Source organism: Geotrypetes seraphini, chromosome 12, assembly GCF_902459505.1.
Source record: "Geotrypetes seraphini chromosome 12, aGeoSer1.1, whole genome shotgun sequence".
Lineage (NCBI taxonomy): Eukaryota > Metazoa > Chordata > Amphibia > Gymnophiona > Dermophiidae > Geotrypetes > Geotrypetes seraphini.
The window spans coordinates 96,975,816-97,119,994 of NC_047095.1; the positions used below are offsets into that span (position 1 = coordinate 96,975,816).

A 144,179-nucleotide genomic window follows, 5' to 3' on the forward strand; every position below is an offset into this window, starting at 1 on the left:
AACATTGCCCCTGAGTCTACCACCCCTCAACCTCAAATTATGTCCTCTGGTTTTACCATTTTCCTTTCTCTGGAAAAGATTTTGTTCTACGTTAATACCCTTTAAGTATTTGAACGTCTGAATCATATCTCCCCTGTCTCTCCTTTCCTCTAGGGTATACATATTCAGGGCTTCCAGTCTCTCCTCATACGTCTTCTGGTGCAAGCCTCCTATCATTTTCGTCGCCCTCCTCTGGACCGCCTCAAGTCTTCTTACGTCTTTCGCCAGATACGGTCTCCAAAACTGAACACAATACTCCAAGTGGGGCCTCACCAATGACCTGTACAGGGGCATCAACACCTTCTTTCTTCTACTGACTACGCCTCTCTTTATACAGCCCAGAATCCTTCTGGCAGCAGCCACTGCCCTGTCACACTGTTTTTTCGCCTTTAGATCTTCGGACACTATCACCCCAAGGTCCCTCTCCCCGTCCGTGCATATCAGCTTCTCTCCTCCCAGCATATACGGTTCCTTCCTATTATTAATCCCCAAATGCATTACTCTGCATTTCTTTGCATTGAATTTTAGTTGCCAGGCATTAGACCATTCCTCTAACTTTTGCAGATCCTTTTTCATATTTTCCACTCCCTCTTCGGTGTCTACTCTGTTACAAATCTTGGTATCATCTGCAAAAAGGCACACTTTTCCTTCTAACCCTTCAGCAATGTCACTTACATACATATTGAACAGGATTGGCCCCAGCACCGAACCCTGAGGGACTCCACTAGTCACCTTTCCTTCCTTCGAGCGACTTCCATTAACCACCACCCTCTGGCGTCTGTCCGACAGCCAGTTTCTGACCCAGTTCACCACTTTGGGTCCTAACTTCAGCCCTTCAAGTTTGTTCAACAGCCTCCTATGAGGAACTGTATCAAAGGCTTTGCTGAAATCCAAGTAAATTACATCTAGCATATGTCCTCGATCCAGCTCTCTGGTCACCCAATCAAAAAATTCAATCAGGTTCGTTTGGCACGATTTACCTTTTGTAAAGCCATGTTGCCTCGGATCCTGTAACCAATTAGATTCAAGGAAATACACTATCCTTTCTTTCAGCAACACTTCCATTATTTTTCCAACAACTGAAGTGAGGCTCACCGGCCTGTAGTTTCCTGCTTCATCCCTGTGACCACTTTTATGAATAGGGACCACATCCGCTCTCCTCCAATCCCCAGGAATCACTCCCGTCTCCAGAGATTTGTTGAACAAGTCTTTAATAGGACTCGCCAGAACCTCTCTGAGTTCCCTTAGTATCCTGGGATGGATCCCGTCTGGTCCCATCGCTTTGTCCACCTTCAGTTTTTCAAGTTGCTCATAAACACCCTCCTCCGTGAACGGCGCAGAATCTACTCCATTTTCTCGTGTAACTTTGCCGGACAATCTCGGTCCTTCTCCAGGATTTTCTTCTGTGAACACAGAACAGAAGTATTTGTTTAGCACATTTGCTTTCTCCTCATCACTCTCCACATATTTGTTCCCAGCATCTTTTAGCCTAGCAATTCCATTTTTTATCTTCCTCCTTTCACTAATATATCTGAAAAAATTTTTATCTCCCTTTTTTACATTTTTAGCCATTTGTTCTTCCGCCTGTGCCTTCGCCAAACGTATCTCTCTCTTGGCTTCTTTCAGTTTCACCCTGTAGTCCTTTCTGCTCTCCTCTTCTTGGGTTTTTTTATATTTCATGAACGCCAACTCTTTCGCCTTTATTTTCTCAGCCACTAGGTTGGAGAACCATATCGGCTTCCTTTTTCTTTTGTTTTTATTGATTTTCTTCACATAAAGGTCCGTAGCCATTTTTATCGCTCCTTTCAGCTTAGACCACTGTCTTTCCACTTCTCTTATGTCCTCCCATCCTAACAGCTCTTTCTTCAGGTACTTTCCCATTGCATTAAAGTCCGTACGTTTGAAATCTAGGACTTTAAGTATCGTGCGGCCGCTCTCCACTTTAGCCGTTATATCAAACCAAACCGTTTGATGATCGCTACTACCCAGGTGAGCACCCACTCGAACATTAGAGATACTCTCTCCATTTGTGAGGACCAGATCCAATATCGCTTTTTCCCTTGTGGGTTCCGTCACCATTTGTCTGAGCAGAGCCTCTTGAAAGGCATCCACAATCTCCCTACTTCTTTCCGATTCCGCAGACGGAACATTCCAGTCCGCATCCGGCAGGTTGAAATCTCCCAACAGCAGAACCTCCTCTTTCCTTCCAAACTTTTGGATATCCACAATCAGATCCTTATCAATTTGCTGCGATTGAGTCGGAGGTCTGTAGACTACACCCACGTAGATAGAAGTTCCATCTTCTCTTTTCAGAGCAATCCATATCGCTTCTTCCTCTCCCCAGGTCCCTTGCATTTCGGTCGCTTGGATATTGATCTTTACATAGAGAGCTACTCCTCCACCTTTATGACCATCTCTGTCCTTCCTAAAAAGATTATATCCCGGTATGTTTGCATCCCATCCATGTGATTCACTGAACCATGTCTCTGTGATAGCAACAATATCTAGATCTGCCTCTAATATCAGGGCTTGCAGATCATGAACTTTGTTGCTTAGACTGCGAGCATTTGTGGTCATCGCTTTCCAGCTATTTTTCAGCGATAATCTCCTTTTTCGTATGGATTTTTGTGTCGTTTCACTTTCCGTTGCAATACTAAGAAATGAGTTGCTGATATTGCTTATGTTGCAGCCTTTACTACTATCACATCTTTTCTTTTGCCGGGGGTGGTCTCTATAATTGTCCTTCGTACATACACCACCCCCACCTTCTAGTTTAAATGCCTAGAAAAATATTGTCTAAATTTCTCTGCAAGGTTTCTTTTTCCTGCTGTAGTAATATGTAGCCCATCAGTGCAATATAGCTTCTTGTCCTTCCATGTATTTCCCCATCCTCCTATGTACCTGAAGCCTTCTTGATGACACCAGGCTCTGAGCCATCTATTAAAGTCCTCTGTGTTTTTCATTCTTTGCTCTCCTTTTCCATATGCAGGCAGTATTTCAGAAAAAGCTAAAGTCTTTACAAAAGGTTTCACGCCCTCACCAAGCTCCCGAAAAGCTTTCTGTGCTGCAAGTGTGGAGTTGTTGGCCAGGTCATTTGTTCCCAGATGGATAACAACATCAGTGTTAAAATCCTTAGTTTCTTCCTTAATTATAGTCAGTATTTGCCTGGAACTCCTGGTAGCTGAGGATCCTGGAAGACATTTCACTATTTTGGTCTCCTCGCCTTGTGTTCCAAGGTTAATGCCTCTGATGATGGAATCCCCCAACAGTAATAGTTTTCTGTTTTTGGCTTTTTTATTTGTACTTAGGGTGCTCTTGTTCTCTTGAGTTTCCTTCATTGGTTCCAGTCCCACCTCCCTTCTGTTTTCCTGAGTATCGCAGTGCACTAGTGGAGCGAAGGAATTCTGTAGAGGTAATATTAGTGAAGGTGGATGTTTCTGTGTTACATGTCGCAGTCTTCCTGAGCCTACTGTGACCCATTTATTCCTGGGCTGTTTTATTCTTTGAGGTAGAGGTGGTAAGTTGGTATGATTTTGTGGAGTGATGGAAGCTGCTTTAATTGTATTCAATTCCTGTTTAAGTTTGCAGAGCTCCTCCTTAATACTGGCAAGTTGAAGACAGATGGGGCAAGCCTTAAGCCTCCAAATAGTATGTCTTGGAATTAAAGCACCACAGTGATTGCATAGAATAAAGGTCATCTTGATTGGTTGTGAAGTCCTGATTATATGGGTCTCTATATATGAATAGTGGTCCCTGGGGTTGGTGGGACTATAAGTAAGACTACTAGTAAAGCAGAAATATAGGCTCTATACCACCTAAAACACAGTATTTTAAACAAAACTGCAGGAAGAGGAAATAAGATTTTTTTCAATAAAAGCTTTTCAATTATAAAAAAAAAAAAAGGAAATGAAACCCCTGCAGACATGTTCTGGGATTCCTTTCAAGACATAGATTGGAATAACTATACCAAATACTCCAAATCATACTGCTTCCTGGACTCATGTCCCCCGGAAATCATGAAAGCGGCACCACTTGAATTTAAACTATCTCTACTGCACTACTTAGCCCATAACCTGAAAAACGGAAAATTCCCCACCAACAAAGGCCACATAATAATAACCCCTATCCTAAAAAATAGCAAAGAATCGTCAGCCCTAGTTACCAACTACAGACCAATTGCTTCCATACCACTCATTGTAAAGATCATGGAGGGGCTGGTACACTCCCAATTAATGGAATATCTGGACCAGTTCTCACTCCTTCATGAGACTCAATCCGGCTTTAGACCGCTTTTCAGCACAGAAACGGCAATTGCGGCCATCTTAGATTACTTGCACCTACTTTTAAGCAAAGGCCTCAATGCCCTGATCATGCAATTCGACATGAGCTCTGCCTTTGACCTTGTAGACCATGCGAAAATGCTACAGTTTCTAGACGCTATTGGCATCAGAGGCGAAGTGCTAAACTGGTTTCATGGTTTCCTTTCATCCCGCACCTATCAGGTTCGCTTCAACAATGATCTCTCCAACACCTGGAGCAACCCATCCGGCGTTCCGCAAGGGTCCCCACTATCCCCTCTGCTTTTCAATATCTACATGACCTCACTGAGCGTTCAATTAACCCAGCTGGGGATAAAATTATTCAGTTACACTGATAACTTTACGATCATTATCCCATTTGCCAACTCCATCTCGGAAACAATTCCAAAAGCATCAGAAGCCATAAACTTGATGGAGTATTGGATGACAGACTTCAAACTCAAGCTCAATACTGAGAAGACAAAATTCTTTGTTGCTTCACCGCGCCCTCTTGACACCAAAACTCCACTAGACATCAACAAACATAACTACCCCATACAGCCCACCATTAAAATACTGGGTGTAACTTTGGACCAATGTCTCACCATGAAAGACCAGGTGGACTCCCTAATCAAAAAGGGTTTTTTCACCCTCTGGAAACTTAAATCCATTAAAGCATACTTTGATAACTCTGCCTTCAGAATCCTGGTACAATCCCTCGTATTAAGTCAACTCGACTACTCTAACATCGCCTACTTAGCAATCCCCCAAAAGAATATGCAACGCTTACAACTAATGCAAAACACTGCGGTCAGACTAATCTTCGGTCTACAGAAGTTCGATCATGTGACGCCATACTTCAAACAGCTACACTGGCTGCCGATGGAAGCTCGTGTAAAGTTTAAGTTCGCCTGCCTCTGTTTTAAAGTTTTTTACGGTCTATCCCCTAAATACATCTCTTCTCCTTCTCAGCCAACAAACACAAGAGAAGCTCCCACTTGCACTTCGTTTCTCCCCCGGTTAGAGGATGCAAACTAAAAAAACACCATGAGCATCTTCTCTCACATCAAGCAGCTCTATGGGGTAAAGACCTAGAACAACTCCTATTGCCCACCACTTATGAGGTATTCAGGAAATGCCTCAAAACTCACCTATTCCTGAAATACCTAGACAGCTGACCCACTTCTCTCTTTCCCCTCTCTAATGGTGTTCCTGCCCTTTCTCCCTATTGTTCCCACATCCCTTAAGTTAACTCAACTTGTACGTCAACTCAACTTGTACTTCACCAATCTTTGTAAACCGCATAGAACTTAACGGTACTGCTGTATATAAACTGTTATTATTATTATTATTATAAAGAGCCAGATAAACATGCTAGTAGGGAAGTGAACAATAGAACAGAAGAGCATGTCAAACAGTGAAAACCATGAAGACTCTACTAACGAGGGGAGTCCAAAGAAGAGCGAGAGGTATTACAAACATCCAATTCAAGCTGTAAAACAGTCCCTGAAAGAAAATGCAATCCCACTGTTACTGTAAACAGAAGACCATAAATACATATTGAGAGAGGAAATAAGAGGGGAAGGAAACACAAAAAAGGCATATATTTTAGGAGCATTACAGGGAACATGGTATAACACAGTAAGGGACCAGGCAGTTCCAATGGAAGGTGAAAGGTACAAAAGGAATTCATAAAACAATGAACATTTCATAGAGAAAAGAATACAATAACATACAAAGGAATGAGCATCATATGGGAAATCCATGTCACAAGAGATAATTCATTGACAATATGAGGCATCAATAAAAGTGCAAGGAAAGATAAAATAGCAATTTGATTGAGCAATGCAAAGTTTACAGGCAATCATGAAAAAGTCAAGATAAAAAGAAGGAGAATAAAAGCTTTAAAAACATTCAAGTTCATGGTAGGGTAGAAGATATTATAAATGGAGAAACCAACTAATAAGTACATAACACAGAGTAGGAGGGAAAAGAAGAGGTCAAGCACTCAGAGAATGACGAACAATTCATTATGGGGACACGAGGATGCAGCAGCAGAGGAAAGTTAAAAGGAAATAAATTGGTTACGATACCAATATAGAGGGTGTAGCAATGGGGAGGAGGGATATAAGTAGAGAAGGACAAAGGATATAGTTGATACGAGAAAAGTACCCTGAGCATCGAACAATTCATGAAGGGAAAACATATCTTAAAAGGGAAGAAAAGGAGCATTAAAATTACATGGTATAAATCAGTGGTTCCCAACCCTGTCCTGGAGGAACACCAGGCCAATTGGGTTTTCAGGCTAGCCCTAATGAATATGCATGAAGCAAATTTGCATGCCTATCACTTCCATCATATGCAAATCTCTCTCATGCATATTCATTAGGGCTAGCCTGAAAACCCGATTGGCCTGGTGTTCCTCCAGGATAGGGTTGGGAATCACTGGTATAAATAACACGTCACGAGTACAGACAGTGGAAGTACATAAAAGAAAGAAAGAGAAGCAATACATCTGAAATGTAGGACGTAGATATTAATTCATCGTATAAAAACAACATCCGTAAAAAGGGGAATAAAAAATAATTCAGCAGAACAGACAAATACATGTAGACTGTGTATAGAGCTCAAGGACAGACGGGAGTAGGGAGAGGAGCATAATACTTAAAGTACGTAGTGAAGAGGGAGAGGGAAAGTCATAGAACAACCAATAAAGGGAGAAATTAAACATTCGGTGAGTAGGGAACAGTTCAGCAGGGGAATGAAAGGAGAGTTAATGAGAAATCGAATCAAGCAAAGATAAATGGAGAAAATGAACAATCAAAGTGGCACATAGGAAAACCAGACCTAAGGAAAACAAGGAGAATCAGTCCCATAAAACAGAGTTCAGACATATAAGGTGCATCGGTGGTATCACAGTAGACAAATTGGCTCAAGGAACGGCCTTCAGGCAGAGTCCAGCACCAGAGGGGTTGCATCTTCGGAGACAGGGAGAATGTGGCCTAGCTGAGTAAGTGAGACAAGTCACCCCATTTTTGTTTGATGTATCCAGGTGTGCAGAAGAACGGTATCCGAATAATTGTCAGTTTTATTACATTACATTAGTGATTTTTATTCCGCGGATTACATAAGAAGAGAACTGGACATTTCCAGGAGGGTACATTACATTGGAGAATACAGATTGAGGGTATAGACAACAAAATTCTCAACTTGAAAACAACGCTCACACCAACTAGCACCCACCCATATATCCATCCACCTTCTACAGAAAATGATGGCTCACCGGCTGACATGACCTGGTCTCACTTCAAAAACCCAGACTGGAACCTATTTCTCAAGCTATATTCAAAATATTCCAAATCCAACTGCCTACTAGACAACTGCCCTCCATCCATCATGAAAACTGCCCCCCTCCCCTTCAAAGCGGAACTCTTCAACTGGGTCACCCTCTGCTTGTCAACCGGCCACTTCCCACTGGAACTTGGCCACATCCTCGTATCTCCAATAATCAAAAACCCCAAAGAATCTCCCTCTGTAACCTCCAACTACAGACCCATCGCCAACATTCCGCTCTTCCTTAAAATCATGGAAGGACTTGTCAATTACAATCTCACGTCATACCTAGAGAAATTCAACATCCTTCACGACTCCCAGTCTGGATTCTGCACCAATTACAGCACGGAAACCGTTCTAGCCTCACTAACCAATCACCTCCTCCAACTATTCTCACTGGGAAACAGCGCACTGTTACTCCAGTTTGACCTCAGCAGTGCCTTCGACCTAGTGGACCATGACATTCTGATCAGTTGCCTCGACTCCATTGGCATTTCCGGACAAGTACTAACTTGGCTCACAGGCTTCCTAAAAAACCGAACCTACCAAGTCCATAATGACGGAACCTTCTCCCATACCTGGAGCAACCCCTGCGGAGTACCCCAAGGCTCCCCCCTATCCCCGTCACTATTCAACATCTACATGGCATCACTGGGACACATGTTATCGAAACGTAACCTGAAATCCTATATTTACGCAGATGACATTACAATCATCATACCCATCACCTCACTGTCACATGAGACAGAACAATACATCTCAACTGTCCTCACCATGGTAGAAAACTGGACCACACACTTCAAACTGAAACTAAACCCAGAAAAAACCAAGTTCTTCCTTGCAAGTCCCAACCACAAACTAACGTCCACCACCCTGCAACTTAATGGTTTAACGTACCCAATCAACCCCACTATAAAAATCCTCGGAGTCATCTTGGACCGATGCCTCACTTTGGAAGACCACACTAAAGCCCAGGTCAAAAAATGCTTTTCCATCCTTTGGAAACTCCGTTCCATCAAACATTACTTTGATTTCCCCACCTTCAGACTGCTGGTCCAATCCCTAATCCTAAACTCCCTGGACTACTGCAACATCATATATCTGGGCTCCTACAAGAAAACCATTAAACGACTAAGACTCATCCAGAACACCGCCGTCCAACTCATCTACGGGCTCAAAAAAAGTCAGACCATATCAGCCCTTTCTATAGAAAACTTCATTGGCTACCGTTCGAAGCAAGGATCATCTTCAAATTTGCCTGCCTCTGCTTCAAAACCCTAACTGGCTCAGCCCCGATATATCTGTCACGCCACTTCGCCTTCCCAGGCTCTAATCGTACACGCAATGCCCACCTGTTTGCCTACCCCTCCCCAAAAGGATGCATCTACAAAAGATTCTTCGACAAAACCCTCTCTTTCCAAGCTGGCAAATGGAATGACTGCTTGTCCACCCTCATCTCTCTTGCCCCAACTTATCAATCCTTCAGGAAATCTCTCAAATCTTACCTCTTTGATAAATTCCTCTAACCCCCACCCTCCCTACCAAACTAATAATCCCAACCTCGTCTCCCTCTTCCCCGGTTGGCAGCCTCCCTTGCAACAGCTCATTTTTGTAATTGTCACTGGTTTATACCATACACTTGTTAACTAATTCTCTGCACCTTCATTGCATAAATTGCCCTGAACTGTTTTCTGATATGCTGTAACTTCGCTGTAAATGTACAGTCTCTTAACCTGTAAACCGCTCTGAACTGTTTTGTGGTATTGCGGTATACAAAAATAAAGTTATTATTATTATAACATTGGAAGATAACCAGGTTACATTACATAGCAAGTATTCTGTTTCCTTACATTCGTAGATAGTCCTATATGTCACCCGAAACCGCACCGGATAAAAGAGGCCCTATTGCGCGCCCAGATCTTTAAGGTCCTGGCGCATGGCGAGGAAGGCTTTACGCCTCGCAGCAGTGGCAGGGGCTAAGTCCGGCACAATAATTATTTTGTGTCTCTGGTAAAGCATCGACGCCTTCCCCTTGGCGGTAGTCAGGATCAGCAGGGCATGTTGAAATCGGAGCACCTTGATTATTATCGGTCGAGGATGTTTGTTGCCTTGTTGGGGGGTGGAGGGCGAGCGATAGGCACGCTCGAGCTCAAGGGCAGGAGAGAAGTCGAGATCCAGGAATTTAGGGAGCCAGGATGTCATGAAGGATATAGTATCATTGCCCTCAGCCCCCTCCGGTACGCCAAGAATTCGTAAATTCGATCTTCGGCCACGATTAGCCAAATCCTCCAGATCCGTTGTTAATTTCAAGATGGCCGCGGAATTGGCGCAAATCGCCAAGACGTCCTTCTCCACCGCCGTGACTCTGTTGTTAAGTAGGTCGAAATGCTGTTGTGAGGCAGCTAGTTGGGAATGAATGGACTCCAGCTCAATGCGCATATCCTTTGAGACATCAATATGCATCTTCATCATTGTTTTAATGCTCTGCAGTTCTGCCATGATCGGGTCACATTCCTCCACGAGGTCCTCGGCAACGCCGCCCTTGTCTGGAGATGGAGGAGCAGACTTAAGGCGTTTGTTAGCTGGCAGAGCATCTGATTTGGATTTTTTTGTAGCCATAATGTTCAGACCAGTTCAGTTAGTGTTGTGGAGTATTCAGATTGTGAAAAGGAGCAGTTGGTAAGAGCAGTCTTGCACGATTATCTGGGCAGGAAGTGGGAGCTCGTAGCTCATGCAGCCATATCATCTGAGTCCAAACCGGAAGTCCTAGTATAAATTCTTTCATAAGTTCTCAGAATACTTTTCTAATTGAAGCTTTCATCATCTTGAGAATATTTATATGTTTTTTCTCTAGTGTGGATCCTTTCATGAATTTGGTGGTTATTTTTTTCATTGAAACTTTTATCACATTTAGAGCATTTATAAGGCTTTTCTCCAGTGTGGATTCTTTCATGCGTTCTGAGGTTAGTTTTTTGATTGAAGCTTTTATCACATTGACAACATTTATAGGGTTTTTCTCCAGTGTGGGTTCTTTCATGAATTCTAAGGCTACTTGTATGATTGAAGCATTTATCACATTGAGAACATTTATATGGTTTTTCTCCAGTGTGGATTCTTTCATGAGTTCTACGGCTACTTGTTTGATTGAAGCATTTATCACATTGTGAACATTTATATGGTTTTTCTCCAGTGTGGATTCTTTCATGAATTCTAAGGCTACTTGTATAATTAAAGCATTTATCGCATTGAGAACATTTATATGGTTTCCCTCCAGTATGGATTCTTTCATGTGTTCTCAGGTTATTTTTTTTATTGAAGCTCTTATTACATTGAAAACATTTATATGGTTTTTCTCCAGTGTGGATTCTTTCATGAGATCTTAGTTTATATTTTTGATTGAAGCTTTTATCACATTGAGAACAGTTATATGGTTTTTCTCCAGTGTGAATTCTTTCATGAGCTCTGAGTTTACTTTTTTCATTGAAGCTTTTTTCACATTGAGAACATTTGTATGGTCTTTCTCCAGTGTGGATTCTTTCATGAATTCTGAGATTACTTTTTTGATTGAAGCATTTATCACATTGAAAACATTTATATGGTTTTCTTCCACTGTGGATTCTTTCATGAATTCTAAGGCTACTTCTGTGATTAAAGCATTTATCACATTGAGAGCATTGATATGGTTTCTCTCCAGTGTGGATTCTTTCATGTGTTCTGAGGTTAATTTTTTGATTGAAGCTTTTATCACATTTAGAACATTTATATGCTTTTTCTCCTGTGTGGATTCTTTCATGGACTCTGAGTTTACATTTTTGTTTGAAGCTTTTATCACATTGAGAACATGTATATGGTTTTTCTCCAGTGTGAATTCTTTCATGTGTTCTGAGGTTAATTTTTTGATTGAAACTTTTATCACATTGAGAACATTTATATGGTTTCTCTCCAGTGTGGATTCTTTCATGAATTCTAAGATTACTTTTTTGATTGAAGATTTTTTCACATACTGAACATTTAAATACCTTTGCTCCCTGGAGGTTCATTTCATTCGCTTGTTTCTCTCTAGTGTTGATTAATTTATGACTTCTCAGTTGAAATGTCTGACTGAAGTTTTTATTGTGTATAGAACATTTTGATGTTTTTCGCCCTTTGTGAACTTTCTGATGAATTATAAGCTGTGATTTATATGTAAAACATTTTTCACATTCAGTACATTGGAATGACTTTTGTTTGTGAATTTTCTTTTCTTCTGTACATTCTGAATTCTCAGAGAATCTTTCTTCATTTGCAGTGTTTTGAAACTGTCTCTGATTTTGTGCAAGATTTGAGAAATGGTTGAAATTTTTCCCTTGTTCAGTACATACATTACATCTAGCTACATTCTGAAGTCTTTCTTTTATGGTGGATGGTGTAACTTTACTCGTACCTCCCACACAATAAGTTAAAGGATCTGTGGAGATGTCTTTATGCTTCAATTCCTCCATCTGCTGCCTATCACCCTCTCTCATTCTCTTACAGTTGTTCCCAAATCCATCATCTGTTGGATAAAAATGAGAGTTATACACATAAATTATACAGTTATTAAGTAATCTTTAAAGACATTTGTTTTGCTAAGTCTCCACATGTCACATAACAAAAAATGATATTGCACGTAGGCAACTACAGGGCTAGCAGCCAAACAGTTTTGTGGGAGGAGGTAGAGGAGCTTTTCTCAATGCTCTCAATTGCTTTTCTTTCCTCCCTTTTAAGGTTGTTCAATTCCTCTCTTTCAGCATTTGTTTACATCTGTTGTAAGGAGGTGCTATACCCTTTATTGTATCTGTTGCTACCTGTGTGTTACTATCTCTTCTCATTTTCACTATTACATAAGAAATATACGCTTTTTTCAATTTCCTTATGGTGAGCATGCTACCATATGCTTATTTCATCTATTGGATAAACAGAGTTATAATCTCAGTTACCCTCTGTATGAATCTTGCTATGTATTTCTTATTGCATCTGTTAAATAAATAGTATGGGGCTCATAATTGAAATGGAAATACATCTAAATCGGCACTTGGATGATCAGTAAGACAAGTTGTCCAAGTGCCGATAATTAAACTGGGTTTTAGAGGTATTTAAAAATGACTTAGACCTTTTTAGTGCTGCTGTACGCCCAGAGCTAAAAGGGGCGTTTTAGGAGGAGTGGTGAGGGCAGGATTTGGGTGGGATGTCGGCAGACCTAAACTTAGTCATACTACAAGTATAACCGAAAGTTTAACGAGGCTGCCCAGATGAAACTTATATGTAGCAACTTAGGCAATTGAAAACCAGGTCTAAGTGGCAAAAAGTTATCCAAAGAGACCAGATAACCACTACAAACACAAAGTGCAGTCCCCAACGCACCCCCCCCCCCCCCAATGATCACTGACCTCCCCCCACTGCCATAAAAATCATAATAAAAACTTTACATATCTACCTCCAGAACATCAGCACCTGGCATAGGAAAGCCTAATAGAGCAGAACAGAGGTGGCTTAAGTAGTCTGGGGCTATTGGGGTTGTAGACAGGTGGGTCTAGTAGGTTTTGGGGGGGCTCACCATGACCTATAAAGGGAGTTGTGTTGAGATGTGTATATGGCACCCTTTTTGTGAAGTTCGCAGCTGTGCCCTGTAAGGTGCCCCACTACTGTGTTGCCATGTCTGGGTGTCCACTTTGCTGGAACCCTCTCACGTCAAAAAGGTCTTGTTCTAGGCATTTTTGACTTGGACGAATTTTTGGACGAGAATGGGGTATAAATATAGACGATTTAGCAGTGTGGCCGACCAAACGGCTAGACTTATACTTAAACGATTTTCAAAAAAGAAAAATATTTGGGACGTATTTTCAGGAATGAACTTTAGACACTGCCGACTTTGGGCAACTAGTGACTTAGGCCCAAAATGGACTTAGACGTTTCTTTTGATTATGCCCCTCCTCCACACTTGCTAATTCTGATTATCTCATTGTAAGTATGTTACTACGAGTCTCCCAGTTAGATATAGGCTTGTTAATGTTTTCTAGCTTATTGCACATATCTTACTATGGGGCTTATTTTCAAAAAAGAAAAATGTCCAAAAAGTGGCATAAAGGGGCAGATGGCTGTTTCTTGCCAAACCCTTCAAATTCGCTATTTTTGAAACCTATTTTGTAGACAGATTTCTATGCCATTCATACGCAGTGCATGTAACTCTCACAGGGATGTATAGGAGGTGTGGTTTGGATGGGACAGGGGTGGGCTTATAATTTGGACATTCTTCTGCAATAATCAAACATTTTAGAAAACATCTGACAGTATGACTCAGGACCTGCTTTTGTTGGAACATTGGTCCTCGACCTGGCAGCTGGGCTTCAACGCCAAAAAATGTAAGGTCATGCACCTTGGCAGTAAAAATCCATGCAGAATTTACACCTTAAATGGTGAGACCTTAGCTAGGACTACAACAGAACGAGATTTAGGAGTTATCATTAGTGAAGATATGAAAACTGACAAGCAAGTGGAGAAGGCTTCATCCAAAGCAAGACAAATGTTAGGTTGTATTCGCAGAAGTTTCGACAGCCGGAAGCCCGAGGTCATAATGCCATTGTACAGAGCCATGGTGAGACCTCATCTGGAATACTGTGTACAATTTTGGAGGCCACATTACCGTAAAGATGTGCTGAGAATCGAGTCGGTTCAATGGATGGCCACTAGGATGGTCTCGGGGCTCAAGGATCTCTCGTACGAGAAGAGGCTGAATATATTGTGGCTATACTCTCTCGAAGAACGTAGGGAGAGGGGAGACATGATTGAGACATTTAAATATATCACCGGTCGCATCGAGGTGGAAGATGATATCTTCTTTCTCAAAGGGCCCTCGGCCACAAGAGGGCATCTGCTAAAACTTAGGGGCGGGAGATTTCATGGCGACACCAGGAAGTATTTCTTCACTGAAAGAGTGATTGCTCATTGGAATGAGCTTCCAGTGCAGGTGATAGAGGCCAGCGGTGTTCCAGATTTTAAGAGTAAATGGGATGCCCATGTGGGATCTCTAAGAGGGCAGAGTTAAGGGGAAGGGTCATTAGGGGTGGGATCTCTAGGAGGGTAGAATTAGGGGGGTGGGTCAGTAGAGTGGACTTTGGCCACTTTGATGGGCTTTGGCCCTTTTCTGCCGTCATTTTCTATGTTTCTATGTGGACATTTGGGGCTAGACCTATTTTAACCCCCCGAGCCAGTGGGTGAAAGATTTGAGCAGCAGCGGCCCGAGCTCCATTTTGTCGGGAGCCTGCTCCACCAAGGCATGCGAGTGCCGTTTTGCCCCTCCCCCGAGCCAGCGGGTGAAAGATTTGAGCAGCAGCGGCCCGAGCTCCATTTTGTCGGGAGCCTGCTCCAACAAGGCACGCGAATGCCGTTTTGCCCCTCCCCTGAGCCAGCGGGTGAAAGATTTGAGCAGCAGCGCTAACGGCGTGCTGCCGTTCGGCGCGCAGCTAAGGCGCACGGCAAAGGTGCGTGCGCCTTAGTACGCGCCTTTGTGAAGCGTCCTTGGTGAAGAAAACCTCACAGATTGAACCCACCGCACACGAGGAGACGGCCCACGTCACGTCCAGCTACCACAGGGCTCTTAAGCCGCCTTCCTTCTCGCCCGGCCGGGTGTGTAAACATGCTACACCCCCAGAAATGGCCTGGGAACCCCTTCCCCCACAGCAGCCAGAATCGACCACTGGAGAACCTTACCCATGGTCGAGCTTGTTTTAATTCGTTATTGAAGGCCTGGGAACCTGCAACTATCGGGAGCCCTCCCCTTCCCCCGAACCAACAGGGAGATAGAAAAAAGATTTGCAGCACCAGGCCAACATCCAGTTCGGGAGCCCTCAAGAGTGAGTGAAACCACCCCTCCCCCGAACCAACAGGAAAGAGAAAAGATTTGCTCAAGCTGCTACTGCCCTCTTGCCCATCACCCCCTAGACCAACAACCCGCCAAGGACTGACACCTAGTTCAGTGTCTCCAATTCGTTTGGGCCGCGTATCATATTCATTGACTCTCACTGGCGACCACCTTGATCAGTGCACTACCTTTTAAATGCTCAAAGATTTATACTTTGCATCTGCCCACGATTCTTATTTAATACTTGTTCATAGACTTTTATTACATACCTGTTCATAATCATCCATACCATTTCCGCTTTTAGATTCATATCGCACATCTGTTCATGATTTACATTTCGTATCGCATAGACCTGTATTCTATCTTACAGTCCTGTTCATAGACCTTTATAACATACCTGCTCATAATCTTATTTTGTACAGCTGTTCATAGACTTATATTCATTACTTGCCCTCAAGCCCTCTTCTTATCTGCCCTTGAGTCTTGGGTATTTGCCCACCTCCCCTTAAGCGTCTGTCTTCTCTCCTCCCCAGCCCCTCCAGCCTGCCCTCCCCCCTCCCACTCCCACTCCCAGTCCAGCCCCCTTGTTCGCCACCCCATCAGCCACCCCAACATGTCTAGGTCCAGGAGCTGGAGGGGCTCCGTGCTTTAGAAGAACCGTGCTGGGCAACTGAGGACCCCACCAGAGACAGCCACATTGAGGAACAAGTTAGGGAGCTCGAGAAATTCATCGAGGAGGCCTGCAGGATGGTGGGGGTACAGGATCACCAGCAAGTCGGACAGGACCCAACTGATGAAAGACAGAATCCACCAGATGGAGGACGGAATCCACCAGACGCCGGGGGAGAAGGACTCTGTGGAATACCCGAGATGAGAGAGGAGGCCAAGACCCACCAGAACTCTGAGGGAGAAGTAGAGGACCACACCAAAGATACAGACTTAAGACCAAAAAGGAAACTGAAGAAGGGGAAATCTGCAGTCATAGTGGGTGACTCAATCCTGAGAGAAGTTGACAGTCACGTAGCAGGAGGGAGAGAGGACCGGCTAGTGACATGTCTCCCAGGGGCAAGAACGAAGGACATCACCGACAGAATCGAGAGGATCCTGGAAGGAGCGGAGACAGAGGAGACAGCGGTGATAATCCACGTTGGAACAAACGACGTCAGCAGAAGAAATTACAGCAGGACTACACTAACCGAGCAGTTCCAGACCCTGGGAAGGAAGTTGAAGCTGAGGACACGGAAGATAGCTTTCTCAGAGATCCTGCCAGTACTGAGGGCAGATGTAAGGAGGCAGACCGAGCTGCAAGCCATAAACGCATGGCTGAGGAGATGGTGCGAAGAGGAAGGCTTCCACTTTGTAAGGAACTGGTCAACTTTTGGGGGTAAGAACAAGCTCTACAGGAGGGACGGACTGCACCTGAGCACGACAGGAACAAGAAAGCTGGCAAATAACGTCAAGAACACAATAGACAAGGCTTTAAACTGAGGAGAGGGGGAAAGCTGACAGTCGATCTGGTGTCGACGCTTCGGGAAGGAATATCAAAGGAAGATATTGAAAGGGAAAAATGCAAAGTAGGCCTCCAAGGCAAGCGGGAAAATTGCGAAAAAGGACTCAAAGACGAACTACAGGAGTTCAAGGAACAAGTGAAATTAGAGAGCGAAAAGAAGGAAAAACAGCAGGAACTAAAAGGACATGCAGAAATGAGGAAGACAGCTGAGGACAAAGAAATCACACCATGGGAAGGGGAAGAACAAAATGGGACTCAGGGGCTGGCACCCCAAGAAGGGGACGACAAGAGAATCAACCCACAAGGAAGAACAACAGGGAAAGTAAAAAACCAAAACTTAAATTGCTTGTACGCCAATGCAAGGAGTCTACGCACCAAAATGGGAGAGCTGGAAGTCATGGCCAACAAAGAAGACCTAGACATAATTGGAATCACAGAAACATGGTGGTCTGAGGACAACAAATGGGACGTAGTACTACCAGGTTATAAACTCTATAGGAAAGACAGGACATGTAAGAAGGGAGGAGGAATAGCGCTATACATAAAGGACTCCATTCACTCGACCAGGATGGATACGGCAACAAGGGCAGAAGGTTTGGAATCGCTATGGGTTAAGTTACCAGGAAGAAAGGGAGCCGACACAAAATTGGGACTTTATTATCGCCCACCTGGACAGCCAGAAACAAGTGACAATGACCTAGAAGCAGAATTGAGGCAGGAATGCAAAAGCGGAAGGGTGACGGTTATGGGAGACTTCAACCACCCTGGGATAGACTGGAGCATTGGACACTCCAGCAGCGCGAGGGAAACAAAGTTCCTGGAGGCTGTGAGGGATTGCTTCTTGGAGCAGCTGGTCCAGGAACCGACACGAGGAGATACCACTCTTGACCTAATCCTCAACGGTCTAGGGGGACCCGCAAAGGAGGTGGTAGTAGTAGGGCCACTAGGAAACAGTGATCACAACATGATCCAGTACAAACTAGAAATGGGAACATCAAAAGTGAAGAGAACCACAGTGATGGCACTCAACTTCAGAAAAGGGAACTACGAAGCTATGAGGAAAATGGTGAGACATAAACTCAGAAACAGCTCACAGAAGATGGAGACCGTAGAGAAAGCCTGGTCCCTACTCAAGAACACAGTGCAAAAAGCACAAAACATGTACATCCCCAGGTTTAGGAAAGGGCGCAAACAGAATCAAACAAAAAACAAGGTGTGGATAACAAAGGAAGTGAAGAAGGCGATAAGCGACAAGAAATCATCATTCAGAAAATGGAAAAAGGACCAAACTGAGGAAAACCGGAAGGAACACAAAAAACACCAGAAAGAGTGCCACCGAGTGGTTAGGGAAGCAAAAAGAGAATACGAAGAGAAGCTGGCTGGGGAGGCGAGAAACTTCAAACCGTTCTTTAGGTACGTGAAGGGGAGGCAACCGGCAAGGGAGGAAGTGGGACCGTTGGATGATGGAACCAGAAAGGGAGTGGTAAGAGAGGAAAAAGAGGTAGCAGACAGGTTAAACAAGTTTTTCTCGTCGGTCTTCACGAGCGAGGACACATCCAATGTACCAGAACCTGAGGAGATTATAAGTGGGGATCTAGATGAAAAGCTGGAGCGAATAGAAGTAAGCCATGAGGACGTCCTACGACAGATAGATAGATTAAAAACCGACAAATCACCGGGCCCGGATGGAATCCACCCAAGGGTACTAAAAGAACTGAGAAAGGAAATAGCGGAAACACTCCAGCAAATATGTAATCTGTCATTGAAAACTGGGGAGATCCCGGAGGACTGGAAAATAGCAAATGTCACGCCTATCTTTAAGAAAGGATCAAGAGGAGACCCGGGAAACTACAGGCCGGTGAGCTTGACTTCGGTTCCGGGTAAGATGATGGAAGCACTTATTAAGGACAGCATCTGCGAGCACATGGAAAAAAATGGGCAGCCGAGGGAGAGCCAACATGGCTTCTGCAAGGGAAGGTCTTGCCTCACAAACTTACTACATTTCTTTGAGGGAATAAACAGCCAGATAGACAAAGGGGAACCCATAGACATAATTTACCTCGACTTCCAAAAAGCTTTCGACAAGGTACCCCACGAACGGCTGCTTAAGAAGCTGTGGAACCACGGAGTGGAGGGGGATGTATACCGATGGATTAAACACTGGTTGGCAGGCAGAAAACAGAGGGTTGGAGTGAAGGGCAAATACTCAGACTGGCAACGGGTCACGAGCGGAGTTCCACAGGGGTCGGTGTTGGGACCGCTCCTGTTCAATATATTTATAGACGATCTGGAGACAGGGACGAAATGTGAGGTTATCAAATTTGCAGATGACACCAAACTCTGCAGCAGGGTTAGAACCACGGAAGACTGTGAAAACCTGCAAAGGGACCTAACGAAGCTGGAAGAGTGGGCTAAAAAGTGGCAGATGCGTTAATATAGAGAAATGCAAGGTCATGCATGTTGGGAAAAAGAACCCGATGTTCAGCTATACAATGGGGGGAACATTGCTAGATGTAAGTACCCTTGAAAGAGACCTGGGTGTGCTGGTGGATACAACAATGAAAGCATCAGCACAATGCGCGACAGCCTCAAAGAAAGCAAACAGAATGCTGGGTATCATCAAGAAGGGTATCACGACCAGGACAAAGGAAGTCATCATGCCACTGTACCGTGCAATGGTGCGCCCGCATCTGGAGTACTGTGTCCAGTATTGGTCGCCGTACCTCAAGAAGGACATAGCATTGCTTGAGGGGGTCCAGAGAAGAGCGACGAAAATGGTAAGAGGTATGGAAAACCTTTCGTATGCCGACAGGCTAGAACAGCTGGGGCTGTTCTCCCTGGAAAAGAGGAGACTTAGAGGAGACATGATACAAACTTTCAAGATCCTGAAAGGCATAGATAAGGTAGACAGGGACAGATTCTTCAGACTGTGGGGAACAACAAGTACAAGGGGGCACTCGGAGAAACTGAAAGGGGATAGGTTTAGAACCAATGCCAGGAAGTTCTTCTTCACCCAGAGAGTGGTGGACACATGGAACACACTCCCGGAGGTTGTGGTGGGGCAGAAGACACTACAGGGATTCAAAGAAGGTTTGGATAAATTCCTGAAGGAAAAGGGGATTGAGGGATACAGATAGAAGTAAGGATAGGTTTTTTAGGGCAGGGAACACTTGACATGTCATGGACCTGATGGGCCGCCGCGGGTGCGGACCGCTGGGTGCGATGGACCTCTGGTCTGATCCCGGTGGAGGCAACTTCTTATGTTCTTATGTCTAGCCTCACTCACAAGCTCATTGCCTTTCTCCTACTCTACTTGTTTAGCACTAGAGGCTGGATTACAAAAGCTTTAGCCTTCGAACCTATACCAACCTATATCGCATGGTCTAGAATCCCAAGTTTGCATTTTCCAGGGCCCCCAATCTAGGGGAAAAATTGAAATATAGAAAGGAGAGGTATGACTTCCATAATTTGCAGCCTCACAAAGCGTGCGACAAATGTCGCTTGTGTCAATATGTTTGGTTTACCTCTCATGTGGAAATCCCTAATGGCAACGGCAGGACATTTAAATTACAATCTGGCACCAACTGCGATTCGACAGGAGTAGTGTATTGTATGAAATGCCCTTGTAAAAAATTTTACATTGGGCAAACGTCTCATAAGATCAAAATTAGGATATCGGAGTATTTGAGTGGAATCCGGAATCAGAGAATCTCCGCCCTCCTTACATTGGATTACGAAAATCCAATTCTGCCCCCATTGGATTACGAAATCCCATTCAATTGATGACCTTCAATATACTGTTCTTATTCAGAGCAGATATTGTGAGGGGGATCTCAGTAGGTACCTGATTCGCAGTGAACAGCGATTCATCTTTGAGTGGCAAACATTGAGCCCGCAAGGGTTAAACCAGGAAATAGAATGGTTATTGACCTAGGTATGTTGTTTGACATTAATCATTCCCTTCCGGGTCGGGGCCCCACTAGTTCCGGTGTGACGGGGATTTAAACAGTTCAGTCTATGGGTTTTCGTATTGCAACAGTCATTCCCGTTTTCGATGTCCATCTGATGTATTGAGCCTTTACAGGTATTTAGTTTATAGATTTAATGATACTTAGGAATTATTAGGAATGAGAGTATAGATTCCTTGGGCCTTCTTAAATAGGCTTTAGATATTACGTATCACAAGAATATCATTGAAATGAGTTTTAACTGTTATTTTTGATTATTTGTATTACTAGTGTCCTTCCCTGAAGAAGACTTGAAACTCGAGTCGGGGGGACAGGGTCATTATTATGGAGTGAATACCAATGTACACACAATTTGCTTTTAATTAGCACGAGTCACTTTACACGCCACAGAGGTTCTTTCGCAGCGTCTGTACCATCCAAAACAGATAAGTGTTTTTCATTATTATCAAAGTGAATATGGATGGTAATAGGGGACAGTGAAAACCATGATGGTCCCCCGTTGAACCTTTGTTGGTATGATCACTAATTTATGAGTTCAGGGTCTGAGTTTTCACATTACTATAAACAAGTGTTTATTTTATTTAGAACTGTGATTAATATCATCAAGTGTCTAGAATCCCAGGACCTAACAAATTCCTCCGCCCCCACCGACTCGTTCGTGATGTCACAGAAACGGGTCCTTTCCCCATCCCCGTGATCAACACTTCCCGTCATCCACCCAGACCAACACACAATAGAAAACGATCCCTAAAAAATTTACAACGTACGGAACCCTCGTCCCTCCCAGAATATTCCATCCTCCCTGGCGCCTACCTGAACATTCGCTCGGTTAGAAATAAGGCCCAACTCTTCAAAGATTGGCTGGAAGAAACCCACTTAGACATTGTACTCCTAACCGAAACATGGCTCATCTCCGACCAGGATGCCATCATAGGGGATATTCTCCCACATTACAAAATCATCCCCCTCGCAAGAAACTCCAAAAGGGGAGGTGGCCTGGCCATCATTCTCCGTGACCACTTTCACTTCCAAATCCTAGATTCCAAACTAACCAATGACCTGGAAATCCTCACATGCAAAATCTCCAAAATTGACCACATTGATAACCTTATCGTCACGCTATTCTACATACCCCCTAACAAATGGAATCTAGCAAAAGAAGACTTCTACGAATTCCTTCTCACGAACTCGGCAGCCGGCACCCACAACCTCTTAGCAGGAGACATCAACCTATACCTTGAACAAGAAGAGAACTCCAATTTGCAGACCTATTCTCCTTCCTCACATTGTTAGGCTTCACCAAGCCCCCCCCATATCACAACACAAAATAAAGGTCACCAGCTTGACCTGATCACTTTCCTTTCCAACATCTCCACCACTCTTAACATAAGCCTCACAGACCAAACTTGGTCTAACACCCCCTGGTCCGACCACCTCCTGTGCCATTTCGAACTAGCATGGCTCAAACAACAACCAAACAGGAAGCCCACGCCCAACCACACAAAGACGATGACCTGGACAAGAGGAAAAATTAATCCAGCAGATTTCTGGTCACATTACACCCCCATTTCCAATCCCGACCCCAACTTCCATCTAGACTGGAAAAACTTCAGCGACCAAGTCCTAAATACCATCGCCCCCCTAAGACTTCGCAAGAAAATACCTCGGCCCTCAAACAGCTGGTTTGATGTGGATCTCTTAGCCATAAAACGCGAAGTACGGAAACTAGAAAGGACATGGCATAAATCAGGGACTGACAACGATAGACTCAATTGGCGACTGAAAGTCTATGCATACAAAAGATTGATCAATGAAAAACGCAGTAAACATTACTCCCAACTAATTAACTCCCCTTCTCTAAACAGTAAAGCACTGTTTAGAATAGTCAACTCACTGCTAGAAACAGATTCACACAAACGTTCCAGCTCAGACCTCCCGCCCTAGCAGACTATTTTGCCAACAAAATTCACACCTTAAAATCGTCTCTCAAAACTCCCAGCCCCGAGCCAATATTCAACCTTCCTGCAGCAGACACAGTTGGTTCAACAACAGACATGATCTGGAGTTCCTTCGAAAGCCCAGACTGGAACCTTTTTCTCAAACTCTACTCAAAATACGCTAACTCCAACTGCCTATTAGACAGTTGCCCACCCACCATCATGAAATCCGCCCCCCCCCCCTCTTTTAAAGTCGAACTCTTCAACTGGGTCTCACTATGCCTGTCCACTGGTCACTTCCCAACCGATCTTGGCCACATTCTTGTATCCCCTATCCCCAAAAATAACAAGGAACCCATCTCCTCCAGCGCCAACTACAGAACCATCGCCAACATACCACTCTTCCAAAAACTCAAGGAAGGCCTAATTAACCATGACCTCATGAACTACCTAGAAAAGTTCAACATCCTTCATGACTCCCAATCCGGCTTCCGCACAAACCACAGCACAGAAACTGTTTTAGCTGCCCTGACCAATTACCTCCTCCACCTGTTCTCACTGGGCAAAAGTGCCCTAGTACTCCAATTCGACCTGAGCAGCGCCTTCAACCTGGTCGACCACGATATTCTGCTCAAATGCCTTGACTCCATCGGCATCACCGGCCAAGTACTAAACTGGTTCTCAAGCTTCCTTACTAACCGTACTTACCAGGTCCACAGCAACGGAACCTTCTCCCATTACTGGCGCAATCCCTGTGGAGTCCCACAAGGCTCTCCCCTTTCCCCCTCCCTTTTCAACATTTACTTGGCCCCTCTGGTACGGACACTAGCCGACTCAAACTTAAAATCATTCATATACGCAGACGACATCACCATTATCATTCCCCTAACTTCATTCATACAACAGACAGAACAACTTACCTCTTCTATCCTCACCAAGCTAGAACTATGGACCTCACAATTCAAATTAAAATTGAACACCAAAAAAACCAAAACTTTTCTGGCAAGTCCTACCCATAAACTAACAAACACTTCCCTGAATTTGAACGGCCTAGATTACCCAATCAACCCCACCATAAAAATCCTTGGAGTCCTCCTAGACAGATGCTTGACCTTTGAAGATCATACCAGTGCCCAGGTTATAAAATGCTTCTGCTCCCTCTGGAAGCTGCGCACCATTAAACGCCACTTCGGCCACCTTTCCTTTCGTCTTCTGGTCCAATCACTAATCTTAAGCATACTGGACTATTGTAACATCATATACCTGGGATCCTATAAAAACACCATCAAACGTCTAAGAATAGTCCAAAATGCTGCCGTCTGCCTCATCTTCAACCTCAAAAAATACGACCATGTCAGCCCCTATTACACTAAACTCCACTGTCTGCCTGTAAAGGCAAGGATCATCTTTAAATTTGCCTGCCTCTGCTTCAAAACCCTAGCAAACTCTTCACCAATCTACCTATCTGAGCATCTCGAAATTGCAGGCCCCTCTCATACACGAAACACTTACCTGTTTTCCTTTCCTTCCCTGAAGGGCTGCCTCTACAAGAAATTCCTCGATAGATCCCTAGCATTCCAAGCGGGCAAATGGAACAATGCCTTACAACCCTCATCTCCAATTCCCAAACCTATCTAATGTTCAGGAAGTCAATCAAAACTTACCTTTTTGACAAATTCCTCTAACTTCTCCCCCCTCTTCCCTGCCACCTCCCCTAACCCCAACTTACCCCAGTCTCTCTGACTCCCCCAATCTTTTTAGCCACTAAATGGCTTAGAAAATGGATCACTCAATCCAGCTAACCATCCCGTCTTCGTTACTCCTCATTCTAAATGCCTCTGCTCTACCTTATTGAACATCGCTGTATTTAACATCGCCGTATGTAACACTGCCTTATGTATCACCGCTGTATGATTTCAAATGTAACTTTGCTGTAATAACAACTTCACTATAAATGTAGCATCGCTGAAAATGTAACTTCGCTGTAAATGTACAGTCTCTTCATCTGTTAACCGCATAGAACTTCCATGGTGATGCGGTATACAAGAATAAAGTTATTATTATTATTATTATTATTAACAATGAATAAATTCCAAAAATGTGCCCAAACTGACCAGATGACTATCGGAGGGATGTAAGCTTGACCTCCCACACTTTTAAGTGCAATTTATAGAATAGTGCCAAGTTAATTTTTTCAGCACCAAATTTTTAGGCTCCATTCAGTCCTATAGTTTGTTAATTTTAACCATCTTAAAGCACGCATGTTACTATACTGTGCTGATGTCACAGCTACAAGAACACCTGAGTCAAAGAAGCATCCCTGAAGCAGTTTGTGCAAAATACAGTGCTGCATTCTATTTAACTCAAGGACTTCGGGCCTAGAACAGGAACCTGGATGCAATAGAAACACCTAACTAGATGGGAAGATGGGTATAAATCTAAGCTGTTATATAGAGACAACAAAGTGGGCATTAATTGGAGCTGCCCTGCCGCAAAAAAGCCAAACCTTGTTATCAAGCTATGTCAAATGTCAAAAAGGCAGGTCACAGTACATCTGGGATGATAAAGAGGACATGGCATTAAGTTGCCTTGCCATTTAAAGCAAAACTTGCCATATGACCTAGCTGGCTAACAACAAGGCAGGTCAGTGTCCATCTTCAGAAGCCTAACTGGAAAGGGAATGGGGGTGAAGTATGTCGCAACATCAGCTGGCTTCCGGCAGCACTACTCAACGGAGCACTCCCTAATAGGACTGACATTATATTTTTGGGATCAACATAAGTCTGTTCTCCTTATTTTGCTAGATTTATCATCAGCGTTCGACACTATTGATCACCACCTACTATTAAGCAGATTAAAATCTTTAGGAATTGCAGAAGTTGTCTTGCAATGGTTTCAGTCATACTTTAAGGAAAGAACTTCGAAAGTAATATTTAATGACTCTACAGCAAATATAAAATCAAGTAATTTTGGGATTCCTCAGGGATCAATCTTATCACCATTACTATTCAATGTATTTCTGGCACCCTTTAGACACAAATGTAGCTGGTGACATCACGGAAATCAACGATAAACTCAAAAATTACTCGATGGCTACAAGACAATAAGCTAGCACTTAATACACTTAAAACTGAAATCATACTTTTTCCTTGTAGAGAGGGGCTAGAACTAGGAACCGATATTATTATGAATAAAACAATCCTTAAAGCAGTTACAAAAGTGAAAATTCTGGGAGTTATGTTAGATCAAAAATTGAACTACCATGAACAAATTAGCACACTAGTAAGAGCCTGTTTTTATAGGCTAAGAATGATTAAATCACTATCAGCTTTTCTCGATGAATCAGCACTAAATATTTTAATACATTCACTGGTAATATCAAAAATTGATTATTGCAATGCCCTATATAAAGGAGCCTCTTTAAAAGAAATACGTAGAATCCAGATCATTCAAAATACCACAATAAAAATAATTATGAAAAAGAAAAAATTTGATCACGTAACACCACTTTTAAAGGAAAAACACTGGCTACCAGTAATCCATAGAATCACTTATAAGATAGCTCTACTTACTCATAAAATACTCATAAATAAAGCCCCGGCATTTCTAGAAAGATATTTAATACCATACTCCCCATTAAAATCTTTAAGATCAGAAGACAAAGCCCTATTAACAGTCCCTTCTTTAAAAGTTATATACTAAACTAAACTAAACTAAACCTTAGGTTTGTATACCGCGCCATCTCCACAAGCATAGAGCTCGGAGAGGAACTAAGAAGATAGAGAGGGACAAGGGTACCAGAGAGCGGGAGGAGATTAGATTTTTGAAAAGAGCAAAGTTTTCAAGTGTTTGCGGAAGGATTGGAGGGAGCTTGAATTTCTGAGCGGGGATGAGAGATTGTTCCAGAGTTCTAGGAGAGACATGATTTTTTCTGTTTCGGCCCCCCAAATCTGGAACTTACTTCCACTTAATCTAAGAGAAGAAAAACTATTGAACAAATTTAAAAGTCTCCTAAAGAGCTGGCTTTTTAAAGACGCTTTTTAATAGATCAATCTTACTATATTTTAGGGTAGGATGAGGAGGTTACTGAAATACGTGGGTATGTGTCTCCCATCCTGTGTGTACTAAACCTATACCCAATTTTATTTTTTTAATATTGTAATTTAAGTTGCCCTTTTCCCTAATGTTTTATTGTCAATTAGCAGTATATGTGATATATGTGGATTTTATTATTTTATCTGATTTTTATCTGATGTAAATCACATTGAAATGAGATTTTGCGATCTAATCAAAGAATTTATTAAACTTGAAACTGAGGTGCTTCCCGAATCATAAGTATCAATGAATAATAAAAGTCCCCTTAACTTTTTTGTCAAGTCTGGTCATTTGCTGAAATGTACAGTAATAAGATGACATGCTGATGGGTGCAACCACCTCCCTATGTTACAGAAAGTGGTGTTGCATGGAGACAGGGACAGATGGACAATGGCACATGAATAGACAGAAACAGACCATCCTGATTTCATTTACTGGTTCTGAACATCTCATCCTCTCCTCCAGTTTCTGCACTGATTTCCTTTACTTAGATCACATTCACTAACCAAAATTCTGAACATCCAGTTGGAGACCTGGGATTTATTCAGAACAAGGTCTCTGAACCTCGCTCCTGGTAATTTAAGAAATCTGAATTATAATTACTAAGAAATAAAAATATATCTGAAAATCTCTAGTAACAGTTACTGTCTATGTGAAAATTCAGGCTCAGAAACAACAAAGCAATCAATCTACCATCAAAGATAGAAGCAAACAAAGAAGCAGATAATCAGAGAAATAAGCCTTTAATCAAATCCTGGGAGCTTTTCAAGGATTTGATTAAAGGACTATTTCCCTGACGATCTGTTTCTTTGTTTTCTTCCATCCTATGTGAAAAGTTAGAAATATTTCACAGCACATATCAAGGATTTTTTAAATAAAAGAATTCTTGGCTTACCGCTCATGGTATCAGTATCCTCCTCTTCTCCCTCTAGCTGGTCACTGACAGAAGTTTCTTCAATTTTCAGGATCTCTAATTTGGGTTCAGAAGTGTAACTTTGACTGCCTGTAAAAAGAATGGTGTGAGAGATTCAGGTTTTTTTGCCTAAGACTGCAGTTATGCCACTAGGCAGCATAGGGCGTCATACAAATTGGAGAAAACTACCTGTCCCAGAATGCCCTGAGCTTTGCAGCTCAGAGCTGATATCCATTTAGAAAGTAATGTAGCCCTACTGAGTTAGAGGAGCGGGACTCGGGCAGAGAGGAAGTTATATAACTAGCTCAGAAGCTTCCCTAGCTATGGGCTGACAAGGAACCCTGGGAAGATGTGGAATTGTGAGTAAGGATGTCCAGGTGAGACAACTGATAGCTAGGTTAAAATAAGCCAGTATTCTGTAGTGAATAAACTGTTTGAAGCTTGGCAGAGATTGACCACAGCCATAGACTGGAATTAATAAGTATATGAGCCTGCTAGAGTAACTGATATCATATGAAGTGAAACCCCTGAGTCTGTGAAGGAACAGGCTCAGGAATTGTGAACAATAAAGCTTTTATTGTACCTTCCAATTGTATCTGCCTGGGTGTTTGTGCAAGAGTGGGCACAGGGTCTAGGAAAACCCAGACTGGACTCTGCCACATATGGTATTTTTGCCTGGTTTTTAGCTTCTGCTGCAGAGAAACTGAACTCAGGTACCTTCTGTGTTTGTGACCTCTACATTGTAATAGTGGTCTTCATTGCAAGGCCCATGAGTCAATGACAGACTGTAGAGACCTTTTCGGAGGTCTGTTCTACAGTCTGGGATTCCATCCCTGCAGCTGCTCTTTCACTCTTCGGGCTGCCAGCAGAAAGAGTGAGGTAAACACTACTTATGGTGGCCCAGAAGCTTTTCTTCTGCTACTGCTTCCTGTCCCCGTAAAGGCGGAAAGCAGTAGCAGAGAGAAAGCTTCTGGGCTGCCGAAGGCATCATGTTTACTTCACTCAAGCTGCTGGTAGCCTGAAGAGTGCAACTGCCTTAACCAATCCCGTGAAGGGGAGGAATGCAAGGGGGGTAACAGGGAGATCACAGAGGGGTGGTTTTTTAGAAAGATGCTGGACCATGGGAATGGGGAGGTAAAAAAAGAAAGAGATGCCTGACTACGGTAGGGAAGAGGAGGAGGAGAGAAGAAAGAGACCAGACCACAAGAAGGGGAAAGGGAAGGAGAGAGATGTCAGAGGAAGGCGGGCCTGCTGGCTGGCTGGAGGACCCGTCCGTCCAGCCATCTATTAAGGTTAGAGGGAATCCGGGGGGGGGGGGGGTTTGAGGGGGGTTGTGGGGGTCCAGGGGTGTGTAGAGGGGGATCCAGGGTAGGTGGGTGCGTGGTCAGGGGAAGGGAGTTCAGAGGTTGGGGAGGTTGTCCAGCAGGAGGGATTGGCACCCTCCTGCCGATGATTGCGCGGGGGTGGGTTGTCTGGAAGGAGGGATTGGGCACCCTCCTGCCCATGATCGCACAGGGGTGGGATTGTCTAGCAGGAGAGATTGGGCATCTTTCCTGCTGGGATAGATTTGTGGGGGATCGTGGCAGGAGAGATTAGGCATCTCTCCTGCCGTGATTGTTACCTGTGCGGGGGGAACGGGTTGCCTGGGCCGCTGAGCTAATCGTGGCAGCCGCGATCAGCTCAGTGGCCCGATTCAGAACTTATACCTCTTTTGACTTGGTCTAAGCCAAAACATATAAGTTCTGTCTGGCAACCTGTCAAACCTTTTTGGTTATGGCTGCCAGATGACTAAGTCTAGGTCGGCCCACTTCCCTCCCTATCCACTCCTCCAAAAATGCCCCTTTTCACTCTGGGCATCCAGAGGCAGGGAAAAGGCCTAAGCTGATTTTAAATACATCTAAAACCAGTTTTGATTATCAGTACTTGGATAATCTGTCTTTCTGATCATCCAAGTACCGACTTAGGCCGCTTTTTGGATGCTTTTAAAATTTTTTATTAAGAGCCCCATATGTTATATTCATAACTGATTGACATACTAACTTCATAATACCCACTGATCGAAGTATATCTAGTCTGTGTTTACAGGATTAAATTTTTTAATAACAACCACACCTGATGTAAATTTTTGACCTTTGCAGCTGCTCCTCTAAGTTTCTTTTTTACCATTCTCCTCATTTTATCATAGTCTGCTTTTTTAAGGTTATATGCTATTGGTTGGATTTCTTGTGTGAACTTACTCCATGGATTCTAATCATGTTATGATCACAGTTATCACAGTGATCATAACATGTAATAATCAGTGTCCTCATCACCATTACCTCCTGCACCAATTCATACACTCTACTAAGAATTAGGTCTAGAATTGCTTCGCCTCTTGTCCGTTTCCTAAACCAGTTGCTCCATAAAGCAAGCTTCATCAAAGAATTTTATCACCTTAGCATGCCCTGATGTTATTGAATCATTCTGCCTCACTCCCATCCCTACTGCTATCAATGTGGTCTTTCCTGCTTTCTTCTATCCTGGTGCTCATTATTCATCCTGGTCCTAGTGAGGGCCATCTTTCATCTTTCCTCTAGCCTCTTCCAGTAAGATCATCATGCTTGCCTCTCTCCAGCTGGCAACACTGCATTGTTCACAAAGACTAAAATCTACAAGCTGCTGGATGGAAGGAAAGTTTAGCATCTTGGAGCAGCACCAAGAGAGGTCAGAGAAAGTGAGAGAAACAAGGAAGATTATAAAAACTGATAGAAGATAAGAGACAGTAAGTGTTGATAGATGATGAAGGGAAAAGAGACAGAGAGACATAGCAAAATTCTGGGGAAAGCAAGAGAAAGAAAAGGAATGAGAGGCAAAAAGGCAGATCTAATAAGGAAAGGAGAAAAGTAGAAATAAGGGCCTCATAATAAAGGCTTGAAGCAGGAACATTGATTATAACACCTCATTATAACAGTGCCTGGGCCACAGTAGTTGTCTTTCTTGTAGCAAATGTTTACATTATCCCATGTCTCGCTTTAATCTAAGATACATCACCTGCTTCCTGCTGTTCCTCAGAAGTGCCTATGGTGGTCAGATTTCCTCTTTCCTCAGATTCCTGAGGCTCAGTCTTGAATCTCTCTTGCTCAAATCGGATTAAAATGTCAGGCTTGACATTATGGGAGCCTGTTACATGTAAAAGATATTACAATATGTTTATTTATTTATTTATTGGGATTTATTAACCACCTTTATGAAGAGATTCATCCAAGACAGTGTACAGTGGGTATAATTCAACATAAACTTACAATTTTATTAACCATAACAGTAGTAAAAAGAACAAATATAAACATAAATATGATGAATGAAGTAACGTCAAAATCAGTAAATTGAAACTTAATAGGACTATCATAAAACAGTTTCAAACATAGAGAGATATAATACAATGACAGCATAACACTTATGAAATACCCAATAAGCACAAATCAGAACATTCAAATAACATAGATATGATACTAGTGCTGTTCTACATATCATATAGCCAAGGAGCCAAATGCAGATATTAGATGGGGACAAGATGGGTGATTGAAAGATTAGGTCCTTACCTGGATAATCTTTTTTTCCTGTTAATCTTCTCAGGAGTCCATGTGTTAGGTGATCAATCCATTGCTGTGAACTAGCTTTGCAGAAATGTATTAAACAGCTTTCAGTACCTCCCTCAGTTCATTCCAAAGCAATCAATCTCTACTGGATTAGAACAGAAAGAAGGAGGGGTACGAGGAACTTCCCAGCAACTTAGAGAAAGAAAAATTGTTAACAGGAATTTATAACATAGCAACAATAATGAACCAACCTGCTATGTGCAACAATCACTAACACCAAAAGGAGCCAGAGGCTGAGCAATTCACTTACTTATACAGGATTTCTTTATGCTTAGTCATCTGGTTACAGAAGAAAAACTCCAGGCCTGAAATCTAGAAATATCTGAAGCAGAAAGCAGGCAAAACAGGATATACTGAGGGCGGGCAATACAGACTCCTTTGAAGATTAACAGAAAAAAAAAAAAGATTATCCAGGTAAGGGCCTAAAATTTCATTCTGTTACATCTACTCAGGAATCTATATGTTAGGTGACTTAACAAAGCAATGGCCGACATATAGGATGAGACAGAAGAGCCTGCCTGTAAGACCGAGGACCCGAATGTAGCATCCTCTTGAGCCACTACATTCACTCTTTAAAACCTTGTAAAGGTATGAAGAGTAGACCAAGCAGCTGCTCTATAAATCTCTGTAGGAGGAACTGCCCGAGATTCCACCCATGAAGCTATGATACTCTTGGTTGAGTGTGCCTTGAAAGAAACTAGTAGCTGCTTGCAACAGGTGATGTCGCTAAAATTGTCTGTAGTACCTGAAGATTGGAGGGTGGCCAATAAGAACATAAGAATTGCCATCAAGTCCAATGATCCGCACACGCGGAGGCCCCGCCAGGTGTACCCTGGCATAGTTTTAGTCCCCATATCACTGTATGCTTCTCAAGGGAGATGTGCATCTAATTTACCCTTACCCGTGTCACTATGTGCCACTCTAGTTTACCTTTAAATCCTAGAATGGTAGATTCTGCAATTACTTCCTCTGGGAGAGCATTCCAGGTATCCACCACTCGCTGCGTGAAACAGAACTTCCTGATATTCATTCTGGACCTGTCCCCCCTCAGCTTCAGTCTATGTCCTCTTGTCCATGTCACACTGGACATTGTAAATAACTGCTTTCCCTGCTCCATTTTGTCAAATCCTTTCAGTATTTTGAAAATCTCGATCAGATCCCCTCGCAGTCTCCTCTTCTTTAAGGGAAAATTGGACGCACATCTTCTTGCAGGACACATTGAGGGATACGTGTGACTAATGTATGCATCAGGGTACACCTGGCTGAGCCTTCGCGTGTGTGGATCACCGGACTGGATGGACCCCAGGTCTGATCCGGTGCAGGCATTTCTTATGTTCTTAACAAACCCAGTCTCCTAAGTCATTCCTCGTAGTCCAGGTTCTCCATATCTTTCACTAGCTTCGTCGCTCGTCTCTGCACCCTCTCTAGCAGTTTTATATCCTTCTTAAGGTATGGAGACCAATGCTGGACACAGTATTCCAGGTGTGGTCTGACCATGGCTCTGTAGAGCGGTATTATAACTTTCTCTGATCTACTCGTAATTCCCTTCTTTATCATGCCTAGCATTTTATTTGCTTTCTTCGCCACTGCTGCACATTGCGCTGACGGTTTCAGGGTCCTATCTATCAGTACACCCAGGTCCTTTTCCTGTTCGGTCTTTCCCAGAGTTACACCCGACATACTATACTTGTGATCTTTATTTTTTCTGCCTAAATGCATCACTTTGCATTTTTCCACATTAAAATTCATCTGCCATTTATCTGCCCACTTCTCCAATTGATTCAAGTCACTCTGGAGTTCCTCGCTGTCCTTCTGCAATCTGATTGCCCGGCATAGTTTTGTGTCGTCTGCAAACTTGATGATTTCACTGGATGTTCCTTCTTCCAGGTCATTTATGAAAATATTAAATAAGATGGGTCCAAGTACCAAGTCCTGGGGTACACCACTAATCACTTTTTCCCATTCTGAGAACTTCCCATTTATGCCCACTCTCTGTTTTCTGTTCTCTAGCCATTTGCCTATCCAAATTAGTATATCTCCCTCTATTCCATGGCCTTGTAATTTCCTGAGAAATCTTACATGTGGAACCTTGTCGAACGCTTTCTGAAAGTCCAAGTATACAATATCCACCGGTTCTCCACTATCAATTTGTCTGTTCACTGTCTCAAAAAATTGAAGTAGGTTTGTCAAACATGATTTCCCTTTGTTACGTCGATCTTTAAAAAGGGCTCCAGGGAAGATACGGGAAATTACAGACCGGTAAGCCTCACTTTGGTGCCAGGCAAAATGGTAGAAATGATTATAAAAAATAAAATTGTGGAACACGTAGACAAACATGATTTAATGAGACGGAGTCAGCATGGGTTCAGCTGAGGGAGATCTTGCCTCACAAATTTGCTTGACTTCTTTAAAGGTGTGAATAAACATGTGGAAAAAGGTGAACTGGTTGATATAATGTATCTAGATTTTCAGAAAGCTTTTGATGAAGAGGCTCCTGAGAAAATTAAAAAGTCATGGGATAGGTGGCAAAGTTCAGTTGTGGATTAGGAATTGGTTATTGGATAGAAAACAGAAGGTAGGGTTAAATGGTCATTTTTCTCAATGGAAGAAAGTAAACAGTAGAGTGCCAGAGGGGACTGTACTGGGACCAGAACTATTTAACTTATTTATAAATGATCTGGAAATTGGAATGACGAGTGAGGTGATTAAATTTGTAAATGACACTAAACTGTTCAAAGTTCTTAAAACGCATGCGGATTGTGAAAAATTGCAAGCGGACTTTAGGAAATTGGAAGACTGGACGTCCAAGTGGCAGATGAAATTTAATGTCGACAAATGCAAAGTGATGCACATTGGGAAGAATAACCTGAAGCACAGTTACTGGATGCTATGGTCCACCTTGGGGGTTAGTGCCTAAGAAAAGGATCTGGATGTCATCGTACATAATACGATGAAACCTTCCGCCCAATGTGTGGCGGCGGCCAAAAAAGCAAACAGGATGCTGAGAATTATTTAAAAAGGGATGGTTAACAAAACTAAGAATGTCATAATGCCCCTGAATCAATCCATGGTGCGACCTTATTTGTAGTATTGCGTTCAATTCTGATCTCTTTATCTCAAGAAAGATATAGTGGCGCTAAAAAAGGTTCAAAGAAGAGCGACCAAGATGGTAAAGGGAATGGAATTCTTCTCATATGAGGAAAGACTAAAACAGTTAGGGCTCTTCAGCTTGGAAAAGAGACGACTGAGGGGAGATATGATTGAAGTCTACAAAATCCTGAGTGGAGTAGAATGGGTACAAGTGTATCAATTTTTCACTCTTGTCAAAAATTACAAAGACTAGGGGGACACTTGATGAAGTTACAGGGAAATAATCTTAAAACCAATAGGAGGAAATTTTTTTCACTCAGAGAATAGTTAAGCTCTGGAACACATTGCCAGAAGATGTGGTAAGAGCGGATAGCGTAGCTGGTTTTAAGAAAGGTTTGGACAATTTCCTGGAGGAAAAGTCATGGAGGAAATGTCCATTAAAAAAAACATGGTGGAAGCCACTGTTTGCCCTGTATCGGTAGCATAGAATATTGCTTCTCCTTGGGTTTTGGCCAGGAACTAGTGACCTGGATTGGCCACTGAGAATGGGCTACTGGGCTTGATGGACCATTGGTCTGACCCAGTAAGACTATTCTTATGTTCTTATGAATGGTAGGAGGGACAACAATAACCTGTACTCTCTCCTTGGGGTCGATGCAGCCTGTTCTCTGGCAGAGACTTAGGGCACCTATCCATCACAGTGGCCATGAAATTGTCTAGGCCCTTACCAAAAAACATCTGCCCCTTAAAAAGGCAGTTTGCTTAAGGTTGCCTTGGATGCTGAGTCACCAGCCCACTGCCTGATCCACAGCATTCTATGAGGAAATACATACGCTGATACCTTGCCCTTGACCCTGATAAGCTGATAAGATCACATAGGGTGTCTGCCACATAATCCACCCCTTCTAGCACCAGCTGGGGGCAGATGTCCTCCTCTGCAGATGGATACCGCCTATCAAAGTTATCTAAGCAGTTTACAATCAGGTACTCAAGCATTTTCCCTGTCTGTCCCGGTGGGCTCACAGTCTATCTAATGTACCTGGGACAATGAAGGATTGAATTACTTGCCTAGGGTCACAAGGAGCAACACAGCATTTGAACCCAGAACCTCAGGGTACTCTAACTACTACGCCACTCCTTCCTAATAATGGGGATGATACATGGGGTACTGCTGATAGTATTCAACTTACCAATCAAGATGCCTTCCCTCTCTAATCTAAACAGTTCCCCAATTCACAGTATGAAAATAAAATGATCAGTACATTGGAGTTGTCGAGCCTTCACCTGTCTCTCACATGCAGGACACAGACCACATGCAGGACACAGACCATACAAATCAGTCCGGCAACGGACTCCATTCCCCCATGCTGGATTTGGCTACACTTCTTTGTCTCTCGCTATTTGCTGGCGGACCATTCAAGTCTGTCTAGCATCAGGCTCAGCTCCCACTATTCTTGCCTAAGCTAAAACCTCAACAGCTAGGTGTTGTCAATTTACCCTCTAGGTCAGGGGTGTCCAATGCCGGTCCTCGAGGGCCGCAATCCAGTCAGGTTTTCAGGATTTCCCCAATGAATATGCATTGAAAGCAGTGCATGCACATAGATCTCATGCATATTCATTGGGGAAATCCTGAAAACCCGACTGGATTGCGGCCCTCGAGGACCGACATTGGACACCCCTGCTCTAGGTCAATGACTCATTTCAATGCCAGAGAGCCACTGGCAGCTCCCACAGATCCCTAAGATGTCTCCCGATGTTCTAGTGGTTTTTGTTTACTTTAGAAACCCTGGGGAGTCATTAGGAAAATGAAAGCCTGAAATCTCTCTGCAGGAGAATCTGTCTGGTTTGGAGAGATCTGAATGCTGCAGACAGAGCTCTGGGAATCACAGTCAATCCAATGCCTCACCTCAGTTATTATCAGGAACAGCAAAATGTGAAGATTCTATCATCACAAGTATCAGAGCCCTGTCCCATAAGGAAGTCAAGAGGGGACAGAGCCTTGGAGAGAAGAAGCATGCATTTCATTTCCCTCCATCTATTCCACACCTTAATATAAAGTCCTCAAAGATTAGACCAAAATAAGACACTTACAGAAAGCATTTTCTTCTCTAACCTTTTACATTCTCAGCCATGTTTAGTCTTATACCTCTTTTAAAATAGATCCCAGTTCCCTTCACTTCTCACATTTTATTAATTACCGTTCTTTATCATCATTAAAGTTCTTTATCTGAAAAATTTCCTGCCCAAATTTGCCTCATGGCTCCACTGAATCTTACCCCCTCCTTTACTAACGCGTAGCATGGGTTTTAGCACTGGCAGCAGCGGTAACTGCTCCGATGCTCATAGGAATTCTATGAATGTCGGAGCAGTTATCACCGCTGCCGGAGCTAAAACCCGCACTAGTAAAGGAGGGGGGATAATTGTTCACTACCTCTTCTTGTACTGGAGTGTTGAGTATTTATTATTATTGAGAAAAAACTGGTATTCCTTAACTGGTATTTTGATCTCCTCATACTCTTTGGCTCATACTAAAAGTTTATGTCAGTTCTCTTTAACTTTAATACAGACTTACAGTATAGTAACCAAAAAATGAATGAGTTGCATTGCATGCAACTCATACAAATCAATCAATTAATATTAAAATGCATTAGTGTAAATTGCATTACATACTGTAATTTACACTAATCCACCAGCAATACAAAAACTCCATTCAAACTGCATCCTATTTGTTAGTCATGTTCCCTCCATAACAGAAAAGCCTCCTCATCACCACCATTTCTTTTAACAATACAGATTTCTCAGCCCTATGACATGCTTGAGTACCTGATTGTTAAACCGAATAGATAACCTTGATAGGCGGTATATAAAAACTTAATAATAATAATAACCAGGGAAGAAAAGGGTACATCAAGGAAGATAAACAAATTGCAGACAAACTAAATTCCTTCTTTGCGTCCGTCTTTACGAAGGAGGACACCGCAACAATACCAAAAGCAGTGAAAGTGTTTAGAGGAATAATAGAAGACAGCCTCACCACAGTTGAAGTGAACTTGGAACAGATATACTACCAGATCGACAAACTTAAAAGTGACAAATCCCCTGGACCGGATGGAATTCATCCGAGAGTCTTAAAGGAGTTGAAGGTTGAAATCGGAGAGTTATTGCAAAAACTTGCCAACCTGACAATCAAAACTGGACAAATACCAGACGACTGGAAGATAGCAAACGTCACGCCAATTTTCAAAAAAGGATCGAGAGGAGAACCGGGCAACTACAGACCTGTAAGCCTTACGTCTGTCCCTGGAAAGATAGTTGAAGCACTGATCAAGGATAGCATAGTGCGGCACTTGGATACACATGACTTGCTGAAACCCAGTCAACATGGCTTCAGGAAAGGGAAATCATGTTTAACGAATTTACTTCAATTTTTTGAGACCGTGAACGAACAAATTGATAGCGGAAAGCCGGTGGACATAATATACTTGGACTTCCAGAAAGCGTTCGACAAAGTTCCACATGAAAGACTTCTCAGGAAACTACAAAGCCATGGAATAGAGGGAGATATACAAAGATGGATAGGCAAATGGCTGGAAAACAGAAAGCAGAGAGTAGGCATAAATGGGAAGTTCTCCGACTGGGAGAAAGTGACTAGTGGTGTACCCCAGGGCTCGGTACTTGGGCCGATCCTATTCAATATTTATATTAATGACCTGGAAGAAGGAATATCTAGTGAGATCAGACCCCACTTGGAATACTGCGTCCAACACTGGTCCCCCAAACTAAAGAAGGATATAAAACTGCTGGAGAGTGTGCAGAGGCGAGCAACAAAGCTAATAATGGGTATGGAGAAACTGGAATACAAAGATCGACTCACAAGACTGGGATTGTTCTCCCTTGAGAAAAGGAGACTGCGAGGGGATATGATCGAGACCTTCAAAATACTGAAAGGAATTGACAAAATAGAGCAGAAAAAACTATTTACATTGTCCACTTGCACACGTATAAGAGGACACGAAATGAAACTGAGGGGAGACAAATTCAAGACGAATATCAGGAAGTTCTGTTTCACGCAGAGAGTGGTGGACACCTGGAATGCTCTCCCTGAAGAGGTTATTGCACAATCGACCGTCCTAGGATTTAAAAGCAAACTAGATGCACATCTCCTTATGAGAGGCATAGAAGGATATGGGTGACTACAAATTATGCCAGGTGTACACCTGGGAGGACCTCCGCGTGTGCGGATCGCCGGACTTGATGGACTGAAGGTCTGATACGGAGATGGCGCATCTTATGTTCTTATAATTAGGATGAAGAGTTTTGCAGGTCTGATCCCACCTCTGTCAGCTTCCTCCTCCATCTCCAGGGCAGCCCACTCCATCCAAAGTAGGGAAAAACACAATGAGAAGAAGAGGATGATGACCTTTTATCCCTCCAGCATTAAATTACTGAATGGTCCAAGCTGACCTTAGTAAAGATGTACAGGAGGAATTTTATACTTACTTGTTACAGGAGGGTGAATCAGTTCAGATGTCTCAAATTCAAGAGGATGCATGAAGGTGAGATCTTCCTCTTGCTTAACACTCAGTGAGAACACAGACGTTACAATAGGAAGGCCTGTGATGAGGAAACACATTTACAATGATTCACCAAGGATATAATAATACTAAGAAATACATTTTAGGTCTCCAAATGTTTGATGTCAAGGACCCATCTCCCATGATCTGAAAAATGTAGAGCCCTTTAAATCCTAAACATTTACTTACCCTTCATGGGGTCATGCAGGTTTCCTTTTTCTTCCCACTCAAAGTGTTGAGTGAAATATTTCTCATCTTCCTTTTTAATCTTAAATATAACATCAGGATTAACAATTGAGTAACCTGTTAATAAGAAGGAGGAAAATGACATTTAATTATATATAGAAACCCTATGGAGGTACCATTTGTTTCCTGTTCTGAAGCAGTGCATGAAAGTATGCACAGAGAAGTGTGTGTGTGTGGAAGGGGTGTTTGACTATTTGTCTGACAAAGCATGGAGAGAAAAGGCATCTTAAATCTTAGAGATTTGCTAGTGTAGTCATTTCTCTTCATGGTCCTCCTAGATAGAGGAATTGCAGATGTTATTCTTCTTGGTGACACTTGCTACCATCCGAAGGGGGTGACACATTGTACAGTACAGTTGACTAGAGTGTAGCTAACATGTACTCATACAGACTTTTAATTCTCAGCAAGAAATCTAAGTGATAAATCCTCCTTCTGATCTTCTGTACCAAAAACTTGTTCTATTATAGCAGGAGTTCTTGGGACACACCAACCACTCTGGTTTTCAAGATATCCACAATGGATATGCATAAGATAGATTTGCATACAATGGAGGCAGAGCATGAAAATTTATCTCACGCATATTCATTGTGGATCTAGTTGGTCATATATGAAGCCTCTATTTTAAGGTTTTTCGCTGGCTCCTGTTGGAACATGGTACCTGAAACCTGTGATTTTTCAACCACTAATTCCCTAATGAGATGATATGTTTACCTCGTGACATGAGGATCCCATGAACCTCCTTGATGACTTTCTGATAAAGCTCCTTCTGCTGTTCTCCTAGAATGTTCCACTCCACTTCCCAGAAATAAGCAGCGACATCCTTGAATGTGACCAATGTCTGGAAAAGGAAATAAGACACCCTCAACCACAGTTTCACTTTGTTTAATAGACTGTTATATGAGCTCTGTCAGCGAGATCAGATTGCATCAAGCAACAGGAATGATGGAAGACAACAATGCCAGTGGTGTCCACATAATTCTTTATTCAAAAACACTCTTGATGTCTCAACACGTTTCATCATAAACCACCTGCCGCAGGAGGCTAAAAGTGGACATAAAACATAAGAAAAGCAAAAAACACATGCAAAATAAAAATAATATAACAAGAAGATAAATATCACTAGTCCAAAACTTAACCACCATACAGATATAACCATTTTTAAAAACAAGAAAATAAAATTAAACCATTTATAAATAAAGACTTGTATAAACATAATCTATATAATAAAATGCTAAGCGCGCTTGCGCACTCTTACCACGTGCTTCCCTGATCCCTGATCTGTTGGGCTGTGGCCGGCAAGAGTGCGGATGTGCGCTTACAAAGTTCGATGCATCACTGCCGAAGTTGACATCGAGCGGCTTTTCAACCCCCCCAGCACTGCCGCCGCTGCACCTTTTCAAACCCTCCCCCCAGCACTGCCGCCATCGTTGGTAAGTTTTTAAAGTCAATGCAGGCGGCATACTTCACGGCCGACGACTTTTCAAACCTCCCCAGCACCGCCGCCGCTGTACCTTTTCAAACCCTCCACCCCCCAGCACTGCCGCCATCGTTGGTAAGTTTGTTTTTTTTAAAGCCTGGTGGTCCAGCAGTATCCCTCCCTCGCTAGACAGCTCTCGCGGCTGCCAACACTGGAGGGAGCTTTGTTGTTAAGGCCTGGCTTCTTCGGGCAGCAGTAGCATTTACAATTCGCTGCTGTTGCCGGCTTCAGGCCTTCCTCTCTGGCGGGTCCTACCTACTTCCTGTTTTCATGAAGACAGGACCCGCCAGAGAGGAAGACCTGAAGCTGGCAACAGCAATGAATTGTGAATGTTGCTGCTGCTGCCGCCTGATGAAGTTCAAGGAGGAAAGGGAGCAGAGGGGGAGAGAATGACTTGGAGGGAAGAAGAGATGGCAGGGCATGGAGGAAAGGAGGAAGGTATGCCAGACCAAGGGAAAAGGAAGGAGGAAAGGAAGGAGTACATGCCATATGGAACAGAGAGAGAGAGAGAGGGCGGACACTGGATGGAAAAAGAAGAGAGGGCAGTGAATGGAAGGGGCAAGACAGAGGGTGAACAGTAGATAGAAGGGGTAGAGAGAGGGAGACAGACACTGAATGGAAGTGTGGGGGAGAGGAGGAACAGCTGCTGAATGGAAGTCTGAGGGACAGGGGGAGCAGACGTTGGAAGGAAGTGGGGAGGAGAAAGAAAAAAGGGCACATGTGAGGGAAGAGGATAGAGTTAGAAATAAAGATAGACAGACAGGGGGCCAGGGAGAAACACAGACAGAAAGAATGATAGACAGCGTCCAAGGAGAGAGAGACAAATTGAAAAAAACAACCAGACAGACATCTACTCTAGCACCTGTTAATGTAACGGGCTAAAACACTAGTTTATACATAAAGGGAATAATTTATATAAGACATCTATGCAAAAAAATGATGAATTTAAGATATAATATCAATATTATCAACCAAAACTTGACCCTACCTGGCCTTCCAACTATCATCCTGTCTCCCTCCTTCCCTTCTTATCCAATCTACTTCCAACATGTTGTTCACTGCTATTGCCTTGATTTTCTTTCATCTCAAGCTATCTATCCTTGATCCACTTCAATTGGGCTTTCACCCTCTTTATTCTACAGAAACTGCCCTTATGAAAGTCTCCAATGACCTGCTCCTGGCCAAATCCAAAAGCCTCTAATCTAATCTAATCTAATCTGACACAACATTTCTAATACCATTTTGTTCAAGGTGATTTACATCAAAAAGAAGCCATAATAATTCTTTTTTTAAGTCAATGTTTATTTATTGAAATAGTTTCAAAATAGAACAAGAGATATTACAGTAAACTGATTGATGGTGAACCACAAAATCTGATAACAGAAAAATCAGTACAGGATTAACAAATCTTAGTAAACATCAATCAAGTTAAGCATAATCAGCATTCATCATATAGTCAAACAAAAAGGGAGAAGGGGAAAGAGGGAATAGAAAGAAGAAAAAGGGTATCAGAGAGAGGAAAAAGAGAGATGGAGACATTGGCGTACCTAGCATATGTAATAATAAACTCAATAACAGTTGATGCTGTGATGTCCTATCAATAATAATAAAAGGCTAAGCGTGCATGCGCTTTTCAAAGAGCGTGATTCCTGGTGGCATGAGGTGTGCCTCCGTGCCGAATTCGATTTTCGAACACGGAGGCAGGCCAGAACACGGAGACACTCCCCCCTCGCCGTCACTCATCGCCAGAGTCTGCTGCTGATTCGAAGGGGGAGGGGGGCACAGGCACACCTGCCAGGATCTTCTCACCCTCCTCACCCGCCCGCCGCGGCTCCTCTCTCAAACCGCACCAGGTGGGGATCGAGAGAGGAGCTGCGGCGTCGGCTTTCAAGTGAAACACGGGCGGGCGGGTGGCCCGCAGACAGGAGGCTGCCGAAGCCAGAAACGAAGCTTCCCGGGGGGGGGGGGGGAACGGCATGGCAACCGACGGCGAGGAGGGAGTGGGAGCAGGCCGCAGAGGCTGTCGGTGCCTGCAGGCCGCGGTGGCTTTAGGCAGATGTCGGTGGAGGTAAGGGTTGCTGCTGGACATGGGAAGAGGTGCTGATGGACGGGGGGGGCAAAAAAAGGAAGGGAGGCCTACTGCTGGACAGGGGGAACAGAAAAGAGGTACTGCTGGACAGGGGAAGAGGTGCTGATGGACGGGGGGGGCAAAAAAAGGAAGGGAGGCCTACTGCTGGACAGGGGGAACAGAAAAGAGGTACTGCTGGACAGGGGAAGAGGTGCTGATGGACGGGGGGGGGGCAAAAAAGGAAGGGAGGCCTACTGCTGGACAGGGGGAGCAGAAAAGAGGTACTGCTGGACAGGGGAAGAGGTGCTGATGGACCGGGGGGGGGGGCAAAAAAAGGAAGGGAGGCCTACTGCTGGACAGGGGGAACAGAAAAGAGGTACTGCTGGACAGGGGAAGAGGTGCTGATGGACCGGGGGGGGGGGAAAGGAAGGGAGGCCTACTGCTGGACAGGGGGAGCAGGAAAGAGGTGCTGCTGGACAGGGGGGGGAGTTAAAACAAAGGGAGAAGGGCTGCTGCTGGATAAGGGGACCAGTGAAGGGGGTGGTGGTGGACACAGGGGAAGAAAAAGGAAGGGAGAATGGACAGGGGGAGCAGGCAAGGGGTGGTGGTGGACAGCCGAGGAAAAAGAAAGACAGAAATACAGAAAGAGAGAGAGAGAAAGAAAGAAATACACACACATATTCTAGCACCTGTTAATGTAACGGGCTTAAAGACTAGTAATGTAATATAAGGACAGCATAGGCTATTAAATAACTCAAAATGAAGGAAAAAGCCTCAGAAAAGGGCCCTCCCACCTCCACCAAAGTGGTTTGTTAAAGGTGATTGAGTGGTCACCTCATTGGCAAAAAAACTTTCAATGTGATAATAGACTTATGCTATACTTCACTACTGAAAAACAAAAGATAGAAGAAAAACTTTTCAACTTATCTTCAGCTGATCGATACACCAACGGTGGCCAGCGTTTCACAAATCATAAGTTGTGGTACGCAGCCTATGCCTGCTAGGTGTGTCCCTAGTGCAGAGCCCAGTTTAAAGGCCAACCCTTTCCCCAGTGTTACAGATAAACCTTTTTTTGATTCTCCTGATGCTATTTTTCCCTTGCTCTCTAGAGGGAGTCAGAGAGCACGAGTGCAGAGCGCCCATCCCCCTCTCAGGCCCAGGGTTGCTGATAGGAAATACTTTCCACCTGAGGGTTGGGGGTGGGGCTGCAAACTAGTTGCCCAGAGAGGAAAGCTCCTGGGAAGTCAGTTAAAGGGAAGGGAGGCACAGGACAGGGAGGAGAGCTCAGGGCTGGGAGATACTGATGGCAGTTCTCCACTGGAATCTATGGAGCTGATGGAAGCCGGAGAAGAATCTGCTTTGAAGGAGAATGAAGCACCTCAAGCCATGGAAATTGACCCGGATCCATCTGCTGCTCCAGTGAGGGAGATTCTGCCAATGGAAGTTTGCTTCCTGGAAGGCAAGTCGCTTGAGGAATAAATGTGAGTAGCTGTGACCTTATTATATGAAGGACTTCCATAGTTATGCATTGCCCTGTGGGAGCTTTAGTAATCAAGAGCTCCAGAAGATTGAAAGACTTTTGTGAAGGTTTTTTTTCTTTGTGTTTCTCTTTCATGAGAAAGGACTGTATCCAGCCCAGGTAGTGGGGGTTCGCCTCACGTATTTTGTGGTGGGATTGTGGGCCTTTTTGGCAGTATATCACCACGTGAAGCGCACTGCCTGCCCAGTATTCAAGCTGCTGGGATAGTCACAGCCGTAGCTCTGACTAGTGCTGCAATAGTCAGGTTTAAAGACTGTTGGTGTTTGGAATGTGTTGTTTTTCATTGCTTGGAAATAAGAATGGGCTGAAGCCAATAGCCTGAGTTTGGAAAGACTGGAACTTTTGAACATTTCCACTTTTTGGACAGTTTGCTGTTTTGTGTTTTTTCCTTTTTACTGTTTTGGGACTATTTGCTAATCGCAGAAATATCCTGACAAGGTTTATGTTTACTACCAGTGCAAGAATAAACCCTGATTTTGATTTAAGCAACTACATTTACCTTGTGTGCCAGTATTTTTCTTCCACTAATTTTCCTTGTGCAGCCCACCGCGGCTCACAAGAGCACAACTCCCGTGTCCCAGCCGCTCAGGGCCCATTGTCCTGAGTCGGTTGGTGACAACGTGAGACGATTTTTGGCGTCCCATTTGAGAGAGGTCTGATCGGTCGGGATACACCCTGAGGCAGCTGATTTGTAAGGGCCCTTTTCTGAGGCTTTTTCCTTCATTTTGAGTTATTTAGTAGCCCATGCTGTCCTTATATACACTACAGCATCAACTATTATTCAAAGTGTTTATTATTTCATACATTGTCTTTTCATGATATCTGAGTCATTTGTGGTACCTAGCATATGTAACACCCGAGGCCCATCATTTATTGACACCCCCCCATCTATATAAAAAATATGATTTTTAGTAACAATCCACATATCACACAAGAGTGTACCTAGGAAAAGGCAGCATCTTAAACACTGCAGTGAGCACTAGAACACCAACACATACATTGTAAAACTACACAAGCCAGATCCCGCACAGTCAATTGATCCTGCAGTCAATGCCATCTGAAGACTATGTCCTTTTCATACACACAGAACAGAGATACACCCTTGTCCGATATAGAATAATCACAAACTAAAAATAGAAATATGTAGACAAAAGTTAAACTGAACTGCCAAGAAACCAGACTCTGCATACAATGCAACATCACAAAAACAGTGACACATGTTCCCTAATACTGTGCAAAATATAAAGACAGTAGATGTAAATTTGAAAAAACTAATACATAACAATCACCACTTTACAAATTAACAAATAATAAGAAAATACAATTTTATTGGACTAATCCATTTTTCAATTAGCTTTCAGAGGTCAAATCTTTCTTCAGAACAGTACAGTATACTGCTGTTATGGTATCCTGTCCTAACCTGAGGAAAGAGGTTTAGTCCAAAAAATTGCCTTATTTCCATTTCCTATTTATAAACATTTATCAATACAGTTACAATACTACTTGATTCTAAGTAAAGCAACAAAAAAATCTTTCTACCTTTTGTTGTTTCTGCTTTAATCATCTTCTCTTTGCTCTCTTCTTTCTATACAGCGTTTGTCCTCTCTCCCTTCCATGCAACATCTGCCCTCTCTTTGCCCCTTCCATTCAGCTTCTGCCCTCTCTCTCTCCCCTCCACACTCTCTCTTCCCCTTCCATCTACTGTCCACCCTCTCTCTCTTCCATATGGCATCTTCCCTCTTTCAATATCCCTTCAATAAACTGTATATCCTGTGTCCCTTCTCTCCTTTGCACATGATTCATTTCAGCTTCACCCCCTCTCCATTTTTCTGTCTCCATCCCCTCCCCTATGCTTTGGCATCTCTCTCTTTCTCTTCTCCTTTCTTTCCTTCCTTCCCACTCCACACCATGGTCTAGTATCTCTTTGGCATCTCTCTCTTTCTCTTCTCCTTTCTTTCCTTCCTTTCTACTCCACACCACGGTCTAGTATCTCCTTCCCTTCCCTCCCCCCATGCCATGGCATCTCTTCCTCCCTCTCCATGGTCTGGTATCTCCTTTCCTTTTTTCCTTTACCTCCCTCCCATGGACTTAGCATCTCTGGTTCCTCTCCCTTGTCTTCCTTCTCCCTCCTTCCCTCTCTCTCCCCAATTGGGTGCTGCTGCAGCAGCATTTCTCTCCTCCCCTTCCCTGTGCAGCAGCAGCATTTCTCCCCCCTTCCCTGTGCAACAGTAGCAGCATTTCTCTTTCCCTTGCCTGTGCAGCATTTCTACCCCCCTTGCCTGTGCAGCATTTCTACCCCCTTCCCTATGCAGCAGCAGCATTTCTCCCCCCCTTACCTGTGCAGCAGCAGCATTTTTTCCCCCTTGCCTGTGCAGCATTTCTCCCACCTTCCCTGTGCAGCAGCAGCAACATTTCTACGCCCCCCCCCCCTTCTCTGTGCAGCAGCAACATTTCTCTTCTCTGCCCAGCATTTCTGGCCAGTTCCCCTGCTCAAAACTGATCCGTGGCTGCGTCAGAAGCCTTTTCTCTTGATGTCGTGATGTCAGAAGAAACGCTTCTGATGCAGCCGCGGATTGCGCGAGAAGCCGATGCCCGCGGCTTTGAGCAGGTGAGCTGGCCAGAATCTGAACAACTGTTGGAGTGAGCACCCAGACACCCCTGTTTACTGCCGCTGCTGCTGGTTAAGGAAAGCAGCAGTGGCACAATAGGGAGGGTGGCCAGCTGTGCACACCCTTGGGGCGTGCACCCGGGGTGGACTGCCACCCTCCACCTCCCTTTGGTACGCCATTGGATGGAGGTTAGGCATTAGAATAGTGTAGGTAGAGCTTTAGAGATTTCCAATTATCTTGAAAACGATAACTATTCAGTTTTTAGCTAGATAAGCCTCGAATCGGTAAGTTTGGCAAACTAAATTCCACCACTGAGGGTGAGAGGCTTTGGCCAGGTTCTTCCAAGAACTAAGAAGGACCTTGAGAGCTAAAGCCAGGAGGACATCAAACAGAAAGCACAGTTACTTACCGTAACAGGTGTTATCCAGGGACAGCAGGCATATATTCTCACACATGGGTGACGTCATCTACGGAGCCCCAGCGCGGACAGCTTTTCAAGCAAACTTGCTAGAAGTTTCAAGTTTGCACACTGCACCACGCATGTGCTAGCCTTCTCGCCCACTAGAGGGCGCATCTCCACCTCGTGGTCCTCAGTTCCATATCAATCAAAGAAGCCATCCCCGGGGAGGCGGGCGGGTTGTGAGAATATATGCCTGCTGTCCCTGGATAACACCTGTTACGGTAAGTAACTGTGCTTTATCCCAGGACAAGCAGGCATGATATTCTCACACATGGGTGACCTCCAAGCCAACCCAACAAAAAGGGCAGGTGGGAGGATGGCAATTCATGAAAACAGGTTACGTAACACCGACTGGCCAAACCGGCCGTCACTCCTGGACAAAGAGTCCAGACAGTAGTGGGAGGTGAACGTATGAACCGAAGACCAGGTGGCAGCTTTACATATGTCCTCCATAGGAGTAGAACGGAGGAAAGCAATCGAAGCTGCCATCGCCCGGACCTTGTGCCCCGTAACTCGACCCGAGAGCGGGAGACCAGCCTGAGCGTAGCAAAAAGAGATACAAGCAGCTAACCAGTTGGACAAGGTACGCTTGGAAACCGGATGTCCTACCCGATTAGGATCAAAGGACAAAAACAGTTGAGGAACCTTCCGATGAGACTTAGTACGTTGGAGATAAAAAGCCAACGCCCTCTTACAGTCAAGCGAGTGAAGCGCCGTCTCACCAGGATGAGAATGGGGCTTCGGAAAAAATACCGGAAGAACAATGGACTGATTGAGGTGGAAATCAGACACAACCTTAGGCAAAAATTTGGGATGGGTGCGAAGAACCACCTTGTCATGATGAAACACAGTGAAAGGAGGATCCGCAACCAAAGCCTGTAGCTCGCTAATCCGCCGAGCGGACGTGAGCGCAATCAAAAAGACCACTTTCCAAGTAAGAAACTTAAGAAGAGCTTTATCGATAGGCTCAAAAGGTGGTTTCATCAGTTGAGCCAAGACCACATTAAGATCCCACACCACAGGAGGAGGCTTGAGAGGAGGATGAACATTCATAAGACCCCTCATGAAACGAGAAACCAGAGGATGCAGAGAGAGGGAACGACCCTCGAGATGTTGATGGAAAGCAGCAATGGCACTAAGATGCACTCGAATGGAAGTCGTCTTCAGACCAGAATTCGACAGATGCAACAGATATTCCAGCACCGAAGACACAGGAACCGAACTCGGGTCCAGGTGGTTCGAGGAGCACCAGGATGAAAATCTGGTCCACTTCTGGGAATAACAAAGCCTAGTCGAGACCTTCCGAGAGGCCTCCAAAATTTCCCGTACTGACTGGGAAACAGGAACCGAAGTCAAGGGGAAAGGAACCAAGCCGTCAGATGTAAAGACTGAAGATTGGGATGTAACAGCGAACCCCGACTCTGAGACAGCAGAGAGGGAAAGACAGGCAGAAGCAGAGGCTCCCTGACACTGAGTTGAAGAAGCAGGGAGAACCAGTGCTGTCTTGGCCAACGAGGCGCAATGAGAATCATAGTAGCTTTGGTCGATTTTAGATGAACCAGCGTTCTCAAAATCAGAGGAAAAGGAGGGAACGCATAAAGGAACCTCCCCTCCCAGTCGAGAAGAAACGCATCGGCCTCGAGACGGTCCCGGGAGTACATCCGAGAACAGTAGAGGGGTAGTTTGTGAGTCTCGGGTGAAGCAAACAGATCCACCTGAGGAGTCCCCCAGCGGTCGAAGACCTCGCGTAGAACCCGGGAGTTCAGCGACCACTCGTGCGGCTGGAGAAGACAACTGAGTTTGTCTGCCAGACAATTCAGCTCCCCCTGAATGTAAACCGCCCGCAAGAAGATGTTCTGAGAGACGGCCCATGTCCAAAGGCGCAGGGTTTCCTGGCACAGAGGCCAAGAGCCCGTCCCCCCTTGCTTGTTTACGTAATACATGGCCACCTGGTTGTCTGTCCGAACGAGAACCACTTGATCGCGCAGGAGGTGACCGAAGGTCCGAGCAGCCAGATAAATGGCACGAAGCTCCAACACGTTGATGTGACACCGACGATCCGCGGCCGACCATAGGCCTTGCGTTCGTAAACCGTCTAGATGAGCCCCCCACGCATACTCCGAAGAGTCCGTCGTCAGGACCTTGCGATGCAGAGGGACGCGAAAGAGCAAACCCCCGGACAGATTGGTAGAGTTGGTCCACCAACGGAGCGAGCGTCTGAAAGACGGAGTCACAGTCAAACGTCGAGATACTGGGTCGCGGTCCTGACGCCATTGCGAGGCCAAGGTCCACTGGGGAATCCTCAGATGCAACCGGGCAAATGGGGTCACTTGGACTGTCGATGCCATGTGCCCCAAAAGCACCATCATGCGTTGAGCCGACACTACCTGCAGATGCGAAACCTGCCGGCCCAAGCGAAGCAGTGCCTCCAGCCGTGGAGAAGGGAGGAAGGCACGTAGGAGAACAGTGTCCAGTACGGCTCCTATAAACTGGAGTGATTGAGTCGGGCGCAAGTGAGACTTGGGAAAGTTCACCTCGAACCCTAGACCCTGAAGAAGCGTGATAGTCTGTTGGGTCGCTGAAATAACTCCTTCCCTTGTCGGGGCCTTGATCAGCCAATCGTCCAGATAGGGAAAGACCTGCAACCCCCGGGAGCGCAGAGCAGCCGCGACCACCACCATACATTTCGTGAACACCCGAGGGGACGAAGCCAGACCGAAGGGTAGTACACGGTACTGCAGGTGCAAGTCCCCGACCTGAAATCTTAAAAACTTCCGAAAGTCGGGATGCACCGGAACATGGGTGTACGCTTCCTTCAAATCTAGGGAGCACATCCAGTCCCCCTCGTCCAATAGAGGATACAGAATCGGAAGCGATAACATACGGAACTTCTCCCTGACCAGGAACTTGTTGAGCTTCCGGAGGTCCAAAATGGGGCGCAAGTCCCCGGTCTTCTTTGGGACCAAAAAGTAACGGGAATAAAATCCCCGGCCCTGCTGATCGAGAGGCACCAATTCGACCGCCCGGAGGCTCAACAAGGCCCTGGCTTCTTCTCGGAGAAGGGCCAACTGGCTCCGATTGGACGGGCACGCCCCGGGAGGCATGTCTGTAGGCTGCCTGGAGAAGTTTAACGAATAGCCCTCTGAGACGGTCCGGAGCACCCATGCGTCCGACGTAATCCCTGACCAAGCCTTGGCAAAAGCCTTGAGCCGACCCCCGATGGGGAGGGGGTTGGGCGACCTCGCGGCGGGGGCCAGCCCCCGGCCGCTCATCCCGTCAAAAGGACGGCGCCGGCTTGGATGCCCCCTGCGCAGCGGGCTTGGAGGGCCCCCCTCTACCCTGTTGGGTTGGGCGTCGGGGAGGAGGTCTCGAAAAGGCCGGTGTCGATTTTTGAGGATACCGCCTAGGTGGCTGTTTAAATGGCCTCTGAGGTGACGGCTTAGGCTTCGGGCGAACCAGAGACGCCAAAGAGCGCTCTTGGTCAGAAAGCCTCTTGGTAGCCGCCTCTAGGGAGTCGTCGAATAACTCCGACCCGACGCAGGGTAGATTGGCCAATCGCTCCTGTAGGTTGGGGTCCATCTCGAGGGTCCGTAGCCACGCCAGCCGGCGCATGGCCACCGCACAAGCCGATACCCTCGAGGCCAACTCAAAAGCGTCATATACCGCATGAAACAGATAGAATCGTAGTTGGGACAGGTTCGACGCAAAAGTGGCAAACCTATCCCTGTGAGAGTCCGGGATCACCCCCTGAAAATCTGGCAGATCCTTGACCATAGATCTGAGGTAGGAAGAATAGGCGAAAGCATAGTTGAGGACCCTCGTGGCCATCTGGGAATTAGCATACAGACGACGGCCGAATTTATCGAGGGTCCGACCCTCTCTCCCAGGGGGGACAGCAGCCGAGACTCTAGAAGGCTGCGAACGCTTAAGAGCCGACTCCACCAGGAGCGATTGGTGGGAGAGTTGCCCCTTGTCAAACCCCTTAGGGGGAAGAGTCCGGTATTTGGATTCCATCTTGGTGGGCACTACCGCCACTGTAAGAGGGGTCTCAAGGTTCCGCAGCAAGGTCTGAAGGAGGACCTTGTTAAGCGGGAGGCGGGGAGATTCCCGCTGAGGGGCAGGAGAATCCTGTTCCTCCAAAAATTCTTTGGTATAGTGAGACCCTGCCGACAGGTCCACCCCCAAAGCCTTCGCCATGTCATGGACAAACTTTGAAAAAGAGGATGTCCGTGCAGGCGGAGAGGGTGACCGAGACTTCTCAACGGAGCCGAAGGGAGAGGCCTGGCGAGAATACCCGAACTGCCCCCCGGACCCCGAACCCCAGGAGGCACGATCTCGTGACCTCGAAGGGGTCGGGGACACAGTCCGCCGAAGAGACCCTCTGGGGGAACCCCCCGGGGTACGGGGTATGGAGGCCCGTCCCTTCCGCCTCGGCGAGGAGGCACGGGAACTCTCCCGGATCGGGGACCGTAAGAGATCGGGGTTGTCGAGGCGGAGTTCCTCGACACGCAAAGCCCCGCCCTCGGGCGGCGTCGAGCGATGACTCCTCAGAGGCGAGGCTCGAGACCGCTTGGCCTTTTTGAGGCGGTGCTTCGCCCGAGGCTTGCTCGAGGGCGATGAACCCCGTGAAGACCTCGGGGACGAGGACGAGGAGATCCGGCGTACCCGGCGCTGCTTGTCTCGAGACCGCACACTGACCTCAGGCTGTCTCACCGAGGTCGGATCCGAGGGAAGCGTCGAGGTCGAGGCCGAGGGAGCTTCGGCCGCTGAAAGGCCGGTGCCCGAGGCCGAGGTCGCCAACTGCGGGGCCGCCGAGACCGAAGTCGAGGCCGAAGCCTGCTGCAAGGTCTCAATGGCCCCGGAGAGCTCCGAGGAAATTAAAGCGCGAAGCAATTCCTGGAACGCCGGGATCGTGAGACCCGGAGGCAACACCTGGGGGCGCTCCGCAGAGGGCGACCTCGGTTTCGAGTATTCCCTCGGGGCTAACCCCTTCGACACCTTGGACTGGGCCGAGGTCGACGGTCCCGCCGACGAAGAGCCCGAGGATGGCTTCCTGGTAGATGAAACTGAGGAAGGAAGTGGAGACTTACCCGGGGCTTGCTTCTGCGAGGCAACCGGCTTCGAGGTAGCCGCGGGGTCCGAAGTCGAGGCCGAGGTCGAGGCCGGGGCCAAAGCCGAGCTCGAGGCCTTCCCCGTCGGGGTATCGACGGCAAAGAGATCAGCCATACGGGCCTTGCGACGAGCAAGGGCCCGTTTCTGGAAGGTGGCACACTTAGGGCACGATGCTGTCGGGTGATGGGGCCCCAAACACCTTAGGCAGCACCTGTGAGGGTCAGTGATGGACAAAAGCCTATCACACCTACCACACTTCTTAAATCCCGTTACGGGCCGGGACATGGGCCCAAAACAAGGCCGGGAACAAACGAGGTTCCTCGGCCACGGCTATCGGGAGCCCCCGGAGCGAACGGAAAAGTTAAGATTTTTTTTTTTTTTTTTGAAAAAAGAAGAAAACAAGGAAAGAAAACACAAAAAACGCAGCGACCGCGTCGAAATTCCGCACACAGCCGCGGCGACAGAAGGCAATACGAGCACAAATTTATCCACAGGGCTTCTGGCTCCGCGGATGAAAATGAACTGAGGACCACGAGGTGGAGATGCGCCCTCTAGTGGGCGAGAAGGCTAGCACATGCGTGGTGCAGTGTGCAAACTTGAAACTTCTAGCAAGTTTGCTTGAAAAGCTGTCCGCGCTGGGGCTCCGTAGATGACGTCACCCATGTGTGAGAATATCATGCCTGCTTGTCCTGGGATAAAGGCATCACACAGAGAAAGGTTAAGTGAAGATGCAGAAGATTTCAATAACAACATTTGGTAAGACAATTCAATATCAATATGAAATAAGGAGCATATAGTATTCCATACAGATATCCAATATGTTTGTATTGCAGGACAAGTAAATAGGAGGTGTTTTAAGGATCCAGTATCAGTAGAACATGTCCAGCATGAACTGGAAAAGGATGGATTAATTCTATGAGATTTAATGGGGGTCCATTTTGCCCTGTGTAGGAGAAAATAAAGACTTTGTGTAAGGGAGGCAGATCTGGAACTGCGAAAGGTAGATTTCAGAATATAATCCCAATCAATATCAGAAATGGTAATGCCAAGATCTTCTTCCCATGTATGTTTCAGAGTGGAGGTTGGATTAGAGGGAATTTGTTTGAGAAGATTATAAAATTTCAAAGCTGTGTGACTTAAAAGTAAGGATTGTTTAGAGAGGGTATAAAGAGTGGGGATGTGAGTAGCAGTCATTGTATTGAGGTCAGATTTTCTAATGGAAGAGCGAAGCTGTAGCCATTGAGATAAAATTGGGAATCAGGGAGGGAGAATTTAATTTGCAGCTCACTAAAGGTATGCCATGATCCATCGGAGTGACATATGGATTGTCACAATCCTAGCCCTGAAGCTCGTCTTGTGCCAGGTTTGGTTACTGGTAAAGCTAGCCCGATTGTACAAAAGGCTAACCAGGGAGATAGGGTTGTAGGCAAGAGAAGGGAAATTTCTACATTCCCCTTTAAATCTGAACTAAAGGATCTCCAGGGAGGAGAGGATGGTGAGAGAAACAGCTTAGAACAGCCTGCTAGGAATTCACCTCCCCCTGTGCACCTCCAGCTGAAGGAGATAATTAGAAAGCCCAGGAAAGCTAAGCAAATGGTGCAGGCTGCTCCTCCCCCGCTGAGGGCAGGGCTTGCTCACCTCAGCTCTTTAGAAGCTGCTCTGAGAAAGAGAAAAACAGTTCACCCTGGGACAGCCCAGGGAGAGGTCTCTCCTGGCTGCTCTCCTGAGTATCAGGACGTTGAGATGCAGGAGATTGATACTGACCCTTTTGCCAATCAGCAAACACTACAAGAGCCCATGGACTGCTCAGCAACGGATGGACTGCCTGAAGACATTCTGATGGAAGAGAATTAAGTGGCAGGGCCAGGTAGTTGTGGGGAGTATTATCTATGTTTCTATATTACTCAGAGACTGGGGCTATTGTAAGTTACATGGGACTTGTGCTGACCTGCTGAGTGGAAGCAGGAAAGGAAAAAAAAACAAACGTTTTTTTTTCTAAACTTAAAGGGTGCTGAAACCATGAAGTTTACTTTAATTTGTGCTGTTATGTGGTGAGTGAGGGAAGTAATGTTTGGGGAGAATCCACTTTACATACTGGTTGGGTTTGTGGGGCCATTTGTGGCATTCTGTACTTCAGAAAGTTTAATCAGTGGATTCACTTACTCCTCTCACCCCATCAGCAGTTTGAACCGATTGGGGCCAAGCTTGCTCAACTTTAAGGCTTGGAAATAGCACTGTAAGAAGTGCAAGCAGCAGGGCTGCAGAACTGTTTGAGGTTAGGACAGCAGCAGTTTGGAATTGAGTTCCCAGCCTTTGAAGGCAATTGTATATTCAAGTGGTTTATCTCACTTACCTGTATGAAGGTGAGAGCTGAAACTTCACGGTTTTGATCAGCTCTATTTTTTTTGTTTGTGGACTTATTTTGTCATTATGGGAGTCAGGACTGAATGAAAGTAGTCTCCCAACTTCAACCCACAATAAACCGATTATAATATGAACTGAGAACTGACTTTTTCTCATTTTGTTTCATATATTGAGAGTGACTGTAATCCAGCAGGACTTCCTTACTTTACGGGAAGCACGACCGGGAAGCGCTATCGTGAGCGGAGGACTGACCTAGTGAAGCCACAGGTGCCGGCTCCGTTACAGGATGCAATATCCCATATTTGTTGACATTGCCATAATAGCCAGGAAATACATTTCTTTCCAATTTGAAATAAGTGGTTTTGCCATATAGGGCAAAAGGCAGACTGAATCCAAGGATGCTACAAAAGTTTATCTATATCCATCAGAATTTTATGAGTTGTATGTATTAAGGGGTTGCTAGTGCGGGATTGTAAATAAGAGGAACCCAGTAACTTAAGTAGAGGGATAGGTTGCAGGAGTGAGATTTCTCACCACAACCATTCCATGCCTTGTCTTAATATAAATGCCCTATGGTAGAGACCTAGGTCTGGGAAATTAACCCCTCCTAAGAGATTGGGGCTTTTAATTTTTGAAGCGAAATTCGATGATGATTATTGTTGTAAAGAAAATTAAGCATTAAAGATTCTAGTTGTTTGTAAAAGGAGGAAGGAAGCAGTAATAGAAACATGTTTAGCATGTATGTGATTTTAAGAATCACCATCATTTTTAAGGTGTCAAGTCTACCCCACCAGGAGAGGTGTAAGGGAGACCAGGAGGATAAAATATTCTTAACTGTGGAGATGGATTTGGCGATACGTAAGGCTGATGTGGATTTACTATCTCTATCAAAGGGTATACCAAGGTATTTCATGCCAGAACTGACCCATGTGAATGGATAAAGGGGAATATGGAAAGGAGTGAGGAAGAAAGACTCCACTTTGTGAGGAACTGGACAATGTTCTGGGGCAAGAGCAAGCTCTACAGAAGAGATGGACTGCAACCGAGTGCGGCAGGAACTAGACTTCTAGCAAACAACATCAGGAGAGGAATAGAACAGGCTTTAAACTAAGAAGAAGGGGAAAGCCGACAGTCGACCAAGCGTCGACGATTCGGTAGAAGGTATCCCATGAAGATACTAAGGGGAAAAAAGGCTGGGAAGAAACAATGGGCAAATTACAGGAGTTGACTAACCCAGAAGAGGAGGTTAGAAGGATTGTAGCACAAGAGAAGAAGCTAAAGACTGAAATGCAGGGAAAGGAAATGAAGACAAGATAACACCAGGATCTAAATTGCATATATACTAATGCAAGGAGCCTAAGAAACAAAATGGGGGAATTAGAAGCCATTGGAGTCTCTGAAACATGGTGGAATGAAGACAACAAATGGGATACAGCACTGCTGGGGTACAAGCTCTATCGCCAGGACAGGTCAGGACAGAAAGGAGGTGGAATAGCCCTATACATAAAAGAAAGAATACAATTGACAAGAATGGACACAGCAGAGATGACCAACAAGCTGGAATCACTATGGGTTAAAATACTGGGAAGGAAAGGGCCTGAAATAAAGATGGGCCTATACTATCGTCCACCCGGGCATATCGATGAAGAAATGGAAGCCGAGATGAAGAGAGAATGCAAAAGTGGTAACACGGTTATTTTGGGAGACTTCAACTATCCCGGGAGAGACTGGAGTTTTGGAAGCTCAAAATGCGCTAGGGAGATAGAATTCCTGGAGGCTATACAGGACTGCTTCATGGAGCAGTTTGTTAGAGAACCAATAAGAGGAAACGCCATTCTGGATCTAATCCTAAATGGGTTAAGGGGACCTGCAAAGGAAGTGGAAGTAGGGGGACCGTTGGGAAACAGCGATCATAATATGATCAAGTTCAAGGTTGAAGTAGGAATACCGAAAGGAAAGAGAACCATAGCGACAACTTTCAACTTCAGGAAAGGAAACGACAAAGCAATGAGGGAAATGGTAAAGAATAAACTTAGGAACACTTCCAAGAAATGGCAAACAATAGAACATGCCTCCACCCGACGCCACTCTAACAGGAGGGATTGGCTCTGCATCTGCTCTCTCAGAGCCCTGTTTTCCGTCCAACCCACTGGGGACCACTGAAAAAGCTTCCTGCCTGTACAGGATTGTTCGGGCTGACTCTGCCCATTTCAGTGTCGGATTCCACTCCAGCGTCGGATTCTTCTTCAGCCCTTTGAGGGCCACCGAAAGTTTCTCCCCCCAGTGACTTTCCAAGGCAGAGGAAGGAGGAAGCATTCCTCCATCTTGTCCCTCCTTCCTCCGCCCGACGCCGCTCTAGCAGGAGGGATTGGCTCTGCATCTGCTCTCTCAGAGCCCTGTTTTCCCTCCAGCCCACTGGGGACAGGTTTGTTCGGATTGACTCTGCCCGTTTCAGCGTCGAATTCCTGGATTCCTCCTCAGCCCATTGAGGTCCGTCAAAAGTTCTCCCCCCAGCGACTCCTCAAGGTAGAGGAAGGAGGAAGCTCTCCTCCATCCTGTTCTCTCCTTCCTCCGCCTCACACCTCTTAAGCATGAAGGATTGTTTTTGATTTACCTCGACGGGATCTCATGTTATGCTTGACCTTGTTCAAAGTTCCTACACGACACTATCCAGTTGCTAAGTGCGTTCAATGTTAAGGATCAAGCACAATGCTAAGTTTTCTCTTTACCTATATGCTAAGTTCCATCTTAGTCTTGCTAAGTTTGTCTAAGTCTTCTCCCTACTTAGTTGCTTAGATCCTCCCTGGCTTCACTCTCTCACGAAACTACCAGATATCAGTTGGGCATAGTCCTAAGTTTTACCCTGATTAGACGCCCAGCCCAGGTCCCCGCACAAAACAGTGTATATACTAAATTGTATTTACCGCTAAGGATCGGGCTCTGTGCTAAGCCTCTTCCTGTTTAGATGCCAAGTTGCCTAGCTCTTTCTCCAAGCAAGCTCTCCCAAAAATTAAAAAAAAAACAACAAAAAACCCAACTGACGCTTAAGTCACACCGCCATTCTTCTCTTACCAGCCTCAATTAGATGCCAAGTTGCCCTCCTATATTAAACCATCTCTCATAGATTATACAATTCCCTGTGTCCACACCGAGCCTTCCTTCCACTCCGAAACTACTTACATGCCAATTCAAACAGGTCCTGCCTCCCTACCCCCAAAGGCTCCCCAATTCTCACCATGAAGCCAACCTCGTGGCTCTTTCTCCTCCTACTTTGCTCTTCTCAAAACACCACCCTCTGCTTAATACCTCCCTCTCCCAACCTTCTCAATTCCGCAAATGTCAATAATATCTGCCCTGGCCTCAGAATCCCCACGCTGATACGCACCTGAAATCATCCCTCCAAAAAAAAAAAACCCTCGATGAACCAACCTCGCCTCTTTAAAGCCTGTTCCCCCTGCCAATCTCCCCAACCTCGCCTTTGACTCTCTCACCCCAACACTTTATTGCAACGCCAGATCTGCATGCAACAAGATTCAAATTTTGAAGACCTACTCGAGGATTCTGACCCTGGATTACAAAAGATGACCTATTTACACAAAATGAACTCTGCTCCCACGGCTACCAAGGCCTCTTCTCTCCCAGCAGTGGCATGCTAAGGGGGGGGCGGTCCGCCCTGGGTGTAAGCAGGGGGTGCTCCGGCGTCTGTTCCCCCCTCCCCCGACGTCCGGTTCTTCCTCTCTGGCCTCCCCGCACCATTAAGAGTACCAAAGCAGCCTGCGATGTCAGCGATCTTGCGCTGCTTCGTGCTGTCCTCCGCCGCAGTCCATCCCCCCCCACTGACGTCAGAGGAGGGGGGCGGGTCCGCGGCGGAGGACAGCACAAGCAGCACAAGATCGCTGACATTGCGATCTTGCTGCAGGCTGCTTCAGTACTCTAAATGGTGCGGGGAGGCCAGAGGGGAAGAACCGGACGTCGGGGGGGGGGGGGGGGTGAGCAGTCCTTCAGGGGGAGATGCAGGCCTTAAAGGGGGGGGACAAGCCTTCATGGGGGGAGACAGGCTTTCGAGGGGGGGACAGGCAGGCAGGCTTTTAAGGGGGGGGACAGGCCTACAAGGGGTGGGACAAGCCTTCAAGGGGGTGCAGGCCTTCGGGAGGGGGTGCAGGCCTTCAGGGGGAGATGCAGGCCTTAAAGGGGGGAGACAGGTCTTCAGGGGGAGATACAGGCCTTAAAGGGGGGGGAACAAGCCTTCATGGGGGGAGACAGGCTTTCGGGGGGGGACAGGCAGGCAGGCCTTTAAGGGGGGGGGACAGGCCTACAAGGGGTGGGACAAGCCTTCAAGGGGGTGCAGGCCTTCGGGAGGGGGTGCAGGCCTTCAGGGGGAGATGCAGGCCTTAAAGGGGGGAGACAGGCTTTCATGGGGGGAGACAGGCTTTCGGGGGGGGGACCGGCAGGCAGGTTTTCAAGAGTGGACAGGCAGGCCTTTAAGGGGGGTCAGGCCTTCAAGGGGGTGGGACAGGCCTTCAAGGGGGGGTGCAGGCCTTCAGGGGTGAGATGCAGACCTTTAAGGGGGGGGACAGGCCTTTGGGGGGGGACCCTGGTGTAGAAGTTCAAAGAGACGTTCATATGCCAGACTTTGGGGGGGAAGAAATAATGGGTCTGAAAATAGAGGAGAGGGAGAAAGATGATGGACCATGGTATTTAGGGAGGGAAGGAACAGAAAGGGAGAGAAATTGGACACAAGGGATGGTGTGGAGGAGGGATAGAGATACTGGATAGGAGGGTAATTGGGAAAAGAAAGGGAGAGATGGTGGGCCCTGGGATGGTGGAGAAGGAGGGAGAGATGCCGGATGAAAGGGTAGTTAAGAAAAGGTGGATCTGTGGAGGGAGATGAAAAAAAGGAAAGATACCAGACTTCCTGGGGAGGGAAGGGAAATGGAAAGGGAGGACAGAGATGGCAGATGGATGGTTAGCATGAAGAAAGAAGGAGACCCTGGCAAGCAAGTTATCAGAAGACAACCAGAGCCTGGGACCAACAAGATTTGAAAAATAACCAGACAACAAAAGGTAGAAAAATTAATTTTATTTTCTGTTTTGTGATTACAATATGTCAGATTTGAAATGTGTATCCTGCCAGAGCTGGTGTTAGACCGCAAACGTGAGCTAGGATTTAACAGAGAGAGGAAAAGTCCTTTTTGTTTCTTTATTTTATTTACACCACAGCGCCAATGTGGTTAGGAGAAGCCAAAGGGGGTGAAAAGCTATAAAACCTACCAGGATTTTTGAAAAAAAATCACCCAACTGGGCAGGAAAATCGAATCGAAAAACCAATTAAATAGGCTTAATCAAAATTTTTCTTCCTGAATCGGGCAGTTTGCGCTACTGTCTCAGACTTTAGGACCTAGGATTGGGGAGAGATGGCATCCTCAGTACTTTATAATGCAAGTGAAATGAGGATTTGGTCAGACTTTTGAAGGGTCTGCAGAAGAAAAATATTGTATAGGCCGGGGACATAAGACAGCAGGAAATGGGAACTTTTCTTCCTTCTATTTTTGTGAATGGAAAGGCTGAGGATGTCAGAGAGTTCAGTTAAAATATGTGCTTTATAAAAAAATATAATGTGTTTTATAAAGTTTTTAAGCATTGCTGGCCTACCCGGTGAGGTGTTCCTAGTGGTGGTGGTGGTGGTGGTGGTGGCAGTGTGTCAATGTGTTGAGAGGAAGAGGTGGTCTGGGAAATTCTCCTGAGCAAACTCCGGGCCCATTTCCACCCCCCAGTTAGTCCACTCCACTCAACTGGTTCACACACTGAGTGGGTCTTTGGGTATTGTTTTGTGCCTAGGTAATTGTTTTGGGATCTCTTCCAGTGGTTTGTCAGTATCTCCTTGTGGTCCAAGGAAGGAAACTTTGTTAACCTTAGCATTGACCTTTTGTAACAGTGCTGCTTGTGTGGCATTAGGCTATGTAGTGATCGAAAGAAAAAAACCAGACCTTTGCTGCACATTTTTGCACTATAGGTGGGTGTATGAGGAGATTCACATTTCCTGCACAGCTAAGTCCGTGTGAAGTTCCCTTGTGCTGTATTTGACATCTAGCAAGGTCTCTGTTTGGAAGGAAAGATCTAAGCTTAAAAATGAAGTGGCCAGAAGTTATGGTAAAAGCAGATAGCTTAGCTGGTTTTAAGAAAGATTTGGACAAATTCCTGGGGGAAAAGTCCATAGTCTGTTATTAAGACATGGGGGAAGTGTCTGCTTGCCCTGGATCGGTAGCATAGAATGTTGCTACTGTTTGGGTTTTGACCAGGTACTAGTGACCTGGATTGGCTACCATGAGAATGGGCTACTGGACATGATGGACCATTGGTCTGACCCAGTTAGGCTATTCTTATGTTATGTTCTCATCTGTAGGGGCTTTTATTTTCACTTCTTATTTTAATGTATTTTTTTTTCTGGGAACTTATCAGTGTTTTTTTATAATGGGAACAAAAATGGAAGAGAATTAATGTGTGTGGAGGGGGGGGGGTAACTAATTTTTTCAGCTAAATAATTAAATCCACCTCAACCAGACATAGGAGAACTCGCACACCATTCACACACCCTCCAACCAAAAACGTCAAAAGAAAAAACTGTTCGACAACCTCCTAGCCATTCGAACTGCAACACTCGACCCCCAACTCTACAACCTATTGACCTCGACCACAGACTACAAAACCTTCAAAAAAGAAATAAAAACCCTTCTATTCAAAAAACACATAAAACCGAACTAACACAATCAGAACTGTCCCAAACATCACCTGCATCACCTGCAACTACTCCATATGTATTTCTCATGTCATGACAATTCAGACATAATTTATGTTATGTTATGTTTGGAATAATGGTTATTATAAAGAATATTTTCACTCCCTGTTTCTATTCTGACCATTTATACCGTTTCATGGTTATTACAAAAAATATTTTTTACATGGGGGGTGTCAAAAAATGATGGGCCCCGGGTGCCACATACCCTAGGTATGCCACTGTCTCCCAGAACTAACCGTAAAGGAGGTGGCCTGGCATTTCTCTACAAATCATTCTTCAATGTCCAGCTCCTCAAAAAGGGTAGTCACTCCTCACTAGAATATATGCTAGCCTCTGTCAATGATGAACTCCACCCTCACCCACTGGGTATCCTGCTTCTATATCGCCCACCTATCCCTTGGAACAAATCCTCCGAACTCGTCCTTGAGACCATCACAAACGCCTTCCTCAAATTTCAAAGATTACTGATCATTGGGGACATCATTCTCCACCTAGACAACATCACCAGCAAGGATACAACTGAATTTATTAGTTCCTCATCTCACTTGGCTTCCCCCCGCCTGCACCATCCACAACCCATGAAAAGGCGTACACACTAGACCTCATTAGTTTCCTCGATCTTACCGCCCACAAAACTTCAGCCGGTGACACTCCCTGGGAACATGTCCCCTGGTCCGACCACTTCTTAGGGGCTTTCTGTCTCCCCATTTTCATGTCTCATTTTGGGGCTCCACCCCGCACTTCCAATTCCATTACCTTCCGCAAAAAAATTACGAGTGATCTGTTCTGGACTAAATTTCTCAACCTATTCTCCTCCGCTCCTAAGCCTGCAGACTCAGAAACCAACTGGCATAACTGAGTCGCTTTCTCCAAGTCCACCTACCATCCCTCGCCCCTCTTTCCACTAAAACCATCTCCTACTCCCATAAGGCCCCTTGGTACCTCCCATATCACAGAGAACTAAAGCAGAAATGTCGAGCTCTGGAGCACAAATGGAAAAAAATTTAAATCCCCTATAGATAGACAGTCCTGGAGAGTCAATATTAAGTTTTACAATACAGTACTTAAAAAAGCAAGGAAGAACTTCTACGGTGACAAAATCTCCAGATCTAACAACCAGAGTAGTACACTATTCAACTTCTGGCGCTCCTTAACTTCCAAAAAAGACTCCACCTTGCTCCCCTCATCTCCCTCAGCCGATGTTCTGGCAAAATTCTTCAACGAAAAGGTCACTACCCACCTACATTCTCCTACAACTCTCTGGTGCCCACCGACTCCAATTCTACCCTAACGATCTCTAACCCTATCCCAGTCGACAGATCCTGGACTACCTTTGAGCACGTATCCGAATCCCTGGTCTTCAAACTCTGCCTCAAACTGAAATCCTGCAATTCCCCTCCTACCTATACGAGAAAAGTCTCGCACAGGCCATCTCATCTATTACCAAACTCATAAACTCCGCCCTACACTCAGGCCTTTTTTCCCCAGAAATGGGTCATATTGCCTTGACCCCACTACTGAAAAAATCTGACCTAGATCCCTCCACACCATCCAGCTATCGCCCAATAGCAAATATCCCTCTCCTAATCAAGATGCTAGAGTCCATCATATCTACCCAACTCTCATCATATTTAGAGAGATTCTCTATTCTCCTACCTTACCAATATGGCTTTCGTCCCAACTTCAGCACCAAATCCCTACTGACCTCCTTAATCTCAAAGGTTCAACAACTTCACTCTCGAAATAAGTTCGCCGTCCTCCTACAATTCGACCTTTCCGCTGCTTTTGACATTCTCAAAATTCCTATGCTCTCGTTCTTACACTGTCAACATGAATGGCACCTCATCTGCCCCCTGGAAACCGATATGATGAGTCCTGCAAGGCTCACCTCTATCTCCTATTCTTTTCAACATCTATATGTCCTCCCTAAAACTCCTCCATCTATCCCCCCTAGAAACAATTTACACTTATGCTGATGACATCCTCGTCCTCCTCAAGACCGACTCAAACCTCACTAACCTCTCTGAGAACATATCCTCCTGTATAACGAACCTCCAATCCTGGGCCCACACTGTGCAAATGAAACTGAACGAGTTGAAAACAAATCGACTTTGGCTCGGCCCAAAACTAGACCAACTACCCACCTTCATCCCACTGTCCTCTGGCTCCACTCTGCAGCTTGAGTTCTCAAGCAATGTTCTGGGCATCATCATTGATTCTATTTTGTCCTTCAACGACCACCTCAATTCCTTAGTAAAAAAATGCTTTTTCAGCCTTCACATGCTGAGGAAAGTAAGGTCCTGTTTCCATCAAAAATACTTTACCGTCCTTGTCCAATCCATCATCCTTTCCAGATTGGACTATTGCAACTCTATCTACTTAAGCCTAACCAAGAAAAACCTTCATAGACTTCAGCAGATTATCTTCACAAAAAGTAAATTCGACCATGTCTCACTGCTCCTGACCAAGCTTCACTGGCTTCCGATAATCGCCAGGGTCCACTTTAAATGCGCCTGTCTAACTTTCAAAACCCTACACGGCATCCTCCCTCCCTTTATCCCACTTTCTCGGAACTCCTCAAATCCTAATACCACCAGACCCACCCACAAACTAAAGCTATCCTTCCCCTCATTAAAAGGTATTTCCCATGCAGGAAAACTAAGGACCTCCCTCCCCTTCAGAATCACTGAGCACTGGAACAACCTTACCTCCCCTCTTCAGAACCTGAGCTCTCTCCAACTCTTCCGCAAACATCTGAAAACTGGCTATTCTCAAAAATGTAATACTTACTCCATCTCTGGCATACTAAGCCCTCTAAATATTCTTCTTACTTTATCCTTTACCCTTCATTGGAATTCCTTTCTCTCCCAACTCCTGTAAACCGTGCCGAGCTCTACGATTGTGGAGAGGATGCAGTATACAAACCTAAGGTTTAGTTTAGTTTAGTCTTTTTTCAAGGACACGGTGAGCGAGGCGCAAAATCTGTATATCCCCAGATTCAGAAAGGGGTGCAAAAAGAGTCGAACAAAAGACCCGGCGTGGATAACTAAAATAGTGAAGGAAGCGATAGGAAATAAGAAAAATTCATTCAAGAAATGGAAAAAGGACAAAACTGAGGGGAACAGGAAAGAGCACAGGAAGTATCAAAAAGAATGTCACCGTGAGGTATGAAAAGCCAAAAGAGAGTATGAACAGAGGCTAGCCAGGGAAGAACGAAATTTCAAACCGTTCTTTAGAAATGTTAAAGGGAAGCAGCCGGCTAGTATGACCGCTGGATGACGGAGACAGAAAGGGAGTGGTGAAGGAGGAGAAAGAAGTAGCAGAAAGACTTAACATGTTCTTTTCGTCTGTATTTACAAATGAAGACACATCCAACATACCGGAACCCGAGCAAACCTTCAATGGAGATCAAGCAGAAAAATTAACATCCATGGAAGTGAGCCTTGAAGACGTACGCAGGCAGCTAGAAAAATTAAAAACTGACAAATCCCCGGGTCCGGACGGAATCCATCCAAGGGTTCTGAAGGAACTAAATGAGGAGATAGCGGAACTACTGCAGAAAATTTGCAATCTATCTCTGAAAACAGACGTGATCCCAGAGGATTGGAAGATAGCCAAAGTTACGCTCATCTTTAAAAAGGGATGAAGAGGTGACCCGGGAAACTACAGACCGGTGAGTCTGACCTCCATTCCGGGGAAAAAGGCAGAAGCACTGATAAAAGACAACATTGATGAACATTTTGAAAGAAACAAACTTCTGATAACCAGCCAACATGGTTTCTGCAAGGGGAGATCATGCCTAACGAACTTATTGCACTTCTTCGAAGGAATTAACAAACGGATGGACAGAGGAGACCCCATAGACATCATATATCTAGATTTCCAAAAAGCCTTTGACAAGGTGCCCCATGAACGCCTACTCTGGAAACTGAAGAATTATGGATGGATCGGAAACTGGTTGGCGGGTAGAAAACAGAGGGTAGGAGTGAAGGGCCACTACTCGGACTGGAGGAGGGTCACGAGTGGTGTTCCGCAGGGCTCAGTGCTTGGGCCGCTGCTATTTAATATATTTATAAATGATCTAGAAACAGGGACGAAGTGTGAGATAATAAAATTTGCGGACGACACCAAACTATTTAGTGGAGCTCGGACTAAAGAGGACTATGAAGAATTGCAAAGTGACTAGAGAGTTGCGCGGGGACAGAAACCGTCCCCGCCAAAATCCCGCCCGTCCCCTCGAGGAATCCCTCCGTCCCCACCCGTCCCCATGAGAAATCCCTCCATCCCCACCCGTCCCCGCGAGGAATCCCCTCAGTCCCTGCCCGTCCCTATAAACTTCAGAAATAGTTATTTCATTTAATTAGGCCACTGAATTAAAGGCTCTGGTAGAGACCCATTTACAAATAAGCAAAACACTTTATTAATTTGGAAATATTAATTGGGAATAATATATACTTTGTAAACGGGTTTCTACCAGCTGATGAGAACCCCAAGCTGTCAACTGAAGACTTACTTTGCAGTTGGCCAGGGGTCCCTTTGCCAAGCTTGGCAGGCAGAAGTAGCGTCCCTGAGTCACAGATGCTAGCACCTCAGTGGCTCATGGATGTTGCCAGTGACTGCTGTGCTTGGTGGAGGGGAGTTCTGGCCGTCTCTAGAGGAGGTCCTCTGCTGGCGGTGCTTGGGGATCCCCACCAGTCACAGCAAGGGTCAGCAAGTACTTCAACACTATAGAAATAAAACCAGAAATGCATTTCCTTTTCTTTTGAATACAATACAAAGACATCTTCTGTATACATTTACCAAAGCTAACATATTGAGTCCTCCCACTTTTGTTCCAGGTCTTTCTGTCTGTCTCACTCTCTTTGTCCTCCCTCTCCCCAGGGTCTGGCATCTCTTTCCTCAGTTCAGTGTGTTTCCCCTCTCTACCCCCTCTAGTCCAGCATCTGCTCTGTCTTCCCCCTCCCTTTTGGTTCAAGTCTGCATTCCAGCCCCTCCTCAAGGTCCTTTTCTGTCTCTCTCTCCTCTCTCCACCCCCCTACCCTGTCCAGATCCAGTGTCTCTATGGGTTTACAGTCAGGGTTTTATACCCTGCCATATCCCTACATTCAATTTCAGAGCAGGTTACAAAAAAAATCATAATACATCCCAACCAATCTACACAAATTAATATAATTTCAAAAAATTATCAAAAAGCCACTTCAAAACTCACTTTGCGAATTACTCTCCTGCCAGTTTAGTGATTCTAGAGACCCCTCTTTTTTAACTGTCCTTCTATGCAAACATTAGAAAGCAAAGTTTTGGGAAAGTAAATATGTTTTTATTCATTTAGCTTTGGAGATTTTCATTTAAAAATTTTACAGGGATTACATCTCAACTCAAGTCTTCAAACACACCTAGCCAGGTTGGTTTAAGGACACCCTCCATGAATATACATGAGATAGATTTTCATTCAGTGGAGGTAATGAAAACAAATTTATCTCATGCATATTCAGTATGGGTAGCCTGAAAAACTGATAGGCTGGGTGTGTCCTGAAAACTGGTTGGAAACAGCACAGTTACTTACCGTAACAGGTGTTATCCAGGGACAGCAGGCATATATTCTCACATGTGGGTGACGTCATCTACGGAGCCCCAGCGCGGACAGCTTTTCAAGCAAACTTGATTGAAGTTTCAAGTTTGCTACACTGCACCACGCATGTGCATGCCTTCTTGCCCACTAGAGGGCGCATCCCCACCTCGTGGTCCTCAGTTCCATAACCAGCAAAGAAGCCATCCCCGGGGAGGAGGGCGGGTTGTGAGAATATATGCCTGCTGTCCCTGGATAACACCTGTTACGGTAAGTAACCTGGCAGCTGGGCTTCAATGCTGGGAAGTGTAAGGTCATGCACCTAGGTAGCAGAAACCCGTGCAGAACTTATACCTTGAACGGGGAGACCTTGACCAGGACTTCAGCGGAACGAGATTTAGGAGTAATCATTAGTGCAGACATGAAATCTGCCAATCAGGTGGAGAAGGCTTCCTCAAGGGCAAGGCAGATGCTGGGTTGCATCCGTAGAAGTTTTGTCAGCAGAAAGCCTGCTGTCATAATGCCATTGTACAGGACCATGGTGAGACCTCATCTGGAATACTGCGTGCAATTCTGGAAGCCACATTACCGCAAAGACGTGCAGAGGGTCGAGTCGGTCCAAAGGATGGCCACCAGAATGATCTCAGGGCTTAAAGGTCTCTCGTACGAAGCAAGACTAAACAATTTGCAGCTCTACACTCTCGAGGAACGCAGGGAGAGGGGAGACACGCTTAAATACGTCACCGGACGTATAGAAGTGGAAGATAACATTTTCCTTCTCAGAGGCCCCTCAACCTCCTCAAGGGGGCACCCGCTCAAACTCAAGGGCGGGAAATTTCACGGCGACACCAGGAAGTATTTCTTCACGGAGCGAGTGATTGATCAATGGAACAAGCTTCCAGTACAGGTAATCGAGGCCAGCAGCGTGCCAGATTTTAAGAATAAATGGGACGCCCATGTGAGATCCCTACGTGGGTCAGGGCAGAACATTGGCTAATCTTAAGGGGAGGGTCGCAGACTTGATGGGCCTTGGCCCTTTTCTGCCGTCATCTTTCTATGTTTCTATATTTCTTCTATGATGGACCTCAGGTCTGACCCAATGGAGGCATTGCTTATGTTCCTATGTTCTTATGTGTGCAAGCATCATCGAGTGGCATGAACTCTGTTTTGTCCCAATTTACTTTGTATCCTGACATACTGGAGAATGAGGAAATTAAGTCAACTAGAGATGTAAGAGAAGATTGTGGATTTGATAGGTATAGTAAAATGTCATGCGCATTGAGCATGGGGCATTGACGCCATTTGTGAAAGCTTCAGGTTTGAAATTAATTCTACATGCAAAATGACACCAGCGCAAGGTTTTAAAATTATAACCAGGATTTATTGAATTATCGGTTCTATTTTCCCATTATTAGATCAAAAGAACAGCATAATTGCTTACGTTGCGCTCATGGGAGATCATCATCGTGGCCAAAGGCTGGCCTTCTCACAATGGTCTCGTTTTTCTATCTCATTACATTCTATTATATAACTTTTGGTTTAGTGACATCATCAAGTTTGACGACCAATAACATTTCTATGGGTGGTCTTAAAGTTTAGACAAAGAAACATTCCTCCATGTTTAAAAGTTATACAAAGTTTTCAGAAAATTACTTTTGATTTTTGAATTAACATTATAACATTCAAGAGAATCTATAATTATTAACATGGTGCTGAGAAATTCTCACTTCCTAAGCTGACAGATTCAAATTGCATGGCCTTACACAGAAAGCTTACTCTGGAGAAAAAGGGGGGTTAAATCCCCCTCTCCTCTTCCTGAAGCGTGGGCTTCCAATGCCCCCCTTCTCCCTATTCTTGAGACTGACTCTAATCACTTCCAGATGTTGTGCTCAGGATTTTTCCTTAGTGTTTCTTCTTATAAACCATTTATATCACCACATATCACATTCATGGGCCCCAAACATTCATAATTTCATTCATATCTTGGCCATTCATACTTCATACATTTTATATCTCAGTTTGGAATATGGAGTCTAATATGCTTTTCCTAACTGGTCTAAGCACATCTGTTATCATTTAGAACCACGAGGCTAAAGGCGGGAAGCTGAACAAAGAACAGAAACTATTCACTGGCACAAGATGCTGGCCTAAGACAGGACAGTCATAGTACATACAAAAGAACCTAAACTGGACTCCATGTAATCATGATTTCCACCATGATTTAGCTCAACAGCAAAGTACACAAGAAAACACCATTCTTTTCCTTATATTAATCTTTAGTGTGTTTTTCCTTCTGGCCTTAGCTACATTATATTTAAATGTTTTATTCACCTGTTTTTCGTACACTTCTATTTGGGCGCGGTCCTTAACTAACACAGATGTTTGTCTAACTAGAATTACCCAGAATCATACGAAAAACTGGCGCTACAAAAATACTGCACTATCATGCTTCTGACATCCATTTCAATATCGTCCCATAAACAGCACTAGCCACGAGCCACGAGCCACAACAGCATATACTAATAGTTTGAATTCAATATTAGCTACAGTAATGCCTTCAATGGAGTTGGATTGTCTAATAGCAGACAGTAATAGTTCAAGGGCTAAATTAAATAGAAGCGGGGTCATAGGGCACCCCTGTCTTGTGCCTCTATGAAGAGTAAAGGGATGGGAAACTTCATCATTAACTACTAATTTGGCAATGGATTCATTTATATAAAAGTGACACCATATCAATAAATTCCACAGGAAAGCCAAAATGATCAAGAATCTTGAACAAGTATCCCCACTCTACCCTGTCAAAAGCTTTTTCAGCTTCAAGAGAAGCTATCAGAGGATGTTGGTCAGACAGGGCAGAGTGGAGTATATGACAAAGCAACCTAGTATTATCTGCTCCATAACTTCCCTTTAAAAACCCAACTTGATCTCTGTGAATTAAAAATGGCATAATCTCTAAGCGAAACACAAGTATTTTAGCAAAGATTTTATAGTCCAAGTTCAAAAGAGATATTGGGCGGTAGTTTTTCACCAGGTGAGCATCTCTATTCGGTTTTGGGAGTACGATGATATTAGCTTCATGAAAACGATGAAGGTTGCTTGGGGAAAAGATGAGAGATTGATAATAAGCAAGGAGATATGTAGTCAAAAGGGAAGAAAACGATTTGTAGAATTCAGATGGGAGGCCATCCAGTCTTGGAGCTTTTGCTGAGGCCATGGAGGAAATGGCTCTGGTGAGCTCATCTGGAAAAATAGGGTGTTGTAGAAATTGATGTTCAGATTCAGTCACAGAGGGTAGTGTGAGGGATTGTAGAAATTCTGATATTTGATGGTCTGGGCAGGATGTTTCAAAAGCATACTGAGATTCATAGAAGATGCGGAAATCTTCAAGAATGTCTTTGGTAGCTGTATGAATTTTTCCAGAAAAAGAAGTTATGTGAGACACGCTATTCTTCATTCTACAACCTTTCAAGTATGAAGCCAAAGGACGGCCATCTTTATTAGAATGGGCATAGTACATGGTAGATTGTCTAAACATAGATGAGGAGGCAGAGTTACTAAATATATCATTATACTGAAATTTGAGATTTTGTAGGATTTTGTATAGGTTTGGATCAAATTTGTCATACAGTTGGGTTTCGCGAGAATGTATTTCCAGATGAAGCAAATCAGCTTTTTTCTGTTTGAGACAAAATACGGAATAACTAATTGTTTCACCACGTACCCATGCTTTGTAGGCTTCCATAAAGTAGAATAGTCATCAACTGAATTCTGATTAGTGGTGAAGAATGCTTCAGATTCACAAGTAAGATGAGATAAGAAGTCTTTATCATGTAACAATATATTATTAATTCTCCAAAACTTTATTTTCGATGGGGATGTCCATAAGAGAGAGCAAGAAACAGCAGCATGGTCCGAGATAAGAACATAAGAAGTTGCCTCTGCTGGGTCAGACCAGAGGTCCATTGCACCCAGCAGTCCACTCCCACGGCAGCCCATCAGGTCCATGACCTGTAAGGTGATCCTTTGTCTAAAACCCTTCAATCTAAACCCTTTCATAATCCTAGCTCTTTCTGTATCCCTCAATCCCTGTATCCTTCAGGAATTTATCCAATCCTTCTCTGAAACCCCGTAATGTACTCTGTCCTATCACAACCTCCGGAAGCGCATTCCAGGTGTCCTCCACCCTCTGAGTGAAAAAGAATTTCCTATCATTGGTTCTAAACCTGTCCCCTTTCAATTTCTACAAGTGCCCCCTTGGTCTTGTGGTTCCCAATAGGCTGAAGAATCTGTCCCTCTCCACCTTCTCTATGCCCTTCATGATCTTGTAAGTCTCTATCATGTCTCCTCTGAGTCTCCGCTTCTCCAGGGAGAAGAGCCTCAGCCTTTCTAACCTGTCTGCGCATGAAAGGTTTTCCATACCTTTTATCATTCTTGTCGCTCTTCTCTGAACCCTCTCAAGTATCGCCACGTCCTTCTTAAGGTACAGTGACCAATATTGGACACAGTACTCCAGATGCTGGCGCACCATCGCACAATACAGCGGCATGATGACTTCCTTCGTTCTGGTTGTAATACCCTTCTTAATAATACCCAACATTCTGTTTGCTTTCTTTGAGACTGCTGCACACCCAAGTCTTTTTCAAAGTTACTTTCCCCTAGTACTAATCCCCCCATTTTGTAGCTGAACATTGGGTTCTTTTTCCCTATATGCATGACCTTGCATTTCTCTGCATTGAAGTTCATCTGCCATTTATTCGCCCACTCCTCCAGTTTGTTCAGGTCCCTTTGTAGGTCTTCACATTCCTCCGCAGTTCTAACCCTGCTACAGAGTTTAGTGTCATCCGCAAATTTTATAACTTCACACTTTGTCCCTGTTTCTAGGTCATTAATAAATACATTGAACAGCAGCGGTCCGAGTACCGACCCCTGCAGAACACCGCTTGTGATCCTCCTCCAGTCTGAGTAGTGGCCCTTCACTCCAACCCTTTGCTTTCTGCCTGCCAACCAGTGTTTAACCCATCTGTATACGTCCCCTTCCACCCCGTGGTTCCACAGCTTCCTAAGTAGCCGCTCATGGGGTATCTTGTCAAAGGCTTTTTGGAAGTCGAGATAAATGATGTATATGGGTTCCCCTTTGTCCATCTGGCTGTTTATCCCTTCAAAGAAGTGCAGTAAGTTCGTTTGGCATGATCTTCCTTTGCAGAAGCCATTTTTTTCTATGTGCTCACAGATGCTGTCTTATCAGTGCTTCTACCATCTTGCCCGGAACTGAAGTCAAGCTTACCGGCCTGTAGTTCCCCGGGTCACCTCTCGATCCCTTTTTAAAGATAGGTGTAACATTTGCTATTTTCCAGTCCTCCGGGATCTCCCCAGTTTTCAAGGATAGGTTGCAAACTCGTTGGAAGTATTTCCGCTATTTCGTTTCTTAGTTCTTTTAATACCCTTGGGTGGATTCTGTCCGGGCCCGGTGATTTGTCGCTTTTCAATCTATCTATCTGTTGGAGGACATCCTCGTGGCTTTCCTCTATTGTCAACAGTTTCTTCTTGGTCTCCATTGAAGATCTCTTCGGGTTCTGGTACATTGAATGTGTTCTCGCTTGTGAAGACTGACAAGAAGAACTTGTTTAACCTATCAGCTACCTCTTTTTCCTCCTTTACCATTCCCTTTCTGTCTCCATCATCTCCATCATCTGTCTCCATCACCCTTTAACGTATCTGAAGAACGATTTGAAATATCTTGCTTCCCCGGCCAGTCTCTCTTCGTATTCTCTTTTTGCTCTCCTAACCACTCGGTGACATTCTTCTTGGTGTTTCCTGTGTTCCTTCCAGTTTTCCCCGGTTTGGTCCTTTTTCCATTTTCGGAACGATTTTTTCTCTTCTTCTATCACTTTCTTCACTTCATTGGTTATCCATACTGGGTCTTTTGTTTGATTTTTTTTTTTTTTTGCACCTTTTCGAAAACCTGGGGATGTACAGATTTTGTGCTTCTTGCACCATATCCATGAATAGGGACCAGGCTTTCTCCACGGTCTCTGTTTTGCTTGAGCTGTTTCTGAGTTTCTTTCTCACCATTGCTCTCATAGCATCGTAGTTCCCTTTCTTGAAGTTGAGCGTTGTCGCTATGGTTCTCTTCACTTTTGATGTTCCTACTTCTAATTTGTACTGGATCATGTTGTGATTGCTGTTTCCTAGTGGTCCACTTCCTTTGCAGGTCCCCCTAGCCCGTTGAGGATTAGGTCAAGAGTGGCATTCCCTCTCGTTGGTTCCTTGACGAGCTGTTCCATGAAGCAGTCCCTCACAGCCTCTAGGAATTCTGTTTCCCTCGCGCAGTTGGAGTTTCCAATACTCCAATCTATCCCGGGGTAGTTAAAGTCCCCCATTACCATCACGTTTCCGTTTTTGCATTCCCGCCTCAATTCTGCTTCCAGTTCTTTGTCGTTTGCTTCTGTTTGACGATAGTACAGTCCCAATTTTATGTCAAATCCATTTCTTCCTGGTAATTTAACCCATAATGATTCCAATCCTTTTGCCTTTGTTGCCGTATCCACTCAGGTCAAGTGAATGGTGTCCTTTATATATAGTGCTATTCCTCCACCCTTCTTGCGAGTCCTGTCTCTTCTATAGAGTTTGTACCCTGGCAGTAGTATGTCCCATTTGTTTTCCTCATTCCACTATGTTTCCGTGATTCCAATGATGTCTAGGTCCTCTTTTTTGGCTGTGACTTCCAGTTCGCCCATTTTGGTCTTTAGGCTCCTCACATTTGCGTACAAGCAATTTAAGTCCTGTTTTTTTCTTTTTCCTGCTGTTTATCCTTGTGATTTGATCCTCTTGCCGTCCCCCTCATGAGCTGCCAGCCCCTGATTTTTGTTCCTTTCTTCCTCTTTCTTTGGCGTGTCTTTTTCATCCGCAACCTGTTTCCTCATTTTCACCTGTTCTTCTAGCTCTTGCTGTTTGCTCTTCTTTTTGTTCTCCAGTTTCTCTTGTTCCTTAAGCTCCTGTTGTTCGTCTTTTGTTTCTTCCCACCATTTTTCCCGCTCAGTATCTTCTTTGGATACTCTCGTCCGAACCATTGACGTCAGGTCGACTGTCGGCTATCCCCTTCATATTCCTCTATTCCTCTCTTGACGTTGTTTGCTAGCAGTCTCATTCCTGCCGTGCTCAGGTGTAGTCCGTCCCTCCTGAAGAGCTTGTTTTTCCCCCCAAAAGTTGTCCAGTTCCTCACAAAGTGGAATCCTTCTTCTTCGCACCATCTCCTCAGCCATGCGTTTATTGCTTGTAGTTCAGTCTGCCTCTTCACATCTGCCCTCGGTACTGGCAGGATCTCTGAGAATGCTGTGTTCTGTGTCCTCAGCTTCAGTTTCCTTCCCAGGATCTTGAACTGTTCGGTTAGCATAGTCCTGCTGTAATTTCTCCTGTTGACATCATTTGTTCCAATGGATTATCACTGCCATCTTTTTCGTCTCAGCTCCTTCCAGGATCCTCTCGATTCTATCTGTGATGTCCTTCGTTCTTGCTCCTGGGAGACAGGTCACTAGCCGGTCTTCTCTCCCTCCTGCTATGTGACTGTCCACTTCTCTCAGGATTGAGTCTCTCACTATGATTGCAGATTTCCCCTTTTTCAGCTTCCTCACTGGTCTCAAGTCTGTATCCTCGGTGTGGTTCAGTATTTCTCCTTCAGGGTACCGGTGAGTCTTTGCCTCCTCTGCTTGCTCGATTCTTCCATGAGGTCCTTCATCCTTGGTGTCTGTTGGTTCCTGTCTTCCATCTCGTGTGGGCATAGCTTCCTCGCTCCAGTGCTGCTGATGATCCTGTTCTTCCACCCTCCTGTAGGCCTCCTCGATGAATCTCTCGAGCTCCCTTACTTGCTCCTCAATGTGGCTCTCTCGTGTGGGGTCTTCAGCTGTCTTGAACGGGTCTTCCGAGATGTGGAGTCCCTCCAGCTCCTTAACCCTGCACTGTAGTCGACCGACTTCCTTCTTCAGGCTTTCCAGTTCCTGACACCGACTGCATACATACGCCTGTCTTCCCGAGGGGAGGTAGTCTTACATATGACACTCCGTGCAGTACACTGGGAAGCTCCTCTGGGTTCCTGCTGCTTCCATTTCTCTTTCTCTTTAGTCCACTAGGTGCTCTCTCCTCTTGCTTTTGCGTGTGTATGTGTGCTCTCTCCTGTGCTGGGCTCTTTCTTGCCTACTTCGTCTGCCGCTTTTTGCTTATGAGTAAGTGCTGTCCTCTCTTGGGCCTACCTCTTTCTTGTCCCTGGAGCCTGCTGCCTCTTTATCCTTCCCCTGTCTTGTGTGTGTCTTTTGTGTGTGTGCTCTCCTTGCACGTGTGCCCGCTTTTTCCTTACCTTCCTGTTGTTCTCTGGTGTTCTGGAGTCCTTGGCTGTCTTTGCTTGGCACTTCTCAAGGCTCCTTGCAAAGACGCTCTCGCTAAGTCGAGCGCCTTTGCCGCTCGCCTTCACCGCACGCCGTACGGCTGCACGCCGTTGGCTCCCCCCTTTTAAGGGGGAGTCCGGGCTCGCTAACGCTGCTGGTGACGCTGGGGGGTGGGCGGGAGCTTCCTCTCGCCGCTACCCCACGCTGCCTGCCTTCTCCCTCGCTTCTCCTCCGCTCCCTTCTCTCCTAGCTTCCTCCTCTCCTCTCCGCTCTCCCTTCTCCAGTGCCTGTTGCCTCCCATGAATTTTGGCAGCATCAGTCATATGTAGGATGTCTTTGGACCCTAGAATATAGTCGATTCTGGAATAGGTTTTATGAGGTGCAGAATAAAATGTGAAATCTTTCGTAGTAGGGTATAGTATTCTCCAAATGTCAGACCATCCATAATTGTTCATTGTGCTGGAGAGTGTAGATCTGGAACAAAGTTTGGAAGGACGACAAAGAGATGATCTATCTGTGAAGGGATCAATAGGAAAGTTAAAGTCTCTAGCAGTGTGTTCAGATAGAGAGGAGGTAGTTATTGTATTAAAAGAACTGAAAAAATCTGAATCATCAGAATTAGGAGCATATATATTTAGTAAGTTGAGTGGCATACTATCAATGGCATACTATCAGTGGCATACTTCAATAAATGACCAGCGACCAGTGGGATCAAATTTATGAAGAGAAAGTTGAAAATCTATGGCTTTGCTGATGAGAATAATGGTTCCATTTTTTTTACCATCAGCTGGAGCTGCATAACAATGTTGGATCCAACCACCAGATAGCTTTTGAGCTTCTGCATTAGATAGATGGGATTCTTGCATTAGACATATGTCAGCATTTAGGTGTTTGAAATATTGAAGGATCTTTTTTCATTTAGCAGGATTGGAAATGCCTTTAACATTCAAAGAAACCAGGTTAATTCTAGTCATTAGAAATTATGGTAAGAAGATGACCAGAGGATCCATAATGAAATCTGATACTTGGCTTGTATTGTGTCTGGATATCAAGCAAAATTAGCCTCCAGCTTGAGAAAGAGTAATATGGAAGAAAAACATGAAAAAAGCTCCATAAGTGAAGATTTGAAAATGAAGAAAAAGAAAAATAGACATGACTCATGATGGCTCCAAATACGTAGAAGATGAAGGAAAACCAATGATGGGGTCGCATGCCAACAAAACGTGCCCAGCACACAGCTCCTCTGCCCAAAAGAATCAATCAGAGGAGGAGATGGAAATGAGATCAATCCGTAAATGATAGCGGTTCACTATAAACATCAGGTCATATCGCATACATTTTCATCCAATAATTTTTGCAGATCTTTAGGATCTTCAAAGGTTTTGGTGGCGTTGCAGTAAGTTATTCTCATTTTGGCCAGATAGAATAGGCCATATTGCACACCAAAGCTTTTGAGGTGTGAGTGTATGGAGAAGAAAGTTTTCCTTTTTTGAGCAGAGGATTTCGAACAAAACTTTTTTGTCTCCACCAACCCCCCTGATTTAGATTTTGCCACCTGTAATATCTGTAAGAACATAAGAACATAAGAAGCGCCATCTCCGGATCAGACCTTCGGTCCATCAAGTCCGGCGATCCGCACACGCGGAGGCCCTGCCAGGTATACACCTGGCTTATTTTATAGCCAACCATATCTTTATATGCCTCTCTCAAGGAGATATGCATAAGGTTTGCTGGTAACGAAGAATCTTCATAACTATTGGTCTTGCAAATTTAAATTGAGACGGTGGGCTAGATGGTACTCGATAAGCCCTTTCTATCTCCAGAGGCGGTGAGAATCGTATATTTAAAATTTTTAGAAGAAAATTGTGTAGGTAAAAAATGAGATCCTTACCCTCCAAAGTCTCCAGTAGACTAATGAGGCGCACATTGTTCCTGCGCATATGGTTGGACATGTCTTCAACATCTTGTTGAATAAGATCAATCTTATGTAGACCCCGTTGCGCTTCCTAAATTTGAGTGTTGTGAGCCACCACACGCTCCTCAGTGAGATCTAGATGGGCGCTATACTGTTTGAGTTGGAGGGTGATGTTATTAATTTCCGATCGGATGTGGCTGCAAGATTATCCTGCATGAGGTTGCGCGGGATTTGTAAAATCGGCAGCGATCGAGGCTCCCTGATCTTTAGCAGCAGTAGAGCATGATTTTTCGGGCAACAGAGGGTCGTGTTTGGAGCGCTTCAACGCATTGTGCGCAGCAGTGGTGTTAACTGGTGGCGAACCGTCCGGTTTATTAGATCGAACTGACATAGCCATCTTGCTAGATATAGTTACTGACCTCTAGGATGGCTTGAACAGATTGAAATAGAGTTTTTATAAGAGGGCTGGAGAGGAGGAGTTAGCTAGGCTGCCATTTTGTGCGCGGTCACGTGACCCTCCCAAGCCATAATAATTCTATTGGAAAATACAATTCCTTGGATAAAAAAAATATCCTCCATCCTCAGCTTTTGACATGATATATCACCAACTTCTCATCACTACGCTATTCTCACTTGGATTTTAGGGCTCTGTTATCGCATGGTTTTCATTCTATCTTTCCCACTGCACCTTTAGCTTATGCTGTGGTGAATCCTCCTCCACCACTATCCTGTTGTTAGTCGGTGTACCTCAGGGCTCTGTCCTGGGACCACTTCTATTTCCCATCTACATTTCTGGTGCTCTAATCTTCTACTACTTCTACTTCAAAACATTCAGAAAAGAAATCAAAACCCTGCTTTTCAAAAAATTCATCCAAATATCTTAACCCCTCCTCTCTTACCTCCAGAAGATTCACCTACCTTCAGATAACCTTCCCCCAAATTACCCACCTTAACACCTTCCAATTAAACAAATACCATAAATAGATTGTAACCTACCCTCTCTAACTGCATTCCATATGTATTTTTCATACAGTTCTTCACTGTCAGTTTAATTTCCATCCTATAAGTTCACATAGAATTTTTCTTTTTTCAACCATCTTTATTTTCTCTTCTTTATTAATTTCCAGGTACTTTAGTTAGATTGTGAGCCTTCGGGACAGTAAGGGAATTTTTTAAGTACCTTCTTACTTCTCATTTATAATCTTAATGTATATTTTCTTCAAACCGCTTAGAACCTAACGGATGTAGCGGTATATAAGAAATAAATTACATTACATTACATTACTATGGCTTTCAGTATCACTTTTATGCCAATGACTTGCAGATCTATCTCTCTACACTGGAAATCTTGACAGACATTCAGACCTGGGTTTCAACCTGCTTATCTGACATCACTACCTGGATGTCTCACCGCCATCTAAAATTACTTTGCTGCACCATTTACCTGGAGCAAACTGCCTGACTCAATACATCAAGCTCCACCTCTGGCAGTATTCAAATCCAGACTCAAAGCCCACTTCGTTGTAGGTGCTTTCAAATCTGTCTTATCATTCCTTCTGTAATTCCCTCACTTGTCCAGTGTTTGTCTTGACTAGATTGTAAGCTCTTTTGAGAAGGGACTGTCTCTTCTATGTTTTTATGTACAGCACTGTGTACAGCAGCATTCCCTCCCCCTCCATTTCCCTCCCCCACCAGTTCCCTGTGCAGCAGCATTAGCGTTTCCTCTACCTCCCTTTCCCTTCCCGCGGTCCCGACTACAAACCTGCCGATTCCAGCAGTGTGTGCAGCAGTCTTCACACGCTGCTTCGGGCCCTTCTACTGCCCTGATTTGCTCTGCCACGTCTCTGATGATGTCATCAGAGACGAGCCAGAGTAAATCAGGGCAGTAGGACCCAAAGCAGCGTGTGAAGACTACTGCACACGCTGCTGGAATCACCACCTTTGTAGTCGGGACTGTGGGAAGGGAAAGGGGGGTAGAGGAAACGCTAATGCTGCTGCACAGGGAACTGGTGTGGGGGGAGGGAAATGGAGGGGGAGGGAATGCTGCTTTGGACAGACAGACAGAGGGAGGAAGGGAGACAGAAAGAAAAGAAGAAAGACACAGGGGCAGGGAGATACACAGAAAGACAGACAGAGAAAGGGGGCCAGGGACAGAGACAGACAGAAAGAAAGACAGCGGGAGTCGCATCAGGAGGGGTGTGGGATGCGGCAGAGGGAACTTTTCCAATGGGTGCAACTGGGCGGCTGTCGGGAACCTCTGATCAGGGGCAGAGCAAGGTAAGTGTATCATAGGGATAAGAAGGAGGAGGGGGGGGGATAAAAAGGAAGGGATGCCTACTGCTGGACAGGGGGAGAAGGAAAGAGGTGCTGATGGACAAGGGGGGTGAAGAAAAAGGAATGGAGGCCTAATATTGGACAGGGGGAGAAGGAAAGAGATGCTGATGGACAGGGGGGAGGTAAAACAAAGGGAGAAGGGCTGCTGCTGCATAAGGAGAGCAGTGAAGGGGTGGTGGTAGACACAGGGGAGGTAAAAGGAAGGGAGAATGGACAGGGGGAGCAGGCAAGGGGTGGCGATGGACAGCCAAGGAAAAAGAAAGACAGAAAGCGGCTAAGGAGAGAGAGAGAAAGAAATAAAGACAGACACACACAAATATATTCTAGCACCCGTTAATGTAACAGGCTATAACACTAGTGTGAAATATTTGCCCAATTCTAACTGTAATATCATAAAATGTACACTTAGGGACACATAATCAAAAGTTTAAAACATCCAAAAACCAGCCTAGGTCGGTATCTGGACATCCTAATATCGATAATCAAAACTAATTTTCTGGACGTGCAGCAGCACTTCTAAGCTGTTGTGCGTCCAGAGAGCAAAGGGGCATATTGGGAGGTATGTAATGGGCAGGAATTGGGCGGGCTTCAATCTGGACGTACGCCAGTCATAATCCAAACTTTCCTAGAGGAAACTTAGACCCGGGCAGTTAGACCTGTTTGAACTGCGTCCAAGTTCCACAAAGGTGCCCATACTGACAAGAAGACCACTGAAGGATTTAAGGCATAACCCCCTCTTACTTCCTCAGTGGTTATGACTACTACTACTACTATTTATTATTTCTAAAGCACTGTACATTTTAACATATAATAGAGGGTCCCTGCTCAGAAGAGCTTACAATCTAATTTAGACAGGACATTTCGGGGTTGGGCAGATTATAGTAGAGGAAATGATACAGTAGGTATAGGTATCTGACAGTCATGAGTGGGAGTTAAGAGTTGAAAACAGATTCAAAAAAGTGGGCTTTTAGCTTGGATTTGAATGCTGCTAGGGAGGGAGCATGATGTATTGATTCTCAGGCAGCCTGTTCCAGGCATATGGTGCCACAAGAAAGAAAGGATGAAGTCTGGAGTTGGCAGTGGAAGAGAAGGGTACAGAAAAGAGGGGCTTGCCCGACGAACGGCGATCAGGGGGAGGAGCATAGGGGGAGATAAGTGAAGAGAGAGATGTGGGGGATTCAGAGCAAACACACTTATAAGTCAGCAAGAGGAGTTTAAACTGTATTCAGAGATGGACGGGGAGCCAATGAAACAACTTGAAGAGAGGGGTAATGTGAGAATAGAGGCTCTCACGGAATATGAGTCGCGCAGCAGCATTTTGAATGGATTGAAGAGGTGAGAGCTGACGCCCGAGAGAAATACGTTGCAGTAGTCTAAGCAAGAGGTGACGAGAGCATGGACAAGGGTTTTGGTCGTGTGTTCAGAGAGAAGAGGACGGATTTTGGTAATATTATTGAAGAGGAAGGTGGTCTGTTGGATCTGAGCAGAGAATGAAGAGTGAAAAAAAACCCCCAAACCCATATGCTTCCCATCAACTGATCACGGCAGAGGAATCACCATCAGCTGAGCTGGTTTTGGGGATTCCTGGTGGCTCAGATGATAGGGATTCCCCCTTCCAGGATCAGCTGAGCCGCAGAGCCCTACATCCCTCTCCCAGACATCCCCAACATCCCCCACATTCCCCCCTCACATCCCAACATCCGAAGATGCAGTGGGAGGGGCCAAAGGCCCTGATTGGCTCAGAATGGCAATTTTTAGCCAATTTGAGCCAATCAGGGCCACGTCATTGCGGCACGCAGCCCTGTAGGCAGGAGGTGGCATGAGCTTCTCTCCTGCCATTTGCTCTTCCAAAGGTAGGGGGTTCCTGGGATGTGAGAGGGGGTTCAGAAATGTTGGGGGTATGTGTGGGGGCGACAGAGATGTCAGTGGAGGTACAAGATATCAGGGAAATGTCAGGGGGAGGGGTGTAGGGCTCTGTGGCTCAGCTGATCCTGGCAGGGGGAATCCCAATCAGCTGAGCTGCCAGGAATCCCCCAAAACTGGCTCATCTGATGGGGATTCCTTCTGCCATGATCAGACAAGGTAGTTGGTGGGTATGTCTACAAAACTTGCTTTTGTACGTTTTTCGTGTGGACATTTTTATTTTTGAAAATGGGCAAGAAAGAAAGATGTCCTAAGAACCAAAACTTACACCTTGCTTATTTTCAAAAATAAAAGATAGTCGTTTGGCAGCTTTGAAAATGGACATTTTTCTTAAAATGTCCAACCTCAGACTTAAGCACATTTTTGATTATGCCCCTCTTACTGTATACTGGAACTCCTCAAAGAAAGAATAGTGACACAAAACAGAATACATTGCCTATATACGAGAGGGTGCTGAAAAATTCTCAACCCAACCAACTTCCTAAAGTCTGATCATTATTTTGCCACTGTAGCTGAAGAGTGTTATTTTATTTTGCAAATTTGTAGAACCAAAATGCTATGTTTTGACAGTTTCAGATCACTGATTGAACCATATCAATGAAAAGTGTGGAATTTTCAATTCTGGAACTCCATGCTGTCATGAAGTTCCTACTTCTGCAGAAGAAAACTCCAAAGAAAATCCATGAATGTATGATGCAAACATTGAGTGACAAATACCCATCATACTCCACAGTGACGAAGTGCTTTGTAAACTTTCAGTATGGATATTTTGAGACCAAAGATGCAGCAAGGTCTGGGAGGCCTCAAATGGTGTCAATTCCTGAAATTGTTGACCATGTCCATGACCTGATTTTGGCAGATCAGCGAATATCAGCTAAAACAATTGCAGAGACAATACAGATATCCAACAACCAAGATAATAAAGGCGATGGAACTCCTCTCGCATGAGGAAAGACTAAACAGGTTAGGGCTCTTCAGCTTAGAAAAGAGACGGCCGAGAGGAGATATGATTGAAATCTACAAAATCCTGAGTGGTGTAAAATGGATACAAGTGGATCGATTTTTTATCGTATCAAAATTTACAATGAAGTTGCAGAGTAATACTTTAAAAACCAATAGGAGGAAATATTTTTTTAAAAACCAAAAACGTGCAAAAAAGTGGCCTAACTACTGATAATCAAAACTGGTTTTAGACATATCTAGAACCAGCTTAGGCCTTTCAACTGTCTCTGTGTGCCCAGAGTGAAAAGGGGCATTTTTGGAGGAATGGATAGGGCGGGAGGTAGGTGGGCTGACCTAGACTTAGTCATCTGGCAGCAATAACCAAAAAGGTTTGACAGGTTGCCAGACGGAACTTATACGTTTTGACTTAGACCAAGTCAAAACAGGTATAAGTTCAGAATCGGGCCACTGAGATGATCGTGACTGCTGTGATCAGCTCAGCAGCCCAGGCGACCCGTCCCCATGCACCGGTAATGATCGCGGCAGGAGAGATGCCAAAGCTCTCCTGCCGCGATCCCTCCTAACCTCCCTGGCAGGACAAAGCCAATCTCTCCTGCCGAAACAAACTCCTTGAACCCCCAACATGGCAGGAGAGATGCCCAATCTCTTCTGCCGAAGAATACCCCCTCCCCGCACCGATCATTGGTAGGTGGGAGCCCAAGCCCTCCTGCCAAAGAATGTCCCCCCGCACCGATCATCGGCAAGAGGGAGCCTAAGCCCTCCTGCCGGACAACCCCCCCCCCCCAAAATCCCTTCACCTGACTGTGTACCCAACCCCCCAAGACCTCCCCTCCACACTCCGCCGAACCCCCCCATCCTTAGTAGATGAACGGATTGGTCCTCCCTCTGTCGGCTGGCAGGCCTGCCTTCCTCTGAATGGCGGGCCTGCCGATGATCAGTGCAAGGGGGTGGTTCTTTGGCAGGAGAGATTGGTCATCTCTCCTGCCAATGATCGCACATGTTGGGGATTCAGGGGTTTCTGTCTGCAGGAGAGATTAGGCATCACTCTTGCCGATAATCACGAGTGTTGGGGGGTTCAAGAGGTTTGTGTCCGGCAGGAGAGATTGGGCATCTCTCCTGTTGCGATCATTGCAGGGGGGGGGAGGGAGGGGGATGACGCTTCCAGGATTCTGTAACGGGCGTTGTTTATGACAGACGCCGGTTAGAGAATCCTGCTTTTAGGCGAAGGACTGGCAATGGCTATCTTCCAAGGGGCCAAACAGTTAATGAAACTTGCTGTGCCAATTAAAGTAAGCATTGAAAGAAAAAAGGTGAGGGAAGCTGCAGAAAGAAGTTCTCTCTTTGCAAGACAAAGCATCTGTTCACAAGGCTGCAAAACCTGATGGATGTTTTGATTCAATGCATAGACCATCTACCCTACTCACCAGATCTTGATCCATCTAACTACTTTCTGTTTCCCAACCTTAAAAAGAGTTTGAAAGGGTGACAGTTTTCAAGTGATTCAGAGGTGATTGCAGCAGTCTGGCAGTATTTCAGTGACCAGACATTAGAGTATTTTTTTGGAAGGGTAACAGAAACTTCAGACACAATGTGCTAAGTGTGTTGAACTTGGGGTAAATATGTGGAATAACGTCTAAGTTTCATGGCTCTACGTCATTCTTTTCTTGATCGGGCTGAGAACTTTTCAGCACTCCCTCGTATTGAAACACTGAAAAATATATGAGGGAAGTGGATCACCGGAAAACAATAAGTAACCGTCTGCATACAGAACATCAGATATCCAACTTGAAAAGTGCAAATGTGTGCAAATAACCAACATGGTGCACAAACTACATACTAATGAAGTGACATAATACATAAGATCAGATAAAAAAAAACCCTTAAATAGTTAAAGAGCGATGAATGACGATGAATAGACGAACCTGAGGGTGAAAAGAAAAAGTCAACGTGAAGTGCCGACATGAAAAGTGCTACTGTGGTCAAACACAATTCATTGCCAGAGAATGTGGTGAAATCAGTTAGCTTAGCGGTGTTTAAAAAAAAGTTTGGATAATTTCCTAAAAGGCTATTATTGAGATGGCTTGGGGAAATTCACTGCTAGGATAAGCAGCACTTGGGATCTAGCTAGGTGCTTGTGACCTGGTTTGGCCACTGTTGGAAACAGGATACTGGGCTTGATGAACCTTCAGTCTGTTCCAGTATGGCAATTCTTATGTTCTTATGTATGAAAAGCCCACCATAAAATAAATAATAAACAAAACAAAAAAATCAACCTACCTATGTGCTGAAGTACTCTAATTGTGCATAAGACTTATAAAAAGCTGTACCACGTAGCATGAAACAGATAAAAAGTGTGGGTTGAAACGGACTAATCAAATAATGAAACATCAACAAAGATGTTTAGTACCAGATCAATTCTCCAGTACATTATAGTATTCAGAGAACTCTGCTCCCTTAAATCTCCAGCATTTTGGACAGATTTCTTTAGAGAAATACTGGGAATTTCACATTCTGAACAATTTAGGAGTTGGAAGGAAGAAGAGGTGGGAGGGAGAAAGCAAGTAGGTTGGTGTCTGGAGGCAGTAAAGTGGAGAGTGCTGGGGTCAGTGTGGGTACTGCTATTATCAGTCTGAAATCTGTTTAGAAAGTACAGAGACCCAGATGCTCAAAAGCTTACTGTACAAGTAAGACTAGTTGTAGCCAGTCTTACTAGCAAGTTAGCTCAGCCTCTGAAGCACAAAAGGGTTCTCGGGGTCTTTTACTCATCACACTCATCATTCTCAGCCACTGAGAATCCTATGCAAATGCATTAGAAGTTGCTCATTAGTATTAAAATGAGCACTCCATATAATGCAAACCTTTCCGGCAGATCTGGAGCAGTTGATGACTTCTCTGGAAGGAGCATTTTGCTTGAATTTTAAATTCCAATGTGCCTGTGTGTGTCCTGCGCCTAACAGTCACAAATAAAATCACTATGGAATTAAAAAAAAAAAAAACCTTCCAAAATTACTGTAGCAATAGAGGCTTCAGCTACAGCTGGAAGTTTGTTTTTCTTTTTTACCCTTGCTACCGCTTAGCTTACCTCCAGGACTCCGGCGATCAGAGCCCTACTACACTCTACTGGGCCTGTGCACAAGAGCTGCACCTACCATTCAATTCTTGTGCGCAGGTGCCAGGCACAGTTTCTACCGCGATACTCAATTATTTACTTATTTATTCATTCAGATTTAGTAACAGCCTTTTGAAGAGATTCACCTAAAGCAATGTGCAACAGGTACAGTTTAACATAAAATTTATCATTTTGTTAACAACATAACATAAAATGATCAAACTTGTATAAAAATAAACACAATAAGAGGGAATTCAACAAGGGGTGCTAACCAATTTAGTGTGCACTAACCATGTTACCACGCACTGATTAGTGTGTACTAAATGTTAAGATGTCAATTATATTCCTATGGACATCTTAACATTTAGTGCACACCAGCGCAGTTAGTATCCCTTGATGAATTTCCCCTAAATAAGGTAAACTTGGAAATGGCAAATTGAAACCTAATAATAGGACTACTATGAAACAGTTTCAAAAATATACTTGTTTAACAGCACTGAAATTCAAATAGCAGAAATATAAAATATTGTTAGGATAATGCCTATGAAATAACTAACAAACACACTTTAGAACATTCAGATAACATAGATATGATGCTTCCTGGTCTGACTCTGGGAACTTCTTCCGGCAGCAGCAGAATTCAGAATTCGCTGCTCTGTCAGCCTTCATTTCTGTCGAGTGCTGCCTTTGCAGAAACAGGAAGTAGGCTGGACCCAGCATAGAGGCAGATCCAACGCCAGCAAGAGTAGCGAGTTCTGAAAGTTGTGCTACTGACATGGGGGTGACAAAGAGAGGGAGGGAAGGGATGGGAAGAGCAATGCTGCACCCGATTGGGGAGAAGAGAAAAAGACCAGGGAAGGGAGAGGAAAGGCAAAAGAGATGCCAGACAATAGGGAAGGAAAGGAAAGGCCAGACTATGGAGGGGGGGGAATTGATGCCAGGGCACAGGGGGGAGGGAAGGGAAGGAGACAAATGCTAGACCAGGGAGAAAGAAGAAGGAGATACCAGAACATAGAGGGGTGGGAGAGATGGAGAGGAAGGCGAGGAAGGAGATGTCAGGGCATGGGGGGAGGGGAGGGAAGAAGACAGAGATGCCAGACCATGGGGTGAGGTGGGAAGGAAGGAAGGAAAGGAGAAGAGAGAGATGTCAGGCCATAGGGAAGGAGGTGGAGATAGAAAAAAATAGAGAGGGAGTGAAGCTGAAATGTATCATGTACAAAGGAGAGAAGAGAGAGAGGAAGATGCCATATGGAAGGGGGAGAGGGTGGACCCCGGATGGAAGAGGCAGTGAGAGAGCAGATGCATGTAAAAGAGAGAGAACAGACGCTGGATGGAAAGAAGACAGTAAAGAAGATGTTAAAGCAGAAATGACAAAAAGTAAAATGTTTTGCTTTAGAATATAGTATTATAGCTGTATTGATAAATGTTTATAAACGGAAAATGGAAATAAGGTATCTTTTTATTGGACTAATAATTTACTAACTTTTGTAGGCCAAATCCCTCTTCCTCAGGTAACAGCAGTATACTGTACTGACCTGAAGAAGATTTTGGCTTCTGAAAGCTAATTGAAAAATAGATTAGTCTAACAGAGTGGTGTAAGGGGCGGGAGCGGGGTGAGTCCACCCTGGGTGCAGATCATAAGGGGGTGCTCCCAGGGTTGATGTCATGGCCTGGGAACTTCCCCTTCTTTGCAGTGGCAGCCTCAGCCTTTACAACTCATAATAATAATAGTTTTATTTTTTATATACCGACTAACCAGGAATGGTTCTAGGCGGTTCACAATAAGTAAAAAACTGAACATACAGCGAAAATACAATTTAAAAAAGGAAATACATCAAGTAGTAAAAACATAAGAAATACTTAAAATTAAAAAAAAACAACAGAATACATTGTTGGGCCTTCCTTTCTGCTGGGTTCTGCCTTCGCGCACCTGTCTCTTGCCTCTTCAGTCTGTTCAAAATGCTGCTGCGCGACTCATATTCCGTGAGAGCCGCTATTCTCACATTACCCCTCTCTTCAAGTTGCTTCATTGGCTCCCCGTCTGTTTCCAAATACAGTTTAAACTCCTCTTGCTGACCTACAAGTGCATTCGTTCTGAAGCCCCCTGATCTTTCTCATCTCCCCCTATGCTCAACCCCCCCCTCCCCCCCCCGTGATCTCCACTCATCGGGCAAGCCCCTCTTATCTGTACCCTTCTCTACCACTGCCAACTCCAGACTCTTCCACTGCCAACTCTTTCTTGCAGCACCATATGCCTTGAACAGGTTGCCTGAATCAATACGTCATGCTCTGTCCCTGGCAGTGTTCAAATCCCAGCTAAAGGCCCACTTTTTGAAACTGCTTTTAACTCAAAACTCCCCCTCACTGCTGTCAGATACCTATACCCGCTATAATCTCCCCAACCCTGCTGCTGTCAGATACCTATACCCACTATAACCTCCCCAACCCTGAAATGTCCTGTCTAAATTAGATTGTAAGCTCTTCTGAGCAGGGACTGTCTATTGTATGTTAAAATGTACAGCGCTGTGTATGCCTTTCAGCGCTATAGAAATAATAAATAGTAGTAGTAGGAAATACTTTTAAAACCAATAGGAGCAAATATTTTTTCACTCTGGAATAGGTTGCCAAAGGTTGTGGTAAGAACGGATAGCATAGTTGGTTTTAAGAAAGGTTTGGACAATTTCCTGGAGGAAAAGTCCAGAGTCTGTTATTGAGAATGACATGGGGGAAGCCACTGCTTGCCCTGGATCCTATTCTCATATATCCCTGGGTCCAGATCCTCCAAGGCCAGAACACTGTAATCTACCTCCAACAGGTTAAGGTCTAATATAACAACCACCAGGTTATTGTTCCCTCCAAAAGAGACCAACCAGGAAAGAGAAAGGAAGGTTAGAACAGTGTTCTTCAACTGCCGGTCAGCGGACTTGTGTCAGTCCATAAAAATTTCTTGCCGGTCTATGATGGATTCAGGTCTTCACAAAATACACACTAGGCAGGAAGAGAGACTGCGGTGCCGGCATCAGCTGACTTGCAACTTCCTGTTGCCGTTGCGTATGCCGGGACTGCTGCCTCCTGCCTTTACCGGGTCGGGTCTCCTGCCTCCTGCCGCATATGTCTCCACACCTCCAGACCATCAGCGGCAGCTCTGTGTGCTTTTAACTTCAGCACACAGCTACCCCTAAGCAGTAGTTTAGCCGCGGTTTCATGAGGCAGTCTTGGGGCCTTTGCTAGGCCAGCCCGCTTCGATGATGCTGTGTGCCAAAGTTAAAAGTATACAGTGCTGTCGCTAAGTTAAAGAGAGGAAACATTTGCTGGAGAGGGAGGGAAGGGAGAAAGGGTACTCCTGGACAGGGGAGGAGGGAAGGGAAGAGAGTTACTGTTGGATAAGGAGAGGAGGAAAGGGAGAAGGGGTACTGCTGGACAGGGGAGGAAGGAAAATAGGAAGGAAACAACTGGCAGGGAGATTAGAGGAGGGGAACGAGTTAGGATGGAATGGAGAGATCAGATGAGGGAAAGGGGAGAGACAGAGGAATGAGAAAGTAGAGAGAGAGATTGATGTTGGGAAGGGGGTCAGATGAGAAATAAGGAGAGAGGGACAAAGATGCTAGATCTGGTGTAGGTGAGATAAAAATGAGAGCAGAATGAATCATGTAAAAAGGAGAGAGGGAGCACAGGCTGGATGGAACGGGGAGGGCATAGAAAGAAGGCAGATACCATATGGAAGGGGGAGATGCTGGATTGAAGAGACAGAGGGTAGTTGCTGGATGGAAGAGAGTGAAAAGATGATGAAAGAAGAAACCAGAGATGACAAAAGGTAAAAAAAAATAATTTTATTTCTATCTTGTGATTAGAATATATCAGATTTGAAATATGTATCCTGCTAGAGCTGGTGTTTAACATAACTGGGGGGCTCTCTCTGACCAGGGGGCAGTTGCCCTAGCTGCACTCCACTAAAACTATTCCAGTCATGTGTGACTGCGGTATTCTGTTAGCATGATATTTCTGTGTACCATTCTGTCATAATTTGGCTTATTCAGTTTTCTTGATGAATATATGTGAAGGAGAAGGGAGACAGGGGTTTTGTTGATCCTTGTTCTGTATTTATAAAATTACAATTATACAGAATATTGTTTCTTTTTATACTTCATTAAAAATACGTTCAATATAAAATCATAACTATTTGAGGCTTGTAAGGATAGGATCAGATGGTTTGCGGGACTGAGCTTGTGGGGACGGGGTGAAGATGTTTGTTTTTTTTAAATTTCAGTCTTAGTAGTTTGCCAGTCCACGAAATAATTCTTTTATTTCCGCGGGTCCATAGGTGTAAAAAGGTTGAAGAACACTGGGTTAGAAGAATTGCACAGAGAAGATTTTTCTATTTAGTGCTTGGAGCCCGTGTACAAGGGGAGAAACAAGAATTTCTTACCTGATCAGAAACCATGGCAGACATTTCCTCTGAAGTCTGCAGCTGCTGGGATGGATTCAGGCTAGAGATTTACCTCTTTCTAACGATCAGCAGATGGAGCCGATTCCTGAGGGTCCTCTTTGCTAGGTCTCCCAGATCTCCCAGGAATTTCCAGATACAGGACACAGAAAGTTTCCTCTTCTATTCTGAATCTTTTCTGTTTTCGCAGCTCTGCTTAAGTAAAGAAAGCAACTGAGCATGTGCTCACCCCACCCCTCCTGTGAGGTCATCCTGAAATATCCCACCTCCTTAAGATAGTTTTCTAGAAACAGCACATAGGTCCCACTCAAGAAGTTATAGCTGCTATTGCTACAACTCCATCTTAAGGAGGCAGGATATTCCAAGATGACCTCAGCAAGGGGGAAGGTTGAAGAGCTTTGAGTAAGCTCAGATGTTTTATCTACTCCCCCAGGTCCAGAGCTGCAAAATCAGAAAAGTAGAATCTTTGTGCTGCAACTGGAAATCCCTGCAAGCCCCAGTCTCAAATCTACAGAGGAAGAGAAAAGGGATTATATCTGAGACGCAGGAATCAGTCCAATCTGCTCCTGTCTTGCTCATCTTTCCAGGAAGAGGGAAATCTCTAGCTTGAATCCATCCCAGCAGCTACAGAATTCAGAGGGAATCAGGAAAGAAATGTCTGCCCTGGTCAAGCAACTTTTTTTTTAAGTATTTAGTCTAATAAAAAAGTGTTGTTTTCTTTTCTTTGTTTTGATTTCTATCTGTTCAATGCTTTGTATCAGGTAAGAAATTATTATCTCTATTCTTGTAAAAGGAAATTCTCTCTGCGTTTCTTATAGCTTTCCCTTCTTTTTCTTGTTCATCTGTTTTGGAGGGAAGACTAACCTGTTGGAGGTAGATTAATTCAGTACTCTGTATATTGGGGTTTATGAATCAGGGAGGAGAGCTGCATGTGTTATTTTACCCATGCATGGTCTCTTTAATAGAGAGTATCACAAACTGCGTGCCCCAATGAAATGCCAGTAAGGAGGAGAGGCACCGGCTGACTGCTTCTAGGATGTGCCTCTCGCAGCAAGAGGTATGTATGTACTGTAGGCAGTCAGCTGGTGCCGACTCTCCTTGCCGGCGTCTCTTCTCCTCTCCCCTCTCCTTACCTCCCACCAAAGAGAGTGTCAGAGTCGCGACGTGATGATGTGCACTTCCGGGTGTCTTCCGGCTGGGGCATTGAGTTTAGCATGCCGCCGGCTGAAAAGTTTAAGGGACACTGCTTTAATAGAAGGTGTATTCAGGACTGGGGTCTACTAGAGTACATTTATGTAGCTGAGGATGTGTGATTTCCCTGGTGCATAAATACTGTGGGTTTTCCTAACCTACAGACAAAATACTGAAGTCCACCTCCAGCAGGTTAAGTTTCTTACCAACACTCACTTCCCATTTCCACCTTTGTATGTGTTCAGCCAGATCTTTGTCCAGTTGTTCCATCTGACTCAGACAGCACCTCCTCTTTTCCTATTTCCCCTTCATTTTCACTGCTTTGATATTTTCACATTAAAAAAATCCCATATACAGTGATACATTGGAATCCAAACTTAATCCGTTCCAGAACCCCGTTCAAGTTCCAAGACCATTTTTCCCATTGAAAATAATAGAAATTGGATTAATCCGTTCCTTGGTCCCACAAATTGTAACTCTAACAGCTTTCCTCATGCTCTTATTTTCTGCTGGACACATGGCTAATATAGATGGCCTGAGGGCTGTGCAGGAACAAAGCACTGTGGCAACTGCAAGTAGTGCTCAGCCCAAAGCTTCCCTCTGACGTGAAAACAGGAAGCTGCATCAGAGGGGAAGCTTTGGGCTGAGCAACGCTTGCATTTCCCTTATGTTAACATAAGAACATAAGCAATGCCTCCGCTGGGTCAGACCTGAGGTCCATCGCGCCCAGCAGTCCGCTCATGCGGCAGCCCAACAGGTCCAGGACTTGTGCAGTAATCCTCTATCTATACCCCTCTATCCCCTTTTCCAGCATGAAATTGTCCAATCCTTTCTTAAACCCCAGTACCGTACTCTGTCCTATAACATCCTCTGGAAGCGCATTCCAGGTGTCCACCACACGTTCGGTAAAGAAGAACTTCCTAGCATTCATTTTGAATCTGTCCCCTTTCAACTTTTCCGAATGCCCTCTTGTTTTTTTATTTTCTGAAAGTTTGAAGAATCTGTCCTTCTCTACTCTTTCTATGCCCTTCATGATCCTTTAAGTCTCTATCATATCCCCTCTAAGTCTCCTCTTCTCCAGGGAAAAGAGACCCAGTTTCTCCAATCTCTCAGCGTATGAAAGGTTTTCCATCCCCTTAATCAGACGTGTCGCTCTCCTCTGAACTCTCTCGAGTAACGCCATATCCTTCTTAAGGTATGGTGACCAATACTGGACGCAGTACTCAAGATGCGAACGCACCATTGCCCAGTACAGCAGCAGGATAACTTCTTTCGTTCTGGTTATAATACCCTTCTTGATTATACCTAGCATTCTATTCGCTCTCTTAGCGGCCGATGCACACTGTGCCGTCGGCTTCATTGTCATGTCCACCATTACCCCCAAGTCCCTTTCTTGGGTACACTTCCCCCTCCCCATTTGCGGTTTCAGTAATCGTGGTTTCACATATTCGCGATTTTTTGGGGAGGGGGAAAAAAGGAAAAAAAAACCCATCATTAAGTCTTCCTCCCGGCATCCCAGCCTTACCTGGTGGTCTAGCGAGCTTTCGGGGCAGGAGTGATCTTTCTACGCTCCTGCCCCGTGCAGATCGCCATTAGGAAATAGCTGTAGGGAGTTCCCGTCGTAGTCTCGAGAGACTAGGGAACTCACAGCAGCCATTTCTTAATGGTGATCTGCACGGGGCAGGAGCGTAGGAAGATTGCTCCTGCCCCGAAAGCCCGCTAGACCACCAGGTAAGGCCGGGAAGGCGGGAGGGAAGTGGGGGTGAGTCAGAGCCAGATATTCGTGGTTTTTCGCCATTCGCGGTCCGGCTCTGCCCCTATCCCCTGCGAATCCGGAGAGAGAAGTGTACTCTCATTCAATAACATCCCTCCCATCGTATAATTGTACCTCGGGTTTCTGCTTCCCACATGCAATACTTTACACTTTTCAACATTGAACTTCATCTGCCATCTCGCTGCCCATTCCCCTAGTTTGTCCAAGTCCCTTTGCAATTCTTCGCAGTCCTCCTTTGTCTGAGCTCCACTAAATAATTTGGTGTCGTCCGCAAATTTTATCTCGAACTTCGTTCCTATTTCTAGATCATTTACGAATATATTAAAAAGCAGCGGCCCGAGCCCTGAGCCCAGCGGAACACCACTCGTGACCTTCCTCCAGTCTGAGTAGTGGCCCTTCACCCCCACCCTCTGTTTCCTACCCTCTAACCAGTTTCTGATCCATCTATGCACATCTCCGTCCACCCCATGGTTCTTCAGTTTCCGGAGTAGACGTTCATGAGGCACCTTGTCAAAGTCTTTCTGGAAATCTAGGTATATGATGTCTATGGGGTCTCTCTATCCATCTGTTTGTTAATTCCCTCAAAGAAGTGCAATAAGTTAGTCAGGCACGATCTCCCCCTGCAGAAACCATGTTGGCTGGTTATCAGAAGTTCGTTTTTTTCAAAATGTTCATCGATGTTTTCTTTTATCAGTGCTTCCGCCATTTTCCCCGGAACCGAGGTCAGACTCACCGGTCTGTAGTTTCCCGGGTCACCTCTTGATCCCTTTTTAAAGATGGGCGTAACGTTGGCTATCTTCCAATCCTCCGGGATCACACCTGTTTTCAGAGATAGGTTGCAAATTTGCTGTAGTAGTTCCGCTATTTCCTCCTTTAGTTCCTTCAGAACCTTTGGATGGATTCCATCCGGACCCGGGGATTTGTCAGTTTTTAGTTTTTCTATCTGCCTGTGCACATCATCAAGGCTCACTTCCATGGATGTTAACTTTTGTGCTTGATTTCCATTGAAGATTTGCTCAGGTTCCGGTATGTTGATTGTGTCTTCGCTTGTAAATACAGATGAAAAGAACATGTTAAGTCTTTCTTCAACCTCTTTCTCTTCCTTCACCGCTCCCTTCCTGTCTCCATCATCCAGCGGTCCCACCTCCTCCCAAGCCGCTGTTTCCCTTTAACATATCTAAAGAACGGTTTGAAATTTCGTGCTTCCCTGGCTAGTCTCTCTTCATACTCTCTTTTGGCTTTTCGAACCACACGATGACATTCTTTTTGATACTTCCTGTGCTCTTTCCAGTTTCTCTCAGATTTGTCCTTTTTCCATTTTCTGAATGAATTTTTCTTATTGCCTATCGCTTCCTTCACTATTTTAGTTATCCGCTCCGGGTGTTTTGTTCGACTCTTATTGCACCCTTTTCTGAATGTGGGGATATACAGATTTTGCACCTCGCTCACTGTGTCCTTGAAAAAGGACCAGGCATGTTCTACCGTCTGCCATTTTTTTAAAGTGTTACTCAAGTTTCAAGTTTAATATGTATTTGATTAATCGCTTTGTCATTCTTCAAAGCGATTTACAAGAAATTAAAATTACAGTAAAAAAAATAAAATTTATAAAATAAATAAAGACTGACGGGACATAGACAATTTGACAAGAACTGGACACAAAAGGATAGGACGGGGAAGAGATTACAATATATAATTAAAGAGTGGGATACAAAAATGGAAAATACATAAGGAGGGGATTACCGTATTTTCGCGGATATAACGCGCGCGTTATACGCGTTTTTACCTACCGCGCATACCCCCCGCGCGTTATATGCCTGAGCGCGGTATACAAAAGTTTTTCAACATAGTTCCCACCCCGCCCGACGCCCGATTCACCCCCCCCAGCAGGACCGCTCGCACCCCCACCCCGAACGACCGCTCGCACGCGCTCCCACCCGCACCCGCATCCACGATCGGAGCAAGAGGGAGCCCAAGCCCTCTTGCCCGGCCGACTCCCCGACGTCAGATACATCCCCCCCCCGGCAGGACCACTCGCACCCCCACCCCGAAGGACCGCCGACTTCCCGACAATATCGGGCCAGAAGGGAGCCCAAACCCTCCTGGCCACGGCGACCCCCTAACCCCACCCCGCACTACATTACGGGCAGGAGGGATCCCAGGCCCTCCTGCCCTCGACGCAAACCCCCCTCCCCCCCCAACGACCGCCCCCCCAAGAACCTCCAACCGCCCCCCCAGCCGACCCGCGACCCCCCTGGCCGACCCCCACGACCCCCCCACCCCCCTTCCCCGTACCTTTGGTAGTTGGCCGGACAGACGGGAGCCAAACCCGCCTGTCCGGCAGGCAGCCAACGAAGGAATGAGGCCGGATTGGCCCATCCGTCCTAAAGCTCCGCCTACTGGTGGGGCCTAAGGCGCGTGGGCCAATCAGAATAGGCCCTGGAGCCTTAGGTCCCACCTGGGGGCGCGGCCTGAGGCACATGGGCCCAACCCGACCATGTGCCTCAGGCCGCGCCCCCAGGTGGGACCTAAGGCTCCAGGGCCTATTCTGATTGGCCCACGCGCCTTAGGCCCCACCAGTAGGTGGAGCTTTAGGACGGATGGGCCAATCCGGCCTCATTCCTTCGTTGGCTGCCTGCCGGACAGGCGGGTTTGGCTCCCGTCTGTCCGGCCAACTACCAAAGGTACGGGGAAGGGGGGTGGGGAGGTCGTGGGGGTCGGCCAGGGGGGTCGCGGGTCGGCTGGGGGGGCGGTCGGAGGTTCTTGGGGGGGGCGGTCGTTGGGGGGGGAGGGGGGTTTGCGTCGAGGGCAGGAGGGCCTGGGATCCCTCCTGCCCGTAATGTAGTGCGGGGTGGGGTTAGGGGGTCGCCGTGGCCAGGAGGGTTTGGGCTCCCTTCTGGCCCAACTACACAAAGGTACGGGGAAGGCGGGTGGGGGTGTCGTGGGGGTCGGCCAGGGGGGTCACGGGTCGGCTGGGGGACGGGCGGAGGTTCTTGGGGGGGGGCGGTCGTTGGGGGGAGGGGGTTTGCGTCGAGGGCAGGAGGGCCTGGGATCCCTCCTGCCCGTAATGTAGTGCGGGGTGGGGTTAGGGGGTCGCCGTGGCCAGGAGGGTTTGGGCTCCCTCCTGGCCCGATATTGTTGGGGAGTCGGCGGTCCTTCGGGGTGGGGGGTGCGAGTGGTCCTGCCGGGGGGGGGGGGAATGTATCGGACGTCGGGGGGGCATCAGGCTTTCAGGATGGGGACAGACCTTCAAGGGGGGACAGGACTTCAAGGGGGGACAGTGCACGGAAAGTCAGGGGGGTGAACGGAGAGTCGGGACAGCGCACGGAAAGTCAGGGCAGTGCACGGAAGTCAGGGGGGGTGAACGGAGAGTCGGGACAGCGCACGGAAAGTCAGGGCAGTGCACGGAAGTCAGGGGGGGTGAACGGAGAGTCGGGACAGCGCACGGAAAGTCAGGGCGGGCGAAAGGAGCGTCGGGCATCATGCGCGGTATACCCGTGAGCGCGGTATACAAAAGTTTTTGTACATATCATCGTGATTTCTGCGCGCTATACCCGTGTGCGCGTTTTACACGGGTGCGCGTTATATCCGCGAAAATACGGTAAAAAAGAAGGTGATTAAAATGAGATTGTGGACAGAAGAAAAGGTTGATTCTAAGACTTATTAAAATTCTTTAAAAAGAAAAAAAATTTTTCATTGGGGTTAAATTGCGAAGGCGTCATTAAAAAGGAAGGTTTTCAGTTTAGTTTTGAATTTTTCTAAAGTGATTTCTTCTCGTAAATAACTAGGGAGAGAATTCCAGTTTTGAGGAGCTGTGACTGAAAAAATATACTGCCGGCGTGTATTTATTATTTTTAGTGAAGGGATCGTTAATAAATGCTGTTGATCTGATCTTAGAGTTCTATTAGAAGAGTAAGGGATTAATAATTTGTGAATAAAAGCAGGAGTTTTAAAAAGAAGAGATTTAAAAGTGAGCAAGCTAAGTTTGTATAATATTCTGTGGGCCACTGGAAGCCAATGGGCTTCCTTAAGAAGTGGTGTTATATGCTCAAATTTTTTAGCTTTTGAAATAAGCCTAATGGATGTGTTTTGTATGATCTGTAGACGTTTGATTTCTTTTTGGGCTATTCCCTTAAACAAAGCATTACAGTAATCTAATTTTGAGATGATGAGAGAATGAATAAGAATTTTCAAAGAGTCGGTACTGAGAAATTGTGAGATAGAACGTATTTGTCTAAGTTTGAAGAATGAGGACTTGATGACGCTACTAATATGATCATGAAAGGAGAGTTTGTGATCAAAAATTACTCCAAGTATTTTAGTATTGTTTACAACTTGTAAAGAAATCCCATTGATGGAGATTGGAAGGATGAGTTGAGGAACGCCGTGTGTTGTAGAAAAAGTATTGGAAATTGTATTATTAAAGGAGACGGTAGAGGATCGATTTGAGAAGTAAGATTGGAACCAGGATAAAACTTGGTCTGTAATGCCTATTGATTGAAGCCTGAGTAATAATAACTCATGATCAATCGTGTCAAAAGCGGCCGAGAGGTCTAAAGAGACTAGAAGAACAGATTGATGATGGTCCAAAAAGTAATGAATGATGGTGGTCATGCCGATTAAGGAATGTTCAGTGGAATGGTATTGCCTGAAGCCGGTTTGATTAGGATGAAGAATGTTAGTTTTTTCGATAAAGTCTGAAATCTGATTATACACTACCTTCTCAGTTAATTTAGATAGGAAAGGAATATTGGCTATAGGTCTATAATTTGAACAATCTTCTGCACTAATTTTATGATTTTTTAAAATGGGATAAATGATCGAGTGTTTCCAGGCATTTGGCATGATGCCTTGTTTTAAACTTTCGCTGACTAATGTATGAATTGGTGGGCCAAAAATGTGAAAGTAGCGCTTTAGGAAAAAAGGAGGAATAGAATCGATTTTAGAGCCTTTTATGTTAATAGTTTTAATGATAGATTCAATCTCTGTTAGATTAGGGATATTAAAAGAGGAACATTTAGAAGAAAGTGAACTGATTTCAATTGACAGTTGGGAAGATTTAGAAGATGAGTTTGTTGTAAAAGTAGATCTTATTTTTTCTATTTTTTTTTTTTTGAAGTATGTTGCTAGTTCGTGTGCTTTGAGATTAAGTTCCACATCTGGGTTTTTCTGTTTATTAGAATAAGAAATTGAGTTTAGTATACGGTAGAGGGTAGAAGAATTTGAAGCTTTTTGTATTAATCCTGAGTAAATTTTGTTTTGACGAAATTTATTTTTGATTTGTAGAAATTAGAATGTTTTTTTAAATAGCTCAAAATTGGTTAATGATTTGTCTTTTCTCCATTTACGTTCCAGAGATCTTAGTTGTCTTTTTATAAGGGAAAGTTCAGCTGTATACCATGGGTTGATGGATTTCTTTGTAGGAATGATTTTAGTTTGTTGTGGTGCTAATTTATCCATTAGCCGAAGGGTGTTTTCTGACCAAAGTTGTACAGAATTATCCAGTGACTTGTTAGTAAAATCAGAAAAATCTGATGGAAGGGCGGCTAATATTGTATCAGACGAGAGATTTTTAAAATCTCTAAATTTAATTAATTTATCTTTGGAGGTTTGGGGATTTGTATAATCAAGTCTATATAATATTGATAATAGATAATGATCTGACCAAGGAACTGCTTGGCAGAAGTTTAAAGAGTAGTTATTTGTTAAAGAGGAAGGAATAAGCACCATATCGATTGTATGTCCTAGATGATGCGTAGGTTCTGATATTAAAGGATGCAAATCAAGATAATTAATATGGGAAGTGATAGTGTTAGTTTGATAATTGTTAAGATCATCAAAGTGTATATTAAAATCACCCAAAATTAGAGGGTTTAAAGTAGACGAACCAAAATCGAAGAGGAGTGACTGTAATTGGGTTAAATTTTCACTGTTAATTGGAGGAGGCAAGTAAAGAAGTAAAGCATCAAGTTTAGGCTTCGTGTGAAAGGAGAATTGTACAAATTCAATAGTTAAGTTGGGAGGGGAATAGTCAATAGCTTTTAGTAGTGGTTTACGGAAGATGATGGCTAATCCACCGCCACGTTTGTAACGTTTCTTCTTTACCATTCCCCTCATTGCTTCGTAGTTTCCCTTCCTGAAGTTAAGTTGTCGCTATGGTTCTCTTTCCTTTCAATATTCCTACTTCCACCTTGAACTTGATCATATTATGATCGCTGTTCCCCAGCGGTCCCATTACTTCCACTTCCTTTGCAGGTCCCCTTAGTCCATTTAGGATTAGATCCAGAGTGGCATTTCCTCTCGTTGGTTGTCTAACAAGCTGCTCCATGAAGCAATCTTGTACAGCCTCCAGGAATTCTGTCTCCCTAGCGCATCTTGATCTTCCAAGATTCCAGTCTATCCCGGGGTAGTTGAAGTCTCCCATAATAACCGTGTTACCGCTTTTGCATTCTCGCTTCATCTCGGCTTCCATTTCTTCATCGATATCTCCGGTTTGCCCGGGTGGACGATAGTATAGGCCCATCTTTATTTCAGGCCCTTTCCTTCCCGGTATTTTAACCCATAGCGATTCCAGCTTGTTGGCCGTCTCTGCTGTGTCCATTCTTGTCGATTGTATGCTTTCTTTTATGTATAGTGCTATTCCACCGCCTTTCTGTCCTGACTTGTCCTGGCGATAGAGCTCGTACCCTGGCAGTGCTGTATCCCAATTTGCTTTCCTCATTCCACCATGTTTCAGAGATTCCAATGATGAGTATGTCCTCTGCAATGGCCATGGCTTCTAATTCCCCCATTTTGTTTCTTAGGCTCCTTGCATTAGTATATATGCAATTTAGCTCCTGGAATTTTGTTGCCTTCATTTCCTTTCCCTGTATTTCGGTCTTTAGATTCTTCTCTTTGGCTACAATCTTTCTAACCTCCTCTTCTGGGTTAGTCGACTCCTGTAATTTGTCCCTTGTTTCTTCCCAGCCTTTTTTCCCCTTAGTATCTTCACGGGATACCTTCTTCCGAATCATCGATGCTTGGTCGACTGTCGGCTTTCCCCTTCTTCTTAGTTTAAAGCCTGTTCTATTCCTCTCCTGATGTTGTTTGCTAGAAGTCTAGTTCCCGCCGCACTCGGGTGCAGTCCATCTCTTCTGTAGAGCTTGCTCTTGCCCCAGAACGTCGTCCAGTTCCTCACGAAGTGGAATCCTTCCAGGCAAAATTTAATTTAAAAAAAAGTTTGGATTCCAAGTTGTTTGAGTTCTGGGGCTATGGGATTCCGAGGTACCACTGTATACTCAAATATAAACCCATCTGAATATAAACTGAGCTAATCTTTTAACACAAAAAAGGTGGAAAAGATAGACTTGAATATAAACCAAACTCATGTCAGTCTTGCAAGGTTACTGTAGGAGTGAGTCGCCTAGTGGTTAGAACTGCTGCCTCAGCACCCTGAAGTTGTGAGTTCAATCCCAGCCTGCTCTTTGTGACTCGGGACAAATCACTTAATCCATCCATTGCCCCAAGTGCCACAGTTAGATTGTGAGCCTGCAAGGACAGATAGGGAAAATACCTATGACTACCTGATTACTATTCAATGTATCGTAACCACTTTGGATGAATCTCTTCATGAAAAGGCGGTAGATAAACATAGAACCATTGTGGGAACTCGCATCAGACATATTGAGTATGGAACAGGAGCATAGGAGGATCACTCTTGCCCTGGACTCACCACTGGACCAGCAGGGCTTAAGGTAGGCCTGGAGAGAGGCTTGCGACGGATCTGAGAGAAGGAAGACTCAAATATAAACTGTTATGTTAGGTGCTATCAACATGTGTTTGAGTCCTAGTGACTTGATGAAAATCATCAAGTTTTCATAGCAGAATACAGAAGTAGAATGCCAGGCCTTTCTTCTGCATAGTATAAATTTGATGTTGTCACTGTTGTTGCATCAAACGCAATCTTCCGCCTCCAACACTGCACATCTTCTTCTGCCCAGATGAGTGTATATCATTAGTCTGACATCTCTGCTGAAACCTGTCCACCTTGGGAGACCCTGCTTTTAGTGAAACTACTGAAGGCATAGCTTTCAGCTTTACAGATGCCGCAAGCCCCAGTGGCACGACAAGCCTATGAACCAAAAATCTAAGTTTATATTCAAGTATACACTTCTCCCTCCATATTCACAGTTTCAGCAATCACGGTTTCGATTATTCATGGTTTTTAGCTTGCTGGCCCCTCCCCCCAAATTACATCAGTTTGCATAGAGGAATCCTCGATTCCAAGAGTTTACAGAGAAAATTGCTGATTCCCAGCACTTTGTTCACCATGTTTTGCCTCTCCTTCAGGAACAGGCCAGGTCTCCCACCATGTTATTCGCGGTTTCACCATATTCACGATGGTTTTTAATAGAAAACAGCGAATAACATATGAAAAAGTTATTCTTAGTTTTTCTGTATTTGCAAGCAGTGTCTCACTTCCGGCTCACCACACAATTGTTTCCCACGTACTCACCTTTATAGGATCCCTGGGACCCCTGAAGAAGACTTTTTGTCGAAGCGCGGACCATGTTGGGTCCTGTACCCCTAGCAGACTAGGTCCTTTAAGACACTCTTATGTGGATGATTTATTTTTATGTGGATGGAATTATTTTATGTGGATGATTTCAGTGTACCTTTGGAACTTTGACACTTTCAAATAAAGTCCATTTAGGAACATCGTCACTCCACAGAGTTTTTTTTGGTTTTCTCTGGATTTTCTTCTTTGTGAATATTTTGGGGTCAATTCCTTTTGATTTTTGCTTGTTGGAAATGGAGTGGGACACGAAGCTATTTTGTACTGTTGGGCTACATCAGGGGTAGGGAACTCCGGTCCTCAAGAGCTGTATTCCAGTCGGGTTTTCAGGATTTCCCCAATGAATATGCATGAGATCTATTTGCATGCACTGCTTTCAATGCCTATTCATTGGGGAAATCCTGAAAACCCGACTGGAATACAGCTCTTGAGGACCAGAGTTCCCTACCCCTGATGTAGCCCAACAGTACAAAATAGCTTCGTGTCCCACTCCATTTCCAACAAGCAAAAATCAAAAGGAATTGACCCCAAAATATTCACAAAGAAGAAAATCCAGAGAAAACCAAAAAAAACTCTGTGGAGTGACGATGTTCCTAAATTATTACTACAGCAGGAAAAAGAATCCTTGTGGAGAAATTTAGACAATATGTTTCTCGGCATTTAAACTAGAAGGTGGGGGTGAGGTATACACTTCTCCCTCCGTATTCCCGGTTTCTGCACTCACGGTTTCACATAATCGCGATTTTTCATTGAGTGACTCCGCCCCCAAAATTACATCATGATTAAAGTTCCTTTCCTCTTGCTGTAATGTAAAAAAAGTTAAACTTTTACCAATAATCACTCTGCTTCCATGATTTCTCCTACAAAATCGAAGTTTCAAAACTTTCACCCTGAAAATCGCTGGTTCACATCGTGCACAGGGAAAAACGCTGCTTTCCAGCATCCATAGAGTGAAATGCTGTTTCCCAGCATGCATAGAGAAAATTGCTTGCCTGTTTAAAGCTTTCTGAATCGCTGCTTGCATGCTTAAAGCTCTAAAAGCTGCCAAAAGCATTGTGAATCGCTGCTTGCCTGTCAAAAGCATTCTAAATCGATGCTTGCCTGCCCAAAAGCATTGTGAATTGATGCTTGCCTGCCCAAAAGCATTGTGAATCGATGCTTGCCTGCCCAAAAGCATTGTGAATCGATGCTTGCCTGCCCAAAAGCATTGTGAATCGATGCTTGCCTGCCCAAAAGCATTGTGAATCGATGCTTGCCTGCCCAAAAGCATTGTGAATCGATGCTTGCCTGCCCAAAAGCATTGTGAATCGATGCTTGCCTGCCCAAAAGCATTGTGAATCGATGCTTGCCTGCCCAAAAGCATTGTGAATCGATGCTTGCCTGCACAAAAGCATTGTGAATCGCTGCTTGCCTGCACAAAAGCATGTATTTGTTAATCACGGTTTTAGTAACAAAACCGCTATCTTTTACAAAAAAACACGATTAACAAATACAATTCATATTCGCGTCTATAGCTGGAACGTATCCCCTGCGAATACGGAGGGAGAAGTGTATATAAAGGACAATTATAGAGACCACCCCCAGCAAAAGACAAGATATAATTGTAGTAAAGATTGCAACACAAACAATATTAGCAACTCACTTCTTAGCATTGCAACAGGAAGTGAAACGAATCAAAAAACTATACAAAAAAGGAGATTACCTCTGGAAAAATAGCTGGAAAGCGATGATCACAAATGCTCACAGTCTAAGTAACAAAGTTCATGATCTGCAAGCCCCGATGTTAGAGGGAGACCTGGATATTGTTGCTATCACAGTGGATGGGATGCAAACATACCAGGATATAATCTTTTTAAAAAGGACAGAGATGGTCAAAAAGGTAGAAGAGTAGCTCTCTATGTAAATATCAATATTCAATATGCAAGGGACCTGGGAAAAGGAAGAGAACTCCACAAAATACTGCACCATCATGTCCTGCACTGTCCATTCCATTAACGTACCATAGATATCGCCCTCTACAGGCCACGAGCCACTACTGCTCACTCTGTAGCTTTGATTTAGGAAGCAGCAACATCATATAGACGGATTGAGACATTCGGGTTTTACCCCCATTAGCCCAAATAGAAGTAAAAGCCAGATGTCTCAACCCCTTCCTCCCTTTTTTCTAGCTGGGTGGCATTTGCCACCAGGCACGTCTCCACAATCCTGGGTGTGTGATATAGGCCAACACTTAGGATGATGCATACTTATGTCCTCCTATGATTAGGCCAGCATTACAATGGGTGTTTACCTAGTATGGGGGCTGGCTATTAAGGCCAAATATGTCATATTTGTGCTGTGTTTGAATATACCAACTGCTATTGCATGTTTACACATACTGCACATTACACATGACAGGTTATCCCATTCCAGCCTGGGGAGTGTGTTGACACTCCCAGTCTTTTCAAGGCTGACAGTCTTACCCCGTTCCAGCCTGGGGAATGTGGTGACACTCCCAGCCTCTTCAAGGCTGGCGGTCTTACCCCGTTCCAGCCTGGGGAGTGTGTTGACACTCCCAGCCTGATGCTGACCTTTTCAAGGCTACTCTCCTACAGAGTCCCTGCTCAGAAAATAAATGGGGTGGGGGATTCGCTATTCATGTGGTCACCTGTAAGTTTGTTGGTTATCAGGTTGCTCCCACAGTACAGGTGTGTCAGGAGCTGGCTACAGTTGTAGGGCAGGGAAGGACATGCTATAGGCTGAAACATTCATCAGCAGGGTGGGGCAAGTGCTCTGGCAGATGAAAAGCCCCCCCCCCTTATTCATCTTAGTGCCTTTAACAGGACCATGCCATCTCTCTGCACTACAGTTTCTCATTCCAGCACACTTGTCAAAATGCTAACAGGGGCATGTGGCAAAGTGCTGGTAATCCTTGTCAAACAGGCTTGTACATGTGCACAATGTCATTCAGTCTACACTGCTTCATCTCACTTGTTAACTGTTACACACAACAGTGGAGGTGCCTCTGTGTGTGCTCTCTAGGGTTCGGTGATGGCGTCACCCCACCTGCTCAGCATTTATGATGCGTTAACAAATGCAGACACGATGACGTCAGCTCCTACATTTCTCAACTATATTGGTTACTTCAAAGACAACATGTGGGAAACACTTACGGTTTACAGCTATCTTCTCTGGATTTGCTGTGTTTGTAGGTGACATGTTAAAGAAAAATGGGGAGACCCATTGATCCACAGTGAAAACAATCACCCAATGATCCACAGTGAAAACATGGTACCAGCCTCCTTCTCATGATGCCAGTTCTTCTACCCACCCATGCATTCATCAACATACATAACAATGTCACCACCTAAATGTACCTGCCATTACAAGATAGGATTTTTCAGCAACATCTCACCCTAGTAGGAGAGAATTGTGTGGCGATTGGGCAGCCTACTCATCATTATCTGTAATGGAAACACACTGTGCCAAGGGAGGTGTGAGATTTCATTTGTCTGTGATATGATATGAGCTGAGCTGCATATGAAAACTCAGGAAAGCCTCTAACAACAGCTGTAATCTGTGCTCCTTTGTTCCCCCAGGTGATGCCGGATATGGCTGTCTCCCATGACTTCTCACTCCACTGTGTGACCCCCAGACACCCGCGGAGAGGGCCTACAACGATGTCCACATTGCCACCCGTGGGGTAATTGAGCGCACCTTCGGGGTGCTCAAAAGTAGGTTTCGATGTCTGGATCGGTCCGGCGGAGCATTGCAGTACTACCCCGATACCGTGGCCCAGATTGTGCTGGCAGGCTGCATGTTCCACAACATCGCAGTGAGGCACCGTGTTCCCGTAGAAATCCAGCCTGATCTTCCGGCAGTGACTCATCGAGGAACATTTTTCTGTAGGTGTCACAGTTGCGTTCAGGGGACAGGTGTCAACAAACTAGCCCTCTCCTTTACAATGGCACGCTCATGTCCATAGGGCCGGCCGTGGCGGTCACAGCGCTGGCACCGAGAGCAATTCTATGATGCGTCCGAGTTGTTAACTTGGCCCCAGAACTTTGTCAAGGAGCCAGCACATATTCCTCCATCCCCCATCTTTTCTGCACCAAGCGCTGGCCCTGTTGTACCCTTGCAGCTGGGATGTCCTCCAATCCATGGCGCCGCTATGTGTAGGTGTGCCACAGAGATGTGAAATATATGCCTGCTACTGATAGGCCTACACCGTTCTATGGAGGATGACATATACATAGGTTAGATCCGTGCATAGCAGCTGTCACCTAGATGATGTCTTCTGTTCAGTTCTCCCACATAGGTCAAATGGACTATATGAGGAATGCTCAACATACAGCTGTTCATTTCAGAGCTACATGAGGGGGGGGGATACTTTTCCACTCCGCCAGAGTTAAGGAGGGGACTATGTTGAACACCCTACATATAGGTTTTTGGTCTTCCAATGACTTTTCATCTTTTTGCTTACAGAGAGATGGATCCGTCGGAGGTGTTGCCATCACACACCACCTGGCCACCTGGCATTTGGAGGGCCATTCCATCTATTCGGATAAGTAGTAATTCTGTTTGTTTTCATTCTCGTAGATGACTAAATACTTCACCTGTGTTTTGTCTGTGAATGAGATCAGGTTCTCGGAGAACAGAATGCAGCTATGATAATTCTCTGTTCCATTGGCCTGTGTCCACATGGACGGTGCGTGTCGGGGGTTCTGAGAGAACATTCTTGATAGGACAATATCTACACATATATAGAAACATAGAAGATGACGGCAGAAAAGGGCTATAGCCCATCAAGTCTGCCCACTCTGCTTACCCACCCCCTGTCTATGCCCTAATGACCCAATTTCCTTATCTTGACCCTCGTAGGGATCCCACATGGGTATCCCATTTATTCTTAAAGTCTGGCACGCTGTCTGCCTCGATCACCTGCACTGGAAGCTTGTTCCAATGATCAACCACTCTCTCTGTGAAGAAATACTTTCTGGTGTCGCCATGAAATTTTCCGCCCCTGAGTTTGAGCGGGTGCCCTCTTGTGGCCGAGGGTCCCTTGAGAAAGAAAATATCATCTTCCACTTCGACACGTCCCGTGAGGTACTTAAATGTTTCGATCATATACTGTATATGTACTTGACTAGTGTAGGTTCAAAAGGCTTTTTTATCCTAATGGCTATATCCCCACAACTCCACATTCCAGGATGTTGGATTATGCTCTTTCTGGAATGCTACATTCAAAGGATGCGATCCTCTTAATGCTCTTCACTCTTTTCTCTCACTACAGGAACAAGGTCAGCTTGGTGGCTGCGCTTCCACCTACCCCACAAACCCTATCCACATCTCTAGAGGCCTGTCTCCCCATAAGTCCACATTTGGCTACCTTTGAATGAGCTCTTTCTGGCCTCCTACCATCCTATTAAGGTCCTTTACTCTTCTCTCACTACAGGAACAAGGTCAGCTCGGCCGCCTGGGCTCCCATCCACATCACCAACCCTATCCACATCTCGACGTGCCTGTCTCCCCTATAAGTATGCATTCAAGGATGTTTAGATGCGCTTTTTCAGGTATGCTACTTTCTACATAGACAATCCTCTTCATGGGCTTTACTCTTACTACAGGAACCTTTACCTTCACCTCCCTCATCATTTCACCTCTAGCTTTGGCCCACAACCTTCCCTCCCCGAGATGGCCACTTCCCTGACTATGGTTTTTTTCCTCCAAATGCTCTCTCTGTACCTCACCACACCACATTGCTGCTCACCATCTGATATCCTTTACCATTACTCCCCCTCCCCCTCTGCCATGCTCACTCATCTCCAAGAGCTTTATAAATCTTCAAGCCCTCCATCCACTCTCTTATCCACACTTTCACGTCTCCTTGCCTCCACAATGTTATCAAACTCTCATGGTACAACTCTGTACTCTTTACTCTTACTACAGGAACCTTTACCTTCACCTCCCTCATCATTTCACCTCTAGCTTTGGCCCACAACCTTCCCTCCCCGAGATGGCCAATTCCCTGACTATGGTTTTTTTCTTCCAAATGCTCTCTCTGTACCTCACCACACCACATTGCTGCTCACCATCTGATATCCTTTACCATTACTCCCCCTCCCCCTCTGCCATGCTCACTCATCTCCAAGAGCTTTATAAATCTTCAAGCCCTCCATCCACTCTCTTATCCACACTTTCACGTCTCCTTGCCTCCACAATGTTATCAAACTCTCATGGTACAACTCTGTTCTCTCCTCTGCTCTTGACACCCTTGCTCTCCCCCCCTTCTCTCGCTGGCTCAAGTGTAACAAACCTCGACCTTGCCTCAGTCCATGTCTCTTTTTACCCACGATCCTGCACCTGATGTTTTGGTGTCCCCTTGGCTACAATCTCACACATGCGCTGCTGACCTTCACTTAAAATGTACATTATCCCAGGACAAGCAGGCAGGTATTCTCACTAGTGGGTGATGTCATCCGACAGAGCCCCGATGCGGACGTCTCACAAGCATACTTGCTTGAAGAAACTTCAGAAGTTTCGAGATGCCCGCACTGCGCATGCGCGAGTGCCTTCCCGCCCGATGCACCGGGCGTGTCTCCTCAGTTCTTTTCTTTCCGCGGAGCTGAGAAGTTTTGCTTCAACTCTGCGCTGAGTGAACCCTTGTTCTTGCCTTCTAGTGCTCGCAGTTTTGAGTTTATTTCTCTTATCGTGTGTTCTATTCTGTCGTTTTATTGTTTTTAAAAAAAAAAAAATTTTTCCATAGATTCGACCAGATCGGCCGTGTGGCTGGGGCCCCTTAGCTTCAATCTAGTGGCGGAGCTTTTTCGGCCTATGTCCCGGCCTATTACCGGTTTTAAAAAGTGTATCAAGTGCCAGCGCGCGATTTCGTTGACAGACCCGCATCGACGCTGTTAACAGTGTCTCGGGCCTCAACATCTTCCGAAATCATGCTGGCCTTGTTCCACTCTAACAGCACGTGCTTTCAAGCGTCGCTGTTTCCTGTGGGAGTCGTTGTTCGCTATGGAGGCTTCCAAGGAACCTTCGGCTTCGACCAGCGCTTCGCCTTCGACGTCGGCATCTGCTCCTGCTGCATCGGGTCTTTTGAAACCGGCTTTCTTCGTTCCGGTTTCGACCCCGCCTCCTGCTCCGGTGCCTTCTTCGGTCTCCTCAGGTCAGGTGACTCCACAGACCGTTCCCCCGGTGGTTCTTAAGGTGCCTAAGGCTTCTAAGGCTAAGCACTCAGCCGCCCGGGACCGCGAAGACTGTGCACTTCGGATGCGGCTCCCCCCTTATCGGCTTCGATGCGGTCGCTCATGGAAGCCCACTTCCTGGAGCTCATGACTACCATGGGGCCCAAGTGGCTTGTCACAATCCAGCATGGGCATGCGGAACCTCCTCGTGGGGTCGAGTCGTCTCCTCCTCTTCCGCCTCGCCGCTCGCTCTCACTGCTAGGCAAGGAGGCTCTGCGTTTGGCTGCAAGTTCATCGAGGAGTGCTTCGCTTAGTGAGCTGCCGCCTCTGGAACCCATCACGCCTCAGACAGAGACAATTGGGATTTGCCTCCGAGGAGCCAAAGCCCTGTGCGTCATCAGGAAGATTTCTTCCGGAGCCCCTGGCCTGCCAAGCCGTCTCCCGACCCGTGGCATGCTACTCGAGAGGCGTCGACCCAACCTCGTCTTCACCTCCAGCCCCATCTACTCGTTGGAGGACTCTGCGGAGCCATCTTCATATCGTCGTTCCAGATCTCCTTCGAGACGGAGTGCGGAGCGCCGCTCCAGGCATTCTTCGAGGCATTCATCCAGACATTCTACCGTCTCGCCTCAGAAGAAGCTTCCTCATATGGTGTATTCATCTTCGGATGTCTCGCCTCCTCCGGGGCCGGAGTTCGAGGATACCATCAGATCGTTCTCTCCTTGTAGATCCCATGTCTCCTTGGATCAGGAGGCATCGACTCTCCAGCTCGTTTTGAATACGAGGAGGTCGTCGCCTCGCTGTCCCAGCTGCGTCTTCAATTGATGCAATCCTCATATGATGCGTTTGAGCTCGCGGCAAGGGCTGCCGCCTGTTCCGTGGCCATGCATCGCTTGGCATGGCTTCGGACCATTGATATGGACCCGAACCTCCAGGACAGGCTTGCCAACGTCCCGTGTGCAGGTGCAGATTTGTTTGACGAGTCCATCGAGACAGTGACGAAGAAGCTGTCGGACCATGAGAAGTCATTCCAGTCCATCCTTTGTCTGAAGCCTAAACCTATTCAGTCTCGACCTTCTCGACCACCCTTGATATACCAACGGCGTTACACTCCCAGGCAGGCTCCTGCTGCGAGGCAACCGGCGAAGAGACAGCCTCCGCAGAAGTCTAAACAAAAACCTCAGCCAGTCCCTGTGGACCAACACAACCGGGGGTTCTACTCCCGGTACTTCCTTGTTCCGAAGAAGACGGGCGACCTGCGTCCTATTCTGGACCTCAGGGTGCTCAACAAGTTCCTGGTCAAGGAGAGATTTTGCATGCTGACCCTAGCTTCTCTCTACCCCCTCCTCGAGCAGAACGACTGGTTATGCTCTCTGGATCTAAAAGAGGCCTACACTCACATTTCCATTCATCCGGCCTCTCGCAAATTCCTCAGATTTCGGGTGGGACATCTTCATCTGCAGTATCGAGTGCTCCCTTTCGGCCTGTCCTCGTCTCCCAGAGTTTTCACCAAGTGTCTGGTGGTGGTGGCCGCTGCACTCCGGAACCATGCTCTTCAGGTGTTTCCCTACCTCCACAACTGGCTCATCAAAGCTGCCTCGGCTCCAGGGGTCATCTTGGCGACCCAAAGGACTATTTGGTTCCTGCAGAGTCTGGGGTTCGAGATCAACTTCCCAAAATCTCATCTGCTACCTACCCAGTCTCTTCCCTTCATCGGGGCGGTTCTGGATACTATGCAACTCAGAGCATTCCTTCCTCCACAGCGCCTGGAAGCTCTTCTTCATCTCTGTCAGTCAGTGTCTTCTCGCCAGTCCATCTCAGCGAGACACATGATGGTTCTCCTGGGCCACATGGCCTCTACGGTTCATGTGACTCCTTTTGCCAGACTTCACCTCAGAATTCCTCAGTGGACCCTGGCTTCTCAATGGACACAGGTGTCAGATCCTTTGACTCGTCACATCCTGGTCACTCCTGCTCTTCAGCAGTCTCTACGTTGGTGGATGATCTCTTCCAATCTATCCAGAGGTTTGCTGTTTCACACTCCTCCCCACCAGAAGGTTCTCACGACCGATTCCTCTACCTATGCATGGTGGGCTCATCTGGACGGTCTTCGCACTCAATGCTTCTGGACCAGTGCGGACCGGCTGTGCCATATCAATCTTCTGGAACTCAGGGCGATTTTCAATGCTCTTCAAGCTTTTCAACATCTGCTTCACGACCTGGTGGTCCTCATTCGCATGGACAATCAGGTCGCCATGTATTATGTCAACAAGCAGGGGGGCACGGGATCGGCCTCCCTCTGCCAGGAAGCTCTCAGAGTCTGGGATTGGGCGATTCGCCACAACACCTTCCTCAAAGCTGTCTACATTCAGGGGGCGGACAAAGCCTTGGCGGACAACTTAAGTCGTCTCCTCCAGCCTCATGAATGGACCCTCCATTCCAAGCCCCTTCATCAGATCTTCTCTCAGTGGGGGACGCCTCAGATAGACCTCTTTGCGGCTCCCCACAACTTCAAACTGCCTCAATTCTGCTCAAAGATCTACACTCCTCATCACCTCGAGGCAGATGCCTTTCTTCTGGACTGGAGGAATCTCTTTCTATATGTGTTTCCTCCGTTTCCTCTCATTCAAAAGACTCTGGTAAAGCTGAAGTCCGACCATGCCACCATGATTTTGAGAGCTCCTCGGTGGCCCAGACAGCCTTGGCACTCCCTTCTACTTCAACTCAGCAGCAGGGAGCCATTCCTTCTTTCAGTGTTTCCTTCACTGCTTACTCAGCATCAAGGATCTCTGCTCCATCCCAACCTGCAGTCTCTCCACCTGACAGCTTGGTTCCTCTCAACGTAACTCCTCTCCAGTTTTCCAAAGCGGTGAGGGATGTGTTGGAGGCTTCCCGGAAGCCTGCTACTAGACAATGCTACTCCCAAAAATGGACTAGATTTTCTACCTGGTGTGTTTCTAATCGTAAGGAGCCTCAACGAGCCTCCCTATCTTCTGTGTTGGACTATCTTCTGCACCTATCTCATTCTGGCCTCAAGTCTACATCAGTACGAGTCCATCTGAGTGCAATTGCGGCTTTCCATCAGCCTCTGCAAGGGAAACCTCTCTCTGCTCATCCTGTGGTTTCCAGATTTATGAAAGGACTTTTCCATGTCAATCCTCCTCTCAAACCTCCTCCAGTGGTTTGGGACCTCAATGTTGTCCATTCTCACCTTATGAAGCCTCCCTTTGAGCCTCTCAACAAGGCTCCACTGAAGTTTCTCACTTGGAAAGTTTCTTGTTGCCCTCACTTCTGCTCGCCGAGTCAGTGAGCTTCAGGCCTTAGTGGTGGATCCGCCTTTCACAGTATTCCATCATGACAAGGTGGTCCTCTGCACTCATCCGAAATTCCTGCCTAAAGTGGTCTCTGAATTTCATCTCAACCAATCCATAGTTCTTCCTGTGTTTTTTCCAAAGCCTCATTCTCATCCTGGAGAATCAGCTCTTCACTCTCTGGACTGTAAACATGCTTTGGCTTTCTACCTGGATCGCACCAAACCACACAGAACTGCTCCTCAACTTTTCGTCTCCTTTGATCCGAACAAGTTGGGACGCCCTGTCTCGAAGCGTACCATCTCCAATTGGATGGCGGCTTGCATCTCTTTCTGCTATGCCCAGGCTGGATTATCCCTTCCCTGTAAAGTCACAGCCCATAAGGTCAGAGCAATGGCGGCCTCTGTAGCCTTCCTCAGATCGACACCGATTGAGGAGATTTGTAAGGCTGCCACTTGGTCCTCGGTTCATACCTTCACTTCTCATTATTGTCTGGATACTTTCTCCAGACGGGATGGACAGTTTGGCCAAACAGTATTGCAAAATTTATTCTCCTAAGTTGCCAACTCTCCCACCATCCCATTGGGGTTAGCTTGGAGGTCAGCCACTAGTGAGAATACTTGCCTGCTTGTCCTGGGATAAAGCAATGTTACTTACCGTAACAGTTGTTATCCAGGGACAGCAGGCAGCTATTCTCACGTCCCACCCACCTCCCCGGGTTGGCTTCTTTGCTAGCTATCTGAACTGAGGAGACACGCCCGGTGCATCGGACGGGAAGGCACTCGCGCATGCGCGGTGCGGGCATCTCGAAACTTCTGAAGTTTCTTCAAGCAAGTATGCTTGTGAGACGTCCGCATCGGGGCTCTGTCGGATGACATCATCCACTAGTGAGAATAGCTGCCTGCTGTCCCTGGATAACAACTGTTACGGTAAGTAACATTGCTTTCTCCTCCTTCAATGCAGCACTTACACCGGTCAAGCAACATGATTACGGCAAAATCACTAACTCCCTTTCTTTGCCATGCTTCCCTCCCCACCTCAAAACGCCCCCCTTCCCACTTCTCAGGTCTCTCTCTCTTTCTTTCTGTGGCCAGATTATGGTAGATGACTTCCATTACTAGGTCTGCAAAGTCATATCCATCCACATCTCCTACCTACCAGCCAGTCCTCTAAACTCCCACCTCCCTTTCATCCCTCAGTCAAACAGCTCTGGAAGCTTTTTGTGTCTGGTGGGGACCGCTTGTCCCTCCCTCAACTACAGCAGACATTTCTTCCGTCTCTGTCATCATACCGGACGAAACTGCACAACATCTGTCCTCAGCCAAGCCCCATACATGGCCCTGGGAACCTATTCCCACCCCATCTCACATAGTGTTATCCCTACCATATGCCATATTCTCAATCTAGCTCTTGACATTGCAACTGTCCCCCCCTCCCTTCAAACATGCAACGGATAAGGGGCATCTCCAAAGAGCTTCGCCTGACCCCTCCTGTACCTCCAACGATCTTCTGTTCCTATCCAAGGTACTCCAGTGTGCTGTGCTCCTAAGCTCCTTGCACCTTCTTTGCAACTGGACAAATTCTCCATCCCCCAACACTCCACAAAGACTGCCCTCACTGAGGTCTGCTATGAATCGTTCATGGCCATATCTAAGGCCCTTGACTCAGCCATTATCCTTGAGCTGTCTGCTGCCTTAGATACTTTAAGTTGCTGTTTAGCACTCGATATGCAGTTTTCCTTTGAAGTTGAGGAATCTGTCCTCTGCCAGTTTGCCTCCTATCTTTCCCCACGCCCCTTTACCGTATGTGTGGTTTGAGTCCTCTTCTGCTGCCACCCCGCTAGCGGGCGGTGTACCCCAGGGTTTCCTATTAGGTCCTTTTCTCTGGGTGCCCTGATTTCCTTCCATGCCTTCCGGTATCACCTAGATGCTGGCCATTCCCACATCAACCCTTTTTACATCCAAACTCTCATCTAAAGCCCAAGAAAAGGTCTCTGCTTGTTTGGCCGACATTACTGCCCGCATGTCCTGTCGCCATCTCACATTGAATATGTCCAACACTGAGCTATTCCTCTGTCCTCCTCCTTTCCCCATCTCTGTAAACAATAGTGTCAAAGTTGCAATCTCCTCTGCTCATCACATCGGAGTGGTGTTCCATTCAGAATTTTAATTTGCTACGTCTATTTAACATGGTGCTAACACCTGTCACTTCTCTCTCTTCAATATAACCTACGTCCTTTCTCCCTTTCCTCTCTGGGCACACTACCCAGGCCCATGTCCAAGCTCTCCTTACCTCACATTTACAGTACTGTCATCTACTCCTAACTGGTATCCCTCAAGATCGCCTCTTCTCCTTCCAATCTGTGCAAGACTCTGCTGCTTGACTCATCTTCAACTAACCTACCAACGCTCACGTCACCCCTCTCTTTCAGTCACTTCACCGGCTCCCTATCCGCTATGTCATACCCTTCAAGCTGTTATTGCTGACCTACAAGTGTGTTCATTCTGCCGCCCCATTATATCTCTCCTGCCTTCTCTCTCTCTTTATACGCCTCTCTGATAGCTCTGCTCCTCAGATAAGTGACCCTTTCCCTCCCCTGCCTAATTCAGACTTTGTGCCTTTCATCTAGTTGCCCTCTATGCCTGCACTGGATCGCAAGCAAAACAGACCAAAAGGGACACAAGAGAGAAGGACATGCAAGAAGGGAACAGACTGCAAACTCAAGTGTATGTACACGAACGCAAGGAGCCTTAGAAATAAGATGGGTGAATTAGAAGCTGTGGCACAAAAGGATAACATTGACATCATCGGCATCACGGAAACATGGTGGACTGAGGAAAATGTTTGGAACATGGTGCTACCGGGATATAAACTATACCGCAGAGACTGAGTGACTCATAAAGGAGGAGGCATTGCCATATACGTCAAAGAGGGAATTGAATCTACTGGAGAGAACATGCCACACCAGATGGATAAGTTAGAGTCTCTATGTGTCAAAATTCCAAGAACAAATGGACCAGAAACTAGGATCGACATCTACTACCGACCCCCAGGGCAGTCTGAGGAAATTGATGGAGAAATGATGGATGAGATTAAACGCAACTGCAAGGGAGGCAATCTAGTTATCATGAGCGACTTCAACTATCCAGGGATAGACTGGAACCTAGGTACCTCAGGCTGTGCAAGAGAGACCAAGTTCCTGGATGCTGTAGGCGATTGCTTCCTGGAACAACTTGTCAAGGAAAATAAGAGGAATCTCGATTCTGGACTTAATTCTAAATGGACTGCGAGGACCGGCACAAGGTGTAGAAGTAAAAGGAACGTTGGGAAACAGCGATCACAGTATGATCCGCTTCAAACTGGATGCAGGGGCGAAACATTAGTCCAGCACGATGGCCATGGCACTGAACTTCCGAAAAGGGAATTACGAAGGGATGAGACGCATGGTGGGGAAGAAGATTAAGAAGAGCATGAACAATGTAAAAATGCTAGAACAAGCTTGGTCCCTTTATAAGGATACGGTCACCGAGGCGCAAAATCTATATATACCATGTATCAACAAGGGATCCAAGAAGAAAAAGAACAAAGAACCGGCGTGGCTCACTCTAGAGGTAAAGGAAGCGATCAGAGACAAAAAAACTTCATTTAAGGAATGGAAAAGGTCAAAAACTGACGGAAACTGGAATAAGCACAAACAACATCAACGCAGGTGCCTCATCCAAACCACCTCTACCAGGCATATAAAAACACACACCCCATTCACTTACCCCCCAATCAAAGAAGTAAAATGGAAAAAACTATACAACGGACTACTGGCCACTCAGGCAGCGAAGATAGACAACCAAGTCTCCAACCTATTGACAACAACCCCAGACTCTTATTGATTCCGTCTATAAAACTCTTATTGATTCCGTCTATAAAAGAATTTTACTACACACGTAAAATAAACTTCGCGGTAACTGCTCCGACATTGTGGAATTCTCTTCCACAACTTCTCCGAGAAGAACAAAATCTTGAAAAATTTAAGAAAAACTTAAAGACATTCTTATTTCGTGATGCATTTTCTTCTACTTAATTACTTCACTATTATCAAAGCTTTATATATTTCTCTACATCTTACATTTTTCCCCATCCTATATGTTTCAACCCCTACCCCTCTTTCTCCTTTTCTTTCTAAAGTGTAACTTTACCCACCCATCCCCTTTTATCCTCACACTCAAGTTTGTTTTGTTAAAGTCATTAATGTTTTACTACACATTCTAAATTATCTAATATCTATTTAATTACTTGTATTTTTAATTATTTTTATAAATTGTGTAAACCGGCCAGATATTAGTTTGATGGTCGGTATATTAAAATGTAATAAACTTGAAACTTGAAACTACAAGATGTTCAGAAAGGAAATAAAAACTATACTCTTCAGGAAATCCCTTAATAAAGCTTAATACCATGATAAAGCTTAACCCCCCTCTTACTATCCCCTCCCTAACCCCAGATCCTACATTTCCCTCTCTTGGAAACCTTCTCTGATCTAACGTTGTAACCCTTCTTCCATAACTCTTTTTGTAATCTGCTTTGAACCGAAAGGTAATGGCGGAATAGAAATCTGTAATGTAATGTAATGTAATAAGGCGGTAAAAGGGGCCAAAAGAGAGATTACAAGGAGAAAATAGCCAAGGCGGCAAAAAACTTCAAGCCGTTCTTTCGATATATTAAGGGGAAACAACCCGCGAAGGAAGAGATGGGACCGTTGGATGACCAAGGAATAAAGGGAGCGCCAACAAACTGAACACATTTTTTGCATCTGTATTTACCGAAGAGGATATACACAGCATACCGGAACCCATCAGGCTATATGCTGGAAACAAAAACGGAAAACTGACAGGGTTAACGGTCAGTCTAGTAGAGGTATGCAGACAGATTGATAGGCTTAAGAGCGATAAATCCCCGGGACCGGATGGTATCCATCCAAGGGTCATCAAGGAACTGAAAGGGACTATAGCTGAACTGCTTCAGCTAATAGCCAATCTATCGATCAAATCGGGAAAAATTCCAGAGGACTGGAAGGTGGCGAATGTTACGCAGATCTTCAAAAAAGGTTCAAGGGGAGACCCGGGAAACTACAGACCAGTGAGTCTGACCTCGATACTAGGACCGCATCATTGATCACCTTGACAGACATGGTCTGATGAGGACCAGCTAGCACTGTTTCAGAAAAGGCAGATCTTGTTTGACAAATTTGCTGTACTTCTTTGAGGGAGTAAACAGGCAGATAGATAAGGGCGACCCGGTCGACATTGTATATCTGGATTTTCAGAAGGCGTTTGACAAGGATCCGCATGAACAACTACTTTGGAAAATTGCGAGCCATGGAATTGAGGGTGAAATACTCACGTGGATTAAAAACTGGCTGGAGCATAGAGGTAAATGGACAATACTCGGACTGGGAGAGCATCACCAGTGGGGTGCCGCAGGGCTCGGTGCTTGGACCCGTGCTCTTCAACATCTTTATAAACGATCTGGACATAGGTACGACGAGTGAGGTGATTAAATTTGTGGACGATACGAAGTTGTTCAGAGTAGTGAAGATGCAGGGGGATTGCAAAGATCTGCAATGTGACATAATCAGGCTCGAGGAATGGGTATCGACATGGCAGATGAGGTTCAACATGGATATGTGTAAAGTGATGCATGTCGGTAACAAAAATCTTGGAGAGACCTCCCAGGAAAGGGACTTGGGAATTCTGATCGACAAGTCGATGAAGCCGTCTGCGCAAAGTGCGGCAGCAGCGAAAAGGGTGAACAGAATGCTAGGAATTATAAAGAAGGGACTCACGAACAGATCGGAGAAGGTTATCATGCCACTGTACCAGGCCATAGTGCACCCTCACTTGGAGTACTGCATATAGCGCTGGTCGCCGTACATGAAGAAGGGCACGGTACTACTCAAAAGGGTCCAGAGAAAAGCGACTAAGATGGTTACGGGGCTGGAGGAGTTGCAGTACAGCGAAAGATTAGAGAAACTCGTCCTTTTCTCCCTTGAACAGAGGAGATTGAGAGGGGACATGATTGAAACTTTCAAGGTACTGAAGGGAATAGACTTGGTGGAAAAGGACAGGTTGTTCACTCTCTCCAAGGTAGGGAGATCGAGAGGGCACTCTAAAATTGAAAGGGGATAGATTCTGTATGAACGTAAGGAAGTTCTTCACCCAGAGTGGTAGAAAACTGGAATGCTCTTCTGGAGTCTGTCATAGGGGAAAACACCCTTCAGGGATTCAAGACCAAGCTCAGCAAGTTCCTGCTGAACCGGAATGTATGCAGGTAGGGCTAGTCTCAGGGCACTGGTCTTTGACCAGAGGGCCGCTGTGTGAGCAGACTGCTGGGCACGATGGATCACTGGTCTGACCCAGCAGTGGCAATTCTTATGTTCTTATGTTTTGGATTTCACCGTCAACCTCCAAACCAGCCTGCCAATGAAACCCCTTAACTCTATCCATGACATCTTTTTTGTCCATCTTCCTTGTTTCAAGTGTAAGCTCTATTGAGCAGGGACTGTTTCCTTACTCTTTGAGCGGTAGCACTATAGAAATGATTCATTCATGTAGCTGTAGGAACAATGCAGGTATCTAGATGGTCGTGTAATTATGCTCTATTCAAAGGACAGCATCCTCTTCACGTTCTTCAGCTCGGTGGCCACGATTCCACCCACATCAGCCATTCCACACTAAATCCACCTAGTGAAAGGGTTGGCATATTGCCACCGAATGCACCCAAACCAGTAAAGATTTCAGCAATCTCCTCACTGAGAAAAGAAGAAAGCTACAGGAGGACAACTGACAAAATGACAAAAGTGGAGTTCGCATTTGAGAAAAACAGCAGTATTTTACTCCATGTCAGATTTATTCAACCATACTTGAGATTCTGTTGAGTTAACAGTCTTTTGTCTCAGCTAACTATGATATGAGGTCTAGCAATTATTCTTAAAGATGGATTTGAGTTCGAACTATTAGATTCCAAAATGAGCGACCAACTAGAAATTCTAGCCTGTAAAATTAGCAACCGTCATCTAGAAGAATCCCTATCATGTATATTATTCTATGTCCCACCAAAAAGCTGGCCAAAAGCCAAAGAAGACTTCTGTGCATTTGTCCTATACAATTCACTCGGCTCTTCTTACAATATCATCGCAGGAGACATAAACTTACACCTAGATGAAGAGGACAATACAAACGCGAAAGAGTTAAAAAAACTTTCTATCCCTACTCAATTACAACCTCCCTCTACCCACACAAACACATGAAAAAGGCCATCAGTTAGATATGGTAGCCATGTCCACAAAGGACATCCCAAACCCTGCCATCTCTATACGTAAAGGCACCTGGTGTCATGATATCTGGTCTGATCATTTTACTTATTATTTCAAGCTAATCTGGTCTTATTCTAAATCTAAAACACTCCCAATAATAAAAAGAGAACATCACACCAGAGGCTATATTAATCCAATAGATTTCTGGTCACAATATGAATTGCAATCAGAGATAGAAGAAGGAATCGATTTCTGGGATCACTGGATGACAACCAGCACATCCATTTTAGATAAAATCGCCCCTATACGTAATAGCAAAAGCAATGCAAATAAATATAACAAATGGTTTGACACCGAACTTCTAAAACTGAAACAACTAGCTAGATGACTAGAAAGAACTTGGAAAAAAACAGAACTAACAGACTGTAACAAATGGAGAGCTAACATAAAAATCTACAAACAAATGATAAAAGACAAACGTAAAGCATTCTACTCAATTAAAATCAACTCATCTTGTAATGGTTCACAAGGAATCAATACAAAAGAGCTATTCAACCTGATCACAAATTTATTTGACACCGCTCGCTACACCACACCCACACACAACTCTAAGTTACCCTCTGTAAATGACTTAGCACTACACTTCGATTCGAAAATTAAAAACCTTAGAATTCATTGTTCAACAAACGACCCTAGTGATCATCCGATACCTATCACCCAAGGAAATGATACACCGGCAGAAATGATCTGGAGCTCCTTTCAAGATTTAGAGTGGAACAATTACAACAGACTATATAACAAATACTCTAAATCCTATTGCGTTCTGGACTCATGCCCCCCAGAAATCATGAAAGCGGTACCTTTAGTATTTAAACTATCGTTGATGCAATATTTGGCTCATAACCTAAAAACTGGGAAGTTCCTCTCTAATAATGGTCACATAATAATAACCCCAATTCTAAAAAATCGAAAAGAATCTTCAGCTATAATATCCAACTACAGACCAGTAGCATCCATTCCGTTTATTGTAAAAATTATGGAGGGATTGGTACACACCCAACTGATGGATTATCTGGATCAGTTCTCTCTCCTACATGAAACTCAATCTGGTTTTAGACCGTTATTCAGTACTGAGACAGTAATTGCGGCTATTTTAGACAATCTGTGCCTACTGTTTAGTAAGGGCCTTAATGCCCTGGTTATTCAATTCGATACGAGTTCTGCCTTTGATCTAGTAGACCACGGGAAACTGCTGCAATGCCTAGACGCCATCGGTATCAGGGACGAGGTGCTAAATTGGTTCCGTGGCTTCCTTTTGTCCCGCACTTATCAAGTACGTTTTAATTATGAACTTTCAGATACCTGGAGCAATCCATCCGGTGTGCCACAAGGGTCTCCGCTATCTCCATTGCTCTTCAACATCTACATGTCCTCACTAGGCATGCAGCTAACCCAGTTAGGGATAAAACTATTTAGTTATGCAGATGATTTTACGATCATCATCCCATTCGTTAATTCTATCTCTGAAACTATTCCTAAAGCTTCAGAAGCCATAAACATGATGGAGCAATGGATGGCAAACTTCAAGCTCAAACTTAATTCAGAAAAGACAACTTTCTTCGTTGCTTCGCCACATCCGCTTGACACCAAATCACCACTATGTATCAATAATCTTAATTACCCTATCCAACCTACCATAAAGATACTAGGTGTAACTTTGGATCAGTGCCTAACCATGAGAGACCAGGTGGACTCCTTGATCAGAAAGGGATTTTTCACTCTCTGAAAACTCAGATCCATTAAAGCTTATTTCGATACAGCGGCATTCAGAACCCTAGTCCAATCCCTCGTACTGATTCTACTTGACTACTGTAACATTGCCTATTTTGCAATTTCCCAAAAGAACATGCAGCGTTTACAATTGATGCAAAATGCAGCGGTCAAACTGATCTTTGGGCTGAGGAAGTTTGACCACGTGACACCCTACTACCGGCAGCTGAATTGGCTGCCAATAGGTATGCGTAAAGTTTAAATTTGCCTGCTTCTGCTTCAAAGCACTACACGGACTTGCCCCTAAATATATAACTGACCTTTTCATTTTCTCGGCCAACAGACACAAAAGAAGCTCACATTCCAACTTCGTTTCCCCCCCAGTGAGAGGTTGTAAACTGAAAAAACACCATGAACATCTTCTCTCGCACCAAGCAGCATCATGGGGTAAAGACCTAGAACAATTGCTTTTGCCCACTACTTATGGGGAATTTAGGAAACGTCTAAAAACACACCTGTTCCTAAAGTATCTAGACAACTGATCCTCTCTTCTCTTTCCCCTCTATAGCGATTAACTTGTTTTATTGATCATTCTCTCCTCAAAAATGGATTTCCTGTCCTATTAACACTCTTTCTTCCTCCCCTCTTAAAGTCAATCAATTTGTACCTTTGCTTAATCTTTGTAAACCGCATAGAACTTCACGGTAGAGAATGACACGGTGAAAAAATTGGTCCCCGTCACCGCCCCGTCCCCGTCTCACCATCCTCTGCACCGCCCCGTCACCGCCATTCCCTTCACCGCCCCGTCACCGCCACTGCCACCCCATTCACCGCCCCGTCACCGCCACTGCAACCCCATTCACCGCCCCGTCACCGTCACCGCTGCATATATAAAAGCCTCAAACGGGTACGATTTTAAATACTTTTCTTTATTTACGTATAAAGGAAACATTCTTTAAAACTTAGTTAAATATTAGTTAATAACTATACAAAAACAAACACGACATGTACTTTTAATGCTTACAATGTTAGCCTACATGGTAAGTAGACGCGGCCGCTGTACCTAATCGCGGCAAATCGTGTACCTAATCATGTACCAAATCGTGTACCTAATCGCGGTCACTATGCTAATTGTGATTAGCATAGTGACCGCGGCTACGGCTGCAAGTCTCCCCTCCCCCCAGCGATCACGGCAGGAGGGCACCCAACCCCTCCTGTAGACCCCCCCCAACGGCCCTCCCGACAATCGCAGCAGAAGGGTACCCAACCCCTCCTGCCGGTCCTCCCAATGGCCTCCCCTAAGATCGCCGGCAGGAGGGTACCCAACCCCTCCTGCTGGACCCCCCCCCCCCAACGAACCCTCCCACCCCGGAACCCCCTTAGTCTTACTTTCCAAGTTGGACCGGACGGCTCCTCACACGTATGGCCAGCAGGCTTGCCTCCGTCCAAATGAGGCGGGCCCGCCCCTACCCTGCCCAACCCACAGGATCCTAGGGCCTGATTGGTCTAGGCACCTAAAGCCACTCCCGCTATAGGAGGGGCCTTAGGTGCTTGGGCCAATCTGGCCCTAGGATCCTGTGGGTTGGGCAGGGTAGGGGCGGGCCCGCCTCATTTGGACGGAGGCAGGCCTGCTGGCCAGACGAGCGAGGAGCTGTCCGGTCCAACTTGGAAAGTAAGACTAAGGGTGGTGTTTCGGGATGGCGGGGTTTGTTGGGGGAGGGTCCGGCAGGAGGGGTTGGGCACCCTCCTACCAGTGATCATAGGGGGGCTGTTGGGGAGCTGGCAGGAGGGGTTGGATATCCTCCTGCTGCGATCGTCGGGAGGGCCGTTGGGGGGGGGGTTGGGGTAGGCAGGAGGGGATGGGTACCCTCCTGCCGCGATCGTTGGGGAGGGCTGGTTCTGTCGGCATGAAGGGCTGAGCACCTTCCTGCCGGCGATCATCGGGGGGGGCGGGTTCTATTGGCAGGAAGGGTTGATCTGACAAATGAGGAGCCAGTATATTGGGGGGCGGAGTCAATGCGGCAACGTGCAGGTGAAACACAGGTAAATAGCGGTTCCTAGAAGGGGGGACATTGGCCTGCGGGGACAAATCTATTCACCGTTTTTGCGGGCGGTGAAAGGATTTGTCCCCGCGTCTGCGGCGATTTGCTAATGAGGTCACCATAACCCGCAGCCAAACCGCAGCCACGCAGCGGTTCGCTGCGGGGATCGCTCCCCGTGTCATTCTCTACTTCACGGTATTGCGGTATATAAGCTGTTATTATTATTATTATATGATAGCTAAAGCACAGTTACTTACCGTAACAGGTATTATCCAGGGACAGCAGTCAGATATTCTCACTGATGGGTGGCCACCAAAGGAGCCCCGGTACGGAACTTGGAAAGTTCTTGACGCCCGCATTGCGCATGCGTGAGTGCCTTCCCACCCGACGTAGGCACGCGGTCCCTCAGTTAAGATAAGCCAGCTAAGAAGCCAACCTGGGGAGGTAGGTGGGTTGTGAGAATATCTGTCTGCTGTCCCTGGATAACACCTGTTACAGTAAGTAACTGTGCTTTATCCCAGGACAAGCAGGCAGCATATTCTCACTGATGGGTGACCTCCAAGCTAACAGAGATGGGATGGTGGGAGAGTTGGCCAAAGAAAATACTATTGGAAAAACATAATGGCCGAAGTGCCCATCCTGTCTGGTGAAAAAAAAAACCAATAGTGAAGGGATGAACTGAGACCAGGTGGCAGCTGTACAGAGTTCCTTAGCAATGTAAGTAAAAGGAAAACAATGAAAGCTGTCAGAACTCGAACTTAGGGACTGGGACACGATATCCCTGTGCCAGGCCAGTCGGAGTGAAGGAGAATGAATGGGAGGCAATCAATGAAGAGAAAATCATTCTTAGGAATAGAAGATATCCAAACTGAGTTGAATCAAAAGAAAAAGTTGGGATAAAATCACTGCGGCTCTGACCTGAGAAAGAAGAAGTAGAGAATGACACGGGGGAAAAAATCTGTCCCTGTCACCGCCCCGTCCCCAGCCCACCATCCCCTTCACCGCCCTGTCACTGCCATTCTCTTCACCGCCCCATCACCGTCACTGCCATCCCCTTCACCGCCCCATCACCGTCACTGCCATCCCATTCACCACACCGTCACCGTCACCGCAGCATCCATATAAGCCTCAGTACTGCACTATTTAGCTTATTCCTTCCTTATAAATCAAAGTTCTGGCTGCTGAACTAGAGAAAGATGTTCAGCTGGCAGGGCTTTGTTTATAAATTTTTATCAACACAACTAATATACTACTTTATCCTAAAGCAAAAAATAAATAAATATAATTTTTTTTCTACCTTTGTTGTCTGGTTTCTGCTTTCCTCATCTTCTCATTCAATTCCTTCCATCCACTGTGTGTCTTCTCTCTGCGTCTCCCATTTGCTGTTACTGTGCCTCTCCCCCAATTGCTCTAGCACCCATCTTCTTCCCTCCGCACCCCCATAGTCTGGCATCTGCCTTCTTCCCTTCCAGCATCTTCTCCCCACTCTGTCTTCCACATTTCCCTTCAGGGTCTGTTCCTCTCTACCCTCTTTCAATGTCTGTTCTATTCCTTTCCACCACCACCCTTCCCTCTCTCCTTTACCATCTGTTCCTTTCTACCACCCTTCAGCTCCTCTCGCGTGGCCTATCTATCTACCTCCCTCCTTCTTATTTTCATGGCACGTCACAATGTAATTTGTGTAAGCCGCTGGAGCCTGCGAGCTCTGTCCCTGTCCCATCCCCACAAACCATCTCGCTTCTGTGTTCCTATTTTCCCCATTTCTAATATCTCCCCTATGTATCTGGCATTGCCCCCCTCCGTGTCCATATACCATCCCCATGGCATGGCATGTCCCCTTTATGTCTCTGTCCCTATGCCCCCCTGTACATAATTTCCCCTCTTTCTGTTACCTTCCTGTGTCCAGATTTCCCCTATCTTCCTCTTCCATACCAGTGTGTCTCTTCTTTTCAACCCCATCTAGCTTCTTTCCCTCTTTCTTCCCCCCCCCCTCTGCTTCCAGCATCTGGCTCACCTGCCTGTCCTCCCCTTTCTTTCCTGCTGTGGGTTTCTTTTTTTCCCTCTTCATCCCCTTGGCCCTGAATCTTTTTCCCTTCACTCCCTCCTTCCTAGTGTGAGCCGGGAACGGTAAGCAAAAAAACAAAAAACTTTTTTCTTTTGCAATAGGGACCTTCAATTTAGAGGAAATATTATGCTTAGCCTTGAAGGTACCTTTCCAAGGGCTCTTAAAAGCCTTGTTTCTTAGATTATCCAAATTCTGTCAGTTTACCCAAATGATGATCGCGATCGCACGGTCCAGCAGCCCCCACCCACCCGATCGCAGTGTTTATCCAGCTCCCTCCCTCCACCTCACCTTATATTCTGAGTTTTCCGGCTTACTTTTTCGCCGAACTGCACGCGTTCAAAAAGCCGCCCACGCACGGCTGCTCAGTTCAATCTTCTGCTCTGACGCAACCAGAAACAGGAAGTTGTAGCAGAGAAGAACAAATGGCTAAAAATGTAAAAAAGGGAGACAAAAATTTTTTCAGATATATTAGTGAAAGGAGGAAGATGAAAATGGAATTGCTAGGCTAAAAGATGCTGGGAACCAATATGTGGAACGTGATGAGGAGAAAGCGAATGTGCTAAACAAATACTTCTGTTCTGTGTTCACAGAAGAAAATCCTGGAGAAGGACCGAGATTGTCAAGCAAAGTTACATGAGAAAATGGAGTAGATTCTGCGCCGTTCATGGAGGAGGATGTTTTTGAGCAACTTGAAAAACTGAAGGTAGACAAAGCGATGGGACCAGACGGGATCCATCCCAGGATACTAAGGGAGCTCAGAGAGGTTCTGGCGAGTCCTATTAAAGACTTGTTCAACAAATCTCTGGAGACGGGAGTGATTCCTGGGGATTGGAGGAGAGCGGATGTGGTCCCTATTTATAAAAGTGGTCACAAGGATGAAGCAGGAAACTACAGGCCGGTGAGCCTCACTTCAGTTGTTGGAAAAATAATGGAAGTTTTGCTGAAAGAAAGGATAGTGTACTTCCTTGAATCTAATGGGTTACAGAATCCGAGGCAACATGGCTTTACAAAAGGTAAATCGTGCCAAACGAACCTGATTGAATTTTTTGATTGGGTGACCAGAGAGCTGGATCGAGGACATATGCTAGATGTAATTTACTTGGATTTCAGCAAAGCCTTTGATACAGTTCCTCATAGGAGGCTGTTGAACAAACTTGAAGGGCTGAAGTTAGGACCCAAAGTGGTGAACTGGGTCAGAAACTGGCTGTCAGACAGATGCCAGAGGGTGATGGTTAATGGAAGTTGCTCGAAGGAAGGAAAGGTGAGTAGTGGAGTCCCTCAGGGATCGGTGCTGGGGCCAATCCTGTTCAATATGTTTGTGAGTGACATTCCTGAAGGGTTAGAAGGAAAAGTGTGCCTTTTTGCAGATGATACCAAGATTTGTAACATAGTAGACACCGAAGAGGGAGTGGAAAATATGAAAAAGGATCTGCAAAAGTTAGAGGAATGGTCTAATGCCTGGCAACTAAAATTCAATGCAAAGAAATGCATTTGGGGATTAATAATAGGAAGGAACCGTATATGCTGGGAGGAGAGAAGCTGATATGCACGGACGGGGAGAGGGACCTTGAGGTGATAGTGTCCGAAGATCTAAAAACGAAAAAACAGTGTGACAAGGCAGTGGCTGCTGCCAGAAGGATGTTGGGCTTTATAAAGAGAGGCGTAGTTAGTAGAAGGAAGAAGGTGTTGATGCCCCTGTACAGATCATTGGTAAGGCCCCACTTGGAGTATTGTGTTCAATTTTGGAGACCGTATCTGGCGAAGGACGTAAGAAGATTTGAGGCGGTCCAGAGGAGGACGACGAAAATGATAGGAGGCTTGCGCCAGAAGACGTATGAGGAGAGACTGGAAGCCCTGAATATGTATATCCTAGAGGAAAGGAGAGACAGGGGAGATACGATTCAGACGTTCAAATACTTGAAGGGTATTAACGTAGAACAAAATCTTTTTCAGAGAAAGGAAAATGGTAAAACTAGAGGACATAATTTGAGGTTGATGGATGGTAGATTCAAAGGAAATGTTAGGAATTTCTACTTTACGGAGAGGGTAGTGGATGCCTGGAATGCGCTCCCGAGAGAGGTGGTGGAGAGTAAAACTGTGACTGAGTTCAAAGAAGCGTGGGATGAACACAGAGGATTTAGAATCAGAAAATAATATTAAATATTGAACTATGGCCAGTACTGGGCAGACTTGCATGGTCTGTGTCTGTATATGGCCGTTTGGTGGAGGATGGGCTGGGGAGGGCTTCAATGGCTGGGAGGGTGTGATAGGCTGGAGTAAGTCTTAACAGAGATTTCGGCAGTTGGAATCCAAGCACAGTGCAGGGTAAAGCTTTGGATTCTTGCCCAGAAATAGATAAGAAGAAAAAATTAAAAATTTAAATTGAATCAGGTTGGGCAGACTGGATGGACCATTTGGGTCTTTATCTGCCGTCATCTACTATGTTACTATGTTACTATGTAGAGAAGATTGAACAACTCCAGCAGCCGTGCGTGCGGCTCGGCGAAAAAGAAAGCCGGCAAACTAGGAATATAAGGTGAGGTGGAGGGATGGAGCTGGCTAAACGCTGCGATCGGGCGGGGGCTGCTGGACTGCGCGATCCTTGATTGCCTCACTGCGGAGACAAGACCATTCACCGCTCCATGGGGCTGTGAATGGCCTTGTCCCCGTCCCCGCAGCGACTACTATTTTTCTTTCCCCGTTTCGGCGGATTACCCGCGGCTACTCGCGGGTAACAACCACCGTGTCATTCTCTAAGAAGAAGGACAAAAAACTGCGTATGGGACAAAACATAGAAAGCCAGGCTCCTCGTAGGAAAAACGAGGTGCAGGAAACAACACAGTCAAAAAGAATCACCGTGGCTAGATGAAAAACTGATATGGATGAAGCTGTTAGCCCGGCAAGAAAACTCAACAATCCCCCTGGAAGAGGTGAGAGGCAGAAGGAAAAAACATTTTTCAGGGAATAAACCCAAGAGGAGCTGACGCCATTGTTACAAATGGTAGCATTAACAAGCAGGAAAAGTCCAGAGGACAGAAGAAGGAATGAGGTGTGATTACACATCCGAAAAACCTCTAGCACAATCCTGGGAACCAGAGGAGAAAACAGAAAGATGTTGCTCCTCGACATATCAAGGGAAAAAATGCAATAGCATTAAAAGAAGTCTGAGAGGTATAGACTCGAGAGATCGACAAACTTAAAAGTGACAAATCCCCTGGACCGGATGAAATTCACCCGAGAGTCTTGAAGGAATTGAAGGTTGAAATCGGAGAGTTATTGCAAAAACTTGCAAACCTGTCAATCAGAACTGGTCAGATACCAGACGACTGGAGGAAAGCAAACATCACGCCAATTTTCAAAAAAGGATCGAGAGGAGAACCGGGCAACTATAGACCTGTGAGTCTTACGTCTGTCCCCGGCAAGATGATTGAAGGATCAAGGATGATTGAAGATCAAGGATAGCATAGTTCAGCACTTGGACACACACGACTTGATGAAACCCAGTCAACATGGATTCAGGAAAGGGAAATCGTGCTTGACGAATTTACTCCAATTCTTTGAGACCGTGAACAAGCAAATTGATAGTGGAAAGCCAGTGGACATAATATACTTGGACTTCCAGAAAGCATTTGACAAAGTTCCACACGAAAGACATCTCAGGAAACTACAAAGCCATGGCATAGAGGGAGATATACAAAGATGGATAGGCAAATGGCTGGATAACAGGAAGCAGAGATTGGGCATTAATGGGAAGTTCTCCGACTGGGAGAAAGTGACTAGTGGTGTACCCCAGGGCTCGGTACTTGGGCCGATCCTTTTTAATATTTATATCAATGACCTGGAAAATGGAACATCCAGTGAGATCATCAAGTTTGCAGACGACACAAAACTCTGCCGGGCAATCAGATCGCAGGAGGACAGTGAGGAACTCCAGAGCGATTTGTGTCGGTTAGAAAAATGGGCGGAGAAATGGCAGATGAAGTTCAACGTGGAGAAATGCAAGGTAATGCATTTAGGCAGTAAAAATAAGGAATACGAGTACAGAATGTCAGGTGCAACTCTGGGAAAAAGTGAACAAAAAAGGGATCTGGGTGTACTGATAGATAGGACCCTGAAGCCGTCGGCACAATGCGCGGCAGCAGCAAATAAGGCAAATAGAATGTTGGGCATGATAAAGAAAGGAATCTCGAGTAGATCGGAGAAAGTTATAATGCCGCTTTATAGGGCAATGGTCAGACCCCACTTGGAATACTGCGTCCAATATTGGTCTCCCTACCTAAAGAAGGATATAAAACTGCTGGAGAGGGTGCAGAGACGATCAACTAAACTAGTGAAGGGTATGGAGAAACTGGAATATGAGGATCGACTTAAAACACTGGGATTGTTCTCCCTTGAGAAAAGGAGACTGCGTGGGGATATGATCGAGACCTTCAAAATACTGAAAGGAATCGACAAAATAGAGCAGAGAAGATTATTTACATTGTCCAATTTGACACGGACAAGAGGACATGAAATGAAGCTAAGGGGGGGACAAGTTCAGGACTAATATCAGGAAGTTCTGCTTCACACAGAGAGTGGTTGACACCTGGAATACTCTCCCAAGGGAGATTATTGCAGAATCGACAGTCCTAGGCTTCAAAAGCAAACTAGATGCATATCTCCTTGAGAGAGGCATATAAAGATATGGTTGGCTATAAAATAAATATATATTGATACGTATTGTAGAATATAGTTACTAACAGGGATTCATTCAGGCCACGTACATAAACAAAGTTGACATAACGTAACAAAAAAGTATTAAATCGGAGAAAAATAAACCTCAATTGTGAGAGGCTGGGACTACACAAGTACCCAGCCCTCAACACATCATCACGGGTTTATAAAAAAACTCCGCATACATAGAAATAAATCGGGCTGCCATTCATATCGTCACATTTTTTTCAAGAACTTTTTTTGTAGCTATAAACACCCAATTCTATGTGTTATATATGTCAATAATTCGTGACCCGAACCCCAAGTTTGACTATAGAAGCAATGAAGGCTTCATTTCTGTTATGTAAGTCGTTTTGGAGATACAGAGTATAACAATCACAGTTAAGGAAAAAGTACACTCATCTGAACGTATGGCATTTCAACAAGGGCTTTCTACTCGTAGTCCCGACAGAAAAGACTTTTTGTTTCGCCCCAGAACGGGCTACTTCAGGGGATATATGCCATCTGCGAATGTCTCCTTGCTTCTTACAATCCGATGGAAATGAAGCCGGCTCCTCTCAAAATGGAGTTAGGACTGTGAGATGCGCCCGGCTCGAAATAAAAAACGAACCGGGCATCATAACGTCATCACAAAGCGTGATGCATGATAGGCTAAGCATCGGCAAATACATCAATCAACCAAAAAATTAAATACTGATACTTTAATTCAGAAAAAAGGTTGCCATTCGTAAGCAGTATTAAGACCCGATGGTTCCACTGTCTGTAATCTATTAATCCACTGTTGTTCCTTCTGCCACAAGACTCTTCTAATGTCTCCTCTTCTCTGGGAAGGGGGTAATTTTTCAATTACCCAACATCTCAAATTTTCAAATCTGTGATCGTGTCGAATGCAGTGAGCAACTATGGGAGCTGTTAATTTATGGGTGTTTAAACAACTTTTATGTTCAGTTATTCTAATAGTCAGAGTACGTGATGTTTGACCTATATATAATAGGTCACATGGACACTGGATTGCATAAATAATATTCGTAGATTGGCATGAAGAATTGTGATGTAAAACATAATTCTTGCCATCATTATGGTTGATGAAATTAGAAATAGCAGCCATTATGTTACAATTTGAGCAATGACCACATGGTTTATGTCCAAGTATGATATTTAAATTATCATCTATAAATATTTCTTTGGCAGTATGACATAACAGGTCGCTCAGATTTTTATTTCTTGACTGAGAAAAAATAAATTGCTTGTTTTCAAAGCAAGGGAGAGTTTTCAAAAGAGGAAGATGTCTTTTGTATCTCTTAATGATTTGTGGCGACATGCGAGTTTGTTTGATTACACATGGGATGATTGTTTCTTCTAATGGAGGTTTCTTATAATCTAACAGTATTTCCCTGGGATTATGTAAAGCTCGTTTTTTAGCTTTCTTAACTATGTTATCTGGATAATCTCTTGATAGCAATCTTTGTTCTAATATTTTTGCTTCTTGTATAAACTTCTCTTTGGTGTTACAAATGCGTCTATATCTAAGAAAATGAGCAAAAGGGATGCTAGTTTTCAAATGAGCAGGGTGCATACTATCAAATTTTAATAAAGTATTTCTATCTGTTTTTTTACGATGGATAGAAGTCTCCAAATTATCATTTTTCCTCTGGATGAGAACATCTAAGAAACTTATGCATTCTTGACTATGTGACATGGTGAATTTAATGGATTGATGGCATTGATTTATTAATTCATTAAATTCTAGAAGTTGTTGCAAAGTGCCCGACCAGATGACAAAAATATCGTCTATAAAACGCCACCATTTAAAAACATGTTGAAACTCAGGCAACATATAAATAAAAGATTCTTCAAACCATGACATATAAAGATTGGCTATTGTGGGTGCAAACGATGCACCCATCGCTATCCCTTTTTTCTGAATTAAAGTATCAGTATTTAATTTTTTGGTTGATTGATGTATTTGCCGATGCTTAGCCTATCATGCATCACGCTTTGTGATGACGTTATGACGCCCGGTTCGTTTTTATTTCGAGCCGGGCACATCTCACAGTCCTAACTCCATTTTGAGAGGAGCCGGCTTCATTTCCATCGGATTGTAAGAAGCAAGGAGACATTCACAGATGGCATATATCCCCTGAAGTAGCCCGTTCTGGGGCGAAACAGAAAGTCTTTTCTGTCGGGACTACGAGTAGAAAGCCCTTGTTGAAATGCCATACGTTCAGATGAGTGTACTTTTTCCTTAACTGTGATTGTTATACTCTGTATCTCCAAAACGACTTACATAACTGAAACGGAGCTGTAGCCTTCATTGCTTCTATAGTCAAACTTGGGGTTCGGGTCACGAATTATTGACATATATAACACATAGAATTGGGTGTTTATAGCTACAAAAAAAGTTCTTGAAAAAAATGTGACTTGATATGAATGGCAGCCCGATTTATTTCTATGTATGCGGAGTTTTTTTATAAACCCGTGATGATGTGTTGAGGGCTGGGTACTTGTGTAGTCCCAACCTCTCACAATTGAGGTTTATTTTTCTCCGATTTAATACTTTTTTGTTACGTTATGTCAACTTTGTTTATGTACGTGGCCTGAATGAATCCCTGTTAGTAACTATATTCTACAATACGTATCAATATATATTTATTTAGTAGTCATTACGATTGTATCCCAGAAAATTGGTTAGTTGTATGGCTATAAAATAAGCCAGGTGTATACCTGGCAGGGCCCCCACGTGTGCGGATCGCCGGACTTGATGGACCGAAGGTCTGATCCGGAGATGGCGCTTCTTATGTTCTTATGTTCTTACTAGAAGCAAACAAAGAAAAAATACCACCGGGAGGAAGGTGGAAACATGCAGAGAAAAAGACACCAGGAAAGAAAATGAAACTACTCTTGATATCAACAAGGGCAAGTAGCTGGTGTCCTGGGAGAAGACAAGAAACGGGCTGAGAAAGATGTAAATGAAACGGACGGAGTACAAAGAAAAAAACAATGAAGATTGGAAGAAATCAAAAATTCCTGAGTTGGAATAAACCGAGCAGGAAAAAGAGAAGAAGGAAAGGCTCCCTAAAAATTGAGTTGACGAAGAAGGGAGAACGCATGTTGACGGGGTCACCATGCAGCATGGTGATAACAGCTCTCGTGAGCTTGATGAAAAAGTTCAATAGGAGAAGAAACAAAGGGAATGCATATAAAAATATGTTTGCCCAATCCAGGAGAAAAATAACCGTTGATAGATGAAGAGAAATCCTAGAGTAAAAAGATTTTAAAAACCCTGCTCAATCGGCTGCTTAGAAAATTCAGCTCCCCATAAATAGCAGCAAGAGCAGATGGCCAATCGTCTCCAAGGTCACAAAAACAGGGTCTACTGATATCTTTCTTACATACTTATAAAGTCCATATATTCTCTTTTAATTAATTTATTTATATATATTTAGTTTTAATTCAAATAATTTTAATTTAATTTACTTTACCCACTTTATTATTGCTGGGATGTACACTTGCTTTAAAAGAATATGGCCGTAATGAGATCATTGTTTTTCTTGTTGTGATGTTTCTTTCCTGTTCTATCTCTGTCTTTATTTTTACATCATTAACTGGTTGTTTGTTTTTTTCATAGGTACTTTAGTTAGATTGTGAGCCTTCGGGACAGTAAGTGAATTTCTAAGTACCTTTTCTTTATTTATCCTATTTTTATTGTTTCCTCAATGTATATTTCTATGTAAACCGCTTAGAACCTAACGGATTTAGCAGTATATAAGAGATAAAATTATTATTATTATTATAACAGGAGAGAGCTGTAGACTCCTTGCTCAATTACATGTAGTGTAAAACCCCTGAATTGACTGTGCAAGGAAAGAGGACGTGAGGAGAGAGAAGATGATGAAAATCATGAGGTCCGAAAAATATCAGAAAAAATTTTGGGAAAAATGGGAAAAATCTGATGCCTGTCAGTCGAAAGACCTTGAGGCTGTAGAATGTCCATATAAACCTTCCAGGCAGAAATTAGATGCAGCAAGCATGAAGACCCTGTAAGGAGGTAACAAATAGAAAAAAGGAACCTCTGTAGAGACTAAAGAAGATCAAAGATATACAACCTTTGAGAGACAAGCCCTCGCCTGGTACCACTGGAAAAACAAAAGACCACTTAGGAGCACAAAAATGTAGTCTGATCCGTGGCATAACAGAGAAAGCCTGTTGTGCAAAAGAACATGTGTAAGATTGAAAACAATCTGAGAAAAGAAATGCTCTCAGAAGAGAGGAGTGAAGAAGTACCCTAAAGAAACACAGACGGTATATAAATTTAAGGTTTAGATTAGATTAGGAATACGGGTACGAGAAATGAAAAGCTAAAGAAAATGAGATGAGTGAGAGAAATGTCTGAACCATCTCTCAGGAAAATAACAACCAGGTAAAAAACCGGATGTTCAAAAAAATGGAAAAACAATAAGGCCCTGTAATCGAATAGATGTGGCCAGCACAATCAGACACCCCCTGAATAAGCTGGGAGGAAAAAAACAAAACTGGTAAGGAGAACAGTTGAAAAAACAGCTTGAAAGCCATATGAATTGGAGCCTGTAGCAGCTGCCCAGAAAATAAAGAAGCAGAGCCATGAGGTCTGAAATCTAGAAAAAACACAGCCATCCAGTGGCCTTGATAATTAAGAGAAAGACCAGGAGAAAACGGGAAGGACAGCCTAAGATCACACGCAAACTCTTAAAAGCAGTGTCTGAGAGCAGGGTGAAAAGATTAAGTGAATAAGCCTCCACATGAAGAAAATTCAAAGAGCCTAGGCTCGTAGGAGTACATGAAGTATAAGACAGCCGCCGTGAACGTGAAAACTGCTACAAAGAAGCAGCCAGAGAAACTCACCAGGTCCATAAGGTAGAGAAAACATGTTCCAGCACAGCCCCAGGAACACCTCCTCAAATCAGACATATTCAATAACCTGTCCTGTTGAGTAATGATAAAGACAGACACTCAGATGCAGACCAGATCCGTAAAAAACAGATCTACAAAAACAGGTACTCAAATAGAAAAGTGGCAACATGGAATGTGTACATCAAGGAATGCCAAAGAAAACCATTCAGACAGTAGGGGAATCTAGTAAGCCAGTTTGGCTAACCAGACCCCAGCCTTGTCCATTCTGCCTAGAAAGACAGAGGTCTACACACTAGTCATGAGGAGGAAGTCTACCAGGAAGGAAACAAAGACACATGGAAACTGTCATAGGGCATGCCAAAAAAATCTCCATAGAAGGGAAGCAAACCACCCTGGAGGAGAGGACAAGGAAGGAAAAGAAATTTCGAAGGGAAGAAATAACTGTACAAAGTCAACTCCCAAAGGAATGCTTTTACAGAAAGTACCCTAATGTATCTGTCATGCAAGTATGAAGGCTTTGGGAACCCCACTCAAGGGAATAAAGCACATGTGATGTAGAAACACCCACCACTTCAGAGAGAGATGGGGCATAGTTCCAAAAGACACCCCAAGCTTCTCAACTAGGCAAAACCAAGACCATGAAGGAGTCGATGTCGGCCAAATACAGCTGGAAGACTGCAAATCTACCCATGTGGAGGAAGAGTCGGCAGGAAAAACCAGCCCAGGACAAGAGCCATGCAGAGGGGAGAAAAGAAAATGGTGATTCATAAGGCTCCACAACGCCAAACCGACAACGGTAAAGAAAAAATAAAAGTTTAATTTTTTTAGGTAGTATGACTTATGAAAGAAATAAAAGAAGAAACTGACAAAAAGTCATTAAACCGCGAGAGTGGAAAGGCAGTGAAAGAAAAAATTCTTCAACAGCCGTTGAAACGCAACTTCTTAGCTCCGCGGAAACTAAGAAACTGAGGGACCACACGCCTACGTCGGGCAGGAAGGCACTCAAGCATGCGCAGTGTGGGCATCAAGAACTTTCCAAGTTCTTAAAGTGGTCCATACCGGGGCTCCATCGGTGACGTCACCCATCAGTGAGAATATGCTGCCTGCTTGTCCTGGGATAAGTAGATGATACCTTAACAGATCATTAAGCTATGATATGACAGGGGAGTCCAAGAAACTGGAGTAGAAGGTGGTGTAGCTCAATGAGTAAAAGCTCTGTGCTGATCTTGCAGAGGTTGTGAGTTTAACTCCCAGCCTGTCTTTTACTTGTGGCATTGTACCTTGCAGGTGCACCTTGATGATCTCACAATGAAGTCAGCATTGTGCAGCTGCACACCTCCCTTTGCAATGAACTAGAAGCCACATTCAGGTCTGTTATGGGTTTTATTTTGTTTTTAAGCTTTGCCAAATGAAGTTATGGGCTTTCTTTGCTTTGAAGAATGAGCTGATTGGAGCAAAGTTTAGTGAGAAAGGAGGTGTTATTTGCAACTTGAATCCTAAAGCTGTGATTTTCATGTGCTATAATTAGCTAATAACATTGTTTTCATAGGCAGTTTTAAATTCAGTATGCTTGTAGGGATGTGTCCTGTTTATGTGGTGGCTGAATCACAGAATAAAATCCCTGAACTGTATTTAGAAGATCACTTTGGAAACGTCCAAAATCTGACAAAACCCTCAAACAAAGCTCAACGGATGACCTACAGGGCTGCCTAAATAGCATCTATCCTACTAACGTCTTTCTGAAGCCTAAACCACGTCTATCTAAAGCCCAAACAACGCTCAAAAGCTATTTTTTATACTGCGTCAAGTAGCTTAGTTTACAATTGTTATACAGCTTTCTATGTAGCACAGTGGTTAAAGTTACACCCTTCTACACTGCTGTTTCAGTTCAACTCCCAGTCAGTACCTCTCACTAAAAAATAAATATTATAAATATCATTTTAAAGATGGCATACTGTGTTACTTTTTTCTTTGTTATTATGTTAAACTTACAATCCTGACATAATGAAGAAAAAGAATATGACAGGGCAGTAAGATCAAGCTTGTATAGGCAGAATTAACTGCCTATATGAAACAGTATAATAATACCAGAATTGCTAGTCTTATATGGCTCGTTGTCCAGCACAGCGGATTAGAATGAAGGTTAGCGTGTTAGCATGTCACATTTTTTCAAGATTCACTCTGATGTTCCCAGTTCAAGTCCCAATGAAAATAATATATTATAAATATCCTTTTAAAGATGGTATACTGTGTTTAAATTATGTTAAAGCCTACAATCCTGAAATAATGGAACAGAATCGGTAAAAAATGCATTTTTACATATAACTAAATACAATGTAGGGACGTCCATCTGGCATCTACAAGTGAAAAATATTATTGGAGACGCGTATCTGACTCCTATCTCACGTCTAAGTAACGCGGAATGCAACTTGCACTCCACAGACGTCTGAACCATGCTTAAAGTTAGGCACAATTTGCAGAATCGAGGCCATAGTGGCAGTCTATGGGATTAAACGTCTGTATGTACAGGTAGCCGATTTTCAAAAAAAACCAAAACATTTTGGATGTACTTTTTGAGAATTCAAAAAATTGGTATAAAATAGTGATAATCTGTCCTTAAACGACACTGGAGACAATATAGAAAAATGTGCTTCCAAAAATTAAAAAAATTAATAAATAAGAAATCAATAAATAAGAGGACCAATCAGTACGGGCCCAGTGCCCTCGTGATAACCATTAGCCCCAGGGCAGGTGTTTATGGAGTGACAAGCACTTAGAAATAAATCTAAATAAACCCTGCCCCGTACATCATCTTATCCTTATATATATATTGTAGCCAGGCCGGTACCTGTAGTCCAGGCCACCACGGCCCCGCTCCTTGTAAACTGTTCCGACGTGCCTCCCCAACTGAGAGAGGTCCTGCTGGATTCTATTCACTAGCTTCTCAGTGAAGCAAAACAAAACAAAAATGAGTCAATGTTTATCAAACATGAATTATCCACTTTATTTGGTGGTGAGAATGTTTAGCTTGGCATAATAACTTGCTTCACAAATACACACTCTTAAAGCAAATACTTTAACTTAGGAACTCAGGCTGGAGTGGTTTCAAAAAGACAAAAGCAACCACTCAGTCCTTCCATCAGGTAAGTAGTCAAGTATCACAACGTCAAAACAAAAAATAAAAGAGTGTAAACAGTTCTTTTCACTGGCACAACAAGTCCAATTTTACTGCACCGCTGAAACTGTTCAGGTGCACAAGCCTGTCGCTGTTCTGGCTTCTTCCCCAGCCAGCTCTTCAGGAGTTGGTGAGGGGGAGGGGAAACAAGAGAATTCACCTAACTTAATCTGTATAACAGACTTGCCAATAATGGCCCCACTATCCCAACCGGATGTATAGTGAATTCTTCCCCACTTACTTCCCTTGGGTTCACTCACAACCCTGACACAATCAGTCAGCTTCAACTTCAGCTGACTCATTTAAACTTGAAAAAAAAAAACGTTTTTTTTTTTTTTTTCTCCTTTTCCTTGCTGCTTAATTCAAGCAGGGTAGATACAGCCAGCACAAGTCCTTCAATGGGGTTTTCATTACAAACACCCTTTTCCTAAGCAGTGCACAAACCCCAAGCTCAACAGGGAAAATGAACAAACAATCTCTAGACCTGTCACTTAACTGACTTCCATAAGGTCTTCCTCAGAGAGACTGGAACTTTCAATACATTCCATGGGTTCCTCCCCAGTAAACTGACCGGCCACAGTGTCAGCATCAAGTTCCTGCATTTCCCAGTCTCTTCCCTCAGGAGTACATTCAGGAGGGTTCCTTTCCCTGGCTGGCTCTGCAAGGACTGCCCTTTTTTTCCTTCCAGCAGCCTCCAAAGTAGTCAGAGGAAACTGCCCTGCCCTCTGAAGGGGAGGAGCTTTTGGCTTACTCTCCCTGCCTGCCTTTGGGAGCCTAATTATCCCCTTCAGCTGATGATCCCCAGGGAAAGAAAGGTTTCTCTGGGGCTGTTGTGGGCTGTCCCAACTCTCCTCTTCTCCTCCCTGGAGATCAGACCTATCTGCTCCAAAGGGAAACCTGGGTTTTTCCCTAGGCTTGGTCACAATCCTATCCCCGTGATTTGCCCTCCGGATCCCCGGGCCAGGTTTAACCATAGCCTGCCCTGGCGAAAGCTGCACTTCAGGGATAGGATTATGACATACCCTCACCTTTAAGGGCTGCCCATCCTGGGATCCTAAATCCCTTTCAAAAACGCTTCCGGGTTTTATTACCCCTTCTTTCCTGACTTAGGGGCGGTGGGTCTGGGTCTTCAAAATCTTCCGGCCATCGTAATAGGGCAACCTCCCGTTGCCCTCCTGCCGCTCCACTACTATTATCTTTAGGACCCTCTAGCCCCTCCACCCTTTGGGCTAAAGCGGTGATAACCTGTGTTATCCCCCCCAAGTCCTCCTTTCCTATTCGAGCAATCTGCTCCCTTAGTTCCTCCATCTCTTGCTCCATGCCTTTGAATGTGTCTAAGACCTTCTCAAAATGCTGAGCGTGTTGTTCCAATTGTTCCCCCTGTTCTTTTTGGGTTACCCCCCAGCTTTCAGCCTTCCCTGTCCTTACGGTTAGCTGTCCACAAGTGTTCTTTAACTCCTTAACACTATGTTGGACAGCCTGTTGCTGATCCTGACCTTCTTTTATTTGTCCCTGAACCAACCTAAGCTGGATGGTCATTTGTTCCATTAAGTGGGACAACTTCTCTGATTCGAGTTGGCACTGGGTAAGGACCTGTTCCCTGGACCTTGTATGTTCATGGTCCATGGGGTCTTTCCAAGTTTGGTAACTGGCTTCAGTACATGCTTTGAACCCTGTTTCCCAATCCTGGCGGGCAGAGGCTAATTCTTTTTTTATTTGATGCACCTCAGCCTCAAGTTTAGCAAGGGCACCGGTCCCCATGTTGCCCTGGGGCATATCTTGGGAATCCGGTAATTCACTATCCGTGGAGCCAAAGCCCCGCTGTGCTCTACTTGTCTCCGGGAGGCGATTACACTGTATAATTTCGGGGTGCCAAATCCTTTCACATATCAGCTGTGCTACTCGGTCACCCAACTGTACTTTGTATTCTAAATCCCCATTATTTACCAGGAGTACCGCTACATTTCCCCTAAAGTCCGGGTCGATAACCCCAGCAGCTACATCAATCGATTGATGGAGAGCTAGCCCTGACCTCGGAGCCACCCGGGGATAAGCCCCTGGGGGAGGTGATACCTGGATATCCGTTTTTATTAAAGCTCGCCCCCTAACGGGTATGACCTGGTCTTGTGCTGCATACAGGTCATAACCTGCGGCCTCGAAGTAAGCCCGAGTGGGTGCCCTCGCCTTATCTGAGAGTGGAGCCCACCGGATAGTCGGCCTCCACCTCCTGGGTCTGGTAGCCCGGGATCCTCGTCTCCCCTCCGGTAAGGCGAGAGAATTTCTACCTACATGGCTCCCAAGCACCCACTTCCCCGGGTCCTGATTCCCTTTAGGCCTTTCTGCCTGAGCTAAAGCAAGCCAGTCCCTTCCTAAAATCAATGGATATGGGGTGGAATTCAGCACGGCCACCTTAATGTGGATTTTCTTCCTACCGTGCTCTATGACCAGAGGACATACCGGGTATTCTTGGACCTCCCCATGAATACAGGTGATAGGCACTTTGCTCAATCCAGCCTTCTGGTCATCACCTACCTGCTCCCACAACTGTCTTGACACTACAGACATCTCCGCTCCTGTATCTACTAGGGCTGTGATCTTTTCCCCTCTTACTGATACCTTTAACTGATATTCCTTCGGGACCTTGGCCCCGGGGTTATTACCAGGTCCCTGGTAACTCTACAATAACGCTGGGTATGTCCAGCTTTTCCACAGCGATAGCATCGGACAGCCTCCTTGTATAAGGACCCCTCCTGCTTGGACCATCCTATCCTGGGGATCTGCCCCTGGGATCCCATACTCTTATCCCCCCGGGCCTGTTCCCCACTTTCTTCAGGGTACTGTAAGGAGATATCCTTCCCTGATCCGGCAGGGTCCAAATATGTTCCCCCTGCCTGTCCCGGTGGCCCTCCAGCTGCGCTTGCAGATGAGTACTGTAGCAGCTGAGTTAGCAGCTTGGTCTGCTCACCCATCGCCAGGACCAGTTCGTCATGCTGTTGTCTGGCCTGTTTCTGGCTGTGGTCCCATAAGTCCTGAGTTGCTTTTAGAACCGCCTGCAGATTTTCATTCTGTCTCTGCCTCTCGGCCGTCAGGAACTCTATCAGCTGCTGTGGGTCCATCTTGGTCCGACACCTGGAAGGAAACAACAAGAGAGACCAACCCAAGTGCGGCACCAAAATAACTGGGTAACCAATTCCCCTCACCCACCCCTGGTCAGGTACCTTACCAGAGGGCTAGGTGAGTCGGTGCCTTTGGTTTGTAGGCCTCCTTGGCCCCCAATCGCTTAACTGCGTCTCTGTCCTCTTATATAGACGTCCGGATCTCCTGAGGTTTCCTCCGACTCTGGACCACCGCAAGTGTAGGCTGGATCACTCTGGTCCCGTGCTTCCTTCGCACACCCGGTCGTAGCCGCCTGGAACTCAGCTCCTCGCAAACAGGAACCAACACAACAAACTAAAAAAACAAGCTAAAGAAATAAATCATTCAGAATTCCAAACTTTTTTTTTTTTTTTTTTTTTCCCAAAAAAATTTTTTTTCCCAAAGTTCACTGAATGTCCAGCAGGAGGCGCACTATCCCACCTCTGCCACCATTTGTAGCCAGGCCGGTACCTGTAGTCCAGGCCACCACGGCCCCGCTCCTTGTAAACTGTTCCGACGTGCCTCCCCAACTGAGAGAGGTCCTGCTGGATTCTATTCACTAGCTTCTCAGTGAAGCAAAACAAAACAAAAATGAGTCAATGTTTATCAAACATGAATTATCCACTTTATTTGGTGGTGAGAATGTTTAGCTTGGCATAATAACTTGCTTCACAAATACACACTCTTAAAGCAAATACTTTAACTTAGGAACTCAGGCTGGAGTGGTTTCAAAAAGACAAAAGCAACCACTCAGTCCTTCCATCAGGTAAGTAGTCAAGTATCACAACGTCAAAACAAAAAATAAAAGAGTGTAAACAGTTCTTTTTACTGGCACAACAAGTCCAATTTTACTGCACCGCTGAAACTGTTCAGGTGCACAAGCCTGTCGCTGTTCTGGCTTCTTCCCCAGCCAGCTCTTCAGGAGTTGGTGAGGGGGAGGGGAAACAAGAGAATTCACCTAACTTAATCTGTATAACAGACTTGCCAATAATGGCCCCACTATCCCAACCGGATGTATAATGAATTCTTCCCCACTTACTTCCCTTGGGTTCACTCACAACCCTGACACAATCAGTCAGCTTCAACTTCAGCTGACTCATTTAAACTTGAAAAAAAAAACGTTTTGTTTTTTTTTTCTCCTTTTCCTTGCTGCTTAATTCAAGCAGGGTAGATACAGCCAGCACAAGTCCTTCAATGGGGTTTTCATTACAAACACCCTTTTCCTAAGCAGTGCACAAACCCCAAGCTCAACAGGGAAAATGAACAAACAATCTCTAGACCTGTCACTTAACTGACTTCCATAAGGTCTTCCTCAGAGAGACTGGAACTTTCAATACATTCCATGGGTTCCTCCCCAGTAAACTGACCGGCCACAGTGTCAGCATCAAGTTCCTGCATTTCCCAGTCTCTTCCCTCAGGAGTACATTCAGGAGGGTTCCTTTCCCTGGCTGGCTCTGCAAGGACTGCCCTTTTTTTTCCTTCCAGCAGCCTCCAAAGTAGTCAGAGGAAACTGCCCTGCCCTCTGAAGGGGAGGAGCTTTTGGCTTACTCTCCCTGCCTGCCTTTGGGAGCCTAATTATCCCCTTCAGCTGATGATCCCCAGGGAAAGAAAGGTTTCTCTGGGGCTGTTGTGGGCTGTCCCAACTCTCCTCTTCTCCTCCCTGGAGATCAGACCTATCTGCTCCAAAGGGAAACCTGGGTTTTTCCCTAGGCTTGGTCACAATCCTATCCCCGTGATTTGCCCTCCGGATCCCCGGGCCAGGTTTAACCATAGCCTGCCCTGGCGAAAGCTGCACTTCAGGGATAGGATTGTGACAATATATAATTATAGAAAAACTATATATAATAGATAATCAGGAGCACAATCGCCCCCAGATTAAAGCAGAAGGAGAGAAAATCACCAAAAAGAGTTCTCCCAAAAACTATATCAAATAAACCATGTGCCCAAGGCCCCACCCCCAGGAGGGGCCTAAGGCTCCCGTGCCTATTCTGATTTGCCCAGGCGCCTTAGGCCCCTCCAGTAGGCGGGGCTTTGGGATGGATTGGCCAATCCGGCCTCATTCCGTCATTGGCTGCCTGCTGGACAGGCAGGTTTTGCTCCCGTCTGTTCGGCCAACTAAACAAAGGTACGGGGAAGGGGGGGTGGGGGGGTCGGCCAGGGGGGTCGCGGGTCGGCCAGGGGGGTCGCGGGTCGGCTGGGGGGCGGTCGGAGGTTCTTGGGAGGGCGGTCGTTGGGGGGAGGGGGGTTTGTGTCAAGGGCAGGAGGGCCTGGGATACCTCCTGCCCGTAATGTAGTGTGGGGTGGGGGTAGGGGGTTGCCGTGGCCAGGAGGATTTGGGCTCCCACCTGGCCCGATGTTGGGGGGGCAGGATCGGCTGGACCAGGAGGGTTTGGGCTCCCTCCTGGCCCGAACAACTAGCGGGGGGTTCGCCAGGGCCAGGAGGGCTTGGGCTCCCTCCTGGCCCGATATTGTCGGGGAGTTGGGGAGTCAGCGGGGCAAGAGGGCTTGG

At 45.2% G+C, this 144,179-nt stretch overlaps 1 protein-coding gene across 2 annotated transcripts; it reads right to left on the bottom strand.

Annotated features, from left to right (window-relative positions):
• Positions 1 to 10,439: 10,439 nt before the first annotated feature.
• On the bottom strand, positions 10,440 to 90,757 carry LOC117346629 (zinc finger protein 260-like). Of its 2 annotated transcripts, none has more exons than XM_033916516.1 (7): positions 90,558 to 90,757; positions 40,229 to 40,355; positions 39,461 to 39,574; positions 39,198 to 39,311; positions 31,003 to 31,131; positions 27,955 to 28,062; positions 10,440 to 12,204 (listed from the first exon to the last, which is right to left on the bottom strand). In XM_033916516.1, the coding sequence occupies exons 1-7, from the start codon at positions 90,579 to 90,581 to the stop codon at positions 10,475 to 10,477; spliced, it is 2,346 nt and encodes a 781-aa protein (XP_033772407.1). In that variant the 5' UTR covers positions 90,582 to 90,757; the 3' UTR covers positions 10,440 to 10,474. The 2 variants fall into 2 exon arrangements, with proteins under 2 accessions (XP_033772407.1, XP_033772408.1); XM_033916517.1 differs by having other exon boundaries at positions 90,631 to 90,748.
• Between the last annotated feature and the right edge of the window lie 53,422 nt (positions 90,758 to 144,179).

Bases quoted from the DNA above. Each gene is read 5' to 3' on its own strand.
- LOC117346629 (XM_033916516.1), bottom strand. From the start codon at position 90,581: ATGTCTGCCATGGTTTCTGATCAG. The intron at 39,575-40,228 runs GTAAACATATCA...TCTTATTAACAG, and splicing joins TGGGATCCTCATGTCACGAG to GTTACTCAATTGTTAATCCT. The intron at 12,205-27,954 runs GTAAGCCAAGAA...TTTATCCAACAG, and splicing joins GGATACTGATACCATGAGCG to ATGATGGATTTGGGAACAAC.